At 49.9% G+C, this 143,306-nt stretch overlaps 4 protein-coding genes across 4 annotated transcripts; 3 read left to right on the top strand and 1 right to left on the bottom strand.

Annotated features, from left to right (window-relative positions):
• Window positions 1-23,786: 23,786 nt before the first annotated feature.
• LOC144674195 (protein BTG3-like) lies at window positions 23,787-29,973 on the top strand. The gene is made up of 4 exons (XM_078535661.1): window positions 23,787-23,959; window positions 27,659-27,796; window positions 28,453-28,660; window positions 29,767-29,973. Exons 1-4 carry the CDS (start codon window positions 23,787-23,789, stop codon window positions 29,971-29,973), a joined length of 726 nt encoding a protein of 241 aa, XP_078391787.1.
• Window positions 29,974-51,393: 21,420 nt separating this feature from the next.
• On the top strand, window positions 51,394-56,921 carry LOC144674194 (protein BTG3-like). Its single transcript, XM_078535660.1, has 4 exons — window positions 51,394-51,566; window positions 54,576-54,713; window positions 55,370-55,577; window positions 56,718-56,921. Exons 1-4 carry the CDS (start codon window positions 51,394-51,396, stop codon window positions 56,919-56,921), a joined length of 723 nt encoding a protein of 240 aa, XP_078391786.1.
• Window positions 56,922-65,320: 8,399 nt separating this feature from the next.
• LOC144674199 (V-set domain-containing T-cell activation inhibitor 1-like) lies at window positions 65,321-117,614 on the bottom strand. Its single transcript, XM_078535665.1, has 6 exons — window positions 117,607-117,614; window positions 106,458-106,843; window positions 105,043-105,081; window positions 67,413-67,515; window positions 66,389-66,505; window positions 65,321-66,109 (listed from the first exon to the last, which is right to left on the bottom strand). The coding sequence occupies exons 1-6, from the start codon at window positions 117,612-117,614 to the stop codon at window positions 65,887-65,889; spliced, it is 876 nt and encodes a 291-aa protein (XP_078391791.1). The 3' UTR covers window positions 65,321-65,886.
• Window positions 89,274-94,744, top strand: LOC144674193 (protein BTG3-like). Its single transcript, XM_078535659.1, has 4 exons — window positions 89,274-89,446; window positions 92,399-92,536; window positions 93,193-93,400; window positions 94,541-94,744. Exons 1-4 carry the CDS (start codon window positions 89,274-89,276, stop codon window positions 94,742-94,744), a joined length of 723 nt encoding a protein of 240 aa, XP_078391785.1.
• Window positions 117,615-143,306: the final 25,692 nt, after the last annotated feature.

Raw genomic sequence — 143,306 nt, 5'->3', positions numbered from 1 at the left:
TCCGCCTCCCCTACAACCCTCCCTATCTCTGTAACCTCCTCCAGCCCGTATAAACCTCCCTATCTCTGTAAACACCTCCAGTCCCTACAACCCTCCCTATCTCCGTAAACTCCGCCACCCCTACAACCCTCCCTATCTCTGTAACCTCCTCCAACCCCTACAACCCTCCATATCTCCGTAACATCCTCCGCCCCTACAACACTCCCTATCTCTGTAAACTCCTCCAGTCCCTACAACCCTCCCTATCACCGTAAACTCCGCCACCCCTACAACCCTCCCTATCGCTGTAACCTTCTCCAGCCACTACAACCCTCCCTATCGCTGTAACCTCCGCCGCCCCTACAACCCTCCCTATCTTTGTCACCTGCTCCAGTCACTACAACACTCCCTATCTCTGTAACCTCCTCAAGCCCCAAGAACCCTCCCTATTTCTGCAACCTCCTCCAGTAACTACAACGCCACCTATCTCTGTAACCTCATCCAGCCCAAGCAACCCTCCCTATCTCTGTAACCTCCTCCAGCACCTACAACCATCCCTATCTCTGTAACCTCCTCCAGTCCCTACAACCCTCCATATCTCTGTAACAACCTCCGACCCCTACAACCCTCCCAACTATGTAACCTCCTCCAGTCTCTACAACCCTCCCAATCTCTGTAACCTCCTCCAGCCCCGGCAACCCTCCCTATCTCTGTTGCCTCCTCCAGCACTTACAACCCTCCCAATCTCTGTAACCTCCACCAGTCCCTACAACCCTCCCTATCTCTGTAAACTCCGCCTCCCCTACAACCCTCCCTATCTCTGTAACCTCCTCCATCCCGTATAAACCTCCCTATCTCTGTAAACACCTCCAGTCCCTACAACCCTCCCTATCTCCGTTAACTCCGCCACCCCTACAACCCTCCCTATCTCTGTAACCTCCTCCAACCCCTACAACCCTCCATATCTCCGTAACCTCCTCCGCCCCTACAACACTCCCTATCTCTTTAAACTCCTCCAGTCCCTACAAACCTCCCTATCACCGTAAACTCCGCCACAACTACAACCCTCCCTATCGCTGTAACCTTCTCCAGCCACTACAACCCTCCCTATCGCTGTAACCTCCGCCGCCCCTACAACCCTCCCTATCTTTGTCACCTGCTCCAGTCGCTACAACACTCCCTATCTCTGTAACCTCCACCAGCCCCTACAAACTTGCCTATCTCTGTAACCTCCTCCACCCCTACGACCCACCCTATCTCTGTAATGTCCGCCGCACCTACAACCCTCCCAATCCCTGTAACCTTCTCCAGCATCTAAAACACTCCCTATCTCTGTAACTTCCTCCAGTCCCTACAATCCTCACTATCTCTGTAACCTCCACCAGCCCCTACAATCCACCCTATCTCTGTAACCTCCTCCATCCATACAACTCTCCCTATCTCTGTAACAACCTCCGAACCCTACAACCCTCCCAACTCTGTAACCTCCTCCAGCCCCTGCAACCCTCGCTATCTCTATAATCTCCTTCATTCACGACAACCCTCCCTATCTCTGTAACATCCTCCATCCCCTACAACACTCCCTATCTCTGTAACCTCCTCCAGTCCCTACAACCCTCACTATCTCTGTAACCTCCACCAGTCCCTACAACCCTCCCTATCTCTGTAACAACCTCCGAACCCTACGACCATCCCAACTCTGTAACCTCCTCCAGTCCTTACAACCCTCCCTATATCTGTAACAACCTCCGACTCCTACAGCCCTCCCTATCTCTGTAAACACCTCCAAACCCTACAACTCTCCCTATCTCTGTAACCTCCTCCATCCCCTACAACCCTCCCTATCTCTGTAACCTCCTCCAGTGCCTACAACCCTCCCTATCTCTGTAACAACTACCGACCATTACATCCCTCCCAACTCTGTAACATCCTCCAGGCCCTACAACCCTCTCTATCTCTAACAACCTCCGACCCCTACAACCCTCCCTATCTCTGTAACCTCCTCCAGACCCTACAACCATCTCTATCTCTGTTAGCACCTCCAGCCCCTACAACCCTCCCTATCTCTGTAACCTCCTCCAGTCCCTACAACCCTCCCTATCTCTGTAACCTCCTCCAGCCCCTACAACCCTCCCGATCTCTGTTACCTCCTCCAACCCCTACAACCCTCCCTATCTCTGTAACCTCCTCCTCCCCTAAAACCCTCCCTATCTCTGTAACCTCCGCCACCCCTACAACCCTCCCTAACTCTGTAACCTCCTTCAGCACCTACAACCCTACCTATCTCTGTAACCTCCTCCAGCCCCTACAACACTCCCTATCTCTGTAACCTCCTCCGGCCCTACAACACTCCCTATATCTGTAACCTCCTCCAACCCCTACAACACTCCGTATCTCTGTAACCTCCTCCAGCCCCTACAGCCCTCCCTATCTCTGTAACCTCCTCCAGTCCCTACAACCCTCCCTATCTCTGTAACCTCCTCCAGCCCATACAATCCTCCCTATCTCTGTTACCTCCTCCAACCCCTACAACCCTCCCTATCTCTGTAACCTCCTCCACCCCTACAACACTCCCTATCTCTGTAAACTTCTCCAGCCCCTAAAACCCTCCCTATCTGTGTAAACTCCGCCATCCCTACAACCCTCCCTATCTCTGTAACCTCCTCAAGCCCCTACAACCCTACCTATCTCTGTAACCTCCTCCAGCCCCAATAACCCTCCCTATCTCTGTAACCTCCTCCGCCCCAACAACCCTCCCTATCTCTGTAACCTCCTCCAGCCGCTACAACCCTCCCTATCTCTGTAACCTCCTCCGCCCCAACAACCCTCCCTATCTCTGTAACCTCCTCCAACCCCTACAACCCTCCCTATCTCTGTAACCTCGGCCGCCCCTACAACCCTTCCTATTTCTGTAACCTCCTCCAGCCCCTACAACACTCCGAGATCTCTGCCCTTCTCCAATTCCGGCCTCTTGACCATCCCCCGATTCCCATCGCTCCACCATTGGCGGCCGTGCCTTCAGCTGCCTGCGGCCCTGAGCTCTGGATTTCTCTCCCTAAACCTCTCCGCCCCTTTCTCTCTTTCTCTCATCTTTTATGAAAATGTACGTCTTTGACTGGTGATGCTCAGTCCTAATATCTCCTTTTGCAGCTCGATGTCAAAATCTGTCTCTTTTAGGCTCCTGTGAAACGCTTTGTGGTTGTTGTACTATGTTAGAAATGCTATACAAATGCAGTCATTGTTTCTTAATATAACTGGACTCTGATTGTAACAGATTCTGGCTAAATATTCATTCACCTGGGATTGTCAACCATGTATGGAAACCAATTCTTTAACCAACTGTTAGAATTCTCTCGGGTCGAATATTTAATCACATCTCAATGTGATTACCAGAGTTTGAATTTTGCCAACATCAGTTATTGGCCAGAACAATGGGAGGAGAAACTGTCAGGAGGTTTTTCCCCACCCCTTCCCCCGCCCTCTAACCCCACCAAGTGCCAGTCTGCAATTTGTTCCCATGTTTTGCTTTCAGAGAGGCACTGACCCCTTGTTCTGCTATTAACACCTACTGATGTCTGACCTTCATGCCATTATTAACACCTGCTTTCGTCTTTAACACAATCATTAGCACTCCATTTGTCTTGTGTCCAACACATCTTTGTCAAATCTCACCTGATCTCTCACCTATCTCTGTCCTTCTATTTTGTTCCACCCAGCCCCCACTCTCTTAAACAGTATTAAAAAAACCCAACACATTTCTAAAACAAAAACAGAAATACCTGGAAAAACTTTCTCCAGGTATTCCTGTTTTTGTTTTGGATTTCCAGCATCCACAGTTCTTTCCTTTGACCATCACATTTCTACATCTCTTCAGCTCTGGAGAAGAGCCATACGGACTTAAAATGTTAACTCTGTTATTTCTCTGCGCAGGGCACTGACAAACCTCCTGAGTTTTTCTAGCACGTTCTGTTTCTGCCAGGAGACACGTTGGATGTGCCCCCAAATCTGGTGCGAATACTGGGGGTTGGCCAGAATATCGGGAGCGCCCCCCCACCAGTAACATTTAATGATTTGATGTTGTCTCGGTCGGTCTGTTCCCTTTCTAGTGTTCACTTCTTAAACAGTTAAATCCTCAAGACAGCGGTGATGTCAACTCTGGAGGGTGGATGAGAAGCAACTCAGTTCAACGTACATCCTGGGTACCGTGTAATATAACTCACACGGAAAAGGTAGACAATATACCAGGGAACAGCTCCCTTAAGCTCAGAAGTCACAGGACAGTCGGGAGTCCAACATCTACAGACACCTTGTCGGATCAGCTCCAGCCTACAATAAACCAGGCTGTCTGAATCGATAACTGTAATCGTCACTATAGAATTGATGCCTGAGTAATAACCTTGCATTTGGACTATACACTCGAGCCTGAATCACGGGGAGTTATTTAACTGCGTGCGCAGGTTTCCCCCAACACCTTCAGAGTGCAAATAAGACCACACAGAGGGAGTTGCCCCCGCAGGTTAGCAAGGCAAGGCAAAAATCAAACCAAAAACTAGGGATTATTTCTGGAGGGATAGAATTGAAAAGTAGGGAAGTGACATTAAGCCTGCATCAAAACTTGGTTGCACAGCACTGAGAGTACCACGGTCACCATATTACAGAAAGGACATCGAGATACTGGAGAGGGAAGATTTACAATGATGATCCCAGAAATGTGAGGGTAAACTCACATGAGTTTATATGAGGACAGGATGGACGGGCTGGGTCTTTGTTCTCTAGAAAGGAGAAGGCTGAGGGGGGTGACCTCATCGAGGTATTTAAAATTCAGAAAGGTTTTGATGGAGTGGATACAGAGGGAGTGTTTCCTCTGGTGGGAGGGGAGACCAGAACTAGGGGTCATCCATATAAGATCGTCACTAATAAATCCAATGGGGAATTCCGGAGAAACGTCTTTACCCAGAGAGTGGGGGGAATGTGGAACTCGCTCCCCCCAGGAATTGGTGGAAATGAATAGTGTCGATGTGTTTAAGGGGGAAGCTGGATAAACACATGAGGGAGAAAGGAATAGAAGGATATGGCGATGGGGTGAGATGGCGAGGGGGGGCGGGATGAGGCTCGTGTGGAGCAGAAACACCAGCACGGATCAGATGGGCTGAATGGCCTGTTTCTGTGCCGCATATATGAAATCCTGTGTCATCAAATCATGTCTATGTCACTGTACAAAGTGCCTTCTCTTATCCAGGAGTAACGGAGCTAGTTTTAATTCTGTTCCCCTTGGGATCAAACCCCAGGTTTTCCACAAAATGAAACCAGTGACCAGGCTGACATCAATAAATTCCTTTAAATGTACAATACAGGCTCTTTCCATGGTGTCAAGATAAGGCAATGACAGAGAGTGTGGGGATGAGGTGGAATTGAAGAGAGAGGGAGCCTCCTCACTAACACTGTGCCTTTGTGTAAGATACCCTTGGTTGTGTATACATGCACATGTAGGATTAAGATTGACCTAAACTCATGGTAAACAAAGGACTTGCATTTCTCTAGCGCCTTTCCCCAACCTCAGGACATCCCGAAGCATTTCACAGCCAATGAAGGATTTCTTTTGCAGTGAGCTCACTGTTATAAGAAACACAGAAGCACACAGCAAGATCCCACAAAAAGTAAAGTGATTATGGCCCCAGACCATCTGCTTTTTTACTGATGTTGTTGGAGGGGTAACGGAGCTAGTTTTAATTCTGTTCCCCTTGGGATCAAACCCCAGGTTTTCCAGAAAATGAAACAGGTTATCTCTATAACCTCCTCCAGTCCCAACAACTGTCCCTATCTCTGTAACCTCCTCCAGTCCCTACAAGCCTCCCTCTCTCTGTACCAACCTTCGACCCCTACAACTCTCCCAACTCTGTAACCTCCTCCAGTCCCTACAACCCTCCCTATCACTATAACAACCTCCGAACCCTGCAATCCTCCCCATCTCTGTAAACTCCTCCAGACCCTACAACACTCCGAATCTCTGTAACCACCTCAAGCCCCTAGAACCCTCCCTATTTCTGTAACCTCCTCCAGTAACTACAACGCTACCTATCTCTGTAACCTCATCCAGCCCAAGCAACCCTCCCTATCTCTGTAACCTCCTCCAGCCCGTATAAACCTCCCTATCTCTGTAAACTCCTCCAGTCCCTACAACCCTCCCTATCTCCGTAAACTCTGCCACCCCTACAACCCTCCCTATCTCTGTAACCACCTCCAGCCCCTACAACACTCCCGATTTCGGTAACATCCTCCAGTCCCTACAACCTTCCCTATCTCTGTAACCTCCTCCATCCCTACAACCCTCCCTATCTATTTAACATCCTCCAGCCCTTACAAACCTCCCTATCTATGTAACATCCTCCAGTCCCTACAACCCTCCCTATCTCCGTAAACTCTGCCACCCCTACAACCCTCCCTATCTCTGTAACCTCCTCCAGCCCCTACAACACTCCCGATTTCGGTAACATCCTCCAGTCCCTACAACCTTCCCTATCTCTGTAACCTCCTCCATCCCTACAACCCTCCCTATCTATTTAACATCCTCCAGCCCTTACAAACCTCCCTATCTATGTAACATCCTCCAGCCCCTACAACCCTCCCTATCTCTGTAACCTCCGCCGCACCTACAACCCTACCTATCTCTGTAAACTCCTCCAGTCCCTACAGCCATCACTATCTCTGTACCCTCCTCCAATCCCTACAACATTCCCTATCTCTGAAACCTCCTCCAGTCCCTTCAACCCTCGCTATATCTGTAACAACCTCCGACCCCTACGACCCAACCAACTCTGTAACCTCCTCCAGTACCTACAACCCTCCCTATCTCTGTAATAACCTCCGACCCCTACAACCTTCCTATCTCTGTAAACACCTCCAGTCCCTACAACCCTCCCTATCTCTGTAACAACCTACGACCCCTACAAACCTCCCAACTCTGTAACCTCCTCCAGGCCCTACAACCCTCCCTATCACTGTAACCAACTCCAGCCGCTACAAGCCTCCCTATCTCTGTAACCTACTCCAGCCCCTACAAGCCTCCATATTTCTGTAACCTCCTCCAGCCTCTACAACCCTCCCTATCTCTGTAACATCCTCCAGCCCCTACAACCCTCCCTTTCTCTTAAACCTCCTCCAGTCCCTACAACCCACCCTACCTCTGTAACCTCCTCCAGTCCCTACAACCCACCCTATCTCTGTAACCTCCACCAGCCCCTACAAAACTCCCTATCTCTGTAACCTAATCCAGCCGCTACAAGCCTCCATATTTCTGTAACCTCCTCCAGCCTCTACAACCCTCCCTATCTCTGTAACATCCTCCAGCCCCTACAACCCTCCCTATCTCTTAAACCTCCTCCAGTCCCTACAACCCACCCTACCTCTGTAACCTCCTCCAGTCCCTACAACCCACCCTATCTCTGTAACCTCCACCAGCCCCTACAAAACTCCCTATCTCTGTAACCTAATCCAGCCGCTACAAGCCTCCCTATCTCTGTAACCTAATCCAGCCCCTACAAGTCTCCATATATCTGGAATCTCCTCCAGTCCTTAAAACCATCCCTATCTCGGTAACCTCCTCCAGTCCCTACCACCCTCCCTATCTCTGTAACAACCTCCGACCACTACAACACTCCCTATCTCTGTAACCTCCTCCAGAACCTACAACACTCCCTATCTCTGTAACCTCCTCCAGGCCCTACAACCCTCCCTTTCTCTGTAACCTCCTCCAATCCCAACAACCCGCCCTCTCTCTGTAACCTCCTCCAGCCCCTACAACCCTCCCTATCTCCGTAACCTCTGACCCCTACAACCCTCCCAACTCTGACACCTACTCCAGTCTCTACAACTCTCCCTATCTCTGAAAGCTCCTCCAGCCCCTGCAACCCTCCCCATCTCTGTTGCCTCCTCCAGCCCCTACAACCATTCCTATCTATGTAACCAACTCCAGTCCCTACAACCCTCCCTATCTCAATAACCTCCTCCAGTCCATACAAACCTCCTAATCACTGTAAACTATTCCAGTCCCTAGAACCCTCCCTATCGCTGTACCAACCTCCGACCCCTAAAACCCTCCCAACTCTGTAAACTCCTGCAGACCCTACAACACTCCCTATCTCTGTAACCTCCTCAGGCCCCTAGAACCCCCCCTATCTCTGTAACCTCCTCCAGTAACTACAACGCTACCTATCTCCGTAACCTCATCCAGCCCAAGCAACCCTCCCTATCTCTGTAACCTCCTCCAGCACCTACAACCATCCCTATCTCTGTAACCTCCTCCAGTCCCTACAACCCTCCATATCTCTGTAACAACCTCCGACCCCTACAAACCTCCCAACTCTGTAACCTCCTCCAGTCTCTACAACACTCTCTATCTCTGTAACCTCCTCCAGCCCCTGCAACCCTCCCCATCTCTGTTGCCTCCTCCAGCACCTACAACCCTCCCAATCTCTGTAACCACCTCCAGTCCCTACAACCCTCCCTATCTCTGTAAACTCCGCCGCCCCTACAACCCTCCCTATCTCAGTAACCTCCTCCAGCCCTTATAAACCTCCCTATCTCTGTAAACTCCTCCAGTCCCTACAACCCTCCCTATCTCCGTAAACTCCGCCACCCAAACAACCCTCCCTATCTCTGTAACCACCTCCAGTCCCTACAACCCTCCCTATGTATGTAACATCCTCCAGCCCCTACAACCCTCCCTATCTCTGTAACCTCCTCCAGAACCTACCACACTCCCTATCTCTGTAACCTCCTCCAGGCCCTACAACCCTCCCTTTCTCTGTAACCTCCTCCAATCCCAACAACCCGACCTATCTCTGTAACCTCCTCCAGCCCCTACAACCCTCCCTATCTCCGTAACCTCTGACCCCTACAACCCTCCCAACTCTGAAACCTACTCCACTCTCTACAACCCTCCCTATCTCAATAACCTCCTCCAGTCCATACAACCCTCCTAATCACTGTAAATGATTCCAGTCCCTAGAACCCTCCCTATCGCTGTACCAACCTCCAACCCCTAAAACCCTCCCAACTCTGTAACCTCCTCCAGTCCCTACAACCCTCCCTATCACTATAACAACCTCCGACATCTACAACCCTCCCCATCTCTGTAAACTCCTCCAGACCCTACAACACTCCCTATCTCTGTAACCTCCTCAGGCCCCTAGAACCCTCCCTATCTCTGTAACCTCCTCCAGTAACTACAACGCTACCTATCTCCGTAACCTCATCCAGCCCAAGCAACCCTCCCTATCTCTGTAACCTCCTCCAGCACCTACAACCATCCCTATCTCTGTAACCTCCTCCAGTCCCTACAACCCTCCATATCTCTGTAACAAACTCCGATACCTACAACCCTCCCAACTCTGAAAACTCCTCCAGACCCTGCAACCCTCCCTATCTCTGTTGCCTCCTCAGCACCTACAACCCTCCCAATCTCTGTAACATCCTCCAGCCCCTACAACCCTCCCTATCTATGTAACATCCTCCAGCCCCTACAACCCTCCCTATCTCTGTAACCTCCACCGCCCCTACAACCCTACCTATCTCTGTAAACTCTTCCAGTCCCTACAGGCATCACTATCTCTGTACCCTCCTCCAATCCCTACAACCTTCCCTATCTCTGTAACCTCCTCCAGTCCCTTCTACCCTCGCAATCTCTGTAACAACCTTCGACCCCTACGACCCAACCAACTCTGTAAGCTCCACCAGCCCCTACAACCCTCCCTATCTCTGTAACAACCTCCGACCCCTACAACCTTCCCATCTCTGTAAACACCTCCAGTCCCTACAAATCTCCCTATCTCTGTAACAACCTACGACCCCTACAAACCTCCCAACTCTGTAACCTCCTCCAGGCCCTACAACCCTCCCTATCTCTGTAACCAACTCCAGCCCCAACAACCCTCCCTATTTCTGTAACCTACTCCAGCACCTACAACCCTCCCTATTTCTGTAACCTCCTCCAGCCTCTACAACCGTCCCTATCTCTGTAACATCCTCCAGCCCCTACAACCCTCCCTATCTCTGTAACCTCCTCCAGTCCCTACAACCCTCCCTATCTCTGTAACTTCCACCAGCCCCTACAACAGTCCCTATCTCTGTAACCTCCACCAACCGCTACGACCAAACCTATCTATGTAACCTAATCCAGCCCCTACAAGCCTCCATATATCTGGAATCTCCTCCAGTCCCTAAAACCATCCCTATCTCGGTAACCTCCTCCAGTCACTACAACCCTCCCTATCTCTGTAACAACCTCCGGCCCCTACAACCGTCCCTATCTCTGTAACCTCCTCCAGAACCTACAACCCTCCCTTTCTCTGTAACCTCCTCCAATCCCAACAACCCCCCCTATCTCTGTAACCTCCTCCAGCCCCTACAACCCTCCCTATCTCCGTAACCTCTGACCCCTACAACCCTCCCAACTCTGAAACCTCCTCCAGTCTCTACAACTCTCCCTATCTCTGTAACCTCCTCCAGCGCCTACAACCCTACCTATCTCTGTAAACTCCTCCAGCCCCTATAACCCTCCCTATCTCTGTAACCTCCTCCGACCCTACAACCCTCCCTATCTCTGTAACCTCCTCCAGCCCCTACAACCCTCCCTATTTCTGTAACCTCCTCCAGCCCCTACAACACCTCGAGATCTCTGCCCTTCTCCAATTCCGGCCTCTTGACCATTCCCCGATTCCCATCGCTCCACCATTGGCGGCCGTGCCTAAAGCTGCCTGGGGCCCTGAGCTCTGGAATTCCCTCCCTAAACCTCTCCGCCCCTTTCTCTCTTTCTCTCATCCTTTATGAAAATGTACATCTTTGACTGGTGATGCTCATTCCTAATATCTCCTTTTGCAGCTCGATGTCATAATCTGACACATTTAGGCTCCTGTGAAACGCTTTGTGGTTGTTTTACTATGTTAGAAATGCTATACAAATGCAGTCATTGTTTCTTTTTATAACTGGACTCTGATTGTAACAGATTCTGGCTAAATATTCATTCACCTGGGACACTGTCAACCATGTATGGAAACCAATTCTTTAACCAACTGTTAGAATTCTCTCGAGTCGAATATTTTATCACATCTCAATGTGATTACCAGAGTTTGAATTTTGCCAACATCAGTTATTGGACAGAACAATGGGAGGAGAAACTGTCAGGAGGTTTTTCCACCCCCTTCCCCCGCCCTTCACCCCCACCAAGTGCCAGTCTGCAATTTGTTCCCATGTTTTGCTTTCAGAGAGGCACTGACCCCTTGTTCTGCTATTAACACCTACTGATGTCTGACCTTCATGCCGTTATTAACACCTGCTTTCGTCTTTAACACAATCATTAGCACTCCATTTGTCTTGTGTCCAACACATCTTTGTCAAATCTCACCTGAGTTTTCACCTATCTCTGTCCTTCTATTTTGTTCCACCCAGCCCCCACTCTCTTAAACAGTATTAAAAAAAACCCAAAACAAAAACACAATTACCTGGAAAAACTAGGCAGGTCTGGCAGCATCGATGCAGAAGAAATCAGTCAACGTTTCGAGTCTTCATGACCCTTCGGCAGAACCCAACAAAAACCCAACACATTTCTAAAACAAAAACAGAAAGACCTGGAAAAACTTTGTCCAGGTATTCCTGTTTTTGTTTTGGATTTCCAGCATCCACAGTTCTTTCCTTTGACCATCACATTTCTACATCTCTTCAGCTCTGGATAAGAGCCATACGGACTTAAAATGTTAACTCTGTTTTTTCTCTGCGCAGCGCACTGCCAAACCTCCTGAGTTTTTCTAGGTTTTCCAGAAAATGAAACAGGTTATCTCTATAACCTCCTCCAGTCCCAACAACTGTCCCTATCTCTGTAACCTCCTCCAGTCCCTACAAGCCTCCCTATCTCTGTACCAAACTCCGACCCCTACAACTCTCCCAACTCTGTAACCTCCTCCAGTCTCTACAACACTCTCTATCTCTGTAACCTCCTCCAGCCCCTGCAACCCTCCCTATCTCTGTTGCCTCCTCCAGCACCTGCAACCCTCCCAATCTCTGTAACCTCCCCCAGTGCCTACAACCCTCCCTATCGCTATACCCTCCTCGAATCCCTACAACTTTCCCTATGTCTGTAACCACCTCCAGTCCATACAACAACAACTATCTATGTATCCTCCTCCAGTACCTACAACCCTCCCTATCTCTGTAACCTCCTCCAGCCCCTACAACCCTCCATATCTCTGTAACCTCTTCCAGCCACTACAACCCTCCCTATCTCTGTAACCTCCTCCAACCCCTACAAACCACCCTATCTCGTTAACCTCCGCCGCCCCTACAAACCTCCCTATCCGTGTAACCTCCTCCAGCCTCTACAACCCTCGCAATATCTATACCAACCTCGACCCCTACAACCCTCCCTATCACTGTAACTTCCTCCAGAACCTACAACCCTCCCTATCTCTGTAACCTCCTCCAGAACCTACAACCCTCCCTAACTCTGTAACCTCCTCCAGCCCCTACAACGCTCCCTATCTCTGTAACCTCCTCCAGCCCCTACAACCCTCCCTAGCTCAATAACCTCCTCCAGTCCCTACAAAAATCCCTATATCTACACCCTCCTCCTGTCCCTACAACACTCGCTATCTCTGTAACCTCCTCCAGTCCCTACATCACTCGCTATCTCTATAACCTCCTCCAGTCCCTGCAACCCTCCCTATCTCTGTAACCTCCTCCAGTCACTACAGCCCTCACTATCTCTGTACCCTCCTCCAATCCTTACAACCCTCCACATCTTTGTAACAACGTCCGACTCCTACAACCCTCCCAACCCCCTCCAGTCTCTACAGCCCTCCGTATCTCTGTAACCTCCTCCAGCACATACAAGACTCCCTATCTCTATAACCTCCTCCAGTCCCTATAACACTCCCTATCTCTGTAAGCTCCTCCAGCCACTACAACCCTCCCTATCTCTGTAACATACTCTAGACTCTACAACACTCCCTATTTCTGTAACCTCCTTTAGTCCCTACAACCCTCCCTATCTCTGTAACCTCCTCCTGCCCCTACAACCCACCCTATCTCTGAAATCTCCGCCGCCCCTACAAACCTCCCTATCCCTTTAACCTTCTCCAGGCTCTACAACCCTCCCTATATCTGTTACCTCCTCCAGCCCCTACAACCCTCCCTATCTCTGTAACCTCCTCCATTCCCTGCAAACCTCGCTATCAATGTAACCTCCTCCAGCCCCTACAACACTCCCTATCTCAGTAACCTCCTCCAGCCCCTACAACACTCCCTATCTCAGTAACCTCCTCCAGCCCCTACAACACTCCCTATCTCTGTAACCTCCTCCAGCCCCTACAAACCTCCCTATCTCTGTAACCTGCTCCAGAGCCTACAACCCTCCCTATCTCTGTAACCTCATCCAGTCCTTACAACCTCCCTATCTCTGTAACAACCTCCGACCGCTACAACCCTCCCAACTCTGTAACCTCCTCCAGTCACTACAACCCTCCCTATCTCTGTAACCTCCTCCAGCCCCTGCAACCATCCCTATCTCTGTAACCTCCTCCAGCCCCTACAACCCTCCCTATCTCTGTAACCTCCCCCAGCCACTACAGCCCTCGCTATCTCTTTAACCTCCACCTGTCCCTACAGCCCTCCCTATCTCTGTAACTTCCTCCAGCCCCTACAACCCTTGCTATCTTTGTAACCTCATCCAGTCCCTACAACCCTCGCTATCTCTATAACCTCCTCCAGCCCCTACAACCCTCCCTATCTCTATAACCTCCTCCAGCCCCTACAACCCTCCCTATCTCTGTAACATCCTCCAGCCCCTACAACACTCCCTATCTCTGTCACCTCCTCCAGCCCCTACAACCCTCCCTATCTCTGTACCCTCTTCCAATCCCTACAGCCCTCGCTATCTCTATAACATCCTCCAGTCCCTACAATCCTCCCTATCTCGGGAAACTCCTCCAGCCCCTACAACCCTCCCTATCTCTGTAACCTCCTCCAGTCCCTACTAGCCTCCCTATCTCTGTAACTTCCTCCAGCCCCTACAACCCTCCCTATTTCTGTTACCAGCTCCAACCCCTACAACCCTCCCTATCTCTGTAACCTCCTCCGCCCCTACAACACTCTCTATCTCTGTAACCTTCTCCAGCCTCTACAACCCTCCCTATCTCTGTAACCTCCGCCGCCCCTACAACACTACCTCTCTCTGTAACCTCCTCCAGCCCCTACAACCCTCCCTATCTCTGTAACCTCCTCCAGCCCCTACAACCCTCCCTATCTCTGAAACTCCGCCGCTCCTACAACCCTCCCTATCTCTGCAACATCCGCCGCGCCTACAACCCTCCCAATCTCTGTAACCTCCTCCAGTCCCTACAACCCTCCCTATCTCTGTAACATCCTCCAGCCCCGACAACCCTCCCTATCTCTGTTACCTCCTCCAACCCCTACAACCCTCCCTATTTCTGTAACCTCCTCCAGCCCCTACAACCCTCCCTATCTCTGTTACCTCCTCCAACCCCTACAACCCTCCCTATCTCTGTAACCTCCTCCGCCCCTACAACCCTCCCTATTTCTGTAACCTCCTCAAGCCCCTACAACACTCCGAGATCTCTGCCCTTCTCCAATTCCGGCCTCTTGACCATCCCCCGATTCCCATCGCTCCACCATTGGCGGCCGTGCCTTCAGCTGCCTGCGGCCCTGAGCTCTGGAATTCTCTCCCTAAACCTCTCCGCCCCTTTCTCTCTTTCTCTCATCTTTTATGAAAATGTACGTCTTTGACTGGTGATGCTCAGTCCTAATATCTCCTTTTGCAGCTCGATGTCAAAATCTGTCTCTTTTAGGCTCCTGTGAAACGCTTTGTGGTTGTTTTACTATGTTAGAAATGCTATACAAATGCAGTCATTGTTTCTTAATATAACTGGACTCTGATTGTAACAGATTCTGGCTAAATATTCATTCACCTGGGACTGTCAACCATGTATGGAAACCAATTCTTTAACCAACTGTTAGAATTCTCTCGGGTCCAATATTTAATCACATCTCAATGTGATTACCAGAGTTTGAATTTTGCCAACATCAGTTATTGGCCAGAACAATGGGAGGAGAAACTGTCAGGAGGTTTTTTACCCCCCCCTTCCCCCACCCTCCACCCCCACCAAGTGCCAGTGTGCAATTTGTTCCCATGTTTTGCTTTCAGAGAGGCACTGACCCATTGTTCTGCTATTAACACCTACTGATGTCTGACCTTCATGCCATTATTAACACCTGCTTTCGTCTTTAACACAATCATTAGCACTCCATTTGTCTTGTGTCCAACACATCTTTGTCAAATCTCACCTGATCTCTCACCTATCTCTGTCCTTCTATTTTGTTCCACCCAGCCCCCACTCTCTTAAACAGTATTAAAAAAACCCAAAACAAAAACACAATTACCTGGAAAAACTTTCTCCAGGTATTCCTGTTTTTGTTTTGGATTTCCAGCATCCACAGTTCTTTCCTTTGACCATCACATTTCTACATCTCTTCAGCTCTGGAGAAGAGCCATACGGACTTAAAATGTTAACTCTGTCTTTTCTCTGCGCAGGGCACTGACAAACCTCCTGAGTTTTTCTAGCACGTTCTGTTTCTGCCAGGAGACACGTTGGATGTGCCCCCAAATCTGGTGCGAATACTGGGAGTTGGCCAGAATATCGGGAGCGCCCCCCACCCAGTAACATTTAATGATTTGAGGTTGTCTCGGTCGGTCTGTTCCCTTTCTAGTGTTCACTTCTTAAACAGTTAAATCCTCAAGACAGCGGTGATGTCAACTCTGGAGGGTGGATGAGAAGCAACTCAGTTCAACGTACATCCTGGGTACCGTGTAATATAACTCACACGGAAAAGGTAGACAATATACCAGGGAACAGCTCCCTTAAGCTCAGAAGTCACAGGACAGTCGGGAGTCCAACATCTACAGACACCTTGTCGGATCAGCTCCAGCCTACAATAAACCAGGCTGTCTGAATCGATAACTGTAATCGTCACTATAGAATTGATGCCTGAGTAATAACCTTGCATTTGGACTATACACTCGAGCCTGAATCACGGGGAGTTATTTAACTGCGTGCGCAGGTTTCCCCCAACACCTTCAGAGTGCAAATAAGACCACACAGAGGAAGTTGCCCCCGCAGGTTAGCAAGGCAAGGCAAAAATCAAACCAAAAACTAGGGATTATTTCTGGAGGGATAGAATTGAAAAGTAGGGAAGTGACATTAAGCCTGCATCAAAACTTGGTTGCACAGCACTGAGATTACCACGAGCAGTTCTGGTCACCATATTACAGAAAGGACATCGAGATACTGGAGAGGGAAGATTTACAATGATGATCCCAGAAATGTGAGGGTAAACTCACATGAGTTTATATGAGGACAGGATGGACGGGCTGGGTCTTTGTTCTCTAGAAAAGAGAAGGCTGAGGGGGGTGACCTCATCGAGGTATTTAAAATTCAGAAAGGTTTCGATGGAGTGGATACAGAGGGAGTGTTTCCTCTGGTGGGAGGGGAGACCAGAACTAGGGGTCATCCATATAAGATCGTCACTAATAAATCCAATGGGGAATTCCAGAGAAACGTCTTTACCCAGAGAGTGGGGGGGAATGTGGAACTCGCTCCCTCAAGGAGTGGTCGAAGTGAATAGTGTCGATGAGTTTAAGGGGGAAGCTGGATAAACACATGAGGGAGAAAGGAATAGAAGGATATGGCGATGGGGTGAGATGGAGTGGGGGGGCGGGATGAGGCTCGTGTGGAGCAGAAACACCAGCACGGATCAGATGGGCTGAATGGCCTGTTTCTGTGCCGCATATATGAAATCCTGTGTCATCAAATCCTGTCTATGTCACTGTACAAAGTGCCTTCTCTTATCCAGGAGTAACGGAGCGAGTTTTAATTCTGTTCCCCTTGGGATCAAACCCCAGGTTTTCCAGAAAATGAAACCAGTGACCAGGCTGACATCAATAAATTCCTTTAAATGTACAATACAGGCTCTGCCCATGGTGTCAAGATAAGGCAATGGCAGAGAGTGTGGGGATGAGGTGGAATTGAAGAGAGAGGGAGCCTCCTCACTAACACTGTGCCTTTGTGTAAGATACCCTTGGTTGTGTACACATGCATATGTAGGATTAAGATTGACCTAAACTCATGGTAAACAAAGGACTTGCATTTCTCTAGCGCCTTTCCCCCACCTCAGGACATCCCGAAGCATTTCACAGCCAATGAAGGATTTCTTTTGCAGTGAGCTCACTGTTATAAGAAACACAGCAGCACACAGCAAGATCCCACAAACAGCAATGTGATTATGGCCCCAGACCATCTGCTTTTTTACTGATGTTGTTGGAGGAGTAAATATTGGCCCCAGGAAACCAGGAGAACTCCCCCCTGCTCTTCTTCCAAATAGAGGCCATGGGATGTTTTACACCCACCTGAGAGGGCTGACGGGGGTTTAATGTCTCATCTGAAAGATGACAAATCTGACAAGGCAGCGTTTCCTTGGTACAGGCCCTCCGACAGTGCAGCACTCCCTCAGTACCGACCCTCCGACAGTGCAGCACTCCCTCAGTACTGACCCTCCGACAGTGCGACACTCCCTCAGTACTGACCCTCCGACAGTGCGGCACTCCCTCAGTACTGACCCTCTGACAGTGCGGCACTCCCTCAGTACTGACCCTCCGACAGTGCGGCACTCCCTCAGTACTGACCCTCCGACAGTGCGGCACTCCCTCAGTACTCACCCTCCAACAGTGCAGCACTCCCTCAGTACTGACACAGGGGAGTATTGCCAAGAGTTTTCTGCTCATCTGTCTGGCGTGAGATTTGAACCCACAACAAGTTTCTGATCCAGAGGCGGGAGTGCTACTCACTGCCACAGCTGACGCTATGATTAAGCTTTTTTCTTTATAAATATCTGGTAGTTTCGATGTGAACAATAATCAGATGGCGTAGGTTGTTCATCCCAGGATGGATTTTTTAACTAGTCAGGGTACGGTTTAGCCAACTTTGCTGTGTCACTTCTCTTGGAGGTTTAGGATGTGTAATTCATGTCTGTTTGAATGAATGTTCTCAACACATTGGGCCCAAGGTAGCCGTGAGAATCTAGACAGTGACCCTGGATTGTAAATAAGTTAGCATCTGCTGTTTCCTCAGACAAACTTTATCTGTCCTTGAGATGTGAGTCTCACCGACAAAGTCAGCGTTTATGGCCCATCCTTAATTGCCCCTTGAGAAGGTGGTGGTGAGCTCCCGTCTTGAACCGCTGCAGCCCATGTGGTGCAGGTACACCCACAGTGCTGTTAGGGAGGGAGTTCCAGGATTTTAACCCAGTGACAGTGAAGGAACGCCCGACTTATTTCCATGTCGGGATGGTGAGTGGCTTGGAGGGGAACTTCCAGGTGGTGGTGTTCCCATGTGTCTGCCTCCCTAGGCCTTCTAGATGGTAGTGGTCGTGGGTTTGGAAGGTGCTGTCGAAGGATGAATTCCCGCAGTGCATCTTGTAGATGGTACACACACTGCTGCTACTGTGCGTCGGTGGTGGAGGGAGTGAATGTTTGTGGATAGGGTGCCAATCAAGCGGGGCTGCTTTGTCCTGGAAGCTCAATTCTTGAGTGTAATGGGAGCTGCACTCATCCAGGCAAGTGGGGAGTATTCCATCACACTCCTGACTTGTGCCTTGTAGATGATGGACAGGCTTTGGGGAATCAGGAGAGGAGTTACTCATCGCAGGATTCCCAGCCTCTGACCTGCTCTTGTGGCCACAGTATTTATATGGCTAGTCCAGTTCAGTTTCTGGTCAATGGTAACCCCCGGGATGCTGATCGTGTGGGATTCAATGACGGTCATGCCATTGAATGTCAAGGGAAGATGGTTAGAGTCTCTCTCTTGTTGGAGATGGTGGTTGCCTGGCACTTGTGTGACACGAATGTTACTTACCACAGGTCAGCCCAAGCCTGGATGTTGTTGAATAAATTCGAGAAGAGAGTAGGAAGAAACAAAACTCAGAGAACTCTGATGGTTGGTGACTGTGAGAGATTCCAGTTCACCCTCAGTTATTGACTAGGCCAGGCAGCACAGTCAATTCCCAATTTCACTTCCTAGTCCAGGGTTGCAGGAGATTCCGAGTCCTGGAGAGGGAAAAGCCCTGTTTCTCAAAGTTCCCCTCATTAACTAAAGCCCACCCCCACAGCTCAGATTTCCCCCAGCACCCCCAACACACACACCGACTCCTCCCCCTGTTCCCTTTGGATCCGGGCCTTCAGGTTTCCTATTGACAGCTAAGCCCTGAATCCCTCCTTAGCAACTGTCAGAACAGGAGGAGGCCATTCAGCCCCTCAAGCCTGCTCCGCCATTCAATGAGATCATAGCTGATATGTGACCTAACTCCTTATAAACTGCCTTTGACCCACATCCCTTAATATCTTTTCTTCGCAAAAACCTATCAGTGTCAGGTTCATAATTAACAATTTGATCCAGCATCATTTGTGGAAGAGAATTCCAAACTTCCCCCACCCTTTGTGTGTAGGAATGTTTCCTAATTTCACTCCTGAAAGGTCGGCCTCTCATTTTTAGACTCTGCCCCCGAGTCCCAGACTCCCCCCAACCAGGGGAAATAGTTTCTCTCTATCGACCCCGCTCTGATCCCCTTAATATCTCAAAACTTTGATCAAATCCCCCCCCTTAACCCTCTAAATTCCAGGGGATGTAAGCTGAGTTTGTGTTTAATCTCTCCTTGTAATTTAACCCTTGGAGTCCCGGTCTCATTCTGGTAAATCCACACTGCGCTCCCTCCGAGGTCAGTATATCCTTCCTAAGGTGTGGAGCACAGATCATCTCACAGTGACTCCAGGTGTGGGCTTTATATAGGCTGAAGTGTGCTATCTGTGGATCTGCAGCTAACATCTCATCTCTGAATCAGATGATTGTAGGTTTAAAGTCCCACCCCAGAGCCTTGAGTACAAAAATCAAAGCCAACACTCCACTGCCAGAACCGAGGGTGTGTCAATGTATGACGGAGTGCTGCACTGTCGGAGGGTCAGTACTGAGGGGGTGCTGCACTGTCGGAGGGTCAGTACTGAGGGAGTGCTGCACCGTCAGAGGGTCAGTACTGAGGGGGTGCTGCACTGTCGGGGGGTCAGTACTGAGGGGGTGCTGCACTGTCGGAGGGTCAGTACTGAGGGTGTGCCGCACTGTCGGGGGGTCAGTACTGAGGGAGTGCTGCACTGTCGGAGGGTCAGTACTGAGGGGGTGCTGCACTGCCTGAGGTGCCGTCTTTCAGATGAGACATTAAAGCTGGGCCCCGTCTGCCGTCTCAGGTGGGTGTAAAAGATCCCATGGGCACTATGTTTAAGAAGAGTGTCGGGGGGGAGGGGTTCTCCCCATGTCCTGGAACCAAAACCACTAAAAAGAAACTGATGACCTGGGTTATCCTCAGATTGATGAAGGATCTTGCTGTGTGCAAATTGGCTACCGGCTTCCCTGCATTACAACAGTGAGCAGAGTTCAGAAATTAAAGTACTTCATTGTTTGGGGCCATAAAGCGGGATGGGACGCCCTGAGGCGGTGAACGGCGCTAGATAAATGCATGTCCCCCTTTCACTTAATTCTTGCTGCTTAACAGTGGCGAAGGCGCCTTTAAGAAGTGGGCGTGGCGCAGCTGACGTCAGCCCCTGCCTTCTATGGTCATTGATGTGTGTCGGAAGGGACGTCCTCTCGTTGGCTGGGGACACAGTTTGAATCATCTTCCTGATGTAAATTTCTGGCAATGAGTGAGGGCATTTTGATAAAATCTCTCACACGTTTTGCAGCCACAAGTCTGGACGTGAATCGAGGAGGCGAAAGCATCTCTGGTGAGTAGAGATTTAAATATATATAATATATATATGTAGATATTTATTAGTGAACAAAACAACAGGAAAAAAGTTTAGGAAAGTTTTTCAGAAGTTTGTCTTAAACTTTTTCCTGCCAGAGAAGTGTTGGTTTGCAATTGGCTATCAAATGGTAAGTAACCTGGTTACTTACATCTGTAAGTCTCTTTTTTTTTAAACCATGTTGCAGGAGAAAATATCTTTTTTCAGAGTTAGTTGGTGAGCTTTTTAAAGTTGTGCCTGTTGATGAAAGGTGCCACAATCACTTTTTCTTCCGAACTGAACTTTGACCGGCACACGAAACAAAAACAGAAAATAGCTGGGAAAACCCAACGAGTCTGAACACATCTCTGGCGAGAGAGAGAGAGAGAGATCAAGAGTTAACGTTTCGAGCCAGCGGGTCAGTTTAATGTGCTGTGTCCCAACGCTGAATACAAACTCTCTGTCTCTGCTGCCACGGGTTGATTTTAGGGACCATTTTAGGGACCATCGAACAATCGGCACTGTCTCCAGGAGAGGAGGTTGGGGGACATAAGCAGAATTGATGGCCGCGTTAGAGGAATGATATACTTTCTCAGTGGGGGAGTGGTTTTCGTTAAGGCACAGTTCATGGTTCAGCACCTCCCCACTTTTTTTTTAGAAAAGGTGATGTTTTTGAGATGGTCCCTTAGGTGAACACGTGGATTTGGTTTCCAGTTTTGAAGTTTATAACTGTGCTGCTTGTAGTTTGTAAGAGTGATTGATTGATTCATTCGGGATCACTCAGGGTGGATGGGTTGCTGCCAGCTCTGGTGGGTGGGGGTCGGGGGATGGGGGCGTGGGTTTGAAGAGTTAGAAATGAAAGTTAGATATTGGTGTGTGTTTGGAGAATCCCAATTTTTGAGTCCAGGAGAGTGTGTGAGAGAGAGAGAGAGAGAGTGTGTGTGTGTGTGAGAGAGTATGTGTGTGTGAGAGAGAGAGAGATGTGTGTGAGAGAGAGTGAGTGAGAGAGAGAGTGTGTATGTGTGTGAGAGAGAGAGTATGTGTGTATGTGTGGGAGAGAGTGTGTTTATTAAATTCCTTCTATTTGAGGCTGTAGTTTTTGGAGTTATTTTCTCCCAGGGAGGAACAGGAGAGATTTGGTTTTCTTTTACTCGGCCCCTCAGGAAGTGTTAGCTCCGCCCTGCAATTGGAAAAACAAAAATGCCCCCGTGTGACCTGAAGACTGAGGGTAGTTGCGGTTTCTGTGGGGCCTGTAATGGACACTGGGGGAGGATGTTTGATATGGACACCTTCCTGGACAGTGGCACCAGAGTTACTCAGGGAAAGTAGCGCTTTTCCCCACCTCAGGACGTCCCAAAGCCTTTCACAGCCAACGAAGGACCATTTTTTTTGTGTGAGGTCACTGTTGTAATGTAGGAAACGCAGACAATTTACGCACAGCAAGATCCCACAAACAGCAATGTGATAATGACTCAGATCATCTGGGGTTTTTTTTAGTGATGTTGTTTAAGGGATAAATATTGGCCCCAGGACCACGGGGAGAACTCCCCCCACCCCCCCCCCATCCCCTGCTCTTCTTCCAAATAGTGGCCGTAGGATCTCCCCGCGAGGCCCCCCTTGGCCGAATGTCAGTCTGGATTGTGAGCTCCTGGTCTTTGTACTGGGAGGCTGGTGCCCACAACCCTGTGAGTCAGAAGTAAGTGTGCGACGGACTGAGACACTGACTCACTTTGCTGGGCCGACAGGGCTTCCATGGAGCTTGTGTCTCTGAATCCACCGCAGTTAGAAACAAAACAACATGTTTACAAAAATCAGCTGTTTCACCTGAGGACAGTTTTAACAATCTGAAGGATGGCAGACTTCAGTGCAATTTGGATGTGAGATTGACTCTCACTTTTACTGTTTTACGCTCGGACATTGAATGCAAAGTGTTCTGTCCGAGAGAGGGATGTCCTTCTCCTGCTGTGTGACTATGAACAACATCTGGAGTAAGGACTGGCTCCTTGTCCCTGTCTCCGCGTCCTCCCATTTACCTTTATAACGTTTTCCGTTTTAATGTTGTGGGGCTAATATTCACCACCCCCCTCCCACCCCAATGAATATCGCTGTCAAATAAAAATCGGATCTGGGTCACTATCGCATTGTCATTTGTGGGATCTTGCTGTGCGCACATTGACTTTTGGTTTTCCCCCACATTACGATGGTGACCCCCACTTCATAAATGGAAGGGAGTCATTTGGCTGTGAGGCTCTTTGGGACATCTTGCAGCGGTTAAAGGCGTTACAGAAATGTGAGTTCTTCACCGGATATACAGCAGGCCATTCGGCCCATCTGCTCCGTGCCGGTGTTTCTGCTCCACACGAGCCTCCTCCCAACCCCCCTCTCCATCTCACCCCATCACCCTATCCTTCCATTCCTTTCTCCCTCATGTGCTTATCCAGCTTCCCCCTTAAACACATCGATACTATTCACCTCCACCACTCCCTGTGGGAGCGAGTTCCACATTCTCCCCACTCTCTGGGTAAAGAGGTTTCTCCTGAATTCCCCATTGGGTTTATTAGTGACGATCTTATATCGATGGTCCCTAGTTCTGGTCTCCCCCACACACAAGAGGAAACAGTCTGTCTGTATCCAGGTGCGTGTTCCAGAAGGGTCTTGTCAGCAATGCCTACCACAGTCAAATAGCTCGCCAGCCAGCACTATTGTGGGGGGGGCAGGTAAAAGAGTTGCTGGTGGTGGGGGTGGGATGTTGTTGACACAAAGGGGTCATTCCAGCAGCCAGACCATGATCTCTATATTCCATCACCCTTCTCCCCACCCCCCTCCCTCACCCAACCCCAACATCCCCGACTGTAACACACTCTGAACAGGTTAATCTCTAAACACCCCCACCTTCCCCCCGCAGATACACCAGGAGACGATGAAGGAGGAGATCGGAGCCGGAGTGTCCTTCCTGGTCAGCATGGTCAGGAATCGCAGCAGGCTACATCAGGAAAAGATCGAGGAGTTTGGGGAGAAGCTCACTGCGATACTGTACCGAAAATACCAGAATCACTGGTACCCAGCCAATCCCAGCAAAGGACAAGCATACAGGTAAGCAAACAGCAGAGCCGCCCAGTACAATGGCTAGAATATTACAGCACAGAAACGGGCCATTCAGCCCATCTGCTCCGTGCCAGTGTTTCTGCTCCACACGAGCCTCCTCCCACCCCCTGTTCATCTCACCCCATCACCATATCCTTCTATTCCTTGCCCCCCGCCCGCCCCATGTTTTTATCCAGCTTCCCCCTGAAAGAGCATAAAATATTGGACAGCACACCAGGGAGGACCCTCCTCACTATTTCTTGCATTGTGCTGACGGACATTGTCCATCCACTTGCGAGAGCAGATGGAACATGTCCTGGGTTTGAGTCTCCACCCCAGAGACTTCAGCCCCATAATCCAGGCCGACACTCCACAGTGCCAGTGCCGAGGGGGTGCCGCGCTGTCAGAGGGTCGGTGCCAAAGGAGATGCTGGCCTTCAGGTGAAACTTTAAACCAAAGTTCCCGTCTGCCTCCTTGGTGGGTGTAAATGATCCCACGGCCACTATTTGGAAGAGGAGCAGGGGGAAGGTCCTGGGGCCAATATTTACCCCTCAACAAACATCACTAAAAAAACAGATGATCTGGGTCATTATCACCTTAATGTTTGTGGGAGCTTGCTGTGCACAAATTGGCCGCCACGTCTCCGACATTACACAGTGAACATACTTTTGAATAAGTATTTCATTGGCTGTGAAAGGTTTTGGGACATCCTGGGGTGGTGAAGGCGCCAGAGAAATGCAAGTCTTTATTTTGAAAAAAGCAAAAAAACTGCAGATGCTGGAAATCCAAAACAAAAACACAAATACCTGGAAAAACTCAGCAGGTCTGGCAGCATCTGCGGAGAGGAAAACAGTTAACGTTTCGAGTCCGTATGATTCTTCAACAGAACTAAGGAAAAATAGAAAAGAGGTGAAATATAAGGTGGTTTAAGTGGGGGTGGGACAGGTACAGCTGGATAGAGGGCCAGTGATAAGGTGGAGATAGCCAAAAGATGTCATAGACTAAAGGGCAAAGAGGTGGTGACGGTGGTGATATTATCTAAGGGATGTGCTAATGGGGACATTAAGGGTAGAAAGCAGGACGAGCAAGGTACCAGGTAGCCCTAGTGGGGGTGGGGTGGGGGGGAAGGGATCGAAATAGGCTAGAAGGTAAGAGATAAAACAATTGATGGAAATACATTTAAAAATAATGGAAATAGGTGGGAAAAGAAAAGTCTATATAAATTATTGATAAAAAGGGGGATCGGAAAGGCGGTGGGGATGGAGGAGAGAGTTCATTGATTGTCTTTGTTTTGAAAGTTGCTCGAAGTTGTCCCTGCAATACCGGCCTTTTCACACCTGGTGGCGCCGCTGCTCAGTTTTAAATTTGGATGAGCAGCTGAACCGCTTAAAGCCCCTTTAAAGCTGATACAATGAAATTTTAGGGGCATCTTAAAGGAAGGGAGATAGAGGTGGAGAGGTTTCGGGAGGGAATTCCAGAGTTTAGGGCCCCAGGCAGCTGAAGGCACGGCCACCAATGGTGGAGCGATGGAAATCAGGGGATGCTCAAGGGGCTGCAATTGGAGGAACGCAGAGATTTTGGAGGGTTGTCGCTCTGGAGGAGATTACAGAGATAGGGAGGGTTGTAGTGGCTGGAGGACGTTACAGAGATAGGGAGGGTTATAGGGACTGGAGGAGGTTACAGAGATAGGGAGGGTTGTAGGGGCTGGAGGAGGTTACAGAGATAGGGAGGGTTGTCAGGCTGGAGGAGGTTACAGAGATAGGGAGGGTTATAGAAACTTGGAGGAGATTACAGAGATAGGGAGGGTTGTAGGGGCTGGAGGAGGTTACAGAGATAGGGAGGGTTGTATGGGCTGGAGGAGGTTACAGAGATAGATAGGGTTGTAGGGGCTGGAGGAGGTTACAGAGATAGATAGGGTTGTAAGGGCTGGAGGAGGTTACAGAGATAGGGAGGGTTGTAGGGGCTGGAGGAGGTTACAGAGATAGGGAGGGTTGTCAGGCTGGAGGAGGTTACAGAGATAGGGAGGGTTATAGAAACTTGGAGGAGATTACAGAGATAGGGAGGGTTGTAGGGGCTGGAGGAGGTTACAGAGATAGGGAGGGTTGTAGGGGCTGGAGGAGGTTACAGAGATAGGGAGGGTTGTAGGGGCTGGAGGAGGTTATAGAGATAGGGAGGGTTGTAAGGGCTGGAGGAGGTTACAGAGATATGGAGGGTTGTGGGGGCTGGAGGAGGTTACAGAGATGGGGAGGGTTGTAGGGGCTGGAGGAGGTTACAGAGATAGGGAGGGTTGTAGGGACTGGAGGAGGTTACAGAGATAGGGAGGGTTGTAGGGACTGGAGGAGGTTACAGAGATGGGGAGGGTTGTAGGGGCTGGAGGAGGTTACAGAGATAGGGAGGGTTGTAGGGGCTGGAGGAGGTTACAGAGATGGGGAGGGTGGCAGGGGCTGGAGGAGGTTACAGAGATAGGGAAGGTTGTAGGGACTGGAGGAGGTTACAGAGATAGGGAGGGTTGTAGGGACTGGAGGAGGTTACAGAGATAGGGAGGGTTGTAGGGATTGGAGGAGGTTACAGAGATAGGGAGCGTTGTAGGGACTGGAGGAGGTTACAGAGATAGGGAAGGTTGTAGGGACTGGAGGAGGTTACAGAGATAAGGAGGGTTGTAGGCGCTGGTGGAGGTTACTGGGATAGAGAGGGTTATAGAAGCTGGAGGAGGTTACAGAGATAGGGAGGGTTGTAGGGACTGGAGGAGGTTACAGAGATAGGGAGGGTTGTAGGGACTGGAGGAGGTTACAGAGATAGGGAGGGTTGTAGGGACTGGAGGAGGTTACAGAGATGGGGAGGGTTGTAGGGGCTGGAGGAGGTTACAGAGATAGGGAGGGTTGTAGGGACTGGAGGAGGTTACAGAGATAGGGAGGGTTGTAGGGACTGGAGGAGGTTACAGAGATGGTGAGAGTTGTAGGGACTGGAGGAGGTTACAGAGATAGGGAGGGTTGTAGGGACTGGAGGAGGTTACAGAGATCGGGAGGGTTGTTGGGACTGGAGGAGGTTACAGAGATAGGGAGGGTTGTAGGGACTGGAGGAGGTTACAGAGATAGGGAGGGTTGTAGGGACTGGAGGAGGTTACAGAGATAGGGAGGGTTGTAGGGGCTGGAGGAGGTTACAGAGATAGGGAGGGTTGTAGGGACTGGAGGAGGTTACAGAGATAGGGAGGGTTGTAGGGACTGGAGGAGGTTACAGTGATAGGGAGGGTTGTAGGGACTGGAGGAGGTTACAGAGATAGGGAGGGTTGTAGGGACTGGAGGAGGTTACAGAGATAGGCAGTGTTTAAGGGACTGGAGGAGGTTACAGAGATGGGGAGAGTTGTAGGGACTGGAGGAGGTTACAGAGATAGGGAGGGTTGTAGGGACTGGAGGAGGTTACAGAGATAGGGAGGGTTGTAGGGACTGGAGGAGGTTACAGAGATGGGGAGGGTTGTAGGGACTGGAGGAGGTTACAGAGATAGGGAGAGTTGTGGGGACAGTTTTGAAAACAAGGATGAAAGTTTTAAAATGGAGGCGTTGTTGGTCTGGGAGCTAATGTATGTCAGTGAGTGACGGGGTGAGGGCTGAACAGGACTTGGTACAACTTGGGAAAAGGGCCAGTAGGGTTCTGGATGGTCTAATGTCTGTCCTCTTGGATCCTTCAGTATATTTTTTCTCTCCCTGGTAGATGCATTCGGATAAACAGGAAACATAAAGCAGACCCAACCTTGTTGCTCGCTTGTCAAGACTGTGATCTGGAATATAACCAGTTGAGACTGCCCAAAGAGATTACGTTGTGGATTGATCCCCAGGAGGTGTGCTGCAGGTAAGTCTTCACCTGGATGGTTTAGCAACACAGTCACCGCAGAGACAAACACAAGGAGCTCATCTGGAGAATTGTGTCCGATTCCGACTGCCTCACACTTTAGGAGGGAAGGCGAGGCCTTGGGGAGGGTGAGGGGGAGATTGACTCGAATGGCGCCAGGGAAGAGGGACTTCAGTTCATGTGGAGAGACTGGAGAAGCTGGGATTGTTCTCCTTAGAGCAGAGAAGGTTAAGGGGGAGATTGAGTCGAGGCGTTCATAATCTTGAGGGGGTTTGGAAAGAGTCAATAAGGAGAAAGTGTTTCCAGTGGCAGGAGGGTCGGTAACCAGAGGGACACAGATTGAAGGGAATCGGAACCAGAGGGGGAGATGAGAATTTTTTTTACACAGCGAGTTGTTGTGATCTGGAAGGCGCTGCCTGAAAGGGGGGTGGAAGCAGATTCAACAGGAACTTCCAAAGGGGGAATTGTGTCTGTCTGTCTCTCTCTCTCACTGCTGTGCTCTCTGTCTCTCCTTCACTGTACGGTAAACCTTCCCTCGGCTGTGTTCTGCCAGTTTGTGTGGGTGTTTGTTGTTTATACCAGGTTGTTAGTGGCTGTGTCTCGCGTGTTGCTGCCTGACCCGATTCCCACTAAATCTTCATTTGAAATTCCTGCAGGTGTAGTGATGGGAGTCTGCCTTTCACTGTCGCTCAGTTTGGACAAGACTCCAGGAGGGCGGCGTCGTTAGACTCTGAGCAAGGCAGCGCGTCCTCGGAGTGCAGCACACCTGACTGCCACTCGGAGACTTCGTCAGATGAAGGGGAACATGCCAAAGGTCAAACAGTGAAGGAAACTGCAGCAAAAACAGCTGAAGCTACTGGCAAGGTAAAGAGAACATTGAGCACCCAGTGCTGGGAGGGGTCGGATTGAATGATTCCAATACTCTCCGGGCCAATCTCCCACCTTCTACCCCTGGAAACTCATCAAAAATTCAACTGCCCCCAGACCCAACTCACATTGAGTCCCGTTCACCCATTACTATCCTGTCGCTCACTGACCTACACTGGCTCCTGGTCCAGCAACACCTCCGTTTTTAAAAAAAAATCTCATCCTTATTTCAAATCCTTCCTCACCCCTCCCTATTTCTATAAACCCCTGGAACCCTCCCTATCTCCGTAATCTCCACCAGCCCCTACAACCCTATCTCTGTAACCTCCTCCAGCCCCTACAACCCTCCCTATCACCATAACCTCCTCCAGCCCCAACCCTCCCTATCTCCATAATCTCCTCCAGCCCCTACAACCCTATCTCTGTAACCTCCTCCAGCCCCTACAACCCTCCCTATCACCATAACCTCCTCCAGCCCCAACCCGCCCTATCTCCGTAATCTCCTCCAGCCCCTACAACCCTATCTCTTTTACCTTTTCCAGCCCCTACAACCCTCCCTATCTCTGTAACCTCCTCCAGCCCCTACAACCCTATCTCAGTAACCTCCTCCAGCCCCTACAACCCTCCCTATCTCCGTAATCTCCTCCAGCCCCTACAACCCTCCCTATCTCTGTAACCTCTTCCAGCCCCTAAAACCCTCCGAGATCTCTGCGCTCCTCCAATTCTGGCCTCTTGACCATCCCCCGCTTCCCATCGCTCTGCCATTGGCGGCCATGCCTTCAGCTGCCTGGGGGCCCTAAGCTCTGGAATTCCCTCCCTAAACTCACTCACTCCCTCCCGAACACAGTCTGTCTCTCTTTCTATCTGTGGGAACTGGCTGTGCAATTGTTGGCTGCCCACATTTCCTCTATTTACAACAGTGACCACACTTCAAACAAATTACTTCATTGGCTGTGAAACACTTTGGGACGTCCTGAGGTGGGGAAAGGCGCTAGAGAAATGCAAGTCCTTGCACGTGGCCTGTGGAGACGGGGCTGGGGATTAAATGGAGCTTGTGTGTTTGATTTGTCATGTTTAATTGATTCAATAATTTTATCCCTTAGGTTTCTGGAAGTTTCTCCCAGTGCACTTCTGCGTGGCCTCTGTACCCTCACAAGCCGGTGCAGTATGCCACATTCTACCAACCCGTCCCCCTCATCAGCTACTACTTGATACCCGGACTGGACAAGGCCCTGCAACCTCCCCCAGGCTTCCTCCTGCCTCAGGTGCAGGCCCACTGCTCGAAGATCGGCAAAAGGCACAAGTGGTGAAGGTCCTGGCTAGCAGAGGGATCGGATACCTCACTCACACTGAGCTGTGCCAACCCTGTGCTTAACTGCTCCATTCTAACACCCATGGGCATGTTTGCAAGTGGCTGAGCTGTGTGTGTGTGAGCACGGTGTGTGTGTGTGTGTGAGCGAGGTGTGTGTGTGAGCGAGGTGTGTGAGTGTGAATGAGTCAGAGAGAAATGTTGCTGTATATAACATTCACTACTCACGTGTGTGTGTAAGGCCCACACTGCCTATGTGTGTTTGTCGGGTTTACACTGCTGCTCCTGTGGGTCTGTGTATACTTTATATATAATTGAAGCCGTCTCTGTATTATAAATCTGTACTAAAAACTCAGGTATCTTTGAAAATATGAGGTGTGTCCACATTGCCTGACAGGTGATTGTTATTTATCATGTTTACAGGGGGAGTGTGTGAAATACCCCAGAGTCTCTGTTAATATGTATTTGTTAAATTATCATCTATCTGGCTTGTGGAATATTTAATGTTTTTGCACTTTTATTTTATTTCCTGCTGCTGATCACTCTCCATTCGCTCCTGTTGAAATCTCAGAGCCTCTCTTGGGTAAGAAACTTAGCTGTGATGCTTATCATAGCCAAATAGCCCATCAACATCCACTGAGTGAGGCTCCAGAAGGTGCCTGGCGAATGGATTGCTGAAGACATTAGGACAAACTCTAGCACTCAAAAGAGTGTGTTTTCTGTGCAATATACATTGAGCAATTTAAATTTTTTAAATCCAAAAATTGTTTAAAAGGGATTTGGGGAATTGTTTCCTGAGGATGAGGTGTTGAGGAACAACTCTGGATCCCTGGGATTTTTTAGCTCTTCTTCCTTAATGTGGGAATAGTTATTCCCATGTTCCTGTATCTTTCTCCCAGGTTAGGGGAAGGGTCCCTATCTCTGAATGGCCTCCTGAATGAGCTTGCTGTGTTTATTCATACCAAAGGCCGCAGTGTGTTAACACAGTGAACCCCTGGTCTGCTCTCCTGCTGCCATTGCCCATTCCCACCCTCAAACAGTGACTTGTGTTTCCACCTCAGTAACCCAGGGGCACAAGCTCCCCAGTGGGGCGAGTGGAAGCCCCTTACCCAGACCCTCACCCAGTTCATGTCTCTCCAAGTCTTTACAGATATTGGAGAAAAATCACAGCGGACCAACACAATGTTACTGCTCCCCAACTGGTGAATGGGAGAAACTTTTATAAAACTCAGTATTTATTGACAGTCAGTTAAGCGCGAGTTAAATGGCTTATTCTGAATGTCTCATTAAATTTCTTTTTTCTTTTGTGTAAAATAAATTAAACCATTTTGTTCAAACAACATTCCCAGGGTGGTGTGAGTTTCTGTAAAGATTGGAATACTGATTTCCTCCTTTTGGACAACTTCATGTGTTCATCGGCTGAGGCACTTTGGGACTTTCATGGAACAAACTGGTCACTCGTTAGGGTGGGGGAGGGAGTGGGATTTTTTAATTCATTCATGTGGGCGTCATTGGCCGGGCCAGCATTTATTGCCCGTCACTAATTGCCCCTTTAGAAGGTGGTGATGGGCTGCTTCCTTGAACCGCTGCAGTCCATGTGGTGTAGGTACACCCACAGTGCTGTCAGGGAGGGAGCTCCAGGATTTTGACCCAGCGACAGTGAAGGAACGGCCGATGGATTTGCAAGTCAGGACGGTGAGTGGCTTAGAGGGGAACTTCCAGGTGGTGGTCTTCCCAACTATCTGCTGCCCTTGTCCTTCTAGATGGTAGTGGTGGTGGGTTTGGAAGGTGCTGTCTAAGGAGCCTTGGTGAGCTTCTCCAATACATCTTGTAGATGGTACACACACTGCTGCTACAGCGCGTCGGTGGTGGAGAAAGTGAACATTTGTGGATGGGGTGCCAATCAAGCGGGGCTGCTTTGTCCTGGATGGTGTCGAGCGTCTTGAGTGTTGTGGGAGCTGCACTCATCCAGGGCAAGTGGGGAGTATTCCATCACACTCCTGACTTGTGCCTTGTAGATGGTGGACAGACTTTGGGGAGTCAGGAGGTGAGTTACTCACCGCAGGATTCCCAGCCCCTGGCCAGCTCTTGTAGCCACGGTGTTTATATGGCTAGTCCAGTTCAGTTTCTGGGTGCAGAGAAGGCACCAATTTCTCCCCAATTCCAGGGTTGGAGGACTTGTGGAAGAATTGACCCGAGACACCAAAGCAGAACAGCAAACTGGAGAAACAGTAGACTTAACATGGAGTTCAACAACTTCCAGTCATGAAAGTGCTTTTATTGTTTTAGCTCATTTTTATTCATTTATTTATCCCCTTTTTTACCCCACTTGCTATCCTTCTCGCTTCCAATGTCCCCTCTCCCCACCCCAAAGGACCATCTGTCACTTCTTCCATGTTGTTCATTCACCGACTGGAAACCCTCGTTTTGCTATTAACACATTCTCCTGTCGGAGGATCAGTACTGAGGGGGCTCCGCGCTGTCGGAGGGTCAGTACTGAGGGGGCTCCGCGCTGTCGGAGGGTCAGTACTGAGGGGACTCCGCGCTGTTGGAGGGTCAGTACTGAGGGGGCTCCGCGCTGTCGGAGGGTCGACACTGAGGGGGCTCCGCGCTGTCGGAGGGTCAGTACTGAGGGGGCATTTCAAAATGCATTTTTTATGATGGCCAATCATGTTCCACTTTTCCACACAGGTCATGAGGTGTTTCAATGGAATCAATATTACAGACATTTCAATATGGTCATTACAGAGAGTCTCCACTCCCCCTCTTCCCCCCTACACCCTCTTTTAGCCCCACTCCCCCTCTTCTCCCTCCACTCCCTCTCTTCTCCCCCACTCCCTCTCTTCCCCCACTCAATCTCTTCCCCCCCACTCCCTCTCTTCCCCCCACACCCTCTCTTCCCCGACTCCCTCTCTTCCCCCACTCCCTCTCTTCCTCCCCACACCCTCTCTTTCCCCCAACTCCCTCTCTTCCCCCCCACTCCCTCTCTTCCCCCCCACTCCCTCTCTTCCCCTCCACTCCCCCTCTTCCCCCCCGCTCCCTCCCTTCCCCCACTCCCTCTTCCCCCCCACTCCCTCTCTTCCCCCACTCCCTCTCTTCCCCCCACTCCCTCTTCCCCCCCACTCCCTCTCTTCCCCCACTCCCTCTCTTCCCACCCACTCCCCTTCTTCCCCCCACTACCTCTCTTCCCCCACTCCCTCTCCTCCCCCCCACTCCCTCTCTTCCCCCCACTCCCTCTCTTCCCCGCACTCCCTCTCCTCCCCCACTCCCTCTCTTCCCCCCCACTGCCCCTCTTCCCCCACTCCATCTCATCCCTCCCACTCCCTCTCTTTCCCCCCACTCCCCCTTTTAGCCCCACTCCCCCTCTTCTCCCCCCACTCCCTCTCTTCCCCCACTACCTCTCTTCGCCAACTCCCTCTCTTCCCCCCCACTCCCTCTCTTCCCCCACTCCCTCTCATCCCCCCAATCACTCTCTTCCCCGCCACTCCATCTCTTTCCCCCCACACCCTCTCTTCCCCCCCACTCCATCTCTTCCTCCCCACTCCCTCTCTTCCCCCACTCCCTCTCTTCCTCCCCACTCCCTCTCTTCCCCCACTCCCTCTCTTCCCCCACTCCCTCTCTTCCCCCCCACTCCCTCTCTTCCCCCACTCCACCTCTTCCTCCCCACTCCCTCTCTTCCCCCACTCCCTCTCTTCCCCCACTCCCTCTCTTCCCCCACTCCACCTCTTCCTCCCCACTCCCTCTCTTCCCCCACTCCCTCTCTTCCCCCACTCCCTCTCTTCCCCCCACTCCCTCTCTTCCCCCCACTCCACCTCTTCCCCCCGCTCCCTCCCTTCCCCCACTCCCTCTCTTCCCCCCACTCCCTCTTCCCCCCACTCCCTCTCTTCCCCCCACTCCACCTCTTCCCCCCGCTCCCTCCCTTCCCCCACTCCCTCTCTTCCCCCCATTCCCTCTCTTCCCCCCACTCCCTCTCCTCCCCCACTCCCTCTCTTCCCCCCCACTGCCCCTCTTCCCCCGACTCCCTCTCTTCCCCCACTCCATCTCTTCCCTCCCACTCCCTCTCTTTCCCCCCTCTCCCCCTTTTAGCCCCACTCCCCCTCTTCTCCCCCCACTCCCTCTCTTCCCCCACTCCATCTCATCCCCCCAATCACACTCTTCCCCCCCACTCCATCTCTTCCCCCACTCCCTCTCTTCCCCCCACTCCCTCTCTTCCCCCACCACTCCCTCTCTTTCCCCCCACTCCCTCTCTTCCCCCACTCCCTCTCTTCCCCCCAATCACTCTCTTCCCCCCCACTCCATCTCTTCCCCCAACTCCCTCTCTTCCCCCCACTCCCTCTCTTTCACCCCACACCCTCTCATTCCCCCCACTCCCTCTCCTCCCCCACTCCACCTCTTCCCCCCACTCCCTCTCCTCCCCCACTCCCTCTCTTCCCCCACACTCCCTCTCTTCCCCCCACTCCCTCTCTTTCCCCCCACACCCTCTCATTCCCCCAATTCCCCCTCTTCCCCCCGCTCCCTCTCTTCCCCCACTACCTCTCTTCCCCCACTCCCTCTCTTCACCCCCACTCACTCTCTTCCCCCCTACTCCCCCTTTTAGCCCCACTCCCCCTCTTCTCCCCCCCACTCCCTCTCTTGCCCCCCACTCCCTATATACCCCCCCACTCCCTCTCTTCCCCCCCACTCCCTCTCTTCCCCCCCACTCCCTCTCTTCCCCCCCACTCCCTCTCTTCCCCCACTCCCTCTCTTCCCCCCACTTCCTCTCTTCCCCCACTCCCTCTCTTCCCTCCACTCCCTCTCTTCCCCCACTCCCTCTCTTCCCCCACTCCCTCTCTTCCCCCCACTCCATCTCTTCCCCCACTCCCTCTCTTCCACCCCCCCACTCCCTCTCTTCCCCCCTTCTCCCTCTCTTCCCCGCTCCCTCTCTTCCCTCAACTCCCTCTCTTCCCCCCCACTCCCTCTCTTCCCCCCCCACTCCCTCCCTTCCCCCCCACTCCCTCTCTCCCCCCCTACTCCCTCTCTTCCCCCACTCCCTCTCTTCACCTCACTCCATCTCTTCCCCCCCACTCACTCTCTTCCCCCCCACTCCATCTCTTCCCCCCCACTCCCTCTCTTCCCCCCACTCCCTCTTTTCCCCCCCAACTCCCTCTATTCAACCCCACTCCCTCTCTTCCCCCCCACTCCCTCTCTTCCCCCACTCCCTCTCTTCCCCAACTCCCCCTCCACTCCCTCTCTTCCCTCACTACCTCTCCCCCCCCACTCCCTCTCTTCACCCCCAGTCCCTCTCTTCCCCCCCACTCCCTCTCTTCCCCCCACTCCCTCTCTTCCCCATTCCCTGTCTTCCCCCCACTCCCTCTCTTCCCCCATTCCCTCTCTTCCCCCACTCCCTCTCTTCCCCCACTCCCTCTCTTCCCCCCCACTCCCTATCTTCCCCCACTCCCTCTCTTCCCCCACTCCCTCCCTGCCCCACTCCCTCTCTTCCCCCCCACTCCCTCTCTTCCCCCCACTCCCCCTCTTCCCCCCACTCCCTCACTTCCCCCCAACTCCCTCTCTTCCCCCAACTCCCTCCCTTCTCCCCAACTCCCTCTCTTCCCCCCCACTCCCTCTCTTCCCCTTCCCCACTCCCTCTTTCCCCCCCCATTCCCTCTCTCCCCCCCCAACTCCCTCTCTCCCCACCCGCCACTCATTCTCTTCCCCCCCGCCATCTGTCCATGCTTCCTCACCCCACCCCATGACCCTGGTTCCTCTCCACCCAGCCCCCTACCTCCCGGTCCCTCTCCAAACCCGCTGCCCCCCCATCAACACTGAGGGGGTGCCGCGCTGTCGGAGGGTCGGTGCCAAAGGAGATGCTGGCCTTCAGGTGAAATTTTAAACCAAGATCCCCATCTGCCTCCTTGGTGCGTGTAAAAGATCCCACAGCCACTATTTGGAAGAAGAGCAGGGGGAAGGTCTCCCCGGTGTCCTGGGGCCAATATTTACCCCTCAACCAACATCACTAAAAAAACATGATCTGGATCATTATCACATTGATGTTTGTGGGAGCTTGCTGTCCGAAAATTGGCCGCCACGTTTCCTACATTACTACAGCGAACATACTTTTGGAAAAGTATTTAATTGGCTGTGAAAAGCTTTAGCCATCCTGGGAAGGTGAAGGCGCCAGAGAAATGCAAGTCTCTGTTTTGAAAGTTGCTGAAGTTGTCTCTGCAATACCGCCCTTTGCCCACCTGGTGGCGGCGCTGCTCAGTTTTAAATTTGGATCAGCAGCGCCATCTAATGGCTGAACCCCTTTAATACAGGAACAACAACAAAAAACAACTTGCATTTATATAGCGCCATTAATACTGCAAAAAAGTTCCCCCAAGCACATTAGGGTTTTGTAAATGAGTCAAAAGTTGATCCAGAGCCACCTAAGCAGATACTAGGGGCTAAAAGCTTAGACAATGAAGTTTTTAAGGGGCATCTTAAAGGAAGGGAGATAGATGATAAGGAAGGGAATTCCAGAGTTTAGGACCCCAGGCAGCTGAAGGCACGGCCGCCAATGTTGGAGCGATTGGGAATCGGGGGATGCTCAAGGGGCTGAAAGGAGCGCAGAGATTTTGGAGGGTTGTTGGGGCTGGAAGAGGTTACAGAGATAGGGAGGGTTACAGAAGCTGGAGGAAGTTACAGAGATTGAGAGGGTTATAAGGGTTGGAAGAGTTTACAGAGATAGGGACGGTTGTAGGGGCTGGAGGAGGTTACAAGGATAGGGAGGGTTATAGGGGGTTGGAAGAGGTTACAGAGATAGGGAGGTTTGCATGGGCTGGAGGAGGTTAAAGGGATAGGGACAGTTGTAGGGGCAGGAGGAGGTTACAAGGATAGGGAGGGTTATACAGGGTTGGAAGAGGTTACAGAGTTTCTCCAGTGCATCTTGTAGATGGTACATACTGCTGCAAATGTGCGTCGGTGGTGGAGAGTGAATATTTGTAAAAGGGGTGCCATCAAGCGGCTGCTTTGTCCTGGATGGTGTTGAGCTTCTTGAGTGTTGTGGGAGCTACACTCATCCAGGGCAAGTGGAGAGTTTCCATCAGAGACTCCTGACTTGTGCCTTGTGAACAGACTTTGGGGAGTCAGGAGGTGAGTTACTTGCCGCAGGATTCCCAGCCCCTGGCCTGCTCTTGTAGCCACAGTGTTTATATGGCTAGTCCAGTTCAGTTTCTGGGTGGAGAGAAGGGACCAATCTCTCCCCAATTCCAGGGGTGGAGGTCCTGTGGAAGAATTGACCAGAGCCACCAAAGGAGAGCAGCTGGTGACACAGGATGTTCATCCAGAGAGAGTCCCGAACCTCGTAATCCCACCCCCCGCACCCACCAAGCCAAAGCCACCAACTGCAGCTGCACTGGGAAACTCTCCAAGATCATGTTCTACACTGATGACAGTAAAGATCATGGAAGGCAGGGAACTTTTGTATAAACTTAATAGTGTCCAAAATATAATTGTAAGTACCAATACATTATTGAACTTATTCAGTGTAATAAATAAATGTCCCTAAAATACCAAATTGGTCAATTCCTTTTCCTGATCTCATGTTGATTTGGACATTCTGAAATTATCATCTCAGACTCACTGATGACAAGTTGGTGACAAGGACTCATGGTCAGTGGGAAGTGATTCTGATTTCAATCCTGAACTATGATCTCCACAAGGAAGCACTGAACGGTCTCCTTATTTAAGAAAGGATGTAAATGCGTTGGAAGCAGTTCAGAGAAGGTTTACCAGACCAATACCTGAAATGGGTGGGTTGGACAGACTCGAAGAGTAAGATCCTGAGGGGTCTTGACAGGGTGGATGTGGAGAGGATGTTTCCTCTTGTGGGAGAATCTAGAATTTAGGGCTCATGCTTTAAAAATAAGAGGTTGCCCATTTAAGACAGAAATGAGAAATTTCTCTCTGAGGGTTGTCTGGAGGATCAGAATCTCCTCCAACTGGGAAACATACGAAATTAAAAATCCAGACCCACAGACCTGTTTTGACTTCATTTTGAAGATATAAAATACAAAATTTTTATTTGGAACAATATACTTTCATAAAATATTTGAAAAAACATTACAAGGCATTTCGAAATGGCCATCACAAAAAATGCAATCATATTCCACTTTTCCACACAGGACATGAGGTGTTTCAATGGAATCAATATTACAGACATTTCAATATGGTCATTACCGAGAGTCAGACAGTGCAAAGCTATTCACTTTATCGACAGACATCATGTTAACACTCTGAGGTGCTTCAATACAATGATGATATATTTAGTATTCACTGTACACTTTCCGTCTGAGTCGTACAGCCCGAGGGGTCTATACAATTCCCAGCCCCTTGGTGCACTGTAGCTGAAAGGTCTTAGACGGCGACCTTTCCCCATTGCGCCTTTGTGGCGGCTGCCCCCAAGCTCTAATACATCCCTCAGCACGTAGTCCACGGTGCCTCATTGTGGGGGGGGAGAGAGAGAGATGGGGGGAGGGCTGGCACCCGCAGGGCAGTGGTGGTGTTGGGGGGGGAAGTCTCCACAGCGCAGAGGGTTATACGTTCATATGTAACAATCATCCATTCTGGGCTGATTTTCCCCTCCCTGACACAGGCTCAGTGCTGGGGAAACTCAGTCGGTGCTGGACAGTCCTGTTCCCCAGAAGGTTTTGTTCTCCAGCTGCTCCATCCTGATGCTCAGGTGCTGTTGTCACAAGGCCCCATGTTTCATCTGGACAGGTCACCTCTGTCAAAGGGACATCATTAGATGCTTCATTTCGATTGTTCGAGTGTCGATTCCTAGGAGAGAAAATCCAGCAGAGTTCAGGTGACATTAAAAGAATCCAACACTTTGGACAAGTGTGGAAAGGAGCCGTTCAGGAGCACAGACCGATTAAATTACACTCAACATCCTGGGTACCAATAGCAGCTGGAAAATGGGTCACAGGAGCTGAACGGTGATGGAGCAGAGTGTAGAGGAGAGGAGGCTTACAGAGGAGGCAATGGGCAAGAGCTGGACACTCCACAGGAGCTGTGCTGACCGACAGAGGGAGGGCCAGAGGACAGAGTTAGAGAACCCTTCAATAGTCCCTCCTCCCACTGTGAGGGGTGTAGATGGGGACAGGCGGTGAGCACGGAGATGTGGATATTGAGTGAGTGAAGGGAATCCGAGATGGCCTTCCCAGTGACTGAATCATCTAATGTCTGGGTTAAAGGGTGGTGGTTTGAAAAGTGTAGGAGGAGACTGAACAGCAACAAGTTGCATTTATATAGAACCTTCAACAGAACATACCCCAAGGGCTTATGGAACAAAATTTGACACCAAGCTACACAAGGGTTCAGGCAGTGGGGCTGAGTAACATAGAGACCAGTCTGGGTAAGGACAGCAGTTTTCCTTCCCTAAAGGGACATTCGTCAACCAGTGGGGGTTTTACAACAATCCAACAGCTTCAGGGTCACTTTTATTGCAACTAACTTTATATTTCCAGATTTTTATTTAATAAACTGAATTTAAATTCTGGAAGTGCCATGCTGGGATTTGAACTCTCATCCTCTGGATTGTTAGTCCAGGCCTCTGTATTACCAGTCTAGTAACATAACCACTGAATTACCGAACCCATACAGAGATTAAATACAGAATGTCTGAAACAGAAACCTCTCACCTGTTACAGAAAGATGGATGATATCAGCTTGCTCCCTTACAAAATCTGCAGCTATTCTCTTGTAGATGTGACATATATACTGGTTCTGGTCTGTCTCCTTGAGGTCAGAGATCAGAACTGACCAGTTGCCTTGTCCCAGTTGATCTTTGAACAGGTTTGTTCTGTTTCTGAATCGTGGATCTTGTTCTGTCAAATCGTCGTTCCCAGCGATGAACTTGTGTAAAATTTCACTCTTGGCTGTATCCCAGACTGCCAGTAAATCTGAGACTGGGACATTCCCTTTGTAGGTACAGGGCAGCACAACCTGCTCCCCAAGGAACCCAGAAACTGGGACAGACGAGTCACCTGGAAAAGATTGAAAGTATTTATCCACAGATATAACTTCCCTGCTGGTACATTACATCCCAAGCTTCACATGGTTACACTGCGATGCTCGATTTACAAGAAACACTGATCAGTAACTCACTGCTTTCATTTCTGTGAGAAGGTTAAAGCTCAGGCATTAAGGGCCTTCAACTATACTCAGCTTGTGCTGGAGATTTGTAAGCACAGAGCAGCTGGACAGCACTTTGAATCACAAGTTTTTCATTCGTACACATGCTGGGAGAACACATCAGGATATTGGTCACCTCCCCTTGGGAGAAAAATCACAGACTGGGGGTGCACAATGTGAGGTGGAACTCAGGAACAGAAAACTGACCCTGAAATGTAAGTTTGGAATCCCAAGTCCTGATGACTCTACTCCCCATGTTCTTGGACATTCCCAGTTCTATTTGATCCCAGGAATGTCGCAGACTCCTGATCCCAGTGCTGAGGACCCCATCCCAGTCCCACCGGATCCCAGTCACCCATCCCAGTGTCACCGAGTGTTGCTCAGTGACCAAATCCCATTGTTCACATCACCGGGGTTAATCTGAAGACATTAACTGCCTTCCTTTCAGCTCTCAAGATCATTATTTAATGAATAAACTATAGTTTTGGAGAAAGAAATCTGAATGAACATTCCAAATCATTTCAAAATGGTCATTACGCAAAGAGCAATGAAATTCAAATTTGACATAATGTTCCACTTGAGATACCTCAATCCCACCGTGATACAACACTGTCACCCCCTCCAGTCCCTGCAAACCTCCCGATCTCTGTCACCCCCTCCAGTCCCTGCAAACCTCCCGATCTCTGTAACCTCCTCCAGTCCCTACAACCCTCCCGAACTCTGTAACCTCCTCAAAACCCATACAACCCTCCCTATCTCTGTAACCTCCTCCGGCTCTACAACCCACCCTATCTCTGTAACCTCCTCCAGCCCCTACAACCCTCCCTATCTCTGTAACCTCCTCGTCCCGACAAACCCTCGCTATCTCTGTAACAACCTCCGACCCCTACGACCCTCCCAACTATGTAACCTCCTCCAGTCTCTACAACCCTCCCTATCTCTGTAACCTCCTCCAGCCCCTAAAACCCACCTTATCTCTATAACCTCCTCCAGCCCCTACAACCCTGCCTATCTCTGTAACCTCCGTCGCCCCTACAGCCCTCCCTATCTCTGTAAACTCCTCCAGCCCCTACAGCCCTCCCTATCTCTGCAACCTCCTCCAGTCCCCAGAACTATTCCTATCTCTGTAACATGCTCGAGACACTACAACACTTCATATCTCTGTAACCTCCTCCAATCCCTACAACACTCCCTATCTCTGTAACCTCCTACAGACACTACAACCCTCCCTATCTCTGTAACCTCCTCCAGCACCTACAACCCTCCCGATCTCTGTAACCTCCTCCAGTGCCTACAACCCTCCCTATCTCTTTAACCTCCTCCAGTCCCTACAACCGTCCCTATCTCTGTAACAACTTCCAAGACCAACAAGCCTCCCAACTCTGTAACCTCCTCCAGTCCCTACAACCCTCCCGATCACTGTAACAACCTCCGACCTCTATAACCCACCCTATCTCTGTAACCTCCTCCAGTCCCTACAAACCTCCGTTTCTCTGTAACCTCCTCCAGCCCTTACAACCATCCCTATATCTGTGGCCTCCTCCAGCCCCTACAATCCTCCCTATCTCTGTAACATCCTCCATTCCCTACAAACCTCCCTATCTCTGTAACCTCCTCAAGCCCCTACAACCCTCCCTATCTCTGTAACCACCTCCAGCCCCTACAAGCCTCCCTATCTCTGTAACCTCCTCCAGCCGCTACAACTCTCCCTATCACTGTAACTTCCTCCAGCCCCATCAACCCCCCCTATCTCTGTAACTTCCTCCAGCCACTACAACACTCCCTATCTCTGTAACCTCCTCCAGCCCCTACAACCCTCCCTACCTCTGTAACATCCTCCAGTCCCTACAACCCTCCCTATCTCTGTAACCTCCTCCAGCCCCTACAACCCTCCCTGTCTCTTTAACCTCCTCCAGACCCTACAACCCTCTCTATCTCTGTAACCTCCTCCAGCCCCTACAACCCTCCCTATCTCTGTAACATCCTCCATTCCCTACAAACCTCCCTATCTCTGTAACCTCCTCAAGCCCCTACAACCCTCCCTATCTCTGTAACCTCCTCCAGCCCCTACAAGCCTCCCTATCTCTGTAACCTCCTCCAGCCCCTACAACTCTCCCTATCACTGTAACTTCCTCCAGCCCCTTCAACCCCCCCTATCTCTGTAACTTCCTCCAGCCACTACAACCCTCCCTATCTCTGTAACCTCCTCCAGCCCCTACAACCCTCCCTACCTCTGTAACATCCTCCAGTCCCTACAACCCTCCCTATCTCTGTAACCTCCTCCAGCCCCTACAACCCTTCCTGTCTCTTTAACCTCCTCCAGACCCTACAACCCTCTCTATCTCTGTAACCTCCTCCAGTCCCTACAACCCTCCATATCTCTGTAACAACCTCCGACCCCTACAACCCTCCCAACTCTGTAACCTCCTCCAGTCTCTACAACGCTCCCTATCTCTGTAACCTCCTCCAGCCCCTGCAACCCTCCCTATCTCTGCTGCCTCCTCCAGCACCTACAACCCTCCCAATCTCTGTAACCTCCTCCAGTCCCTACAACCCTCCCTATCTCTGTAAACTCCGCCGCCCCTACAACCCTCCCTATCTCTGTAACCTCCTCCAGCCCGTAAAAACCTCCCTAACTCTGTAAACTCCTCCAGTCCCTACAACCCTCCCTATCTCCGTAAACTCCACCACCCCTACAACCCTCCCAATCTCTGTAACCTCCTCCAACCCCTACAACCCTCCATATCTCCGTAACCTCCTCCGTCCCTACAACACTCCCTATCTCTGTAAACTCCTCCAGTCCCTACAACCCTCCCTATCTCCGTAAACTCCGCCACCCCTACAACCCTCCCTATCTCTGTAACCTTCTCCAGCCCCTACAACCCTCCCTATCTCTGTAACCTCCGCCGCCCCTACAACCCTCCCTATCTTTGTAACCTGCTCCAGTCGCTACAACACTCCCTATCTCTGTAACCTCCTTCACCCCTACGACCCACCCTATCTCTGTAATGTCCGCCGCCCCTACAACCCTCCCTATCCCTGTAACCTTCTCCAGCGTCTACAACACTCCCTATCTCTGTAACCTCCTCCAGTCCCTACAATCCTCACTATCTCTGTTACCTCCACCAGCCCCTACAACCCTCCCTATCTCTGTAACCTCCTCCAGTCCATACAACTCTCCCTATCTCTGTAACAACCTACGACCCCTACAACGCACCCAACTCTGTAACCTCCTCCAGCCGCTGCAACCCTCGCTATCTCTATAATCTCCTTCATTCCCGACAACCCTCCCTATCTCTGTAACATCCTCCATCCCCTACAACACTCCCTATCACAGTAACCTCCTCCAGTCCCTACAACTCTCCCTATCTCAGTAAACTCCTCCAGTCCCTACAACCCTCACTATCTCGGTAACCTCCACCAGTCCCTACAACCCTCCCTATCTCTGTAACAACCTCCGAACCCTACGACCATCCCAACTCTGTAACCTCCTCCAGTCCTTACAACCCTCACTATATCTGTAACAACCTCCGACTCCTACAGCCCTCCCTATCTCTGTAAACACCTCCAGACCCTACAACTCTCCCTATCTCTGTAACCTCCTCCATCCCCTACAACCCTCCCTATCTCTGTAACCTCCTCCAGTGCCTACAACCCTCCCTATCTCTGTAACAACTACCGACAATTACATCCCTCCCAACTCTGTAACATCCTCCAGGCCCTACAACCCTCTCTATCTCTAACAACCTCCGACCTCTACAACCCTCCCTATCTCTGTAACCTCCTCCGCCCCAACAACCCTCCCTATCTCTGTAACCTCCTCCAGCCCCTAAAACCCTCCCTATCTCTGTAACCTCCGCCGCCCCTACAACCTTCCCTATTTCTGTAACCTCATCCAGCCCCTACAACACTCCGAGATCTCTGCCCTTCTCCAATTCCGGCCTCTTGACCATCCCCCGATTCCCATCGCTCCACCATTGGCGGCCGTGCCTTCAGCTGCCTGCGGCCCTGAGCTCTGGAATTCTCTCCCTAAACCTCTGCGCCCCTTTCTCTCTTTCTCTCATCTTTTATGAAAATGTACGTCTTTGACTGGTGATGCTCAGTCCTAATATCTCCTTTTGCAGCTCGATGTCAAAATCTGTCTCTTTTAGGCTCCTGTGAAACGCTTTGTGGTTGTTTTACTATGTTAGAAATGCTATACAAATGCAGTCATTGTTTCTTAATATAACTGGACTCGGATTGTAACAGATTCTGGCTAAATATTCATTCACCTGGGACTGTGAACCATGTCTGGAAACCAATTCTTTAACCAACTGTTAGAATTCTCTCGGGTCGAATATTTAATCACATCTCAATGTGATTACCAGAGTTTGAATTTTGCCAACATCAGTTATTGGCCAGAACAATGGGAGGAGAAACTGTCAGGAGCTTTTCCCCCCCCTTCCCCCGCCCTCCACACCCACCAAGTGCCATTCTGCAATTTGTTCCCTTGTTTTGCTTTCAGAGAGGCACTGACCCCTTGTTCTGCTATTAACACCTACTGATGTCTGACCATCATGCCATTATTAACACCTGCTTTCGTCTTTAACACAATCATTAGCACTCCATTTCTCTTGTGTCCAACACATCTTTGTCAAATCTCACCTGATCTCTCACCTATCTCTGTCCTTCTATTTTGTTCCACCCAGCCCCCACTCTCTTAAACAGTATTAAAAAAACCCAACACATTTCTAAAACAAAAACAGAAATACTTGGAAAAACTTTCTCCAGGTATTCCTGTTTTTGTTTTGGATTTCCAGCATCCACAGTTCTTTCCTTTGACCATCACATTTCTACATCTCTTCAGCTCTGGAGAAAAGCCATACGGACTTAAAATGTTAACTCTGTCTTTTCTCTGCGCAGGGCACTGACAAACCTCCTGAGTTTTTCTAGCACGTTCTGTTTCTGCCAGGAGACACGTTGGATGTGCCCCCAAATCTGGTGCGAATACTGGGGGTTGGCCAGAATATCGGGAGCGCCCCCCACCCAGTAACATTTAATGATTTGAGGTTGTCTCGGTCGGTCTGTTCCCTTTCTAGTGTTCACTTCTTAAACAGTTAAATCCTCAAGACAGCGGTGATGTCAACTCTGGAGGGTGGATGAGAAGCAACTCAGTTCAACGTACATCCTGGGTACCGTGTAATATAACTCACACGGAAAAGGTAGACAATATACCAGGGAACAGCTCCCTTAAGCTCAGAAGTCACAGGACAGTCGGGAGTCCAACATCGACAGAAACCTTGTCGGATCAGCTCCAGCCTACAATAAGCCAGGCTGTCTGAATCGATAACTGTAATCGTCACTATACGATTGATGCCTGAGTAATAACCTTGCATTTGGACTATACACTCGAGCCTGAATCACGGGGAGTTATTTAACTGCGTGCGCAGGTTTCCCCCAACACCTTCAGAGTGCAAATAAGACCACACAGAGGGAGTTGCCCCCGCAGGTTAGCAAGGCAAGGCAAAAATCAAACCAAAAACTAGGGATTATTTCTGGGGGGATAGAATTGAAAAGTAGGGAAGTGACATTAAGCCTGCATCAAAACTTGGTTGCACAGCACTGAGATTACCACGACCAGTTCTGGTCACCATAATACAGAAAGGACATCGAGATACTGGAGAGGGAAGATTTACAATGATGATCCCAGATATGTGAGGGTAAACTCACATGAGTTTATATGAGGACAGGATGGACGGGCTGGGTCTTTGTTCTCTAGAAAAGAGAAGGCTGAGGGAGGTGACCTCATCGAGGTATTTAAAATTCAGAAAGGTTTGGATGGAGTGGATACAGAGGGAGTGTTTCCTCTGGTGGGAGGGGAGACCAGAACTAGTGGTCATCCATATAAGATCGTCACTAATAAATCCGATGGGGAATTCCGGAGAAACGTCTTTACCCAGAGAGTGGGGGGGAATGTGGAACTCGCTCCCTCAGGGAGTGGTGGAAGTGAATAGTGTCGATGTAGTTAAGGGGGAAGCTGGATAAACACATGAGGGAGAAAGGAATAGAAGGATATGGCGATGGGGTGAGATGGGGTGAGATGGGAGGAGGCTCGTGTGGAGCAGAAACACCAGCACGGATCAGATGGGCTGAATGGCCTGTTTCTGTGCCGCATATATGAAATCCTGTGTCATCAAATCCTGTCTATGTCACTGTACAAAGTGCCTTCTCTTATCCAGGAGTAACGGAGCGAGTTTTAATTCTGTTCCCCTTGGGATCAAACCCCAGGTTTTCCACAAAATGAAACCAGTGACCAGGCTGACATCAATAAATTCCTTTAACTGTACAATACAGGCTCTGTCCATGGTGTCAAGATAAGGCAATGGCAGAGAGTGTGGGGATGAGGTGGAATTGAAGAGAGAGGGAGCCTCCTCACTAACACTGTGCCTTTGTGTAAGATACCCTTGGTTGTGTATACATGCATATGTAGGATTAAGATTGACCTAAACTCATGGTAAACAAAGGACTTGCATTTCTCTAGCGCCTTTCCCCCACCTCAGGACATCCCGAAGCATTTCACAGCCAATGAAGGATTTCTTTTGCAGTGAGCTCACTGTTATAAGAAACACAGCAGCACACAGCAAGATCCCACAAACAGCAATGTGATTATGGCCCCAGACCATCTGCTTTTTTACTGATGTTGTTGGAGGTGTAAATATTGGCCCCCAGGAAACCAGGAGAACTCCCCCCTGCTCTTCTTCCAAATAGAGGCAGTGGGATGTTTTACACTCACCTGAGAGGGCAGACGGGGGTTTAATGTCTCATCTGAAAGATGACAAATCTGACAAGGCAGCGTTTCCTTGGTACAGGCCCTCCGACAGTGCAGCACTCCCTCAGTACTGACCCTCCGACAGTGCAGCACTCGCTCAGTACTGACCCTCCGACAGTGCAGCACTCCCTCAGTACTGACGGGGTGCTGCAGTACGGAGGGTCAGTACTGAGGGGGTTCTGCCCTGTCGGAGGGTCAGTACTGAGGGGGTGCTGCACTGTCGGAGGGTCAGTACTGAGTGGGTGCTGCACTGTCGGAGGGTCAGTACTGAGGGAGTGCCGCACTGTCGGGGGGTCAGTACTGAGGGAGTGCCGCACTGTCGGAGGGTCAGTACTGAGGGTGTGCCGCACTGTCGGAGGGTCAGTACTGAGGGAGTGCTGCACTGTCGGAGGGTCAGTACTGAGGGGGTGCTGCACTGCCTGAGGTGCCGTCTTTCAGATGAGACATTAAAGCTGGGCCCCGTCTCCCGTCTCAGGTGGGTGTAAAAGATCCCATGGGCATTATGTTTAAGAAGAGTGGGTGAGGGGGTTCTCCCCATGTCCTGGAACCAAAACCACTAAAAAGAAACTGATGACCTGTGTTATCCTCAGATTGATGAAGGATCTTGCTGTGTGCAAATTGGCTACCGGCTTCCCTGCATTACAACAGTGAGCAGAGTTCAGAAATTAAAGCACTTCATTGTTTGGGGCCATAAAGCGCGATGGGACGCCCTGAGGCGGTGAGCGGCGCTAGATAAATGCATGTCCCCCTTTCACTTATTCTTGCTGCTTAACAGTGGCGAAGGCGCCTTTAAGAAGTGGGCGGGGCGCGGCTGACGTCAACCCCTGCCTTGAATGGTCATTGATGTGTGTCGGAAGGGACGTCCTCTCGTTGGCTGGGGACACAGTTTGAATCATCCTCCTGATGTAAATTTCTGGGAATGAGTGAGAGCAGTTTGATAAAATCTCTCACACATTTTGCAGCCACAAGTCTGGACGTGAATCGAGGAGGCGAAAGCATCTCTGGTGAGTAGAGATTTAAATATATATAATATATATATGTAGACATATATTAGTGAACAAAACAACAGGAAACAAGTTTAGAAAAGTTTTTCAGAAGTTGGCCTTAAACTTTTTCCTGCCAGAGAAGTGTTTGTTTGCAATTGGCTATCAAATGGTAAGTAACCTGGTTACTTACATCTGTAAGTCTCTTTTTTTTTAAACCATGTTGCAGGAGAAAATATCTTTTTTCAGAGTTAGTTGGTGAGCTTTTTAAAGTTGTGCCTGTTGATGGAAGGTGCCACAATCACTTTTTCTTCCGAACTGAACTTTGACCGGCACACGAAACAAAAACAGAAAATAGCTGGGAAAACCCATCAAGTCTGAGCACATCTCTGGCGAGAGAGAGAGAGAGAGATCAAGAGTTAACGTTTCGAGCCAGCGGGTCAGTTTAATGTGCTGTGTCCCAACGCTGAATACAAACTCTCTGTCTCTGCCGCCAAGGGTTGATTTTAGGGACCATCGAACAATCGGCACTGTCTCCAGGAGAGGAGGTTGGGGGACATAAGCAGAATTGATGGCCGCGTTAGAGGAATGATATACTTTCTCAGTGGGGGAGTGGGTTTCGTTAAGGCACAGTTCATGGTTCAGCACCTCCCCACGTTTTTTTTTAGAAAAGGTGATGTTTTTGAGATGGTCCCTTAGGTGAACACGTGGATTTGGTTTCCAGTTTTGAAGTTTATAACTGTGCTGCTTGTAGTTTGTAAGAATGATTGATTGATTCATTCGGGATCACTCAGGGTGGATGGGTTGCTGCCAGCTCTGGTGGGTGGGGGTCGGGGGATGGGGGCGCGGGTCTGAAGAGTTCGAAATGAAAGTTAGATATTGGTGTGTGTTTGGGGAATCCCAATTTTTGAGTCCAGGAGAGTGTGTGTGTGAGAGAAAGAGAGAGCGTGTGTGTGTGTGAGAGAGTATGTGTGTGAGAGAGAGAGAGAGCGTGTGTGTGTGTGAGAGAGAGAATGTGTGTGAGAGAGAGAGAGAGCGTGTGTGTGAGAGAGATGTGTGTGAGAGAGTGTGTGAGAGAGTGTGTGTGAGAGAGAGAGAGCGTGTGTGTGTGTGAGAGAGTATGTGTGTGTGAGAGAGAGAGAGCGTGTGTGTGTGTGAGAGAGAGAATGCGTGTGAGAGAGAGAGAGAGCGTGTGTGTGAGAGAGATGTGTGTGAGAGAGTGTGTGAGAGAGTGTGTGTGAGAGAGAGAGAGCGTGTGTGTGTGAGAGAGAGATGTGTGTGAGAGAGAGAGTGTGTGTGTGTGAGAGAGAGATGTGTGTGTGTGAGAGAGAGAGCGTGTGTGTGTGTGAGAGAGATGTGTGTGAGAGAGGGAGCGTGTGTGTGTGAGTGTATGTGTGTGAGAGAGAGCGTGTGTGTGTGAGAGAGAGAGTGTGTGTGAGGGAGAGAGAGAGTGTGTACGTGTGAGAGAGTGTGTATGTGTGTGAGAGAGAGTGTGTGGGAGAGGCTATGTGTGTGTGTGAGAGAGTGTGTATGTGTGTGAGAGAGATGTGTGTGAGAGAGAGAGCGTGTGTGTGTGAGAGTGTGTATGTGTGTGAGACAGTATGTGTGTGTGAGAGAGAGAGTGTGTTTATTAAATTTCTTCTATTTGATGCTGTAGTTTTTGGAGTTATTTTCTCCCAGGGAGGAACAGGAGAGATTTGGTTTTCTGTTACTCGGCCCCTCAGGAAGTGTTAGCTCCGCCCTGCAATTGGAAAAACAAAAATGCCCCCGTGTGACCTGAAGACTGAGGGTAGTTGCGGTTTCTGTGGGGCCTGTAATGGACACTGGGGGAGGATGTTTGATATGGACACCTTCCTGGACAGTGGCACCAGAGTTACTCAGGGAAAGTAGCGCTTTTCCCCACCTCAGGACGTCCCAAAGCCTTTCACAGCTAACGAAGGACCTTTTTTTTTGTGTGTGAGCTCACTGTTGTAATGTAGGAAACGCAGACAATTTACGCACAGCAAGATCCCACAAACAGCAATGTGATAATGACTCAGATCATCTGGGTTTTTTTTTTAGTGATGTTGTTTAAGGGATAAATATTGGCCCCAGGACCACGGGGAGAACTCCACCACCACCCCCCCCTCCCCCCCTTCCCCTGCTCTACTTCCTAATAGTGGCCGTGGGATCTCCCCGCGACGCCTCCCTTGGCCGAATGTCAGTCTGGATTGTGAGCTCCTGGTCTTTGTACTGGGAGGCTGGTGCCCACAACCCTGTGAGTCAGAAGTAAGTGTGCGACGGACTGAGACACTGACTCACTTTGCTGGGCCGACAGGGCTTCCATGGAGCTTGTGTCTCTGAATCCACCGCAGTTAGAAACAAAACAACATGTTTACAAAAATCAGCTGTTTCACCTGAGGACAGTTTTAACAATCTGAAGGATGGCAGACTTCAGTGCAATTTGGATGTGAGATTGACTCTCACTTTTACTGTTTTACGCTCGGACATTGAATGCAAAGTGTTCTGTCCGAGAGAGGGATGTCCTTCTCCTGCTGTGTGACTATGAACAACATCTGGAGTAAGGACTGGCTCCTTGTCCCTGTCTCCGCGTCCTCCCATTTACCTTTATAACGTTTTCCGTTTTAATGTTGTGGGGCTAATATTCACCCCAATGAATATCGCTGTCAAATAAAAATCGGATCTGGTTCACTATCGCATTGTCCTTTGTGGGATCTTGCTGTGCGCAAATTGGCTTTTGCTTTCCCCCCCCATTACGATGGTGACCCCCACTTCATAAATGGAAGGGAGTCATTTGGCTGTGAGGCTCTTTGGGATATCTTGCAGCGGTTAAAGGCGTTACAGAAATGTGAGTTCCTCACCGGATATACAGCAGGCCATTCGGCCCATCTGCTCCGTGCCGGTGTTTCTGCTCCACACGAGCCTCCTCCCAACCCCCCTCTCCATCTCACCCCATCACCCTATCCTTCCATTCCTTTCTCCCTCATGTGTTTATCCAGCTTCCCCCTTAAACACATCGATACTATTCACCTCCACCACTCCCTGTGGGAGCGAGTTCCACATTCTCCCCACTCTCTGGGTAAAGAGGTTTCTCCTGAATTCCCCATTGGGTTTATTAGTGACGATCTTATATCGATGGTCCCTAGTTCTGGTCTCCCCCACACACAAGAGGAAACAGTCTGTCTGTATCCAGGTGCGTGTTCCAGAAGGGTCTTGTCAGCAATGCCTACCACAGTCAAATAGCTCGCCAGCCAGCACTATTGTGGGGGGGGCAGGTAAAAGAGTTGCTGGTGGTGGGGGTGGGATGTTGTTGACACAAAGGGGTCATTCCAGCAGCCAGACCATGATCTCTATATTCCATCACCCTTCTCCCCACCCCCCTCCCTCACCCAACCCCAACATCCCCGACTGTAACACACTCTGAACAGGTTAATCTCTAAACACCCCCACCTTCCCCCCGCAGATACACCAGGAGACGATGAAGGAGGAGATCGGAGCCGGAGTGTCCTTCCTGGTCAGCATGGTCAGGAATCGCAGCAGGCTACATCAGGAAAAGATCGAGGAGTTTGGGGAGAAGCTCACTGCGATACTGTACCGAAAATACCAGAATCACTGGTACCCAGCCAATCCCAGCAAAGGACAAGCATACAGGTAAGCAAACAGCAGAGCCGCCCAGTACAATGGCTAGAATATTACAGCACAGAAACGGGCCATTCAGCCCATCTGCTCCGTGCCAGTGTTTCTGCTCCACACGAGCCTCCTCCCACCCCCTGTTCATCTCACCCCATCACCATATCCTTCTATTCCTTGCCCCCTGCCCGCCCCATGTTTTTATCCAGCTTCCCCCTGAAAGAGCATAAAATATTGGACAGCACACCAGGGAGGACCCTCCTCACTATTTCTTGCATTGTGCTGAGGGACATTGTCCATCCACTTGCGAGAGCAGATGGAACAAGTCCTGGGTTTGAGTCTCCACCCCAGAGACTTCAGCCCCATAATGCAGGCCGACACTCCACAGTGCCAGTGCCGAGGGGGTGCCGCGCTGTCAGAGGGTCGGTGCCAAAGGAGATGCTGGCCTTCAGGTGAAACTTTAAACCAAAGTTCCCGTCTGCCTCCTTGGTGGGTGTAAATGATCCCACGGCCACTATTTGGAAGAGGAGCAGGGGGAAGGTCCTGGGGCCAATATTTACCCCTCAACCAACATCACTAAAAAAACAGATGATCTGGGTCATTATCACCTTAATGTTTGTGGGAGCTTGCTGTGCACAAATTGGCCGCCACGTCTCCGACATTACACAGTGAACATACTTTTGAATAAGTATTTCTTTGGCTGTGAAAGGTTTTGGGACATCCTGGGGTGGTGAAGGCGCCAGAGAAATGCAAGTCTTTATTTTGAAAAAAGCAAAAAAACTGCAGATGCTGGAAATCCAAAACAAAAACACAAATACCTGGAAAAACTCAGCAGGTCTGGCAGCATCTGCGGAGAGGAAAACAGTTAACGTTTCGAGTCCGTATGATTCTTCAACAGAACTAAGGAAAAATAGAAAAGAGGTGAAATATAAGGTGGTTTAAGTGGGGGTGGGACAGGTACAGCTGGATAGAGGGCCAGTGATAAGGTGGAGATAGCCAAAAGATGTCATAGACTAAAGGGCAAAGAGGTGGTGACGGTGGTGATATTATCTAAGGAATGTGCTAATGGGGACATTAAGGGTAGAAAGCAGGACGAGCAAGGTACCAGGTAGCCCTAGTGGGGGTGGGGTGGGGGGGAAGGGATCGAAATAGGCTAGAAGGTAAGAGATAAAACAATTGATGGAAATACATTTAAAAATAATGGAAATAGGTGGGAAAAGAAAAGTCTATATAAATTATTGATAAAAAGGGGGATCGGAAAGGCGGTGGGGATGGAGGAGAGAGTTCATTGATTGTCTTTGTTTTGAAAGTTGCTCGAAGTTGTCCCTGCAATACCGGCCTTTTCACACCTGGGGGCGCCGCTGCACAGTTTAAAATTTGGATGAGCAGCGCCATCTAATGGCTGAACCGCTTAAAGCCCCTTTAAAGCTGATACAATGAAATTTTAGGGGCATCTTAAAGGAAGGGAGATAGAGGTGGAGAGGTTTCGGGAGGGAATTCCAGAGTTTAGGGCCCCAGGCAGCTGAAGGCACGGCCACCAATGGTGGAGCGATGGAAATCAGGGGATGCTCAAGGGGCTGCAATTGGAGGAACGCAGAGATTTTGGAGGGTTGTCGCTCTGGAGGAGATTACAGAGATAGGGAGGGTTGTAGGGGCTGGAGGACGTTACAGAGATAGGGAGGGTTATAGGGACTGGAGGAGGTTACAGAGATAGGGAGGGTTGTAGGGGCTGGAGGAGGTTACAGAGATAGGGAGGGTTGTAGGGGCTGGAGGAGGTTACAGAGATAGGGAGGGTTGTCAGGCTGGAGGAGGTTACAGAGATAGGGAGGGTTATAGAAACTTGGAGGAGATTACAGAGATAGGGAGGGTTGTAGGGGCTGGAGGAGGTTACAGAGATAGGGAGGGTTGTATGGGCTGGAGGAGGTTACAGAGATAGATAGGGTTGTAGGGGCTGGAGGAGGTTACAGAGATAGATAGGGTTGTAAGGGCTGGAGGAGGTTACAGAGATAGGGAGGGTTGTAGGGGCTGGAGGAGGTTACAGAGATAGGGAGGGTTGTCAGGCTGGAGGAGGTTACAGAGATAGGGAGGGTTATAGAAACTTGGAGGAGATTACAGAGATAGGGAGGGTTGTAGGGGCTGGAGGAGGTTACAGAGATAGGGAGGGTTGTAGGGGCTGGAGGAGGTTACAGAGATAGGGAGGGTTGTAGGGACTGGAGGAGGTTACAGAGATAGGGAGGGTTGTAGGGACTGGAGGAGGTTACAGAGATGGTGAGAGTTGTAGGGACTGGAGGAGGTTACAGAGATAGGGAGGGTTGTAGGGACTGGAGGAGGTTACAGAGATCGGGAGGGTTGTAGGGACTGGAGGAGGTTACAGAGATAGGGAGGGTTGTAGGGACTGGAGGAGGTTACAGAGATAGGGAGGGTTGTAGGGACTGGAGGAGGTTACAGAGATAGGGAGGGTTGTAGGGGCTGGAGGAGGTTACAGAGATAGGGAGGGTTGTAGGGACTGGAGGAGGTTACAGAGATAGGGAGGGTTGTAGGGACTGGAGGAGGTTACAGTGATAGGGAGGGTTGTAGGGACTGGAGGAGGTTACAGAGATAGGGAGGGTTGTAGGGTCTGGAGGAGGTTACAGAGATAGGGAGTGTTTAAGGGACTGGAGGAGGTTACAGAGATGGGGAGAGTTGTAGGGACTGGAGGAGGTTACAGAGATAGGGAGGGTTGTAGGGACTGGAGGAGGTTACAGAGATAGGGAGGGTTGTAGGGACTGGAGGAGGTTACAGAGATGGGGAGGGTTGTAGGGACTGGAGGAGGTTACAGAGATAGGGAGAGTTGTGGGGACAGTTTTGAAAACAAGGATGAAAGTTTTAAAATGGAGGCGTTGTTGGACTGGGAGCTAATGTATGTCAGTGAGTGACGGGGTGAGGGCTGAACAGGACTTGGTACAACTTGGGAAAAGGGCCAGTAGGGTTCTGGATGGTCTAATGTCTGTCCTCTTGGATCCTTCAGTATATTTTTTCTCTCCCTGGTAGATGCATTCGGATAAACAGGAAACATAAAGCAGACCCATCCTTGTTGCTCGCTTGTCAGGACTGTGATCTGGAATATAACCAGTTGAGACTGCCCAAAGAGATTACGTTGTGGATTGATCCCCAGGAGGTGTGCTGCAGGTAAGTCTTCACCTGGACGGTTTAGCAACACAGTCACCGCAGAGACAAACACAAGGAGCTCATCTGGAGAATTGTGTCCGATTCCCACTGCCTCACACTTTAGGAGGGAAGGCGAGGCCTTGGGGAGGGTGAGGGGGAGATTGACTCGAATGGCGCCAGGGAAGAGGGACTTCAGTTCATGTGGAGAGACTGGGGAAGCTGGGATTGTTCTCCTTAGAGCAGAGAAGGTTAAGGGGGAGATTGAATCGAGGCGTTCAAAATCATGATGGGGTTTGGATAGAGTCAATAAGGAGAAAGTGTTTCCAGTGGCAGGAGGGTCGGTAACCAGAGGGACACAGATTGAAGGGAATCGGAACCAGAGGGGGAGATGAGAATTTTTTTTACACAGCGAGTTGTTGTGATCTGGAAGGCGCTGCCTGAAAGGGGGGTGGATGCAGATTCAACAGGAACTTCCAAAGGGGGAATTGTGTCTGTCTGTCTCTCTCTCTCACTGCTGTGCTCTCTGTCTCTCCTTCACTGTACGGTAAACCTTCCCTCGGCTGTGTTCTGCCAGTTTGTGTGGGTGTTTGTTGTTTATACCAGGTTGTTAGTGGCTGTGTCTCGCGTGTTGCTGCCTGACCCGATTCCCACTAAATCTTCATTTGAAATTCCTGCAGGTGTAGTGATGGGAGTCTGCCTTTCACTGTCGCTCAGTTTGGACAAGACTCCAGGAGGGCGGCATCGTTAGACTCTGAGCAAGGCAGCGCGTCCTCGGAGTGCAGCACACCTGACTGCCACTCGGAGACTTCGTCAGATGAAGGGGAACATGCCAAAGGTCAAACAGTGAAGGAAACTGCAGCAAAAACGGCTGAAGCTACTGGCAAGGTAAAGAGAACATTGAGCACCCAGTGCTGGGAGGGGTCGGAGTGAATGGTTCCAATACTCTCCGGGCCGATCTCCCACCTTCTACCCCTGGAAACTCATCAAAAACTCAACTGCCCCCAGACCCTAACTCACATTGAGTCCCGTTCACCCATCACTATCCTGTCGCTCACTGACCTACACTGGCTCCTGGTCCAGCAACACCTCCGTTTCTAAAAAAAAATCTCATCCTTATTTCAAATCCTTCCTCACCCCTCCCTATTTCTATAAACCCCTGGAACCCTCCCTATCTCCGTAACCTCCTCCAGCCCCTACAACCCTATCTCTGTAACCTCCACCAGCCCCTACAACCCTATCTCTGTAACCTCCTCCAGCCCCTACAACCCTCCCTATCACCATAACCTCCTCCAGCCCCAACCCTCCCTATCTCCATAATCTCCTCCAGCCCCTACAACCCTATCTCTGTAACCTCCTCCAGCCCCTACAACCCTCCCTATCACCATAACCTCCTCCAGCCCCAACCCGCCCTATCTCCGTAATCTCCTCCAGCCCCTACAACCCTATCTCTTTTACCTTTTCCAGCCCCTACAACCCTCCCTATCTCTGTAACCTCCTCCAGCCCCTACAACCCTATCTCAGTAACCTCCTCCAGCCCCTACAACCCTCCCTATCTCCGTAATCTCCTCCAGCCCGTACAACCCTCCCTATCTCTGTAACCTCTTCCAGCCCCTACAACCCTCCGAGATCTCTGCGCTCCTCCAATTCTGGCCTCTTGACCATCCCCCGCTTCCCATCGCTCTGCCATTGGCGGCCATGTCTTCAGCTGCCTGGGGGCCCTAAGCTCTGGAATTCCCTCCCTAAACTCACTCACTCCCTCCCGAACACAGTCTGTCTCTCTTTCTATCTGTGGGAACTGGCTGTGCAATTGTTGGCTGCCCACATTTCCTCTATTTACAACAGTGACCACACTTCAAATAAATTACTTCATTGGCTGTGAAACACTTTGGGACGTCCTGAGGTGGGGAAAGGCGCTAGAGAAATGCGAGTCCTTGCACATGGCCTGTGGAGACGGGGCTGGGGATTAAATGGAGCTTGTGTGTTTGATTTGTCATGTTTAATTGATTCAATAATTTTATCCCTTAGGTTTCTGGAAGTTTCTCCCAGTGCACTTCTGCGTGGCCTCTGTACCCTCACAAGCCGGTGCAGTATGCCAGATTCTACCAACCCGTCCCCCTCATCAGCTACTACTTGATACCCGGACTGGACAAGGCCCTGCAACCTCCCCCAGGCTTCCTCCTGTCTCAGGTGCAGGCCCACTGCTCGAAGATCGGCAAAAGGCACAAGTGATGAAGGTCCTGGCTAGCAGAGGGATCGGATACCTCGCTCACACTGAGCTGTGCCAACCCTGTGCTTAACTGCTCCATTCTAACACCCATGGGCATGTTTGCAAGTGGCTGAGCTGTGTGTGTGTGTGAGCGCGGTGTGTGTGTGTGAGCGAGGTGTGTGAGTGTGAATGAGTCACAGAGAAATGTTGCTGTATATAACATTCACTACTCACGTGTGTGTGTAAGGCCCACACTGCCTATGTGTGTTTGTGGGTTTACACTGCTGCTCCTGTGGGTCTGTGTATACTTTATATATAATTGAAGCTGTCTCTGTATTATAAATCTGTACTAAAAACTCAGGTATCTTTGAAAATATGAGGTGTGTCCACATTGCCTGACAGGTGATTGTTATTTATCATGTTTACAGGGGGAGTGTGTGAAATACCCCAGAGTCTCTGTTAATATGTATTTGTTAAATTATCATCTATCTGGCTTGTGGAATATTTAATGTTTTTGCACTTTTATTTTATTTCCTGCTGCTGATCACTCTCCATTCGCTCCTGTTGAAATCTCAGAGCCTCTCTTGGGTAAGAAACTTAGCTGTGATGCTTATCATAGCCAAATAGCCCATCAACATCCACTGAGTGAGGCTCCAGAAGGTGCCTGGCGAATGGATTGCTGAAGACATTAGGACAAACTCTAGCACTCAAAAGAGTGTGTTTTCTGTGCAATATACATTGGGCAATTTAAATTTTTTAAATCCAAAAATTGTTTAAAAGGGATTTGGGGAATTGTTTCCTGAGGATGAGGTGTTGAGGAACAACTCTGGATCCCTGGGATTTTTTAGCTCTTCTTCCTTAATGTGGGAATAGTGTTCCTGTATCTTTCTCCCAGGTTAGGGGAAGGGTCCCTATCTCTGAATGGCCTCCTGAATCAGCTTGCTGTGTTGATTCATACCAAAGGCCGCAGTGTGTTAACACAGTGAACCCCTGGTCTGCTGTCCTGCTGCCATTGCCCATTCCCACACTCAAACAGTGACTTGTGTTTCCACCCCAGTAACCCAGGGACACAAGCTCCCCAGTGGGGTGAGTGGAAGCCCCTTACCCAGACCCTCACCCAGTTCATGTCTCTCCAAGTCTTTACAGATATTGGAGAGAAATCACAGCGGACCAACACAGTGTTACTGCTCCCCAACTGGTGAATGGGAGAAACTTTTATAAAACTCAGTATTTATTGACCGTCAGTTAAGCGCGAGTTAAATGGCTTATTCTGAATGTCTCATTAAATTTCTTTTTTCTTTTGTGTAAAATAAATTAAACCATTTTGTTCAAACAACATTCCCAGGGTGGTGTGAGTTTCTGTAAAGATTGGAATACTGATTTCCTCCTTTTGGACAACTTCATGTGTTCATCAGCTGAGGCACTTTGGGACTTTCATGGAACAATACTGGTCACTCGTTAGGGTGGGGGAGGGAGTGGGATTTTTTAATTCATTCATGTGGGCGTCATTGGCCGGGCCAGCATTTATTGCCCATCCCTAATTGCCCCTTTAGAAGGTGGTGATGAGCTGCCTCCTTGAACTGCTGCAGTCCATGTGGTGTAGGTACACCCACAGTGCTGTCAGGGAGGGAGCTCCAGGATTTTGACCCAGCGACAGTGAAGGAACGGCCGATGGATTTGCAAGTCAGGACGGTGAGTGGCTTAGAGGGGAACTTCCAGGTGGTGGTGTTCCCAACTATCTGCTGTCCTTGTCCTTCTAGATGGTAGTGGTGGTGGGTTTGGAAGGTGCTGTCTAAGGAGCCTTGGTGAGTTTCTCCAGTACATCTTGTAGATGGTACACACACTGCTGCTACAGTGCGTCGGTGGTGGAGAATGTGAACATTTGTGGATGGGGTGCCAATCAAGCAGGGCTGCTTTGTCCTGGATTGTGTTGAGCTTCTTGAGTGTTGTGGGAGCTGCACTCATCCAGGGCAAGTGGGGAATATTCCATCAGAGACTCCTGACTTGTGCCTTGAAGATGGTGGACAGGCTTTGAGGAGTCAGGAGGTGAGTTACTCACCGCAGGATTCCCAGCCCCTGGCCTGCTCTTGTAGCCACAGTGTTTATATGCTATTCCAGTTCAGTTTCTGGGTGGAGAGAAGGCACCAATTTCTCCCCAATTCCAGGGTTGGAGGACTTGTGGAAGAATTGACCCGAGCCACCAAAGCAGAACAGCAAACTGGAGAAACAGCAGACTTAACATGGACTTCAACAACTTCCAGTCATGAAAGTGCTTTTATTGTTTTAGCTCATTTTTATTCATTGATTTATCCCCTTTTTTACCCCACTTGCTATCCTTCTTGCTTCCAATGTCCCCTCGCCCCACCCCAAAGGATCATCTGTCACTTCTTCCATGTTGTTCTTTCACCGACTGCAAACCCTCGTTCTGCTATTAACACATTCTCCTGTCGGAGGTTCAGTACTGAGCGGGCTCCGCGCTGTCGGAGGGTCAGTACTGAGGGGGTTCCGCGCTGTCGGAGGGTCGACACTGAGGGGGCTCCGCGCTGTCGGAGGGTCGACACTGAGGGGGCTCCGCGCTGTCGGAGGGTCGACAGTGAGGGGGCTCCGCTCTGTCGGAGGGTCGACACTGAGGGGGCTCCGCGCTGTCGGAGGGTCGACACTGAGAGGGCTCCGCGCTGTCGGAGGGTCGACACTGAGGGGGCTCCGCGCTGTCGGAGGGTCGACAGTGAGGGGGCTCCGCTCTGTCGGAGGGTCGACACTGAGGGGGCTCCGCGCTGTCGGAGGGTCGACACTGGGGGGGCTCGGCATTGTCGGAGGGTCGACACTGAGGGGGCTCCGCGCTGTCGGAGGGTCAGTACTGAGGGGGCTCCGCGCTGTCGGAGGGTCAGTACTGAGGGGGCTCCGCGCTGTCGGAGGGTCAGTACTGAGGGGGCTACACGCTGTCGGAGGGTCGACACTGAGGGGGCTCCGCGCTGTCGGAGGGTCAGTACTGAGGGGGCTCCGCGCTGTTGGAGGGTCAGTACTGAGGGGGCTCTGCGCTGTCGGAGGGTCAGTACTGAGGGGGCTCCGCGCTGTCGGAGGGTCGACACTGAGGGGGCTCCGCGCTGTCGGAGGGTCAGTACTGAGGGGGCTCCGTGCTGTTGGAGGGTCAGTACTGAGGGGGCTCCGCGCTGTCGGAGGGTCAGTACTGAGGGGGCTCCGTGCTGTCGGAGGGTCAGTACTGAGGGGGCATTTCAAAATGCATGTTTTGTGATGGCCAATCATATTCCACTTTTCCAAAAAGGTCATGAGGTATTTCAATGGAATCAATATTACAGACATCTCAATATGGTCATTACAGAGAGTCTCCACTCCCCCTCTTCCCCCCCACTCCCTCTCTTCCCCCCCACTCACTCTCTTCCCCCCACTCCTTCTCTTCCCCCCCACTCACTCTCTTCCCCCGCACTCCCTCTCTTCCCCCCCACTCCCTCTCTTCCCCCCACTCCCCCTCTTCCCCCACTCCCTCTCTTCCCCCCCCACTCCCTCTCTTCCCCCCCCACTCCCGCTCTTCACCCCAATCCCCCTCTTCCCCCCCACTCCCTCTCTTCCCCCCTACTCCCCCTCTTCCCCCACTCCCTCTCTTCACCCCCCCACTCCCTCTCTTCCCCCCCACTCCCTCTCTTCACCCCCACTCCCTCACTTCCCCCCACTCCCTCTCTTCCCCCCCCACTCCCTCTCTTACCCCCACTCCCTCTCTTCCCCCCAACTCCCTCTTTCCCCCCCCCCACTCCCTCTCTTCCCCCCCACTCCCTCTCTTCACCCCCCACTCCCTCTTTCCCCCCCTCACTCCCTCTCTTCCCCCCCACTCCCTCTCTTCCCCCCCACTCTCTCCCTTCCCCCCCACTCCCTCCCTTCCCCCCCACTCCCTCTCTTCCCCCCCCACGCCCTCTCTTACCCCCACTCCCTCTCTTCCCCCCAACTCCCTCTTTCCCCCCCCCACTCCCTCTCTTCCCCCCCACTCCCTCTCTTCACCCCCCACTCCCTCTTTCCCCCCCTCACTCCCTCTCTTCCCCCCCACTCCCTCTCTTCCCCCCCACTCTCTCCCTTCCCCCCCACTCCCTCCCTTCCCCCCCACTCCCTCTCTTCCCCCCCCACGCCCTCTCTTACCCCCACTCCCTCTCTTACCCCCACTCCGTCTCTTCCCCCCACTCCCTCTCTTCCCCCCACTCCCTCTCTTCCCCCCCACTCCCTCTCTTCACCCCAACTCCCTCTCTTCCCCCCCCACTCCCTCACTTCCCCCCCACTCCCTCTCTTCCCCCCACTCCCTCTCTTCCCCCCCACTCCCTCTCTTCACCCCCACTCCCTCTCTTCCCCCCACTCCGTCTCTTCCCCCCACTCCCTCTCTTCCCCCCCACTCCCTCTCTTCACCCCCACAGCCCCTCTTCCCTCACTCCCCCCTCTTCCTCCGCTCCATCTCTTCCCCCCACTCCCTCTCTTCCCCCCCACTCCCTCTCTTCACCCCCACTCCCTCTCTTCCCCCCACTCCGTCTCTTCCCCCCACTCCCTCTCTTCCCCCCCACTCCCTCTCTTCACCCCCACTCCCTCTCTTCCCCCCCCACTCCCTCACTTCCCCCCCACTCCCTCTCTTCCCCCCACTCCCTCTCTCCGCCCCACTCCCTCTCTTCCCCCAACTCCGTCTCTTCCCCCAACTCCCTCCCTTCCCCCCCACTCCCTCTCTTCCCCCCCCACTCCCTCTCTTCACCCCCACAGCCCGTCTTCCCCCACTCCCCCTCTTCCTCCACTCCCTCTCTTCCCCCAACTCCCTCTCTACCCCCCCACTCCGTCTCTTCCCCCCACTCCCTCTCTTCCCCCCCACTCCCTCTCTTCACCCCCACAGCCCCTCTTCCCTCACTCCCCCTCTTCCTCCGCTCCATCTCTTCCCCCAACTCCCTCTCTTCCCCTCAAACTCCATCTCTTCTCCCCCACTCCCTCTCTTCCCCCAACTCCCTCTCTTCCCCCAACACCCTCCCTTCCCCCCACTCCCTCTCTTCCCCCCCACTCCCTCTCTTCCCCCACTCCCTCTCTTCCCCCACTCCCCCTCTTCCTCCACTCCCTCTCTTCCCCCAACTCCCTCTCTTCCCCCCCACTCCCTCTCTTCACCCCCACTCCCTCTCTTCCCCCCACTCCCTCTCTTCCCCCCCACTCCCTCTCTTCACCCCCACTCCCTCTCTTCCCCCCACTCCGTCTCTTCCCCCCACTCCCTCTCTTCCCCCCCACTCCCTCTCTTCACCCCCACTCCCTCTCTTCCCCCCCCACTCCCTCACTTCCCCCCCACTCCCTCTCTTCCCCCCACTCCCTCTCTCCGCCCCACTCCCTCTCTTCCCCCAACTCCGTCTCTTCCCCCAACTCCCTCCCTTCCCCCCCACTCCCTCTCTTCCCCCCCCACTCCCTCTCTTCACCCCCACAGCCCGTCTTCCCCCACTCCCCCTCTTCCTCCACTCCCTCTCTTCCCCCAACTCCCTCTCTTCCCCCCCACTCCCTCTCTTCACCCCCACAACCCTTCTTCCCTCACTCCCCCTCTTCCTCCACTCCTTCTCTTCCCCCAACTCCCTCTCTTCCCCCCCACTCCCTCTCTTCACCCTCATCCCCTTTCTTCCCCCCACTCCCTCTCTTCCCCCCCACTCCCTCTCTTCCCCCCCCACTCCCTCTGCCCCCCCACTCCCTCTCTTCCCCCCACTCCCTCACTTCACCCCAACTCCCTCTCTTCCCCCAACTCCCACCTTTCCCCAACTCCCTCTCTTCCCCCAACTCCCTCCCTTTCCCCAACTCCCTCTCTTCTCCCCCACTCCCTCTCTTCCCCCCCCACTCCCTCTTTCCCCCCCCATTCCCTCTCACCCCCCCCCTACTCCCTCTCTCCCCTCCACCCACTCCTTCTCTTCTCCCCCGCCATCTGCCCTTGCTTCCTCTCCCCACCCCATGACCCTGGCTCCTCTCCAACCAGCCCCCTACCTCCCGGTCCCTCTCCAAACCCGCTTCCCCCCCATCAACACTGAGGGGGTGCCGCGCTATCGGAGGGTCGGTGCCAAAGGAGATGCTGGCCTTCAGGTGAAATTTTAAACCAAGATCCCAATCTGCCTCCTTAGTGCGTGTAAAAGATCCCACAGCCACTATTTGGAAGAAGAGCAGGGGGAAGGTCTCCCCTGTGTCCTGGGGCCAATATTTAGCCCTCAACCAACATCACTAAAAAAACATGATCTGGGTCATTATCACATTGATGTTTGTGGGAGCTTGCTGTCCGAAAATTGGCCGCCACGTTTCCTACATTACTACAGCGAACATACTTTTGGAAAAGTATTTAATTGGCTGTGAAAAGCTTCCTGGGAAGGTGAAGGCGCCAGAGAAATGCAAGTCTCTGTTTTGAAAGTTGCTGAAGTTGTCTCTGCAATACCGCCCTTTGCCCACCTGGTGGCGCCGCTGCTCAGTTTTAAATTTGGATGAGCAGCGCCATCTAATGACTGAACTCCTTTAATACAGGAACAACAACAAAAAACAACTTGCATTTATATAGCGCCATTAATACTGCAAAAAAGTGCCCCTATGCACATCAGGGTTTTGTAAATGAGTCAAAAGTTGATCCAGAGCCACCTAAGCAGATACTAGGGGCTAAAAGCTTAGACAATGAAGTTTTTAAGGGGCATCTTAAAGGAAGGGAGATAGAGGATTAGGAAGGGAATTCCAGAGTTTAGGGCCTCAGGCAGCTGAAGGCACGGCCGCCAATGTTGGAGCGATGGAAATCGGGGGATGCTCAAGGGGCTGAAAGGAGCGCAGAGATTTTGGAGGGTTGTTGGGGCTGGAAGAGGTTACAGAGATAGGGAGGGTTACAGAAGCTGGAGGAAGTTACAGAGATAGAGAGGGTTATAAGGGTTGGAAGAGTTTACTGAGATAGGGAGGGTTATAGGGGGTTGGCAGAGGTTAAAGAGATAGGGAGGTTTGTATGGGCTGGAGGAGGTTAAAGGGATAGGGACAGTTGTAGGGGCTGGAGGAGGTTACAGAGATAGGGACGTTGTAGGGGCTGGAGGAGGTTACAAAGATAGGGAGGGTTGCAGGGGCTGGAGGAGGTTATAGAGATAGGAAGGGTTATAGGGGTTGGAAGAGTTTACAGAGATAGGGAGAGTTATAGGGGGTTGGAAGAGGTTAAAGAGATAGGGAGGTTTGTAGGGCTGGAGGAGGTTAAAGGGATAGGGACAGTTGTAGGGGCTGCAGGAGGTTACAAGGATAGGGAGGGTTATACGGGGTTGGAAGAGGTTACAGAGTTTCTCCAGTGCATCTTGTAGATGGTACATACTGCTGCAAATGTGTGTCGGTGGTGGAGAGAGTGAATATTTGTAAAAGGGGTGCCATCAAGCGGGCTGCTTTGTCCTGGATGGTGTCAAGCTTCTTGAGTGTTGTGGGAGCTACACTCATCCAGGGCAAGTGGAGAGTTTCCATCAGAGACTCCTGACTTGTGCCTTGTAGATGGTGGACAGACTTTGGGGAGTCAGGAGGTGAGTTACTTGCCGCAGGATTCCCAGCCCCTGTCCTGCTCTTGAAGCCACAGTGTTTATATGGCTAGTCCAGTTCAGTTTCTGGGTGGAGAGAAGGCACCAATCTCTCCCCGATTCTAGGCGTGGAGGTCCTGTGGAAGAATTGACCTGAGCCACCAAAGGAGAGCAGCTGGTGACACAGGATGTTCATCCAGGGAGAGTCCCGAACCTCATAATCCCACCCCCCGCACCCACCAAGCCAAAGCCACCAACTGCAGCTGCATTGGGAAACTCTCCAAGATCATGTTCTACACTGATGACAGTAAAGATCATGGAAGGCAGGGAACTTTTGTATAAACTTAATAGTGTCCAAAATATAATTGTAAGTACCAATACATTATTGAACTCATTGAGTGTAATAAATAAATGTCCCTAAAATACCAAATTGGTCAATTCCTTTTCCTGATCTCCTGTTGATTTGGACATTCTGAAATTATCATCTCAGACTCACTGATGACAAGTTGCTGACAAGGACTCACGGTCAGTGGGAAGTGATTCTGATTTCAATCCTGAACTATGATTTCCACAAGGAAGCACTGAATGGTCTCCTTATTTAAGAAAGGACGTAAATGCGTTGGAAGCAGATCAGAGAAGGTTTACCAGATAATACCTGGAATGGGTGGGTTGGACAGACTCGAAGAGTAAGATCCTGAGGGGTCTTGACAGGGTGGATGTGGAGAGGATGTTTCCTCTTGTGGGAGAATCTAGAACTTGGGGCTCATGGTTTAAAAATAAGAGGTTGCCCATTTAAGACAGAAATGAGAAATTTCTCTCTGAGGGTTGTCTGGAGGATCAGAATCTCCTCCAACTGGGAAACATATGAAATTAAAAATCCAGACCCACAGACCTGTTTTGACTTCATTTTGAAGGTATAAAATACAAAATTTTTATTTGGAACAATATACTTTCATAAAATATTTGAAAAAACATTACAAGGCATTTCGAAATGGCCATCACAAAAAATGCAATCATATTCCACTTTTCCACACAGGACATGAGGTATTTCAATGGAGTCAATATTACAGACATCTCAATATGGTCATTACAGAGAGTCAGACAGTGCAAAGCTATTCACTTTATCGACATACATCATGTTAACACTCTGAGGTGCTTCAATACAATGATGATATATTTAGTGTTCACTGTATACTTTCCGTCTGAATCGTACAGCCCGAGGGGTCTATACAATCCCCAGCCCCTCGGTGCACTGTAGCTGAAAGGTCTTAGACGGTGACCTTTCCCCATTGCGCCTTTGTGGCGGCTGCCCCCAAGCTCTAATACATCCCTCAGCACGTAGTCCATGGTGCCTCATTGTGGGTGGGGGGAGAGAGAGTGATGGGGTGGGAGGGCTGGCACCCGCAGGGCAGTGGTGGTGTTGGGGGGGGAGCCTCCACAGCGCAGAGGTCTATACGTTCATATGTAACAATCATCCATTCTGGGCTGATTTTCCCCTCCCTGACACAGGCTCAGTGCTGGGGAAACTCAGTCGGTGCTGGACAGTCCTGTTCCCCAGAAGGTTTTGTTCTCCAGCTGCTCCATCCTGATGCTCAGGTGCTGTTGTCACAAGGCCCCGTGTTTCATCTGGACAGGTCACCTCTGTCAAAGGGACATCCTTAGATGCTTCATTTCGATTGTTCGAGTGTCGATTCCTAGGAGAGAAAAACCAGCAGAGTTCAGGTGACATTAAAAGAATCCAACACTTTGGACAAGTGTGTAAAGGAGCCGTTCAGGAGCACAGACCGATTAAATTACACTCAACATCCTGGGTACCAATAGCAGCTGGAAAATGGGTCACAGGAGCTGCACGGTGATGGAGCACAGAGTGTAGAGGAGAGGAGGCTCATAGGGGAGGCAATGGTCAAGAGCTGGACACTCCACAGGAGCTGTGCTGACCGAGGCACCAGACAAATAGAAAAATGCCAGCTCACCTCAATATTGGAGAAGAAGAAGAATTGATGAGGATCTCGGTTAACACTGAGCTGAAGATGATGGGGATCAGATCAGACACGAGGAGGTTGGGAGTGTCCGGACTCTCCAGACTGATCCTGAAGGATTGAGAGGAGCCACAGATGGACAGGATATTCCTTGACGTGCTCAAGCCCAATCCAGCAGTGACCAAACAGGTTAACAGACACAGAAATATCGCGATGGAGAGTCAGAGGACAGAGTTAGAGAGTCTGGTGCAGTGATGGAAATCAGGGGATGGTCAAGAGGCCAGATAGATGAGCACAGGCAGCTCAAAGTCTGTCGGCACAGGAGGAGTTAAAAGGGGTAGGGAGGGGCTGAGGCCATAGAGGAATTTGAACAGGGGGATGAAGATGAATGTAGGTGAGTGAGCAGAGGGTGTGGTGGGTGAACAGGATATGGAGCAGCAGAGTTTTCGATGAGCTGAAGTTGACAGAGGGTCCATGATGGGTATCTGGCTCAGGGAGCATTGGAGTAGTCAATGTGGGTGCTAACAATGACATGGTGCAGGGTGTGAGCGGCAGATGAGCTGATACAGGGTCAGAGACAGGGGATGTCACAGAGCTGGAGGGAGGTGGTCTTAGTGATGCAGAGGATATGGGGTCAGAAATTCAGATCTGGTTCAGCTTCAATGGACAGGGAGGGGATGGAGTCAGTGACTGGGGAACAGAGCAAGGATCAGAGGGTGGAGAAAAGTCAGAGGAGAAGGGACAAGGGGATTTTGGATGTCAGTTGGTGAGTTGTTTGGTACAGAGATTCGGCGAGTGTCTATTAACTGTGTGATAGAGGGAGCCGCACATTTCTGCTCTTCACCATCAGTTCAGCAGCTATAGGGTGATAACAAGCTGGAAGTGACTGGATAATGCAGCATTGAAACATCCCACACAGCTCAAAGTGTATCGCTGTATACAACATTTCCACAACACTAAATGTAATAAAACTAAACTGGAATTAACAATGGGAGCCGTGGAACATTCTAGAACTCACCATCTTTGCCGTGTTTGGAATATCCAAACCACAATTACAGCAACAAGAAGAACAGGAATTCCGATTCCCAATCCCACTCTTGCTCTAGTACAGAGTCCAGAATCTATGGACAGAATGAAGACATTAACAGACTGGGACACACTAAGAAAACTAACAGCAGAGACCTTCAGCACCTAGTGTTTCAGAACCAACCCCAGTACAAACAGATCCCTGGTTAATTCTAGTCCTGGGGGGACGTGGGAGGTTAGATACCAATAATCACACACACACCAGGCCACCCCACAGCTCCGTGCACACACACACTGTCCCACAATGTGGTGGATACATGCTTTCCAATCGACATAACTGGACACTGACCAGCAGCAACCTCCCTCCAGTTAAACCCAACAGTCCGCTGAAATAGAGCGGGAATTTTAATTAAATCAGGAAAGGAAAGCCACGGGATTGGGTGGAACACTGATTTACACCCAGGTCAATATTACTCCCCATTGACTTCAACCAGTGTTACACACAATCCCGTCAGTTTCCCAATAGGAGGGTTCGGTTAAAATTGTACCAAGACTTTCCACACAGGATTCCAGAGACACTAATGCTAGTGAGAAGCAGGAATCCTCAGTTCTGTATCTGAGGGACAGGAAGGTGAGATTCAAAAAACAGAAATAACAATTCCAAGTAGTTTAAGGGCCAGTTACAGGTAACAGTGACCCACACCACTCACTCTCACAGAATCATTCTATGGTGAAATATCACACAGCATTTCAAACATTCTAATGTTACTACCTGTCTCTGCAGCATGTTCAAATGTAAGAGCTGAAAACACATGCAGTAGCTTAGAAACAGATTTACCTGGTACCTGTGTGTGTTCTAAAGAAAACAACATGTGTTTAGTATTGTGTGTGAAACAAACTGCAGAAATGTTCAAAGACTCTATCGGGCTTTAGGGAAACACATCCTGGGAGGAACGGGATTTGGGTCAAACTGATCGGGAAGGATCAGGAACAGGGTCGGCAAAGTGAAAAATCCAACAGGATTGCATTAAGTGTGGGGGGGGTTAGAATGGAAGTTTTCCAGAGTTACCCTGAGCAGGATCATTCCCAGCAGCCTACATCCCCCTGTGGAGAGAATCCCCCCAGGATCCTGGGTCTAGTGGGATACACTTTCAAGGCAAGTGCACTGGGTCTTGTAAAGGCTGCCTGAGAGGTGTGATGGGCCCCACCTCCCCAACATCTGGAGATGGATAGAGCTCTTTGCTGGAGAGTGAGTGCAGCTTGATAGCTCCGTTAACTCCTTCCATCACCCAGTTTGACAGCTCTGTCCTTCAGGGCTCCATCAGCTTGGTCAGTGATGGTATTACTGACCCACCCTTGGTGATGGACAGTGAAGTCCCCACTCAGTACATTCTGTGTCCTCGCTACCCTCAGTGCTTCCTCCAAGTGGCATTCAACATGCAGGAGTACTGATTCATCAGCTGAGGGAGGGCAGCTTGATAACACTGTTAACTCCTTCCATCAGTGAGTATGACTATATCACCCAGCTCTCCCAGCATGGACACCAGATAGTCCCCAGATGTTAGTGAGGGGATATTGCAGAGTCCACTGGGCTGGGTGGGTCTTGGTTGTTTCCTGATTCCATAACTGGGTCACATCCAGTGATCTGTTCAATTTTAGTCTCTTTTTTTCTCATGGTTTGATTCTGATTGAAGTGGCCGAGCAAGTCAGAGGACAGTTAAAAGTCAACCAGGTTACTGTGGGACTGGAGTCACATAGAGACCAGACTGGGTAAGGATAGCAGGTTTCCTTCCCAAAGGGACATTCGTCAACCAGTGGGGGTTTTACAACAATCCAACAGCTTCAGGGTCACTTTTATTGGAACCAACTTTATATTTCCAGATTTTTATTTAATAAACTGAATTTAAATTCTGGAAGTGCCATGGAGGGATTTGAACTCTCATCCTCTGGATTATTAGTCCAGGCCTCTGTATTACTAGTCTAGTAACATAACCACTGAACGACCGAACCCATACAGAGATTAAATACAGAATACCTGAAACAGAAACCTCTCACCTCTTAGAGAGATGACCAAGATCAGTTTGCTCCCAACAATAGCCCACACTCGTGTTCCTGTAAATCTGACACTGATACTGGTTCATGTCAGACTTCCTGAGGTCAGAGATCAGAACCAACCAGCTGCCCAGTTCCAGTTGATCTTTGAACAGTTTTGTTCTGTTTCTGAACCATGGGTCTTGTCCTGTCAAATCGTCATTCCCAGTGATGAACTTGTGTAAATGTTCATGCTGAGATGTCCCCCAAATTACCAGTAAATCTGAGACTGGGACATTGCGTTTGTAGGTACAGGGCAGCACAAGCTGCTCCCCAAGGAGCCCAGAAACTGGCACAGGCGAGTCACCAGGGAAAGATTGAAAGTATTTATCCACAGATATAACCTCCCTGCTGGTACATTACATCCCAAGCTTCACATGGTTACACTGCGATGCTTGATTTACAAGAAGCACTGACCAGTAAACCACTGCTTTCATTTCTGTGGGAAGGTTAAAGCTCAGGCATTAAGGGCCTTCAACTAAACCCAGCTTGTGCTAGAGATTTGGGATCATGTACATCCACCAGAGAAGGCAAATGGCAACCTGGGTTTCTCATCCCATAAAAAAGATGGCCCCTCAGGGAGAAGCCAGAGGGAGTGGCACCGCGCCCTCTGGCACTACCCTAGGAGGTGTTGTGCTCAATTTTCCCCATGTCTATTGGAGGGGGATTTGGCCCCATGACCACCTGACTCAGGTGAATGTTGAAGCCACTGAACCACAGCTGACCCCTCATCTAACATTATAAAATTTCACACGGTATTACCTTCGGTTGTGTTGTGTTGGTTATGATGATCAACTGCAGGAGTTACACTTGGGTCTGGGGTTCGACAAACTGGAATAGAAAACATTACAGTTCAAATGCGAATTAGATCCACTATTTAACTTAAGCATCTCCCCCCATTCAGCTAATCTACTGCTGAAGCCCTCATGTCTGCGTTTATTACTTCCAGACTCAACTATTCCAATGTTCTCCTGGGCAGTGTCCCACATTCCACCCTCTAATCTCCAGCCCATCCAAAACTCTGCTGCCATCATATCCTAACACCCACACCAAGTCCCTTTCACACATCACCCCCATGTTGCTCACTGACATACATTAGCCTCCGGTCCAGTAATGTCTCAATTTTAATATTCTCATCCTTGCTTACTAATCCTTTCATTGCCTCCCTATCTCTGTAACCTCTTGTCCCTCCGACCATCCTTATCTCTAACTTTCTCCAACCCCTCAAATCCTCCCCATCTCTCCACTGTCTTCCAGCCCCTCCCTGTCATTGTAACCTGCAACCTTCACTACAACCCTCTGAGATCTCTGCGCTCCTCCAATTCAAGCCCCTGGAGCATCCCCCGTTTTCCATCGCTCCACTAATGGCGGCCGTGCCTTCAGCTGCCTGGGCGCTAAGCTCTGGGACTCCCTCTCTAAACCTCTTCGCCGCTGTCTTTCCTTGTTGAAGATGAGCCTTAAAACCGACCTCTGACTGAGCTTTTGGTCACCTGTTCCTAATGTGGCTCAGGGCCAAATCTGGTTTTATGAAGCTCCAAAGTTGAGATTTAACAAGGCTAAAAATGCTCTTTCAATTAAAGTTTTTGAAAGTTGGATAAACACCTGAATGGGGAAAGAAATCTGCAGAACTGTGGGAAAAGAGAAGGGGACTGGGATTAATTGAGTAGCTCTTCCTCAGAGGCAGCACGATGGGCTGAATGAACTCCTATGTTGCACGATTTTCAGTCACCACTCACACTGTAGATCTAAAGGCAGTCATCCATTTATTTACTCAAATAGTGAGCGTGGGTAACATCACACTAAAGGGCAGCTGGAACACCAGCTCTGGTTGGATGTACTCCTCCAGGTCTGATCACATGACCACGTTAGAGACATAGCTGCAGGATGACAGATTGGGACCTGAATATTAAAGGGCTCATGAAATTTAAGATGGACAGGAAGCTAGGAAAAGGTGGAGGGGTGGCTCTGTTAATTAATTGCAGTAATAGGTCATCCCTCACTATTGTGCTAAATTCAGGAAACCAGGATGTAGAAACGGTGTGGGTCGAGATGAGAAATGATAAAGGCAAGAAGTCATTTGTGGGAGTGGTGTACAGGCTCCCTAACAGTGACCACACAGTAGGATGGAATTTAAAGGAGGAAATAATGGGAGCTTGTCAGAAAGGCACATGGGGACATTTTAATCCACATATAGACTGGAAAGAAAATCAGATGGGCAAAGGTAGCCTAGATGAGGAGTTCATAGAACGTTTTTGGGATAGTTTCTGAGAACAGCATGTTCCGGAGCCAACCACAGAGCAGGCTATATTAGACCTGGTATTGTGCAACAAGATAGGATAAATTGATATCCTCATAGTGAAGACACCCTTAGGTGGCAGTGATCATAATATGATTGAAGTTTACATTCAGTTTGAGGGAGAGAAGAGTGGGTCCAAGGCTAGTATTTTAAACTTAAATACGGGCAGTTATTTGGGAATGAAAACAGAGCTAGTTAAAGTGAACTGGAAAATAAGGCTAAGGGATAGGTCAGTAGAGATGCAGTGGCACATATTTGAAGGGACATTTCAGAATACACAAAATAAATACATTCCAATGAGAAAGAAAAATTCCGAGGGGAGGACACACCACACATGGATAACTAAAAGAGTTAAAGACAGTATCAAACTTCAAGAAAAATCATAATTGCGCAAAGATGGGTGGCAGCTCAGAAGATTGGGCAGAATATAGAGAACAAAGAATGACAAACAGGTTAATAAGGAAGGAAAAATTAGAGTCTGAGAGAAAGCTAGTTAGAAATATGAATACAGATAGCCAGAGTTCCTATAGATACCTAAATAAGAAAAGAATTAACAGAGTGAGCATTGGTCCTATAGAAAACGAGTCTGGGGAATTAATAATGGGAAGTAAGGAGATGGCAGATGAATTGAACAGATTTTGTATCAGTCTTCACTACGGGGGATACAAGTAACATCCCAGAAATAGCTGTAAATCAGGAAAAGGGAGAGAGGAACTCAGGAAAATTACAATCACCAATGAAACGGTAGTGAAAAAATTGTTAAGAGTTGTGGGCTGACAAATCCTTGGGGCCTGATGGAATTAATCCAGGCTGTGGCCCTTTAGTTCAAGCTGGTTTATTTTTCAAGATAACTCCTCAATGCTACCACACAGTGTTCCAGCCGTATCTTTCTATTCTATTTAGATGGGATAATCAATGGCCATCACCTGTTTAACTAGCAATTGTTTTTATCAAGGTGATTGCCACATTAATAAATGGGTGGGATGAAACAAGTGGTGTGCCACAGGGATTAGTGCTGGGGCCTCAACTTTTCACAATTTATATAAATGACTTGGATGAAGAGACAGGAGGTATGGCTGCTAAATTTGCTGATGAAGTAAGTTGTGAAGGGGACATAGATAGCTTAAGTGATTGAGCAAAGATCTGGCAAATGGAGTATAATGTGGGCAAATGTGAACTGTCCATTTTGGCTGGAAAAAGGAAAAAGCATATTATCTAAGTAGTGAGAGATTGCAGAGCTTAGATGGAGGGATCTGAGTGTCCTAGTGCATGAATCACAAAAGGCTAGTATGCAGGTACAGCAAGTAATTAGGAAAGCGAAGACAAAGTGAGGTGAACTGAATATAATAGGGAGGTTATGCTCCAGTTTAAGGAAGGATGTAAATGTGTTGGAAGCAGTTCAGAGAAGGTTTACCAGACTAATACCTGGAATGTATTGGTTGTCTTATGAGGAAAAGCTGGACACATTAGGCATGTATCTGCTGGATTTTAGACTGAGACACAACTTGACTGAAACATATATGATCCTATGGTTCAACGTCCTGTCCAAAAGACAGCACGTCCCTGTCCCTGAACAGTGAGGTTCAAAACCCACACCACAGACCTGAGCTCAAAAAAATGCTGACATTCCCACTGTGGCACTGAGGGAGTGCTGCACTATTGGAAGTTCTGTCTTTTAGTCGAGACATTAAACTGAGGGTTCCTTTTGCCCTCTCCCATGGATGTAAGTGATCCTACAGCCAGTACTGGAAGTGGAATAGGTGACTTCCTCCTGGTTTATTTGGCCATCAACCAACATCCCTAGCAGAGCTGTAGATTACCAGGAAAGATGCAATATAAACACAGATCTGTCTTTAATGTTGGAATCATCTTGAAGTGATGGGAGAAAACTGAAACTGGAACTTACCTGTCTGAGATACATTGAACTGCTGGTTGGGGGTCTCTCCTCGTGTCGCTATGATTCAGAACATGTTTCACTGTCTGTGTGGCCTCATGACACAAGACTTAATGGCACCCACACTTCAAGATAAACTGGAACATCCTCATTGTTGTGATTGAGTTTACTTCAGTAGCAAAAACACATTCATGACTCCATTTAGTTGCAGTTGGTCTTGGTTCAGTGTCCGAGACGCACTGAACATCCTCATGACTGTGGCTTTTTCACCAGCTGCTATGTCGCTCTGTCAATCAGCGTTAACCCCGCCCAGCACAAATCAGGATCCAATCAGCTGATACGCCGCCCTGTCAATCAGCGTTCACCCCGCCCAGCACAAATCAGGATCCAATCTGCTGCCACGTCGCCCGGTCAATCAGCGTTAACCCCGCCCAACACATCGGGATCCAATCAGCTGCTACGCCGCCATGTCAATCAGAGTTCACCCCGCCCAACACAATCCAGATCCAATCAGCTGCCGGGATGCCCTGTCAATCAGAATCTCCACATTTGCTGCGGCCATTTTCTCTCGATGTCGTTTTTTTGCTGATCCTGTTCCCGCTGCAAACCTGACAGTTTAATCCGGTATCAGCAGGAGGAACCGCCCGGTCCCCGCTCCCACTCCCGGTCCCGGCTCCCACTCCCGGTCCCCGCTCCGGTTTTCACTGAGGGACCCGCAGCTCCTTTTCCATCCATTTCCCACCCCCCCCCGGATAAAGAGTTAAATCCCGGTGAAGATAAAGGAAAGTTTCCCCCCGGATCCCCCTCCCTCCCCCCCCCCCCCCCCCGGGTGTGAGACACTGACAGGACCTGCAGCTCCTTTCCATCCATTCCCCGAGAGAGGGATCCGCTCAGAACCGGGGACAGGGGGACAACAGGAGCGACACATCCACCGGGCCGAATGGGAAAGAGGCGGGGCCTGTGTCCGGCTCCATTCAGACAGGGGGGGAGGGATCATTCCCAGACTCTCCTCCCTCTCCCCCCGGGGCTGAAGTGAACAGTTTCCCGGGAGCCGGCACCGGGATCGTAGAATTAATCCAATCACCACAGGATAAAAGCAGCTTTTACCCTGGCTTTTCCTGACAGAGGCTGGGTCATTATTCCTCACTCCCCCCCCCTAACTCACTGTGACAATGGGACAGTCCAGGCTGCTGTTGACGTCAGATGGTGGTTTCAGCTCCAGTGGGCGGGAACCTCCCTCGGTTTCTTGGCACAAACAACAGCAAATGAATTAACCAATCACAGCAAAAGAGGCGGTTCAGTCGTCATTCCATTCTGATTGGGGATTGGACACTGGGTTTATACATCAGCCAATAGCAAGTGTACAAAAGACAAAGACTCAGTGACTGTCTCAATTGAGACAACGTAAAACTACAGAGCGTTCAGTCCCTCCCTTTAACCACAACTCGTTTGTTTCATTCTCTCTTTCTGGGCGCAGCCGCTCCACTGAATAAACCAGGAAAAACACCCGCTGCAGTGAGAAAACCGCAGCAAAGACTGAAATATCCGAGCAGCCAGAGATATGTGGCTTTCAGCTAAATTATATACCAAATAAACAATCCCACAGTGACTCGGGACTGAAAATCCCCTCCTGTAGCAACCAAGAGCGGGTGGATAAATCACAAGCAGATAAAAACAGAGAGTTCAGTCAGATATACCCAGAGTCTGGTTCCTGTATTAAAGGGGTTCAGTCAGATAAACCCAGAGTCTGGTTCCTGTATTAAAGGGGTTCAGTCAGATAAACCCAGAGTCTGGTTCCTGTATTAAAGGGGTTCAGTCAGATAAACCCAGAGTCTGGTTCCTGTATTAAAGGGGTTCAGTGAACAAGTGCAGCCAGGTGGAGAAGGATGGAGATTGGAGGAGAAACTGGCAGCCAAAGAGAATATGTGTTTTTGGGGGCTGCAATGTAACTACATTTATATTAAAAGAGAATTTTTCCTTAAAAGGTGTCTGCAATTCAGTTGTCTGGGTCCCAAGGTCTGGAAAACTGATCTCATTTTCCTCCTCTGACTTCATATCTCCAGATGTGGCTTGGTATCAAATTCTCTTTTAGCATGTTCCTGTGAAACACCTTGGGACATTTATAAAACACCTTTAACATTATAAAATATAACTTGTTCATGACGAGGTTCAGGAACAAGTCTGGATTCCTGTCATTATTCAGTTGCTATCTCGAAGTGTGAATACTATTTATGTTCCAGCATTTTCTCTCCGTTTCTATGTAAGGGTCTCCACCCTTGAAGAAGTTGAATTGCTCTGCTTGTTCATGCCAAAACCACTTCCACACCAGGAAAGGTGAAGGGAGATCACACACTCCCTCCCTCCCAATCCCTCTCCCCACACCTCCCCTTCCCCTAATGCCCAATCACCAGAAAGGCTGACTGGATGATCATTCCTGGCCTCCGGAAGTTCCCACAGTCACAGATACCAGTCTTCAGCCAATCTCATTCACTTCTCACATCGGGAGACTTACTGCCTGCAGACAGCATGACCTCTGTTCAGGCAGTGACTACCAGAGTCATTAAACATCAGACTGTAGATCCACTCATTTCAGCATCAGCTTATCTTTAATTAGACCTTGCATCAACAACAATATGCAGAAAAGTAAAAAATACACCTGACAGAAACGTATAGACACATTCAGAAAATATTTACATTAGAAGTTTTATACAAACTTTGACAAATATGACCACTCACTGTTTGGCGCAAAAAACATCTACAAAAGACAAAACTAAAATATACCGGACTTAGGCTCAGTGCTGGGGAAACTCAGTTAGTGCTGGACAGTCCCATTCCCCAGAAGGTTTAGTTCTCCAGCCGCTCCATCCTGATGCTCAGGTGCTGTTGTCACAAGGCCCCATGATCCATCTGAACAGATCACCTCTGTGACAACTTAAGATGCTCCATTTTGAGTGATCTGGTGTCTATTTTGTTTCCTAGGACAGAAAATCCAGCAGAGTTCAGGTGACATTAAAAGAATCCAACCACTTTGGACAAGTGTGTAAAGGAGCCGTTCAGGAGCACAGACCGATTAAATTACACTCAACATCCTGGGTACCAATGACAGCTGGAAAATGGGTCACAGGAGCTGAACGGTGATGGAGCACAGAGTGTAGAGGAGAGGAGGCTTATAGGGGAGGCAATGGTCAAGAGCTGGACACTCCAAAGGAGCTGTGCTGACCGACAGAGGGAGGGCCAGAGGACAGAGTTAGAGAACCCTGCAATAGTCCCTCCTCCCACTGTGAGGGGTGTAGATGGGGACAGGTGGTGTGCACGGAGATGTGGATATTGAGTGAGTGAAGGGAATCCGAGATGGCCTTCCCAGTGACTGAATCATCTAATGTCTGGGTTAAAGGGTGGTGGTTTGAAAAGTGTAGGAGGAGACTGAACAGCAACAAGTTGCATTTATATAGAACCTTCAACAGAACATACCCAAGGGCTTATGGAACAAAATTTGACACCAAGCTACACAAGGGTTCAGGCAGTGGAGTAGGCTTTAAAGAGCAAATGGTGTTGTTGGGAGGTAAGGAAGAGAGACAGACACAGACAGGCAGAGGTTGAGGGAGGGAATTCCAGAGTTCGGGCCCAGGCAGCTAAAGGCTCAGCCACCAATGATGCAGCGATGGAAAATCAGGGATTCTGAAGACACCAGAATTGGAGGAGTGCAGAGATCTGAGGGTTGTGGGGCTGAAGGAGGTTACACATGGGGAGGAGTGAGGCCACAGAATGTTTGATAAAAGGATGAGAATGTTAAAATCGGTCTATCTCAATCCTAAATAAATTCAAGGATGAACAGCAGCAGATTTACAATCAAACCCTTGTGGCACGGGGACCCCCCAAACGACTGGGTAGTGGGGGGAAGTGGGGGGAGATACCAAAATGAGTGAGTGAGTGCTGAACTGTGTGAAGTGCTGTCTTTCAGCTGAGATGTTAAACTGCCTGCTCGGCTGTCTAGCAGCCTCCTGTGCAGCGAAGTATTCGGGCACAGCATGCCGAAATTATTCACCGAAAACCGGTTTCTGGTTGACTGGGCTGTAGCTGGGCCGGCGGGGCACAGCTGCCGTTCTCTGTAGCCGGCAGAGCCCTGTTGCTGGAGAGTGAGTGCAGCTTGATAGCTCCGTTAACTCCTTCCATCACCCAGTTTGACAGCTCTGTCCTTCAGGGCTCCATCAGCTTGGTCAGTGATGGTATTACTGACCCACCCTTGGTGATGGACAGTGAAGTCCCCACTCAGTACATTCTGTGTCCTTGCCACCCTCATTGCTTCCTCCAAGTGGTGTTCAGCATGGAGGAGTACTGATTCATCAGCTGAGGGAGGGCAGTAGGTGATAATCAGCAGGAGGTTTCCAGGTCCATGTTTGACCTGAAGCTGTGAGACTTCATGGGGTTCAGAGTCAATGTTGAGGATTCCCGGGACTACTCCATCTGGGCTGTATACGACACATCTGGTGGGTCTGTCCTGCCAGTGGGCCAGAACATACCCAGGGATGGTGATAGAGGAGACTGGGATTCAGGGTTAATTCTGTGAGTATGACTCTGCCAGATAGCTCTCCCAACTTGGACACCGGTCCCCAGATGTTAGTGATGGGACTTTGCTGTGTCGACTGGCCTGGATTTGTCTGTGTTGTTTCCTGTTTCGATGCCTGGGATGAAGCCAGTGATGATTCAGTTTTATTCTATTATTTCTTTCCAATGGTTTGATATCAATTCATTTTGAACTGCCCTCTGACCTCCTCGGCCAGCTAAACCAACCAGGTTAACGTGGGACTGGAGTCACATAGAGACCAGACTGGGTAAGGACAGTAGGTTTCCTTCCCTAAAGAACCATTCGTCAACCAGTTGGGGTTTCAACAATCCAACAGCTTCAGGGTCACTTTAATTGCAATTAACTTTATATTTCCAGATTTTTATTTAATAAACTGAATTTAAATTCTGGAAGTGCCATGCTGGGATTTGAACTCTCATCCTCTGGATTGTTAGTCCAGGCCTCTGTATTACTAGTCTAGTAACATAACCACTGAATTACCGAACCCATACAGAGATTAAATACAGAATGTCTGAAACAGAAACCTCTCACCTGTTACAGAAAGATGGATGACATCAGTTTGCTCCCTTACAAAATCTGCAGATATTCTCTTGTAGATGTGACATATATACTGGTTCTGGTCTGTCTCCTTGAGGTCAGAGATCAGAACTGACCAGTTGCCTTGTCCCAGTTGATCTTTGAACAGGTTTGTTCTGTTTCTGAATCGTGGATCTTGTTCTGTCAAATCGTCGTTCCTAGCGATGAACTTGTGTAAAATTTCACTCTTGGCTGTATCCCAGAATGCCAGTAAATCTGAGACTGGGACATTCCCTTTGTAGGTACAGGGCAGCACAACCTGCTCCCCAAGGAACCCAGAAACTGGGACAGACGAGTCTACCTGGAAAAGATTGAAAGTATTTATCCACAGATATAACCTCCCTGCTGGTACATTACATCCCAAGCTTCACATGGTTACACTGCGATGCTCGATTTACAAGAAACACTGATCAGTAACTCACTGCTTTCATTTCTGTGAGAAGGTTAAAGCTCAGGCATTAAGGGCCTTCAACTAAACCCAGCTTGTGCTGGAGATTTGTAAGCACAGAGCAGCTGGACAGCACTTTGAATCACATGTTTTTCATTCATACACATGCTGGGAGAACACATCAGGATATTGGTCACCTCCCCTTGGGAGAAAAATCACAGACTGGGGGTGCACAATGTGAGGTGGAACTCAGGAACAGAAAACTGACCCTGAAATGTAAGTTTGGAATCCCAAGTCCTGATGACTCTACTCCCCATGTTCTTGGACATTCCCAGTTCTATTTGATCCCAGGAATGTCACAGACTCCTGATCCCAGTGCTGAGGAACCCATCCCAGTCCCAGGGGATCCCAGCCACCCATCCGAGTTTCACCGAGTGTTGCTCAGTGTCCAAATCCCATTGTTCACATCACAGGAGTTAATCTGAAGACATTAACTGCCTTCCTTTCAGCTCTCAAGATCATTATTTTATGAATAAACTATAGTTTTAGAGAAAGAAATCTGAATGAACATTCCAAATCATTTCAAAATGGTCATTACGCAAAGAGCAATGAAATTCAAATTTGACATAATGTTGTACTTGAGATACCTCAATCCAACCGTGATACAACACTGTCACACCCTCCAGTCCCTGCAAACCTCCCGATCTCTGTAAACCACTCCAGTCCCTACAACCCTCCCGATCTCTGTAACCTCCTCGAAACCCCTACAATCCTCCCTATCTCTGTAACCTCCTCCAGGCTTTACAACCCTCCCTATCTCTGCAACCTCCTCCAGCCCCAACAACCCTCCCTATCTCTGTAACCTCCTCCAGTCCCTGCAATCCTCCCTATCTCGGTAACCTCCTCCAGTCCCTACAACCCTCACTATCTCTGTAACTTCCTCCAGCCCCTACAACCGTCCCTATCTCTGTAACCTCCTCCAGTCGCTACAACACTCACTATCTTTGTACCAACCTCCAGTCCGTACAAACCTCCCTATCTCTGTAACCTCCTCGTCCCGACAAACCCTCCCTATCTCTGTAATAACCTCCGATCCCTACGACCATCCCAACTCTGTAACCTCCTCAAGTCCCTACAACCATCCCTATCTTTGTAACAACCTCCGACCCCTACAACCCTCCCTATCTCTGTAACCTCCTCCAGCCCCTACAACCCTCCCCATCGCTGTAACCTCCTCCAGTCCCTACAACCGTCACTATCTCTGTAACCTCCTCCAGTCCCTACAACGCTCCCAATCTCTGTAACCTCCTCCAGTCCGTACAACCCTCCCTATATCTGTAACCTCCTCCAGCCCCTGCAACCCTCAATATCTCTGTTGACTCCTCCAGGCCCTAGAACCCTCCCGATCTCTGTAACCCCCTCCGCCCCTACAAAACTCCCTATCTCTGTAACCTCCTCCAGCCCCTACAACCCTCCCTATCTCTGTAACCTCCTCCAGTCCCTACAACACTCCCTATCTCTGTAACAAGCTCAGAGCCCTAAAACCCTCCCAACTCTGTAACCTCTTCCAGTCTCTACAACCCTCCCTATCTCTATAACCTCCTCCAGCCCCTGCCACCCCCCCTATTTCTGTAACCTTCTCCAGCCCCTACAACCCTCCCTATCTCTATAACCTCCTCCAGTCCCTACAACCCTCCCGATCTCTGTAACCCCCTCCTGCCCCTACAACCCTCGCTATCTCTGTAACAACCTCCGACCATTACATCCCTACCAACTTTGTAACATCCTCCAGTCCCTACAAACCTCTCTATCTCTAACAAGATCCGACCCCTACAACACTCCCTATCCCTGTAAACACCTCCAGCCACTACAACCCTCCCTATCTCTGTAACCTCCTCCAGTCCCTGCAACCCTCCCTATGTCTGTAACCTCCTCCAGCCCCTACAACGCTCCCAATCTCTGTTACCTCCTCCAAACCCTACAATCCTCCCGATCTCTGTAACCTCCTCCGCCCCTACAACACTCCCATCTCTGTAACCTTCTCCAGCCCCTACAATCCTCCCTATCTCTGTAACCTCCGCCGCCGCTACAACCCTCCCTATCTCTGTAACCTCCTCCAGCCCCTACAACCTTCCCTATCTCTGTAACCTCCTCCAGCCCCTATAACCCACCCTATCTCTGTAACCTCCTCCAGCCCCTACAATCCACCCTATCTCTGTAACTTCCTCCAGCCCCTACAACCCTCCCTATCTCTGTAACCTCCTCCAGCCCCTACAACACTCCCTATCTCTGTAACCTCCTCCAGCCCCTACAACCCTCCCTATCTCTGTAACCTCCGCCGCCCCTGCAACCCTCCCTATCTCTGTAACCTCCGCCACCCCTACAACCCTCCCTATCGCTGTAACCTCCTCCAGCCCCTACAACACTCCTTATCTCTGTAAACTCCTCCAGCCCCTACAACACTCCCTCTCTCTGTAACCTCCTCCAGCCCCTACAACACTCCCTATCTCTGTAACCTCCTCCAGCCCCTACAACACTCCGAGATCTCTGCGCTTCTCCAATTCCGTCCTCTTGACCATCCCCCGATTCCCATCACTCCACCATTGGCGGCCGTGCCTTCAGCTGCCTGGGACCCTGAGCTCTGGAATTCCCTCCCTAAACCACTCCGCCCCTTTCTCTCTTTCTCTCATCTTTTATGAAAATGTATGTCTTTGAATCTTGATGTTTAGTCCTAATATCTCCTTTTGCAGCTCGATGTCAAAATCTATCTCATTTAGGCTCCTGTGAAACGCTTTGTGGATGTTTTACTATGTTAGAAATGCTATACAAATGCAGTCATTGTTTCTTAATATAACTGGACTCTGATTGTAACAGATTCTGGCTAAATATTCATTCACCTGGGACTGTCAACCATGTATGGAAACCAATTCTTTAACCAATTGTTAGAATTCTCTCGGGTCCAATATTTAATCACATCTCAATGTGATTTCCAGAGTTTGAATTTCGCCAACATCAGTTATTGGCCAGAACAATGGGAGGAGAAACTGTCAGGAGGTATTTTTTCCCCCCTTCCCCCACCCTCCACCACCACCAAGTGCCAGTCTGCAATTTGTTCCCATGTTTTGCTTTCAGAGAGGCACTGACCCATTGTTCTGCTATTAACACCTACCGATGTCTGACCTTCATGCCATTATTAACACCTGCTTTCGTCTTTAACACAATCATTAGCACTCCATTTCTCTTGTGTCCAACGCATCTTTGTCAAATGTCACCTGAGTTTTCACCTATCTCTGTCCTTCTAATTTGTTCCACCCAGCCCCCACTCTCTTAAACAGTATTAAAAAAAACCAAAACAAAAACAGAATTACCTGGAAAAACTCAGCAGGTCTGGCAGCATCGGTGCAGAAGAAATCAGTCAACGTTTCGAGTCTTCATGACCCTTCGGCAGAACCAAACAAAAACCCAACACATTTCTAAAACAAAAACAAATACCTGGAAAAACTTTCTCCAGGTATTCCTGTTTTGTTTTGGATTTCCAGCATCCACAGTTCTTTCCTTTGACCATCACATTTCTACATCTCTTCAGCTCTGGAGAAGAGCCATACGGACTTAAAATGTTAACTCTGTCTTTTCTCTGCGCAGGGCACTGACAAACCTGCTGAGTTTTTCTAGCACGTTCTGTTTCTGCCAGGAGACACGTTGGATGTGCCCCCAAATCTGGTGCGAATACTGGGGGTTGGCCAGAATATCGGGAGCGCCCCCCACCCAGTAACATTTAATGATTTGAGGTTGTCTCGGTCGGTCTGTTCCCTTTCTAGTGTTCACTTCTTAAACAGTTAAATCCTCAAGACAGCGGTGATGTCAACTCTGGAGGGTGGATGAGAAGCAACTCAGTTCAACGTACATCCTGGGTACCGTGTAATATAACTCACACGGAAAAGGTAGACAATATACCAGTGAACAGCTCCCTTAAGCTCAGAAGTCACAGGACAGTCGGGAGTCCAACATCTACAGAAACCTTGTCGGATCAGCTCCAGCCTACAATAAGCCAGGCTGTCTGAATCGATAACTGTAATCGTCACTATACGATTGATGCCTGAGTAATAACCTTGCATTTGGACTATACACTCGAGCCTGAATCACGGGGAGTTATTTAACTGCGTGCGCAGATTTCCACCAACACCTTCAGAGTGCAAATAAGACCACACAGTGGGAGTTGCCCCCGCAGGTTAGCAAGGCAAGGCAAAAATCAAACCAAAAACTAGGGATTATTTCTGGAGGGATAGAATTGAAAAGTAGGGAAGTGACGGTAAGCCTGCATCAAAACTTGGTTGCACTGCACTGAGATTACCACGAGCAGTTCTGGTCACCATATTACAGAAAGGACATCGAGATACTGGAGAGGGAAGATTTACAATGGTGATCCCAGAAATGTGAGGGTAAACTCACATGAGTTTATATGAGGACAGGATGGACAGGCTGGGTCTTTGTTCTCTAGAAAAGAGAAGGCTGAGGGGGGTGACCTCATCGAGGTATTTAAAATTCAGAAAGGTTTCGATGGAGTGGATACAGAGGGAGTGTTTCCTCTGGTGGGAGGGGAGACCAGAACTAGGGGTCATCGATATAAGATCCTCACTAATAAATCCAATGGGGAATTCCGGAGAAACGTCTTTACCCAGAGAGTGGGGGGGAATGTGGAACTCGCTCCCACAGGGAGTGGTCGAAGTGAATAGTGTCGATGTAGTTAAGGGGGAAGCTGGATAAACACATGAGGGAGAAAGGAATAGAAGGATATGGCGATGGGGTGAGATGGGAGGAGGCTCGTGTGGAGCAGAAACACCAGCACGGAGCAGATGGGCTGAATGGCCTGTTTCTGTGCCGCATATATGAAATCCTGTGTCATCAAATCCTGTCTATGTCACTGTACAAAGTGCCTTCTCTTATCCAGGAGTAACGGAGCTAGTTTTAGTTCTGTTCCCCTTGGGATCAAACCCCAGGTTTTCCACAAAATGAAACCAGTGACCAGGCTGACATCAATAAATTCCTTTAAATGTACAATACAGGCTCTGCCCATGGTGTCAAGATAAGGCAATGGCAGAGAGTGTGGGGATGAGGTGGAATTGAAGAGAGAGGGAGCCTCCTCACTTACACTGTGCCTTTGTGTAAGATACCCTTGGTTGTGTACACATGCATATGTAGGATTAAGATTGACCTAAACTCATGGTAAACAAAGGACTTGCATTTCTCTAGCGCCTTTCCCCCACCTCAGGACATCCCGAAGCATTTCACAGCCAATGAAGGATTTCTTTTGCAGTGAGCTCACTGTTATAAGAAACACAGCAGCACACAGCAAGATCCCACAAACAGCAATGTGATTATGGCCCCAGACCATCTGCTTTTTTACTGATGTTGTTGGAGGTGTAAATATTGGCCCCCAGGAAACCAGGAGAGCTCCCCCCTGCTCTTCTTCCAAATAGAGGCCATGGGATGTTTTACACTCACCTGAGAGGGCAGACGGGGGTTTAATGTCTCATCTGAAAGATGACAAATCTGACAAGGCAGCGTTTCCTTGGTACAGGCCCTCCGACAGTGCAGCACTCCCTCAGTACTGACCCTCCGACAGTGCAGCACTCGCTCAGTACTGACCCTCCGACAGTGCAGCACTCCCTCAGTACTGACGGGGTGCTGCAGTACGGAGGGTCAGTACTGAGGGGGTGCTGCACTGTCGGAGGGTCAGTATTGAGGGGGTGCTGCACTGTCGGAGGGTCAGTACTGAGTGGGTGCTGCACTGTCGGAGGGTCAGTACTGAGGGAGTGCCGCACTGTCGGAGGGTCAGTACTGAGGGTGTGCCGCACTGTCGGAGGGTCAGTACTGAGGGTGTGCCGCACTGTCGGAGGGTCAGTACTGAGGGAGTGCTGCACTGTCGGAGGGTCAGTACTGAGGGGGTGCTGCACTGCCTGAGGTGCCGTCTTTCAGATGAGACATTAAAGCTGGGCCCCGTCTGCCGTCTCAGGTGGGTGTAAAAGATCCCATGGGCATTATGTTTAAGAAGAGTGGGGGGCGGGGGGGGTTTCTCCCCATGTCCTGACACCAAAACCACTAAAAAGAAACTGATGACCTGGGTTATCCTCAGATTGATGAAGGATCTTGCTGTGTGCAAATTGGCTACCGGCTTCCCTGCATTACAACAGTGAGCAGAGTTCAGAAATTAAAGCACTTCATTGTTTGGGGCCATAAAGCGCGATGGGACGCCCTGAGGCGGTGAGCGGCGCTAGATAAATGCATGTCCCCCTTTCACTTATTCTTGCTGCTTAACAGTGGCGAAGGCGCCTTTAAGAAGTGGGCGGGGCGCGGCTGACGTCAACCCCTGCCTTGAATGGTCATTGATGTGTGTCGGAAGGGACGTCCTCTCGTTGGCTGGGGACACAGTTTGAATCATCTTCTTGATGTAAATTTCTGGGAATGAGTGAGAGCAGTTTGATAAAATCTCTCACACATTTTGCAGCCACAAGTCTGGACGTGAATCGAGGAGGCGAAAGCATCTCTGGTGAGTAGAGATTTAAATATATATAATATATATATGTAGACATATATTAGTGAACAAAACAACAGGAAACAAGTTTAGAAAAGTTTTTCAGAAGTTGGCCTTAAACTTTTTCCTGCCAGAGAAGTGTTTGTTTGCAATTGGCTATCAAATGGTAAGCAACCTGGTTACTTACATCTGTAAGTCTCTTTTTTTTTAAACCATGTTGCAGGAGAAAATATCTTTTTTCAGAGTTAGTTGGTAAGCTTTTTAAAGTTGTGCCTGTTGATGGAAGGTGCCACAATCACTTTTTCTTCCGAACTGAACTTTGAGCTGCACACGAAACAAAAACAGAAAATAGCTGGGAAAACCCATCAAGTCTGAGCACATCTCTGGCGAGAGAGAGAGAGAGAGATCAAGAGTTAACGTTTCGAGCCAGCGGGTCAGTTTAATGTGCTGTGTCCCAACGCTGAATACAAACTCTCTGTCTCTGCCGCCAAGGGTTGATTTTAGGGACCATCGAACAATCGGCACTGTCTCCAGGAGAGGAGGTTGGGGGACATAAGCAGAATTGATGGCCGCGTTAGAGGAATGATATACTTTCTCAGTGGGGGAGTGGGTTTCGTTAAGGCACAGTTCATGGTTCAGCACCTCCAAACTTTTTTTTTTTGAAAAGGTGATGTTTTTGAGATGGTCTTTTAGGTGAACACGTGGATTTGGTTTCCAGTTTTGAAGTTTATAACTGTGCTGCTTGTAGTTTGTAAGAATGATTGATTGATTCATTCGGGATCACTCAGGGTGGATGGGTTGCTGCCAGCTCTGGTGGGTGGGGGTCGGGGGATGGGGGCGCGGGTCTGAAGAGTTCGAAATGAAAGTTAGATATTGGTGTGTGTTTGGGGAATCCCAATTTTTGAGTCCAGGAGAGTGTGTGTGTGTGAGAGAGAGAGAGAGCGTGTGTGTGTGTGAGAGAGTATGTGTGTGTGAGAGAGAGAGCGTGTGTGTGTGTGAGAGAGAGAATGTGTGTGAGAGAGAGAGAGAGCGTGTGTGTGAGAGAGATGTGTGTGAGAGAGTGTGTGAGAGAGTGTGTGTGAGAGAGAGAGAGCGTGTGTGTGTGAGAGAGAGAGTGTGTGTGAGAGAGAGATGTGTGTGAGAGAGAGAGTGTGTATGTGTGTGAGAGAGTATGTGTGTGTGAGAGAGAGAGATGTGTGTGTGTGAGAGAGAGAGCGTGTGTGTGTGTGAGAGAGATGTGTGTGAGAGTGGGAGCGTGTGTGTGTGAGAGTGTATGTGTGTGAGAGAGAGCGTGTGTGTGTGAGAGAGAGAGTGTGTGTGAGGGAGAGAGCGTGTGTACGTGTGAGAGAGAGTATGTGTGTGTGTGAGAGAGAGCGTGTGTGTGTGTGAGAGAGAGAGTGTGTACGTGTGAGAGAGTGTGTATGTGTGTGAGAGAGAGTGTGTGGGAGAGGCTATGTGTGTGTGTGAGAGAGTGTGTATGTGTGTGAGAGAGATGTGTGTGAGAGAGAGAGCGTGTGTGTGAGAGAGTGAGAGTGTGAATATGTGTGTGTGAGAGAGTATGTGTGTGTGAGAGAGTATGTGTGTGTGTGTGAGAGAGAGAGTGTGTGTGTGAGAGAGAGAGTGTGTTTATTAAATTTCTTCTATTTGATGCTGTAGTTTTTGGAGTTATTTTCTCCCAGGGAGGAACAGGAGAGATTTGGTTTTCTTTTACTCGGCCCCTCAGGAAGTGTTAGCTCCGCCCTGCAATTGGAAAAACAAAAATGCCCCCGTGTGACCTGAAGACTGAGGGTAGTTGCGGTTTCTGTGGGGCCTGTAATGGACACTGGGGGAGGATGTTTGATATGGACACCTTCCTGGACAGTGGCACCAGAGTTACTCAGGGAAAGTAGCGCTTTTCCCCACCTCAGGACGTCCCAAAGCCTTTCACAGCTAACGAAGGACCTTTTTTTTGTGTGTGAGCTCACTGTTGTAATGTAGGAAACGCAGACAATTTACGCACAGCAAGATCCCACAAACAGCAATGTGATAATGACTCAGATCATCTGGGTTTTTTTTTAGTGATGTTGTTTAAGGGATAAATATTGGCCCCAGGACCACGGGGAGAACTCCCCCCACCCCCCCACCCCCCCCACCCCCTGCTCTTCTTCCAAATAGTGGCCGTGGGATCTCGCCGCGACGCCTCCCTTGGCCGAATGTCAGTCTGGATTGTGAGCTCCTGGTCTTTGTACTGGGAGGCTGGTGCCCACAACCCTGTGAGCCAGAAGTAAGTGTGCGACGGACTGAGACACTGACTCACTTTGCTGGGCCGACAGGGCTTCCATGGAGCTTGTGTCTCTGAATCCACCGCAGTTAGAAACAAAACAACATGTTTACAAAAATCAGCTGTTTCACCTGAGGACAGTTTTAACAATCTGAAGGATTGCAGACTTCAGTGCAATTTGGATGTGAGATTGACTCTCACTTTTACTGTTTTACGCTCGGACATTGAATGCAAAGTGTTCTGTCCGAGAGAGGGATGTCCTTCTCCTGCTGTGTGACTATGAACAACATCTGGAGTAATGACTGGCTCCTTGTCCCTGTCTCCACGTCCTCCCATTTACCTTTATAACGTTTTCCGTTTTAATGTTGTGGGGCTAATATTCACCCACCCCCCTCCCACCCCAATGAATATCGCTGTCAAATAAAAATCGGATCTGGGTCACTATCGCATTGTCCTTTATGGGATCTTGCTGTGCGCAAATTGGCTTTTGCTTTCCCCCCATTACGATGGTGACCCCCACTTCATAAATGGAAGGGAGTCATTTGGCTGTGAGGCTCCTTGGGATATCTTGCAGCGGTTAAAGGCGTTACAGAAATGTGAGTTCTTCACCGGATATACAGCAGGCCATTCGGCCCATCTGCTCCGTGCCGGTGTTTCTGCTCCACACGAACCTCCTCCCACCCACCCCCCTCTTTCCATCTCACCCCATCACCCTATCCTTCCATTCCTTTCTCCCTCATGTGTTTATCCAGCTTCCCCCTAAAACACATCGATACTATTCACCTCCACCACTCCCTGTGGGAGCGAGTCCCACATTCTCCCCACTCTCTGGGTAAAGAGGTTTCTCCTGAATTCCCCATTGGGTTTATTAGTGATGATCTTATATCGATGGTCCCTAGTTCTGGTCTCCCCCACACACAAGTGGAATCAGTCTGTCTGTATCCAGGTGCGTGTTCCAGAAGGGTCTTGTCAGCAATGCCTACCACAGTCAAATAGCTCGCCAGCCATCACTATTGTGGGGGGGGCAGGTAAAAGAGTTGCTGGTGGTGGGGGTGGGATGTTGTTGACACAAAGGGGTCATTCCAGCAGCCAGACCATGATCTCTATATTCCATCACCCTTCTCCCCACCCCCCTCCCTCACCCAACTCCAACATCCCCGACTGTAACACACTCTGAACAGGTTAATCTCTAAACACCCCCACCGTTCCCCCGCAGATACACCAGGAGACGATGAAGGAGGAGATCGGAGCCGGAGTGTCCTTCCTGGTCAGCATGGTCAGGAATCGCAGCAGGCTACATCAGGAAAAGATTGAGGAGTTTGGGGAGAAGCTCACTGCGATACTGTACAGAAAATACCAGAATCACTGGTACCCAGCCAATCCCAGCAAAGGACAAGCATACAGGTAAGCAAACAGCAGAGCCGCCCAGTACAATGGCTAGAATATTACAGCACAGAAACGGGCCATTCAGCCCATCTGCTCCGTGCCAGTGTTTCTGCTCCACACAAGCCTCCTCCCACCCCTGTTCATCTCACCCCATCACCATATCCTTCTATTCCTTGCCCCCCGCCCGCCCCATGTTTTTATCCAGCTTCCCCCTGAAAGAGTATAAAATATTGGCCAGGGAGGACCCTCCTCATTATTTCTTGCATTGCGCTGAGGGACATTGTCCATCCACTTGTGAGAGCAGATGGAACAAGTCCTGGGTTTGAGTCTCCACCCCAGAGACTTCAGCCCCATAATCCAGGCCGACACTCCACAGCGCCAGTGCCGAGGGGGCGCCGCGCTGTCAGAGGGTCGGTGCCAAAGGGAGATGCTGGCCTTCAGGTGAAACTTTAAACCAAAGTTCCCATCTGCCTCCTTGGTGGGTGTAAACGATCCCACGGCCACTATTTGGAAGACGAGCAGGGGGAAGGTCCTGGGGCCAATATTTACCCCTCAACCAACATCACTAAAAAAACAGATGATCTGGGTCATTACCACATTAATGTTTGTGGGAGCTTGCTGTGCACAAATTGGCCGCCACGTCTCCGACATTACACAGTGAACATACTTTTGAATAAGTATTTCATTGGCTGTGAAAGGTTTTGGGACATCCTGGGGTGGTGAAGGCGCCAGAGAAATGCAAGTCTTTGTTTTGAAAAAAGCAAAAAAACTGCAGATGCTGGAAATCCAAAACAAAAACAAAAATACCTGGAAAAACTCAGCAGGTCTGGCAGCATCTGCGGAGAGGAAAACAGTTAACGTTTCGAGTCCGTATGATTCTTCAACAGAACTAAGGAAAAATAGAAAAGAGGTGAAATATATGTTGGTTTAAGAGGGGGTGGGACAGGTACAGCTGGATAGAGGGCCAGTGATAAGGTGGAGATAACCAAAAGATGTCATGGACTAAAGGGCAAAGAGGTGGTGACGGTGGTGGTATTATTTTAGGAATGTGCTAATGGGGACATTAAGGGTAGAAAGCAGGACGAGCAAGGTACCAGGTAGCCCTAGTGGGGGTGGGGTGGGGGGAAGGGATCGAAATAGGCTAGAAGGTAAGAGATAAAACAATTGATGGAAATAAACTTAAAAATAATGGAAATAGTGGGAAAAGAAAAATCTATATAAATTATTGGAGAAAAGGGGGATCGGAAAGGCGGTGGGGATGGGGGAGAGAGTTCATTGATTGTCTTTGTTTTGAAAGTTGCTCGAAGTTGTCCCTGCAATACCGCCCTTTCCCCACCTGGGGGCGCCGCTGCTCAGTTTTAAATTTGGATGAGCAGCTGAACCGCTTAAAGCCCCTTTAAAGCTGAGACAATGAAATTTTAGGGGCATCTTAAAGGAAGGTAGATAGAGGTGGAGAGGTCTCGGGAGGGAATTCCAGAGTTTAGGGCCCCAGGCAGCTGAAGGCACGGCCACCAATGGTGGAGCGATGGAAATCAGGGGATGCTCAAGGGGCTGCAATTGGAGGAAGGCAGAGATTTTGGAGGGTTGTCGGCCTGGAGGAGGTTACAGAGATAGGGAGGGTTATAGAAACTTGGAGGAAGTTACAGAGATAGGGAGGGTTGTAGGGGCTGGAGGAGGTTACAGAGATAGGGAGGGTTATAGAAACTTGGAGGAAGTTAGAGAGATAGATAGGGTTGTAGGGGCTGGAGGAGGTTACAGAGATAGGGAGGGTTGTAGGGGCTGGAGGAGTTAAACAGAGATAGGGAGGGTTGTAGGGGCTGGAGGAGGTTACAGAGATAGGGAGGGTTGTCAGGCTGGAGGAGGTTACAGAGATAGGGAGGGTTATAGAAACTTGGAGGAGATTACAGAGATAGGGAGGGTTGTAGGGGCTGGAGGAGGTTACAGAGATAGGGAGGGTTGTAGGGGCTGGAGGAGGTTACAGAGATAGGGAGGGTTGTAGGGGCTGGAGGAGGTTATTGAGATAGGGAGGGTTGTAAGGGGTGGAGGAGGTTACAGAGATATGGAGGGTTGTGGGGGCTGGAGGAGGTTACAGAGATGGGGAGGGTTGTAGGGGCTGGAGGAGGTTACAGAGATAGGGAGGGTTGTAGGGACTGGAGGAGGTTACAGAGATAGGGAGGGTAGTAGGGACTGGAGGAGGTTACAGAGATAGGGAGGGTTGTAGGGACTGGAGGAGGTTACAGAGATAGGGAAGGTTGTAGGGACTTGAGGAGGTTACAGAGATAAGGAGGGTTGTAGGGGCTGGTGGAGGTTACAGGGATAGAGAGGGTTATAGAAGCTGGAGGAGGTTACAGAGATAGGGAGGGTTGTAGGGACTGGAGGAGGTTACAGAGATGGGGAGGGTTGTAGGGACTGGAGGAGGTTACAGAGATAGGGAGGGTTGTAGGGACTGGAGGAGGTTACAGAGATAGGGAGAGTTGTAGGGGCTGGAGGAGGTTACAGAGATGGGGAGGGTTGTGGGGACTGGAGGAGGTTACAGAGATAGGGAGGGTTGTAGGGACTGGAGGAGGTTACAGAGATAGGGAGTGTTGTAGGGACTGGAGGAGGTTACAGAGATAGGGAGAGTTGTGGGGACTGGAGGAGGTTACAGAGATAGGGAGGGTTGTAGGGACTGGAGGAGGTTACAGAGATAGGGAGGGTTGTAGGGACTGGAGGAGTTTACAGAGATGGGGAGGGTTGTAGGGACTGGAGGAGGTTACAGAGATAGGGAGGGTTGTGGGGACAGTTTTGAAAACAAGGATGAAAGTTTTAAAATGGAGGCGTTGTTGGACTGGGAGCTAATGTATGTCAGTGAGTGACGGGGTGAAGGCTGAACAGGACTTGGTACAACTTGGGAAAAGGGCCAGTAGGGTTCTGGATGGTCTAATGTCTGTCCTCTTGGATCCTTCAGTATATTTTTTCTCTCCCTGGTAGATGCATTCGGATAAACAGGAAACATAAAGCAGACCCATCCTTGTTGCTCGCTTGTCAAGACTGTGATCTGGAATATAACCAGTTGAGACTGCCCAAAGAGATTACGTTGTGGATTGATCCCCAGGAGGTGTGCTGCAGGTAAGTCTTCACCTGGACGGTTTAGCAACACAGTCACCGCAGAGACAAACACAAGGAGCTCATCTGGAGAATTGTGTCCGATTCCGACTGCCTCACACTTTAGGAGGGAAAGCGAGGCCTTGGGGAGGGTGAGGGGGAGATTGACTCGAATGGCGCCAGGGAAGAGGGACTTCAGTTCATGTGGAGAGACTGGGGAAGCTGGGATTGTTCTCCTTAGAGCAGAGAAGGTTAAGGGGGAGATTGAATCGAGACGTTCAAAATCATGAGGGGGTTTGGATAGAGTCAATAAGGAGAAAGTGTTTCCAGTGGCAGGAGGGTCGGTAACCAGAGGGACACAGATTGAAGGGAATCGGAACCAGAGGGGGAGATGAGAATTTTTTTTACACAGCCAGTTGTTGTGATCTGGAAGGCGCTGCCTGAAAGGGGGGTGGATGCAGATTCAACAGGAACTTCCAAAGGGGGAATTGTGTCTGTCTGTCTCTCTCTCTCACTGGTGTGCTCTCTGTCTCTCCTTCACTGTACGGTAAACCTTCCCTCGGCTGTGTTCTGCCAGTTTGTGTGGGTGTTTGTTGTTTATACCAGGTTGTTAGTGGCTGTGTCTCGCGTGTTGCTGCCTGACCCGATTCCCACTAAATCTTCATTTGAAATTCCTGCAGGTGTAGTGATGGGAGTCTGCCTTTCACTGTCGCTCAGTTTGGACAAGACTCCAGGAGGGCGGCATCGTTAGACTCTGAGCAAGGCAGCGCGTCCTCGGAGTGCAGCACACCTGACTGTCACTCGGAGACTTCGTCAGATGAAGGGGAACATGCCAAAGGTCAAACAGTGAAGGAAACTGCAGCAAAAACAGCTGAAGCTACTGGCAAGGTAAAGAGAACATTGAGCACCCAGTGCTGGGAGGGGTCGGAGTGAATGGTTCCAATACTCTCCGGGCCGATCTCCCACCTTCTACCCCTGGAAACTCATCAAAAACTCAACTGCCCCCAGACCCTAACTCACATTGAGTCCCGTTCACCCATCACTATCCTGTCGCTCACTGACCTACACTGGCTCCTGGTCCAGCAACACCTCCGTTTTTAAAAAAAAATCTCATCCTTATTTCAAATCCTTCCTCACCCCTCCCTATTTCTATAAACCCCTGGAACCCTCCCTATCTCCGTAATCTCCACCAGCCCCTACAACCCTATCTCTGTAACCTCCACCAGCCCCTACAACCCTATCTCTGTAACCTCCTCCAGCCCCTACAACCCTCCCTATCACCATAACCTCCTCCAGCCCCAACCCTCCCTATCTCCATAATCTCCTCCAGCCCCTACAACCCTATCTCTGTAACCTCCTCCAGCCCCTACAACCCTCCCTATCACCATAACCTCCTCCAGCCCCAACCCGCCCTATCTCCGTAATCTCCTCCAGCCCCTACAACCCTATCTCTTTTACCTTTTCCAGCCCCTACAACCCTCCCTATCTCTGTAACCTCCTCCAGCCCCTACAACCCTATCTCAGTAACCTCCTCCAGCCCCTACAACCCTCCCTATCTCCGTAATCTCCTCCAGCCCCTACAACCCTCCCTATCTCTGTAACCTCTTCCAGCCCCTACAACCCTCCGAGATCTCTGCGCTCCTCCAATTCTGGCCTCTTGACCATCCCCCGCTTCCCATCGCTCTGCCATTGGCGGCCATGTCTTCAGCTGCCTGGGGGCCCTAAGCTCTGGAATTCCCTCCCTAAACTCACTCACTCCCTCCCGAACACAGTCTGTCTCTCTTTCTATCTGTGGGAACTGGCTGTGCAATTGTTGGCTGCCCACATTTCCTCTATTTACAACAGTGACCACACTTCAAATAAATTACTTCATTGGCTGTGAAACACTTTGGGACGTCCTGAGGTGGGGAAAGGCGCTAGAGAAATGCAAGTCCTTGCACATGGCCTGTGGAGACGGGGCTGGGGATTAAATGGAGCTTGTGTGTTTGATTTGTCATGTTTAATTGATTAAATAATTTTATCCCTTAGGTTTCTGGAAGTTTCTCCCAGTGCACTTCTGCGTGGCCTCTGTACCCTCACAAGCCGGTGCAGTATGCCAGATTCTACCAACCCGTCCCCCTCATCAGCTACTACTTGATACCCGGACTGGACAAGGCCCTGCAACCTCCCCCAGGCTTCCTCCTGCCTCAGGTGCAGGCCCACTGCTCGAAGATCGGCAAAAGGCACAAGTGATGAAGGTCCTGGCTAGCATAGGGATCGGATACCTCGCTCACACTGAGCTGTGCCAACCCTGTGCTTAACTGCTCCATTCTAACACCCATGGGCATGTTTGCAAGTGGCTGAGCTGTGTGTGTGTGTGAGCGCGGTGTGTGTGTGTGTGTGTGTGAGCGCGGTGTGTGTGTGTGTGTGAGCGCAGTGTGTGTGTGAGCGAGGTGTGTGTGTGTGAATGAGTCAGAGAGAAATGTTGCTGTATATAACATTCACTACTCACCTGTGTGTGTAAGGCCCACACTGCCTATGTGTGTTTGTGGGTTTACACTGCTGCTCCTGTGTGTCTGTGTATACTTTATATATAATTGAAGCCGTCTCTGTATTATAAATCTGTACTAAAAACTCAGGTATCTTTGAAAATATGAGGTGTGTCCACATTGCCTGACAGGTAATTGTTATTTATCATGTTTACAGGGGGAGTGTGTGAAATACCCCAGAGTCTCTGTTAATATGTATTTGTTAAATTATCATCTATCTGGCTTGTGGAATATTTAATGTTTTTGCACTTTTATTTTATTTCCTGCTGCTGATCACTCTCCATTTGCTCCTTTTGAAATCTCAGAGCCTCTCTTGGGTAAGAAACTTAGCTGTGATGCTTATCATAGCCAAATAGCCCATCAACATCCACTGAGTGAGGCTCCAGAAGGTGCCTAGCGAATGGATTGCTGAAGACATTAGGACAAACTCTAGCACTCAAAAGAGTGTGTTTTCTGTGCAATATACATTGAGCAATTTAAATTTTTTAAATCCAAAAATTGTTTAAAAGGGATTTGGGGAATTGTTTCCTGAGGATGAGGTGTTGAGGAACAACTCTGGATCCCTGGGATTTTTTAGCTCTTCTTCCTTAATGTGGGAATAGTTATTCCCATGTTCCTGTATCTTTCTCCCAGGTTAGGGGAAGGGTCCCTATCTCTGAATGGCCTCCTGAAACAGCTTGCTGTGTTTATTCATACCAAAGGCCGCAGTGTGTTAACACAGTGATCCTCTGGTCTGCTGTCCTGCTGCCATTGCCCATTCCCACCCTCAAACAGTGACTTGTGTTTCCACCCCAGTAACCCAGGGACACAAGCTCCCCAGTGGGGTGAGTGGAAGCCCCTTACCCAGACCCTCACCCAGTTCATGTCTCTCCAAGTCTTTACAGATATTGGAGAAAAATCACAGCGGACCAACACAGTGTTACTGCTCCCCAACTGGTGAATGGGAGAAACTTTTATAAAACTCAGTATTTATTGACCGTCAGTTAAGCGCGAGTTAAATGGCTTATTCTGAATGTCTCATTAAATTTCTTTTTTCTTTTGTGTAAAATAAATTAAACCACTTTGTTCAAACAACATTCCCAGGGTGGTGTGAGTTTCTGTAAAGATTGGAATACTGATTTCCTCCTTTTGGACAACTTCATGTGTTCATCAGCTGAGGCACTTTGGGACTTTCATGGAACAAACTGGTCACTCGTTAGGGTGGGGGAGGGAGTGGGATTTTTTAATTCATTCATGTGGGCGTCATTGGCCGGGCCAGCATTTATTGCCCATCCCTAATTGCCCCTTTAGAAGGTGGTGATGAGCTGCCTCCTTGAACTGCTGCAGTCCATGTGGTGTAGGTACACCCACAGTGCTGTCAGGGAGGGAGCTCCAGGATTTTGACCCAGCGACAGTGATGGAACGGCCGATGGATTTGCAAGTCAGGACGGTGAGTGGCTTAGAGGGGAACTTCCAGGTGGTGGTCTTCCCAACTATCTGCTGCCCTTGTCCTTCTAGATGGTAGTGGTGGTGGGTTTGGAAGGTGCTGTCTAAGGAACCTTGGTGAGTTTCTCCAGTGCATCTTGTAGATGGTACACACGCTGCTGCTACAGTGCGTCGGTGGTGGAGAAAGTGAACGTTTGTGGATGGGGTGCCAATCAAGCGGGGCTGCTTTGTCCTGGATGGTGTTGAGCTTCTTGGGTGTTGTGGGAGCTGCACTCATCCAGGGCAAGTGGGGAGTATTCCATCACACTCCTGACTTGCACCTTGTAGATGGTGGACAGGCTTTGGGGAGTCAGGAGGTGAGTTACTCACCGCAGGATTCCCAGCCCCTGGCCAGCTCTTGTAGCCACAGTGTTTATATGGCTAGTCCAGTTCAGTTTCTGGGTGGAGAGAAGGCACCAATTTCTCCCCAATTCCAGGGTTGAAGGACTTGTGGAAGAATTGACCCGAGCCACCAAAGCAGAACAGCAAACTGGAGAAACAGCAGACTTAACATGGAGTTCAACAACTTCCAGTCATGAAAGTGCTTTTATTGTTATAGCTCATTTTTATTCATTGATTTATCCCCTTTTTTATCCCACTTGCTATCCTTCTCGCTTCCAATGTCCCCTCTCCCCACCCCAAAGGACCATCTGTCACTTCTTCCATGTTGTTCTTTCACCGACTGGAAACCCTCGTTCTGCTATTAACACATTCTCCTGTCGGAGGGTCAGTACTGAGGGGGCTCCGCGCTGTCGGAGGGTCGACACTGAGGGGGCTCCGCGCTGTCGGAGGGTCAGTACTGAGGGGGCTCCGCGCTGTCGGAGGGTCAGTACTGAGGGGGCTCCGCGCTGTCGGAGGGTCGACAGTGAGGGGGCTCCGCGCTGTCGGAGGGTCAGTACTGAGGGGGCTCCGCGCTGTCGGAGGGTCAGTACTGAGGGGGCTCCGCGCTGTCGGAGGGTCGACACTGAGGGGACTCCGCGCTGTCGGCGGGCCAGTACTGAGGGGGCTCCGCGCTGTCGGAGGGTCAGTACTGAGGGGACTCCGCGCTGTCGGAGGGTCGACACTGAGGGTGCTCCGCGCTGTCGGAGGGTCATTACTGAGAGGGCTCCGCGCTGTCGGAGGGTCAGTACTGAGGGGGTCAGTGCTGTCGGAGGGTCAGTACTGAGGGGGCTCCGCGCTGTCGGAGGGTCAGTATTGAGGGGGCTCCGCGCTGTCGGAGGGTCAGTACTGAGGGGGTGCCGCGCTATCGGAGGGTCAGTACTGAGGGGGCGCCGCGCTGTCGGAGGGTCAGTACTGAGGGGGCTCCGTGCTGTCGGAGGGTCAGTACTGAGGGGGCTCCCCTCATCATGTTAATACTCTGAGGTGCTTCAATACAACGATGATATATTTAGTGTTCACTGTACACTTTCCGTCTGAGTCGTACAGCCCGAGGGGTCTATACAATTCCCAGCCCCTCGGTGCACTGTAGCTGAAAGGTCTTAGACAGCGACCTTTCCCCATTGCGCCTTTGTGGCGGCTGCCCCCAGACTCTAATACATCCCTCAGCACGTAGTCCACGGTACCTCATTGTGGGGGGGGGAGAGAGAGAGATGGGGGGAGGGCTGGCACCCGCAGGGCAGTGGTGGTGTTGGGGGGGGAGCCTCCACAGCGCAGAGGGTTATATGTTCATATGTAACAATCATCCATTCTGGGCTGATTTTCCCCTCCCTGACACAGGCTCAGTGCTGGGGAAACTCAGTCGGTGCTGGACAGTCCCGTTCCCCAGAAGGTTTTGTTCTCCAGCTGCTCCATCCTGATGCTCAGGTGCTGTTGTCACAAGGCCCCGTGTTTCATCTGGACAGGTCACCCCTGTCAAAGGGACATCCTTAGATGCTTCATTTCGATTGTTCGAGTGTCGATTCCTAGGAGAGAAAAACCAGCAGAGTTCAGGTGACATTAAAAGAATCCAACACTTTGGACAAGTGTGGAAAGGAGCCGTTCAGGAGCACAGACCGATTAAATTACACTCAACATCCTGGGTACCAATAGCAGCTGGAAAGTGGGTCACAGGAGCTGCACGGTGATGGAGCACAGAGTGTAGAGGAGAGGAGGCCCGGTGTTCATCGGCAGGTTTCACCATTTTCCCGGGCTCGGTTGGTGTCGGTGACCCAATATAGTACCACTGGGGGCTCTGCTCTTTCCAACAAGCCTGACCACGATCACACATGTGGTTTTGGAGGAAAAGACTTCAGACCACAGGCGTGAAAAATCCCGTTATAAGGATTATAAGCCTTATAATATAAGCCTCCCCTGGTTTTGGCAGCGTTTGACGCCGCTTGTGCCCCACCAGCACCTTCCGATGCAGCAAAATGTCCAGACACAGGTCGCCAAAATTATTCACCGAAACCGCTCTCCGGTCTCTGGGCTCTAGCTCGGCCAGGCAATGTGCTGTGGGCAGCGCACAGCTACCGTTTTCCATAGCCGGCCAAGCCATAAGACCATAAGATGCAGGGGCAGAAATAGGCCATTCAGCCCATCGAATCTGCTCTGCCACTCAATGAGATCATGGCTGATCTGATAATCCTCAACTCCACTTTCCTGCCTTTTCCCCATAACCCCCGATTCCCTTTCTGATTAAAAATCTATCTCAGCCTTAAATATACTTAACGACCCAGCCTCTACAGCCCTCTGCAGATTCACTACCCTCAGAGAAGAAATTCCTCCTCATCTCTGTATTAAATGGGCGACCCCTTGCTCTGAGATTATGCCCTCTGGTCCTAGACTCTCCCACAAGGGGAAACAACCTCTCAGCATCTACCCTGTCAAGACCCCGAAGAATCTTTAATGTTCAAATATGGTTGCCTCTCATTCTTCTAAATTCCAATGTGTACAGGCCCAACCTACTCAACCTCTCCTCATAACAAAAGCCCCACAAGCAGCTGTTGACTATGTCTGGCCTGGAGCTATGGCCCAGAAAGCAGTACTCGGTCTCTGTGCCACCCCACAGCCAGGCAGAGAGCCAACGGCAGGGCACTCGCACCGGACTGCGCAGCTCGGTCAGCACTTGTACTCACCGCTTGAGCGAGCCAATCCGATCGTCCAGCCCGGAGTTATGGCCTGGAAAGCAGTACTCGGTCTCTGTTCAGCCCCATAGAGAGAGCCAGTGATGGGGCATTGACACCGGGCTCTGCAGCTCCCAGATCCCTTCCATCTGCTGTTTAAAGTGAACCAATCTGGCTTCCCACCCTGGAGTTACGGCCTGGAAAGTGGCACTCAGTCTCTGCGCTGTCCCACGGCCGGGCAGAGAGCCAGCCACCAGGCACCGGTACCCAAGTCCACAGCTCGCTGGGCACCAGTACCCAAGTCCACAGCTCTCTGGGCACCAGTACCCAAGTCCACAGCTCACTGGGCACCGGTACCCAAGTCCACAGCTCACCGGGCACCAGCACCCAAGTCCACAGCTCACTGGGCACTGGTACCCAAGTCCACAGCTCACTGGGCACCGGTACCCAAGTCCACAGCTCGCTGGGCACCAGTACCCAAGTCCACAGCTCTCTGGGCACCAGTACCCAAGTCCACAGCTCACTGGGCACCGGTACCCAAGTCCACAGCTCACCGGGCACCAGCACCCAAGTCCACAGCTCACTGGGCACTGGTACCCAAGTCCACAGCTCACTGGGCACCGGTACCCAAGTCCACAGCTCACTGGGCACCTGTACCCAAGTCCACAGCTCTCTGGGCACCTGTACCCAAGTCCACAGCTCGCCGAGCACCATTGATCACAGGACTAAGCCCAGTGAACCTTTGTTACAATGCCTCCAAGTCACATATAACCTGCCTTGGAGAAGCACACCAAAACTATACACAGTCCTCCGGGTTTGGTTCTATCCATGCCCTATATAAAGTGCAGTGAATCTTCCTTACTCTTCTACTCCAAACACTTGCAATAAAGGCTAACATCCTATCTGCCTTCCAAATCATCCACATGTTAACTTGGTGATTTGTGTATAAATCCTTCCAAATGTCTTTAACTGATCTCCTGCCTTGGAAAAATATTCTACTTTTCCATTTTCCAAATGTTCACAATTCCCACATTATACTCCATCTGCCTCCATTTTTGCCCAATTACTTCACCGGCCTATATCTCTTTGCAGCCTCTTTGTATCCTCCTCAGTTTACTTTCCCATTGAGCTTTGTATCATCAGCAAAATTGGACATATTACACTCTATCCCCTCACCTAAGTCATTGATCTAGATTGTGAATAACTGATGGTTCAGCACTAGTTACATTGTGAGCCCTAATCTTGTGGAACAGCCTGTTGTGTGGCACCTGATCAAATTCCTTCTGAAATTCCAAATATATTCCTCATCCACTGGTTCCCCCAGGGGGATAATATTTGTTCCTTTTCAGTCCATGGGGAATGTTCAGCAGCTACAGGATGACAAGCTGGAAGTGACTGGATAATGCTACTCAATGATAGGGTGGATTGAAGCATCCTCACAGCTCAGTAAATGGATAGTTTTAGATGTCAGCAACATTTAAGAAAACATTCTAAAACAAAAACAGGATTAAAATGGAAACAATGAAACATTCTTCAACTCACCATTTTTGTCGCCTTTGGAATACGCAAACCACAATTCCAGAAAGCAAAACTCCAACAAAAAAACCAACAGCAACTCCAATTCCAAATCCAATTCCAAATCCAAATCCAGGCCGTGCTCCTGTACAAAGTACAGGACCTAGAGACAGAATTAAGACATTAACAGACTGGGACACACTAACAAAACTAACAGCAGAGACCTTCAGCACCTAGTGTTTCAGAACCAACCCCAGTACAAACAGATCCCTGGTTAATTCTAGTCCTGGAGGGATGTGGGAGGTTAGATACCAATAATCACACACACACCAGGCCACCCCACAGCTCCGTGCATGCACACACTGTACCACAATGTGATCGATACATGCTTTCCAATAGAGATAACTGGACACTGACCAGCAGCAGCCCCCCTTTGATTAAAGCCAACAACCTGCTGAAACAGAGAAGAGGAATTTCAAAAAATAACTTCTTCTTTGGCTGGGAATGCCATGAGGTTGGATGGGTCACCTGTTTGCACCCAGATCAATATGATTCTCCACTGAATTCAATGTTGACGATTCCCGGGGTCACTCCCTCCCGACTGTATACCACTGTGCCCACACCTCTGTTGGGTCTGTCCTGCTGGTGGGACAGGACATGCCCAGGGATGGTGATAGAGGAGTCTGAGATGTAGGGTTGATTATGTGAGTATGACTATATCACACAGCTCTCCCAACTTGGACACTAGTCCCCAGATGTTAGTGAAGGGACTTTGCAGAGTTGACGGGGCTGGGTGTGTCTTTGTTGTTTCCTGATTCGATAACTGGGTCACAACCAGTGATCCGTTCAGTTTTAGTCTGTTTTTTCTGTCTCATGGTTTGATACAAACTGATTGAATTGGCCGAGTAAGTCAGGGGACAGTTAAAAGTCAACCAGGTTAATGTGGGACTGGAGTCACATGGAGACCAGACTGGGTAAGGACGGCAGGTTTCCTTCCCTAAAGGGACATTTGTGAACCAGTTGGGGTTTTACAACAATCCAACAGCTTCAGGGTCACTTTTATTGGACCAACTTTATATTTCCCAGATTTTAAATTTAAATTCATTATTAATTGAAGTTCCCCATAGAGGGTCTGAATTCACATTGTCTGGGTGATTAGTCCAGGCCTCTGGATCACTTGTCTAGTAACATAATCACTGCACTACCAAACCCATAACTCAGAGATTAAATACAGAACACCTGAAACAGAAACCTCTCACCTCTTACAGAGAGATGGATGTGATCAGTGTGCTCCCAGTGTAACCCTGCACCTGTTCTCTTGTAAATCTGACACTGATCCTGGTTCTGGTCTGACTTCCTGAGGTCAGAGATTAGAACTGACCAGTTGCCTTGTTCCAGTTGATCGGTGAACAACTGACAGTATACAATAAAGGGAGATCTTCTAAAGAAGGTGCAGGATCAGAGGGACCTCGGTGCATATGTACATTGGTCATTGAAGATGACTGGGCATGTCCAGAGTGCAGTTAATAAAGCATATAGTATCTTAGGGTTTATTAATAGGTGCATTGAGTACAAGAGTAAGGAGGTCATGTTAAACAAATAAGACACTAGTTAGGCCTCATCTGGAGTACTGCGTCCAGTTCTGGGTGCCATACTTGAGGAAGGATGGGAAGGTATTGGAGAGAATACAGAGGAGATTCACAAGGATAATTCCTGGGATGATGAACTGTAGCTATGACGATACATTGGAGAGGTTGGGACTGATTTCCTTGGAGAAAAGAAGGCTGAGAGGAGACTTGATAGAGGAATTCGAGATCCTGAGGGGTAAGGACAGGGTAAATAGTGAGAAACTGTTCCCACCCAGGAGAACATCAAGAACTAGAGGGTACAGATACAAAATAATTGGTAAAAGGAGTAAATGTGATATGGGGAAAGATTTTTTCACCCAGAGGGTGGTTGGAGTCTGGAACAAACTCCCTGAGAGGGTGGTGGAGGCAGGTTCGATCCAGGTATTCTAAAGGGAATCAGATTGCTCCCTGAAAAGAGAGAATGTGCAAGGTTACGGGGATAAGGCAGTGGACTGAGACTAGGCAGATTGCTCTTTCAGATAGCCAGTGCAGACACAATGGGCCAAATGACCTCTTTCTGCACTGTAAAGATACTGTGATATCTGTACAGGTACATTATCCTGTACTCCCCCCTCACACATTCTGTGAATCAGCTGCTGCTGTCAAAATTAACTTTCAAAAGGAAATTGGATGAATTATCAAAGGGAAGGATAATTACAGGGAGAAAACAAAATTTGAAGAACTGATTTGGCCTTGCGAGTGATAAAGTCATTTCAGAAGCCGCTGGCTGATGCAGCGAGAGATCATTTGTCTCTGGGTGAATGAATTTAAAAAGGGACAAAGTGTCTCTTCCTCAAACCCGTTTCTCGATCTTGTGGTTAAAGTGATACAACCCCACCCTCTGCTGGCGGATGGACGCTACTACACAAGCGGAGGGGAACTCGTCAGGGATTCAGCAAGAGAGCAGGTCAATCAAAAATGACAGGGAAAAGTGTGGTTCAGTGTCTTCAGAGGAAAGCTGTAACGTACAGGTCGGGTGAAGTAGAAATTAAGTTTTATTTTTGATTGGAAAATCAGGGGAGAGCGCCAGCGCAGTACCCCCACATCTGGAGTCACATCTCGGCCAGACTGGGTAAGGATGGCAGGGTTTCCATCCCTAAAGAGACATCAATGAACCAATTGGGATTTTACAACAATCCAATAGCTTCACGGTCACTTTTATTGCAACTAACTTCAAATTTCCAGATTTTTATTTAATAAACTCAATTTAAATTCTTTAAGTGCTATGTTGGGATTTGAACTCTCATTCTCCGGAGCCTTAGTCTGGTAAGAGAACCACAGCACTACCAAATCTTCCCCACATGGTACATTTGGTCACTTCACCCCACCCCTCCCCTCCTCCTCCAATACCGACCCTCCGACAGTGCAGCGCTCCCTCAGTACTGACCCTCCAACAGTGCAGCGCTCCCTCAGTACTGAGCCTCAGACAGTGCAGCGCCCCCTCAGTACTGAGCCTCAGACAGTGCAGCGCTCCCTCAGTACTGAGGCTCAGACAGTGCAGCGCTCCCTCAGTACTGAGCCTCAGACAGTGCAGCGCTCCCTCAGTACTGAGGCTCAGACAGTGCAGCGCTCCCTCAGTACTGAGCCTCAGACAGTGCAGCACTCCCTCAGTACTGAGCCTCAGACAGTGCAGCACTCCCACAGTAGGGATGTGGTGTTTTCTGGGAACACTAGGATTTACGCAGAGTATTTATGGAGTGGGAATTGAGACAGTTAAACGGTTTTAACTGTTTTCTGTGTGGATCCAGGATCACACGGATTTACAGGACCAGTCGTGAACAGCAGCAGATTGTTGGAGAGGGAACCGCACAGACTCCAGTGTCTGAATGAGTGACTCCTGTTCCTGGGAACAAACTGAACACTGCAATGGGGAGGAAGGGACTGGAAGGGGCTCATTCTCACAGACTCATTCTATGGTGAAATATCACACAGCATTTCAAACCTTCCAATGTTACTACCTGTCTATCCAGCATGATCAAATGTAAGAGCTGAAAACACATGCAGCAGTTTAGAAACAGATTTACCTGGTACAGGTGTGCTTGGTACAGGTGTGTTCAGTACAGGTGTGTTCGGTACAGATGTACTCGGTACAGGTGTGTTTGGTACAGGTGTGTTCGGTACAGGTGTACTCGGTACAGGTGTGTTCGGTACAGGTGTGTTCGGTACAGGTGTACTCAGTACAGGTGTACTCGGTACAGGTGTGTTCGGTACAGGTGTGTTCGGTACAGGTGTGTTCGGTACAGGTGTGTTTGGGACAGGTGGACTCGGTACAGGTGTGTTCAGTACAGGTGTGTTCAGTACAGGTGTGTTCGGTACAGGTGTGTTCGGTACAGGTGTACTCGGTACAGGTGTACTCGGTACAGGTGTGTTCGGTACAGGTGTACGAACTCGCTCTAAAGAAAACATCATGTGTTTAGTATTGCGTGTGAAACAAACTGCAGAAATGTTCAAAGACTCTAACAGGCTTTAGGGAAACACATCCTGGGAGGAACGAGACTCAGGTCAATATGATCGGAAAAGGTCGGGAGCATGGTCGGCAGAGTGAAAAATCCAACAGGATTGCATTAACTGTGGGGGGTAGAATGGAAGTTTTCCAGAGTTACCCTGAGCAGGATCATTCCCAGCAGCCTACATCCCCCTGTGGAGGGAATCCCCCCAGGATCCTGGGTCTACTGGGATACACTTTCACAGTAAGTGCACTGGGTCTTGTAAAGGCTGCCTGAGAGGTGTGATATGCCCCACCTCCTGCACCCCAAAATCTGGAGACAGATGGAGCTTTTTGCTGGAGAGTGAGTGCAGCTTGATAGCTCCATTAACTCCTTCCATCACCCAGTTTGACAGCTCTGTCCTTCAGGGCTCCATCAGCTTGGTCAGTGATGGTATTACTGACCCAGCCTTGGTGATGGACAGTGTTGTCTCCACTCAGCACATTCAGTGTCCGAGCCACTCTCACTGCTTCCTCCAAGTGGTGTTCAACATGGAGGAGTACTGATTCATCAGCTGAGGGAGGGCAGTAGGTGATAATCAGCAGAAGGTTTCCAGGTCCATGTTTGACCTGAAGCTGTGAGACTTCATGGGGTTCAGAGTCAATGTTGAGGATTCCCGGGACTACTCCCTCCGGACTGTATACCACAACTCTGGTGGGTCTGTCCTGCCAGTGGGACAGAATATACCCAGGGACGGTGATAGAGGAGACTGGGATTCAGGGTTAATTCTGTGAGTATGACTCTGCCAGACAGCTTTCCCAACTTGGACACCAGTCCCCAGATGTTAGTGAGGGGACTTTGCAATGTCGACTGGCCTGGATTTGTCTGTATTGTTTCCTGTTTCGATGCCTGGGATGAAGCCAGTGATGATTTAGTTTTATTCTATTATTTCTTTCCAATGGTTTGATATCAATTCATTTTGATCTGCCCTCTGACCTCCTCGGCCAGCTTAACCAACCAGGTTACTGTGGGACTGGAGTCACGGAGACCAGACTGGGTAAGGACAGCAGGTTTCCTTCCCTAAAGGGACATTCGTCAACCAGTTGGGGTTTTACAACAATCCAACAGCTTCATGGTCACTTTTATTGCAAATAACTTTATATTTCCAGATTTTTATTTAATAAACTGAATTTAAATTCTGGAAGTGCCATGCTGGGATTTGAACTCTCATCCTCTGGATTGTTAGTCCAGGCCTCTGTATTACTAGTCTAGTAACATAACCACTGAATTACCGAACCCATACAGAGATTAAATACAGAATGTCAGAAACAGAAACCTCTCACCTGTTACAGAAAGATGGATGATATCAGTTTGCTCCCTTACAAAAGCTGCAGCTATTCTCTTGTAGATGTGACATATATACTGGTTCTGGTCTGTCTCCTTGAGGTCAGAGATCAGAACTGACCAGTTGCCTTGTCCCAGTTGATCTTTGAACAGGTTTGTTCTGTTTCTGAATCGTGGATCTTGTTCTGTCAAATCGTCGTTCCCAGCGATGAACTTGTGTAAAATTTCACTCTTGGCTGTAACCCAGACTGCCAGTAAATCTGAGACTGGGACATTCCCTTTGTAGGTACAGGGCAGCACAACCTGCTCCCCAAGGAACCCAGAAACTGGGACAGACGAGTCACCTGGAAGAGATTGAAAGTATTTATCCACAGATATAACCTCCCTGCTGGTACATTACATCCCAAGCTTCACATGGTTACACTGCGATGCTCGATTTACAAGAAACACTGATCAGTAACTCACTGCTTTCATTTCTGTGAGAAGGTTAAAGCTCAGGCATTAAGGGCCTTCAACTAAACTCAGCTTGTGCTGGAGATTTGTAAGCACAGAGCAGCTGGACAGCACTTTGAATCACATGTTTTTCATTCGTACACATGCTGGGAGAACACATCAGGATATTGGTCACCTCCCCTTGGGAGAAAAATCACAGACTGGGGGTGCACAATGTGAGGTGGAACTCAGGAACAGAAAACTGACCCTGAAATGTAAGTTTGGAATCCCAAGTCCTGATGACTCTACTCCCCATGTTCTTGGACATTCCCAGTTCTATTTGATCCCAGGAATGTCGCAGACTCCTGATCCCAGTGCTGAGGACCCTATCCCAGTCCCACGGGATCCCAGTCACCCATCCCAGTGTCACCGAGTGTTGCTCAGTGAACAAATCCCATTGTTCACATCACAGGGGTTAATCTGAAGACATTAACTGCCTTCCTTTCAGCTCTCATGATCATTATTTAATGAATAAACTATAGTTTTGGAGAAACATTTCTGAATGAACATTCCAAATCATTTCAAAATGGTCATTACGCAAAGAGCAATGAAATTCAAATTTGACATAATGTTCCACTTGAGATACCTCAATCCCACCGTGATACAACTCTGTCACCCCCTCCAGTCCCTGCAAACCTCCCGATCTCTGTAACCTCCTCCAGTCCCTACAACCCTCCCGATCTCTGTAACCTCCTCGAAACCCATACAACCCTCCCTATCTCTGTAACCTCCTCCGGCTCTAGAACCTACCCTATCTCTGTAACCTCCTCCAGCCCCTACAACCCTCCCTATCTCTGTAACCTCCTCGTCCCGACAAACCCTCGCTATCTCTGTAACAACCTCCGACCCCTATGACCCTCCCAACTCTGTAACCTCCACAAGTGCCTACAACACTCCCTATCTCTGTAGCAGCCTCCGACCCCTACAACCCTCCCCATCTCTGTAAGCTCCTCCAGCCCCTACAACCCTCCCCATCTCTGTAACCTCCTCCAGTCCCTACAACCGTCACTATCTCTGTAAACTCCTCCAGTCCCTACAACGCTCCCAATCTCGGTAACCTGCTCCAGTCCGTACAACCCTCTCTATCTCCGTAAACTCCGCCGCCCCTACAACCCTCCCTATCTCTGTAACCTCCTCCAGCCCCTACAACACTCCCTATCTCTGTAACCTCCTCCAGCCCATACAGCCTTCCCTATCACTGTAACCTCCGCCGCCCCGACAACCTTCCCCATCTCTGTAACCTCCGCTGCCCCTACAACCCTCCCTATCTCTGTTACCTCCTCCAGTCCCTACAACCTTCCCTATCTCTGTAACCTCCTCCAGCCCCTACAACATTCCCTATCTCGGTAACCTCCGCCGCCCCTACAACCCTCCCTATCTCTGTAACCTCCTCCAGACCCTACAACCCTCCCTATCTATGTAACCCCCTAGAGCCCCTACAACCCTACCTATCTCTGAAAACTCCTCCAGTCCATACAGCTATCACCACCTCTGTACCCTCCTCCAATCCCTACAACCTTCCCTATCTCTGTAACCTCCTCCAGTCCCTTCAACCCTCGCTATCTCTGTAACAACCTCCGACCCCTACGAACCAAAGAACTCTGTAGCCTCCTCCAGTCCCTACAACCCACCCTATCTCTGTAACAACCTCCGACCACTACAACCCTCCCTATCTCTGTAAACACCTCCAGTGCCTACAACCCTCCCTATCTCTGTAAACTCCTCCAGTGCCTACAACCCTCACTATCCCTATAACCTCCTCCAGTCCCTACAACCCTCTCTATCTCTGTAACCACCTCCAGCCCCTTCAAACTACACTATCTCTGTAACCTCCTCCAGCCCCTACAACCCTCCCTATCTCTGTAACCTCCTCCAGTCCCTACAACCATCCCTATCTCAATAACAACCTCTGACCCCTACAACCCTCGCCATCTCTATAACCTCCTCCAGTCTCTACAACCCTCCCTATCTCTGTAACCAACTCCAGCCCCTACAACCCTCACTATTTCTGTAACCTCCTCCAGCCCCTACAACCCTCCCTATCTCTGTAACATCCTCCAGCCCCTACAACACTCCCTATCTCTGTAACCTCCTCCAGTCCCTACAACCCTCCCTATATCAATAACAACCTCCGACCCCTAGAACCCTCCCCATCTCTGTAACATCCTCCAGCCCCTACAAACCTCCCTATCTCTGTAACCTCCTCAAGCCGCTACAACCCTCCCTAACTCTGTAACCTCCTCCAGCCCCTACAACCCTCCCTATATCTGTACCAACCTCCGACCCGTACAACACTCCTAACTCTGTAACCTCCTGCAGAACCTTCAACCCTCCCTATCTATGAAACCTCCTCCAGTCTCTACAACCCTCCCTATCTCTGAAACCTCCTCCAGCCCCTGCAACCCTCCCTATCTCAATAACCTCCTTCAGTCCATACAACTCTCCCAATCTCTGTAAACTATTCCAGTACCTGCAACCCTCCCTATCGCTGTACCAACCTCCGACCCCTACAACCCTCCCAATTCTGTAACCTCCTTTAGTCCCTACAACCCTCCCAATCTCTATAACAACCTCCGACACCTACAACCCTCCCCATATCTGTAAACTCCTCCAGACCCTACAACACTCCCTATCTCTGTAACCTCCTCAAGCCCCTAAAACCCTTCCTATCTCCGTAACATCCTCCAGCCCCTAAAACCCTCCCTATCTCTGTAACCTCCTCCAGTCCCTACAACCCTCGCTATCTCTGTAACCTCCTCCAGCCCCTACAACTTTCCCTATCTCCATAATCTCCTCCAGTCCCTACAACCCTCTCTATCTCTGTAACCTCCTCCAGTCCCTACAACCCTCGCTATCTCTGTAACCTCCTCCAGCCCCTACAACTTTCCCTATCTCCATAATCTCCTCCAGTCCCTACAACCCTCTCTATCTCTGTAACCTCCTCCAGACCCTACAACCCTCCCTATCTCTGTCACCTCCTCCAGGCCATACAACCCTCACTATCTCTGTAACCTCCTCCAGAACCTTCAACCCTCCCTATCTCTGTAACCTCCTCCAGACGCTACAACCATCCTATTCTGTGTAACCTCCTGCAGCCCCTACAACCCTCGCTATCTCTATAACCTCCTTCATTCCCGACATCCCTCCATATCTCTGTAACCTCCTCCACTACCTACAACCCTCCCTATCTCTGTAATCTCCTCCAGCCATTAAAACCTTCGCTATTTCTGTACCTTCCACCGGTCCCTACAACACTCACTATTTCTGTAAACTCCTCCTGTCCCAACAACCCTCCCTATCTCTGTAACATCCTCAATTCCCTACAAACCTCCCTATCTATGTAACCTCATCCTGTCCCTACAACCCTTACTATCTCTGCAACCTCCTCCAGTCCCGACAACCCGCTCCATCGTTATAAACTTCTCCAATCCCTACAACTCTCCCTATCTCTGTAAACACCTCCAGTCCATACCACAACTATCTATGTACCCTCCTCCAGTCGCTACAACCCTCCCTATCTCTGTAACATCCTCCAGCCCCTATAACACTCCCTATCTCTGTAACCTCCACCAGTCCCTACAACCCTCCCTATCTCTGTACCCTCCTCTTGTCCCGAAAACCTCACTATCTCTGTAACCTCCTCCAGTCCCTACAGCCCCCGCTATCTCTATAACCTGATCCAGTCCCTACAAGTCTCCCTATCTCAGTAAACTCCTCCAGTCCCTACAACCCTCACGTTCTCTGTAACCTCCACCAGTCCCTACAACCCTCCCTATCTCTGTAACAACCGCCGACCCCAATGACCATCCCAACTCTGTAATCTCCTCCAGTCCTTACAACCCTCCCTATATCTGTAAAAACCTCCAACTCCTACAACCCTCCCTATCTCTGTAACCTCCTCCAGACCCTACAACCCACCCTATCTCTGTAACCTCCACCAGCCCCTACAACCCTCCCTATCTCTGCAACCTCCTCCAGCCCGTACAACACTCCCTATCTCTGTAACCTCCTCCAGCCCCTACAACCCTCCCTATCTCTGCAACCTCCTCCAGTCCCCAGAACTATTCCTATCTCTGTAACCTGCTCCAGCCACTACAACACTTCGTATCTCTGTAACCTCCTCCAGTCCCTACAACACTCCCTATCTCTGTAACCTCCTCCAGACACTACAACCCTCCCTATATCTGTAAAAACCTCCAACTCCTACAACCCTCCCTATCTCTGTAACCTCCTCCAGACCCTACAACCCACCCTATCTCTGTAACCTCCTCCAGTCCCTACAACCCTCCCTATCTCTGTAAACTCCGCCTCCCTTACAACCCTCCCTATCTCTGTAACCTTCTCCAGCCACTACAACCCTCCCTATCTCTGTAACCTCCGCCGCCCCTACAACCCTCCCTATCTTTGTAACCTGCTCCAGTCGCTACAACACTCCCTATCTCTGTAACCTCCACCAGCCCCTACAAACCTGCCTATCTCTGTAACCTCCTCCACCCCTACGACCCACCCTATCTCTGTAATGTCTGCCGCACCTACAACCCTCCCTATCCCTGTAACCATCTCCAGCGTCTACAACACTCCCTATCTCTGTAACCTCCTCCAGTCCCTACAATCCTCACTATCTCTGTAACCTCCACCAGCCCCTACAACCCTCCCTATCTCTGGAACCTCCTCCAGTCCATACAACTCTCCCTATCTCTGTAACAACCTCCGACCCCTACAACCCTCCCAACTCTGTAACCTCCTCCAGCCCCTGCAACCCTCGCTATCTCTATAATCTCCTTCATTCCCGACAACCCTCCCTATCTCTGTAACATCCTCCATCCCCTACAACACTCCCTATCTCTGTAACCTCCTCCAGTCCCTACAACCCTCACTATCTCTGTAACCTCCACCAGTCCCTACAACCCTCCATATCTCTGTAACAACTACCGACCATTACATCCCTCCCAACTCTGTAACATCCTCCAGGCCCTACAACCCTCTCTATCTCAAACAACCTCCGACCACTACAATCCTGCCTATCTCTGTAACCTCCTCCAGTCCCTACAACCCTCCCTATCTCTGTAACCTCCTCAAGCCCCTACAACCCTCCCTATCTCTGTTACCTCCTCCAACCCCTACAACCCTCCCTATCTCTGTAACCTCCTCCACCACTACAACACTCCCTATCTCTGTAACCTTCTCAAGCCCCTAAAACCCTCCCTATCTCTGTAACCTCCGCCACCCCTACAACCCTCCCTATCTCTGTAATGTCCTTCAGCACCTACAACCCTACCTATCTCTGTAACCTCCTCCAGCCCCTACAACCCTCCCTATCTCTGTAACCTCCTCCACCCCTACAACACTCCCTATATCTGTAACCTCCTCCAGCCCCTACAACACTCCGTATCTCTGTAACCTCCTCCAGCCCCTACAACCCTCCCTATCTCTGTTACCTCCTCCAACCCCTACAACCCTCCCTATCTCTGTAACCTCCTCCACCCCTACAACACTCCCTATCTCTGTAAACTTCTCCAGCCCCTAAAACCCTCCCTATCTCTGTAAACTCCGCCATCCCTACAACCCTCCCTACCTCCGTAACCTCCTCAAGCCCCTACAACCCTACCTATCTCTGTAACCTCCTCCAGCCCCTTTAACCCTCCCTATCTCTGTAACCTCCTCCGCCCCTACAAAACTCCCTATATCTGTAACCTCCTCCAGCCCCTACAACACTCCATATCTCTGTTACCTCCTCCAGCCCCTACAACCCTCCCTATCTCTGTAACCTCCTCCAGCCCCTACAACCCTCCCTATCTCTGTAACCTCCTCAAGCCCCTACAACACTCCGAGATCTCTGCCCTTCTCCAATTCCGGCCTCTTGACCATCCCCCGATTCCCATCGCTCCACCATTGGCGGCCGTGCCTTCAGCTGCCTGCGGCCCTGAGCTCTGGAATTCTCTCCCTAAACCTCTCCGCCCCTTTCTCTCTTTCTCTCATCTTTTATGAAAATGTACGTCTTTGACTGGTGATGCTCAGTCCTAATATCTCCTTTTGCAGCTCGATGTCAAAATCTGTCTCTTTTAGGCTCCTGTGAAACGCTTTGTGGTTGTTTTACTATGTTAGAAATGCTATACAAATGCAGTCATTGTTTCTTAATATAACTGGACTCGGATTGTAACAGATTCTGGCTAAATATTCATTCACCTGGGACTGTCAACCATGTATGGAAACCAATTCTTTAACCAACTGTTAGAATTCTCTCGGGTCGAATATTTAATCACATCTCAATGTGATTACCAGAGTTTGAATTTTGCCAACATCAGTTATTGGCCAGAACAATGGGAGGAGAAACTGTCAGGAGGTTTTTCCCCCCCCCTTCCCCCGCCCTCTAACCCCACCAAGTGCCAGTCTGCAATTTGTTCCCATGTTTTGCTTTCAGAGAGGCACTGACCCCTTGTTCTGCTATTAACACCTACTGATGTCTGACCTTCATGCCATTATTAACACCTGCTTTCGTCTTTAACACAATCATTAGCACTCCATTTCTCTTGTGTCCAACACATCTTTGTCAAATCTCACCTGATCTCTCACCTATCTCTGTCCTTCTATTTTGTTCCACCCAGCCCCCACTCTCTTAAACAGTATTAAAAAAACCCAACACATTTCTAAAACAAAAAGAGAAATACCTGGAAAAACTTTCTCCCTTGGTTGTGTATACATGCATATGTAGGATTAAGATTGACCTAAACTCATGGTAAACAAAGGACTTGCATTTCTCTAGCGTCTTTCCCCCACCTCAGGACATCCCGAAGCATTTCACAGCCAATGAAGGATTTCTTTTGCAGTGAGCTCTCTGTTATAAGAAACACAGAAGCACACAGCAAGATCCCACAAACAGCAATGTGATTATGGCCCCAGACCATCTGCTTTTTTACTGATGTTGTTGGAGGGGTAACGGAGCTAGTTTTAATTCTGTTCCCCTTGGGATCAAACCCCAGGTTTTCCAGAAAATGAAACAGGTTATCTCTATAACCTCCTCCAGTCCCAACAACCGTCCCTATCTCTGTAACCTCCTCCAGTCCCTACAAGCCTCCCTATCTCTGTACCAACCTCCGACCCCTACAACTCTCCCAACTCTGTAACCTCCTCCAGTCCCTACAACCCTCCCTATCACTATAACAACCTCCGACGCCTACAACCCTCCCCATCTCTGTAAACTCCTCCAGACCCTACAACACTCCCTATCTCTGTAACCTCCTCAAGCCCCAAGAACCCTCCCTACTTCTGGAACCTCCTCCAGTAACTACAACGCCACCTATCTCTGTAACCTCATCCAGCCCAAGCAACCCTCCCTATCTCTGTAACCTCCTCCAGCACCTACAACCATCCCTATCTCTGTAAGCTCCTCCAGTCCCTACAACCCTCCATATCTCTGTAACAACCTCCGACCCCTACAACCCTCCCAGCTCTGTAACCTCCTCCAGTCTCTACAACGCTCCCTATCTCTGTAACTTCCTCCAGCCCCTGCAACCCTCCATATCTCTGTTGCCTCCTCCAGCACCTACAACCCTCCCAATCTCTGTAACCTCCTCCAGTCCCTACAACCCTCCCTATCTCTGTAAACTCCGCCTCCCTTACAACCCTCGCTATCTCTGTAACCTTCTCCAGCCACTACAACCCTCCCTATCTCTGTAACCTCCGCCGCCGCTACAACCCTCCCTATCTTTGTAACCTGCTCCAGTCGCTACAACACTCCCTATCTCTGTAACATCCACCAGCCCCTACAAACCTGCCTATCTCTGTAAACTCCTCCACCCCTACGACCCACCCTATCTCTGTAATGTCTGCCGCACCTACCACCCTCCCTATCCCTGTAACCTTCTCCAGCGTCTACAACACTCCCTATCTCTGTAACCTCCTCCAGTCCCTACAACCCTCCCTATATATTTAACATCCTCCAGCCCCTACAACCCTCCCTATCTCTGTAACCTCCGCCGCCACTACAACCCTACCTATCTCTGCAAACTTCTCCAGTCCCTACAGCCATCACTATCTCTGTACTCTCCTCCAATCCCTACAACCTTCCCTATCTCTGTAACCTCCTCCAGTCCCTTCAACCCTCGCTATCTCTGTAACAACCTCCGACCCCTACGACCCAACCAACTCTGTAACCTCTTCCAGTCCCTACAACCCTCCCTATCTCTGTAACAACCTCCGACCCCAACAACCTTCCTATCTCTGTAAACACCTCCAGTCCCTACAACCCTCCCTATCTCTGTAACAACCTACGACCCCTACAAACCTCCCAACTCTGTAACCTCCTCCAGGCCCTACAACCCTCCCTATCTCTGTAACCAACTCCAGCCCCTACAACCCTCCCTATTTCTGTAACCTACTCCAGCACCTACAACCCTCCCTATTTCTGTAACCTCCTCCAGCCTCTACAACCCTCCCTATCTCTGTAACCTCCTCCAGCACCTGCAACCATCCCTATCTCTGTAACCTCCTCCAGTCCCTACAACCCTCCATATCTCTGTAACAACCTCCGACTCCTACAACCCTCCCAACTCTGTAACCTCCTCCAGTCTCTACAACACTCTCTATCTCTGTAACCTCCTCCAGCCCCTGCAACCCTCCCTATCTCTGTTGCCTCCTCCAGCACCTACAACCCTCCCAATCTCTGTAACCTCGTCCAGTCCCTACAACCCTCCCTATCTCTGTAAACTCCGCCGCCCCTACAACCCTCCCTATCTCTGTAACCTCCACCAGCCCCTACAAACCTGCCTATCTCTGTAACCTCCTCCACCCCTACGACCCACCCTATCTCTGTAATGTCTGCCGCATCTACAACCCTCCCTATCCCTGTAACCTTCTCCAGCGTCTACAACACTCCCTATCTCTGTAACCTCCTCCAGTCCCTACAATCCTCACTATCTCTGTAAACTCCACCAGCCCCTACAACCCTCCCTATCTCTGGAACCTCCTCCAGTCCATACAACTCTCCCTATCTCTGTAACAACCTCCGACCCCTACAACCCTCCCAACTCTGTAACCTCCTCCAGCCCCTGCAACCCTCGCTATTTCTATAATCTCCTTCATTCCCGACAACCCTCACTATCTCTGTAACATCCTCAATCCCCTACAACACTCCCTATCTCTGTAACCTCCTCCAGTCCCTACAACTCTCCCTATCTCAGTAAACTCCTCCAGTCCCTACAACCCTCACTATCTCTGTAACCTCCACCAGTCCCTACAACCCTCCCTATCTCTGTAACAACCTCCGAACCCTACGACCATCCCAACTCTGTAACATCCTCCATTCCTTACAACCCTCCCTATCTCTGTAACATCCTCCATCCCCTACAACACTCCCTATCTCTGTAACCTCCTCCAGTCCCTACAACTCTCCCTATCTCAGTAAACTCCTCCAGTCCCTACAACCCTCACTATCTCGGTAAACTCCTCCAGTCCCTACAACCCTCCCCATCTCTGTAAACTCCTCCAGACCCTACAACACTCCCAATCTCTGTAACCTCCTCAAGCCCCTAGAACCCTCCCTATTTCTGTAACCTCCTCCAGTAACTACAACGCTACCTATCTCTGTAACCTCATCCAGCCCAGGCAACCCTCCCTATCTCTGTAACCTCCTCCAGTCTCTACAACTCTCCCTATCTCTGAAAGCTCCTCCAGCCCCTGCAACCCTCCCCATCTCTGTTGCCTCCTCCAGCCCCTACAACCCTCCCTATCTATGTAACCAACTCCAGTCCCTACATCCCTCCCTATCTCAATAACCTCCTCCAGTCCATACAACTCTCCTAATCACTGTACACTATTCCAGTGCCTAGAACCCTCCCTATCGCTGTACCAACCTCCGACCCCTAAAACCCTCACAACTCTGTAACCTCCTTTAGTCCCTACAAACCGCCCTATCTCTATAACAACCACCAACCCCTACAACCCTCCCCATCTCTGTAAACTCCTCCAGACCCTACAACACTCCCTATCTCTGTAACCTCCTTTAGTCCCTACAACCCTCCCTATCTCTATAACAACCTCCGACCCCTACAACCCTCCCCATCTCTGTAAACCCCTCCAGACCTAACAACACTCCCTATCTCTGTAACCTCCTCAAGCCCCAAAAACCCTCCCTATCTCTGTAACAACCTCCGACCCCTACAACCCTCCCAACTCTGTAACCTCCTCCAGTATCTACAACACTCCCTAACTCTTTAACCTTCTCCAGCACCTGCAACACTCCCTATCTCTGTTGCCTCCTCCAGCCCCTACAACCCTCCCTAACTCTGTAACATTCTCCAGCCCCTACAACCCTCCCTATCTCTGTAACCTCCGCTGCCCATACAAACCTCCCTATCTCTCTAACCTTCTCCAGCCCGTACAACCCTCCCTATCTCTGTAACCTCTTCTAGTCCCTGCAAACCTCCCTATCTCTGTAAACTCCGCTGCACCTACAACCCTCCCTATCTCTGTAACCTCCTCCAGGCCCTACAAACCTCCTTATCTCAGTAACCTCCTCCAGTCCCTACAACCCTCCCTATCTCCGTAAACTCCGCAGCCCCTACAGCACTCCCTATCTCTGTTACCTCCTCCAACCCCTACAACTTTCCCTATCTCTGTAACCTCCTCCGCCCCTACAACACTCCCTATATCTCTAACCTTCTCATGCCCCTACAACCCTCCTTATCTCTGTAACCTCTGCCGCCCCTACAACCCTCCCTATCTCTGTAAACTCCTCCAGCCCCTACAACCCTACCTACCTCTGTAACCTCCTCCAATCCCTACAACACTCCCTATCTCTGTAACAAGCTCCGAGCCCTAAAACCCTCCCAACTCTGTAACCTCTTCCAGTCTCTACAACCCTCCCTATCTCTATAACCTCCTCCAGCCCCTGCCACCCTCCCTATCTCTGTAACCTCCTCCAGCCCCTACAACCCTCCCTATATCTATAACCTCCTCCAGTCCCTACAACGCTCCCTATCTCTGTAACCCCCTCCTGCCCCTACAACCCTCGCTATCTCTGTAACAACCTCTGACCATTACATCCCTACCAACTCTGTAACATCCTCCAGTCCCTACAACCCTCTCTATCTCTAACAGGCTCCGACCCCTACAACCCTCCCTATCTCTGTAAACACCTCCAGCCCCTACCATATCTCTGTAACCTCCTCCAGTCCCTACAACCCTCCCTATCTCTGTAACCTCCTCCGCCCCTACAACCCTCCCTATCTCTGTAACCTCCTCCAGCCGCTACAACCCTCCCTATTTCTGTAACCTTCTCCAGCCCCTACAACACCTCGAGATCTCTGCCCTTCTCCAATTCCGGCCTCTTGACCATCCCCCGATTCCCATCGCTCCACCATTTGCGGCCGTGCCTAAAGCTGCCTGGGGCCCTGAGCTCTGGAAATCCCTCCCTAAACCTCTCCGCCCCTTTCTCTGTTTCTCTCATCCTTTATGAAAATGTACATCTTTGACTGGTGATGCTCATTCCTAATATCTCCTTTTGCAGCTCGATGTCAAAATCTGTCTCATTTAGGCTCCTGTGAAAGGCTTTGTGGTTGTTTTACTATGTTAGAAATGCTATACAAATGCAGTCATTGTTTCTTAATATAACTGGACTCTGATTGTAACAGATTCTGGCTAAATATTCATTCACCTGGGACTGTCAACCATGTATGGAAACCAATTCTTTAACCAACTGTTAGAATTCTCTCGAGTCGAATATTTAATCACATCTCAATGTGATTACCAGAGTTTGAATTTTGCCAACATCAGTTATTGGCCCGAAAAATGGGAGGAGAAACTGTCAGGAGGTTTTTCACCCCCCTTCCCCCGCCCTCCACCCCCACCAAGTGCCAGTCTGCAATTTGTTCCCATGTTTCGCTTTCAGAGAGGCACTGACCCCTTGTTCTGCTATTAACACCTACTGATGTCTGACCTTCATGCCATTATTAACACCTGCTTTCGTCTTTAACACAATCATTAGCACTCCATTTGTCTTGTGTCCAACACATCTTTGTCAAATCTCACCTGAGTTTTCACCTATCTCTGTCCTTCTAATTTGTTCCACCCAGCCCTCACTCTCTTAAACAGTATTAAAAAAACCCAAAACAAAAACACAATTACCTGGAAAAACTAGGCAGGTCTGGCAGCATCGGTGCAGAAGAAATCAGTCAACGTTTCGAGTCTTCATGACCCTTCGGCAGAACCCAACAAAAACCCAACACATTTCTAAAACAAAAACAGAAATACCTGGAAAAACTTTCTCCAGGTATTCCTGTTTTTGTTTTGGATTTCCAGCATCCACAGTTCTTTCCTTTGACCATCACATTTCTACATCTCTTCAGCTCTGGAGAAGAGCCATACGGACTTAAAATGTTAACTCTGTCTTTTCTCTGCGCAGCGCACTGACAAACCTGCTGAGTTTTTCTAGCACGTTCTGTTTCTGCCAGGAGACACGTTGGATGTGCCCCCAAATCTGGTGCGAATACTGGGGGTTGGCCAGAATATCGGGAGCGCCCACCACCCAGTAACATTTAATGATTTGAGGTTGTCTCGGTCGGTCTGTTCCCTTTCTAGTGTTCACTTCTTAAACAGTTAAATCCTCAAGACGGCGGTGATGTCAACTCTGGAGGGTGGATGAGAAGCAACTCAGTTCAACGTACATCCTGGTTACCGTGTAATATAACTCACACGGAAAAAGTAGACAATATACCAGGGAACAGCTCCCTTAAGCTCAGAAGTCACAGTACAGTCGGGAGTCCAACATCTACAGACACCTTGTCGGATCAGCTCCAGCCTACAATAAGTCAGGCTGTTTGGAATCGATAACTGTAATCGTCACTATACGATTGATGCCTGATTAATAACCTTGCATTTGGACTATACACTCGAGCCTGAATCACGAGGAGTTATTTAACTGCATGCGCAGGTTTCCCCCAACACCTTCAGAGTGCAAATAAGACCACACAGTGGGAGTTGCCCCCGCAGGTTAGCAAGGCAAGGCAAAAATCAAACCAAAAACTAGGGATTATTTCTGGAGGGATAGAATTGAAAAGTAGGGAAGTGACGGTAAGCCTGCATCAAAACTTGTTTGGACAGCACTCAGATTACCACGAGCAGTTCTGGTCACCATATTACAGAAAGGACATCGAGATACTGGAGAGGGAAGATTTACAATGATGATCCCAGAAATGTGAGGGTAAACTCACATGAGTTTATATGAGGACAGGATGGACGGGCTGGGTCTTTGTTCTCTAGAAAAGAGAAGGCTGAGGGGGGTGACCTCATCGAGGTATTTAAAATTCAGAAAGGTTTGGATGGAGTGGATACAGAGGGAGTGTTTCCTCTGGTGGGAGGGGAGACCAGAACTAGGGGTCATCCATATAAGATCGTCACTAATAAATCCAATGGGCAATTCCGGAGAAACGTCTTTACCCAGAGAGTGGGGGGAATGTGGAACTCGCTCCCACATGGAGTGGTCGAAGTGAATAGTGTCGATGTAGTTAAGGGTGAAGCAGGATAAACACATGAGGGAGAAAGGAATAGAAGGATATGGCGATGGGGTGAGATGGGGTGAGATGGGAGGAGGCTCGTGTGGAGCAGAAACACCAGCACGGAGCAGATGGGCTGAATGGCCTGTTTCTGTGCCGCATATATGAAATCCTGTGTCATCAAATCCTGTCTATGTCACTGTACAAAGTGCCTTCTCTTATCCAGGAGTAACGGAGCGAGTTTTAATTCTGTTCCCCTTGGGATCAAACCCCAGGTTTTCCAGAAAATGAAACCAGTGACCAGGCTGACATCAATAAATTCCTTTAAATGTACAATACAGGCTCTGTCCATGGTGTCAAGATAAGGCAATGGCAGAGAGTGTGGGGATGAGGTGGAATTGAAGAGAGAGGGAGCCTCCTCACTAACACTGTGCCTTTGTGTAAGATACCCTTGGTTGTGTATACATGCACATGTAGGATTAAGATTGACCTAAACTCATGGTAAACAAAGGACTTGCATTTCTCTAGCGCCTTTCCCCCACCTCAGGACATCCCGAAGCATTTCACAGCCAATGAAGGATTTCTTTTGCAGTGAGCTCACTGTTGTAAGAAACACAGAAGCACACAGCAAGATCCCACAAACAGCAATGTGATTATGGCCCCAGACGATCTGCTTTTTTACTGATGTTGTTGGAGGTGTAAATATTGGCCCCCAGGAAACCAGGAGAGCTCCCCCCTGCTCTTCTTCCTAATAGAGGCCATGGGATGTTTTACACTCACCTGAGAGGGCAGACGGGGGTTTAATGTCTCATCTGAAAGATGACAAATCTGACAAGGCAGCGTTTCCTTGGTACAGGCCCTCCGACAGTGCAGCACTCCCTCAGTACTGACCGTCTGACAGTGCAGCACTCGCTCAGTACTGACCCTCCGACAGTGCGGCACTCCCTCAGTACTGACCCTCCTACAGTGCGGCACTCCCTCAGTACTGACTCTCCGACAGTGCAGCACCCCCTCAGTACTGACGGGGTGCTGCAGTACGGAGGGTCAGTACTGAGGGGGTGCTGCACTGTCGGAGGGTCAGTACTGAGGGGGTGCTGCACTGTCGGAGGTTCAGTACTGAGTGGGTGCTGCACTGTCGGAGGGTCAGTACTGAGGGAGTGCCGCACTGTCGGAGGGTCAGTACTGAGGGAGTGCCGCACTGTCGGAGGGTCAGTACTGAGGGTGTGCCGCACTGTCGGAGGGTCAGTACTGAGGGAGTGCTGCACTGTCGGAGGGTCAGTACTGAGGGGGTGCTGCACTGCCTGAGGTGCCGTCTTTCAGATGAGACATTAAAGCTGGGCCCCGTCTGCCGTCTCAGGTGGGTGTAAAAGATCCCATGGGCATTATGTTTAAGAAGAGTGGGTGGTGGGGGGGGGGTTCTCCCCATGTCCTGGAACCAAAACCACTAAAAAGAAACTGATGACCTGGGTTATCCTCAGATTGATGAAGGATCTTGCTTTGTGCAAATTGGCTACCGTCTTCCCTGCATTACAACAGTGAGCAGAGTTCAGAAATTAAAGCACTTCATTGTTTGGGGCCATAAAGCGCGATGGGACGCCCTGAGGCGGTGAGCGGCGCTAGATAAATGCATGTCCCCCTTTCACTTATTCTTGCTGCTTAACAGTGGCGAAGGCGCCTTTAAGAAGTGGGCGGGGCGCGGATGACGTCAACCCCTGCCTTGTATGGTCATTGATGTGTGTCGGAAGGGACGTCCTCTCGTTGGCTGGGGACACAGTTTGAATCATCTTCTTGATGTAAATTTCTGGGAATGACTGAGGGCAGTTTGATAAAATCTCTCACACATTTTGCAGCCACAAGTCTGGACGTGAATCGAGGAGGCGAAAGCATCTCTGGTGAGTAGAGATTTAAATATATATAATATATATATGTAGACATATATTAGTGAACAAAACAACAGGAAACAAGTTTAGAAAAGTTTTCCAGAAGTTGGCCTTAAACTTTTTCCTGCCAGAGAAGTGTTGGTTTGCAATTGGCTATCAAATGGTAAGTAACCTGGTTACTTACATCTGTAAGTCTCTTTTTTTTTAAACCATGTTGCAGGAGAAAATATCTTTTTTCAGAGTTAGTTGGTGAGCTTTTTAAAGTTGTGCCTGTTGATGCAAGGTGCCTCAATCACTTTTTCTTCCGAACTGAACTTTGACCGGCGCACGAAACAAAAACAGAAAATAGCTGGGAAAACCCATCAAGTCTGAGCACATCTCTGGCGAGAGAGAGAGAGAGAGATCAAGAGTTAACGTTTCGAGCCAGCGGGTCAGTTTAATGTGCTGTGTCCCAACGCTGAATACAAACTCTCTGTCTCTGCCGCCACGGGTTGATTTTAGGGACCATCGAACAATCGGCACTGTCTCCAGGAGAGGAGGTTGGGGGACATAAGCAGAATTGATGGCCGCGTTAGAGGAATGATATACTTTCTCAGTGGGGGAGTGGGTTTCGTTAAGGCACAGTTCATGGTTCAGCACCTCCCCACTTTTTTTTTTAGAAAAGGTGATGTTTTTGAGATGGTCCCTTAGGTGAACACGTGGATTTGGTTTCCAGTTTTGAAGTTTATAACTGTGCTGCTTGTAGTTTGTAAGAGTGATTGATTGATTCATTCGGGATCACTCAGGGTGGATGGGTTGCTGCCAGCTCTGGTGGGTGGGGGTCGGTGGATGGGGGCGCGGGTCTGAAGAGTTCGAAATGAAAGTTAGATATTGGTGTGTGTTTGGGGAATCCCAATTTTTGAGTCCAGGAGAGTGTGTGTGTGAGAGAGAGAGAGAGCGTGTGTGTGTGTGAGAGAGTATGTGTGTGAGAGAGAGAGAGAGCGTGTGTGTGTGTGAGAGAGAGAATGTGTGTGAGAGAGAGAGAGAGCGTGTGTGTGAGAGAGATGTGTGTGAGAGAGTGTGTGAGAGAGTGTGTGTGAGAGAGAGAGAGCGTGTGTGTGTGAGAGAGAGAGTGTGTGTGAGAGAGAGATGTGTGTGAGAGAGAGAGTGTGTATGTGTGTGAGAGAGTATGTGTGTGTGTGAGAGAGAGATGTGTGTGTGTGAGAGAGAGCGTGTGTGTGTGTGAGAGAGATGTGTGTGAGAGAGGGAGCGTGTGTGTGTGAGAGTGTATGTGTGTGAGAGAGAGCGTGTGTGTGTGAGAGAGAGATGTGTGTGAGAGAGGGAGCGTGTGTGTGTGAGAGTGTATGTGTGTGAGAGAGAGCGTGTGTGTGTGAGAGAGAGAGTGTGTGTGAGGGAGAGAGCGTGTGTACGTGTGAGAGAGAGTATGTGTGTGTGTGAGAGAGAGCGTGTGTGTGTGTGAGAGAGAGAGTGTGTACGTGTGAGAGAGTGTGTATGTGTGTGAGAGAGAGTGTGTGGGAGAGGCTATGTGTGTGTGTGAGAGAGTGTGTATGTGTGTGAGAGATGTGTGTGAGAGAGAGAGCGTGTGTGTGAGAGTGAGAGTGTGTGAGAGAGTGTGTATGTGTGTGAGAGAGTATGTGTGTGTGAGAGAGAGAGTGTGTTTATTAAATTTCTTCTATTTGATGCTGTAGTTTTTGGAGTTATTTTCTCCCAGGGAGGAACAGGAGAGATTTGGTTTTCTTTTACTCGGCCCCTCAGGAAGTGTTAGCTCCGCCCTGCAATTGGAAAAACAAAAATGCCCCCGTGTGACCTGAAGACTGAGGGTAGTTGCGGTTTCTGTGGGGCCTGTAATGGACACTGGGGGAGGATGTTTGATATGGACACCTTCCTGGACAGTGGCACCAGAGTTACTCAGGGAAAGTAGCGCTTTTCCCCACCTCAGGACGTCCCAAAGCCTTTCACAGCCAACCAAGGACCTTTTTGTTGTGTGTGAGCTCACTGTTGTAATGTAGGAAACGCAGACAATTTACGCACAGCAAGATCCCACCAACAGCAATGTGATAATGACTCAGATCATCTGGGTTTTTTTTTTAGTGATGTTGTTTAAGGGATAAATATTGGCCCCAGGACCACGGGGAGAACTCCCCCCACCCCCCACCCCCCCCCACCCCCTGCTCTTCTTCCAAATAGTGGCCGTGGGATCTCCCCGCGACGCCTCCCTTGGCCGAATGTCAGTCTGGATTGTGAGCTCCTGGTCTTTGTACTGGGAGGCTGGTGCCCACAACCCTGTGAGTCAGAAGTAAGTGTGCGACGGACTGAGACACTGACTCACTTTGCTGGGCCGACAGGGCTTCCATGGAGCTTGTGTCTCTGAATCCACCGCAGTTAGAAACAAAACAACATGTTTACAAAAATCAGCTGTTTCACCTGAGGACAGTTTTAACAATCTGAAGGATGGCAGACTTCAGTGCAATTTGGATGTGAGATTGACTCTCACTTTTACTGTTTTACGCTCGGACATTGAATGCAAAGTGTTCTGTCCGAGAGAGGGATGTCCTTCTCCTGCTGTGTGACTATGAACAACATCTGGAGTAAGGACTGGCTCCTTGTCCCTGTCTCCACGTCCTCCCATTTACCTTTATAACGTTTTCCGTTTTAATGTTGTGGGGCTAATATTCACCCCCCCCCCCCACCCCCCCACCGCCCCCACCCCAATGAATATCGCTGTCAAATAAAAATCGGATCTGGGTCACTATCGCATTGTCCTTTGTGGGATCTTGCTGTGCGCAAATTGACTTTTGCTTTTCCCCCCATTACGATGGTGACCCCCACTTCATAAATGGAAGGGAGTCATTTGGCTGTGAGGCTCTTTGGGATATCTTGCAGCGGTTAAAGGCGTTACAGAAATGTGAGTTCTTCACCGGATATACAGCAGGCCATTCGGCCCATCTGCTCCGTGCCGGTGTTTCTGCTCCACACGAACCTCCTCCCACCCACCCCCCTCTCTCCATCTCACCCCATCACCCTATCCTTCCATTCCTTTCTCCCTCATGTGTTTATCCAGCTTCCCCCTAAAACACATCGATACTATTCACCTCCACCACTCCCTGTGGGAGCGAGTTCCACATTCTCCCCACTCTCTGGGTAAAGAGGTTTCTCCTGAATTCCCCATTGGGTTTATTAGTGATGATCTTATATCGATTGTCCCTAGTTCTGGTCTCCCCCACACACAAGAGGAAACAGTCTGTCTGTATCCAGGTGCGTGTTCCAGAAGGGTCTTGTCAGCAATGCCTACCACAGTCAAATAGCTCGCCAGCCAGCACTATTGTGGGGGGGGCAGGTAAAAGAGTTGCTGGTGGTGGGGGTGGGATGTTGTTGACACAAAGGGGTCATTCCAGCAGCCAGACCATGATCTCTATATTCCATCACCCTTCTCCCCACCCCCCTCCCTCACCCAACCCCAACATCCCCGACTGTAACACACTCTGAACAGGTTAATCTCTAAACACCCCCACCTTCCCCCCGCAGATACACCAGGAGACGATGAAGGAGGAGATCGGAGCCGGAGTGTCCTTCCTGGTCAGCATGGTCAGGAATCGCAGCAGGCTACATCAGGAAAAGATCGAGGAGTTTGGGGAGAAGCTCACTGCGATACTGTACCGAAAATACCAGAATCACTGGTACCCAGCCAATCCCAGCAAAGGACAAGCATACAGGTAAGCAAACAGCAGAGCCGCCCAGTACAATGGCTAGAATATTACAGCACAGAAACGGGCCATTCAGCCCATCTGCTCCGTGCCAGTGTTTCTGCTCCACACGAGCCTCCTCCCACCCCCTGTTCATCTCACCCCATCACCATATCCTTCTATTCCTTGCCCCCCGCCCGCCCCATGTTTTTATCGAGCTTCCCCCTGAAAGAGCATAAAATATTGGACAGCACACCAGGGAGGACCCTCCTCACTATTTCTTGCATTGCGCTGAGGGACATTGTCCATCCACTTGCGAGAGCAGATGGAACAAGTCCTGGGTTTGAGTCTCCACCCCAGAGACTTCAGCCCCATAATCCAGGCCGACACTCCACAGTGCCAGTGCCGAGGGGGCGCCGCGCTGTCAGAGGGTCGGTGCCAAAGGAGATGCTGGCCTTCAGGTGAAACTTTAAACCAAAGTTCCCGTCTGCCTCCTTGGTGGGTGTAAACGATCCCACGGCCACTATTTGGAAGAGGAGCAGGGGGAAGGTCCTGGGGCCAATATTTACCCCTCAACCAACATCACTAAAAAAACAGATGATCTGGGCCATTATCACATTAATGTTTGTGGGAGCTTGCTGTGCACAAATTGGCCGCCACGTCTCTGACATTACACAGTGAACATTCTTTTAAATGAGTATTTAATTGGCTGTGAAAGGTTTTGGGACATCCTGGGGTGTTGAAGGCGCCAGAGAAATGCAAGTCTTTGTTTTGAAAAAAGCAAAAAAACTGCAGATGCTGGAAATCCAAAACAAAAACAAAAATACCTGGAAAAACTCAGCAGGTCTGGCAGCATCTGCGGAGAGGAAAACAGTTAACGTTTCGAGTCCGTATGATTCTTCAACAGAACTAAGGAAAAATAGAAAAGAGGTGAAATATAAGGAGGTTTAAGAGGGGGTGGGACAGGTACAGCTGGATCGAGGGCCAGTGATAAGGTGGAGATAACCAAAAGATGTCATAGACTAAAGGGCAAAGAGGTGGTGACGGTGGTGATATTATCTAAGGGATGTGCTAATGGGGACATTAAGGGTAGAAAGCAGGACGAGCAAGGTACCAGGTAGCCCTAGTGGGGGTGGGGTGGGGGGGAAGGGATCGAAATAGGCTAGAAGGTAAGAGATAAAACAATTGATGGAAATACATTTAAAAATAATGGAAATTGGTGGGAAAAGAATAATCTATATAAATTATTGGAGAAAAGGGGGATCGGAAAGGCGGTGGGGATGGGGGAGAGAGTTCATTGATTGTCTTTGTTTTGAAAGTTGCTCGAAGTTGTCCCTGCAATACCGCCGTTTCCCCACCTGGGGGCGCCGCTGCTCAGTTTTAACTTTGGATGAGCAGCTGAACCGCTTAAAGCCCCTTTAAAGCTGAGACAATGAAATTTTAGGGGCATCTTAAAGGAAGGGAGATGGAGGTGGAGAGGTCTCGGGAGGGAATCCCAGAGTTTAGGGCCCCAGGCAGCTGAAGGCACGGCCACCAATGGTGGAGCGATGGAAATCAGGGGATGCTCAAGGGGCTGCAATTGGAGGAACACAGAGATTTTGGAGGGTTGTCGGTCTGGAGGAGATTACAGAGGTAGGGAGGGTTGTTGGGGCTGGAGGAGGTTACAGAGATGGGGAGGGTTGTAGGGACTGGAGGAGGTTACAGAGGTAGGGAGGGTTATAAGGGCTGGAGGAGGTTACAGAGATAGGGAGGGTTGTAGAGGCTGGAGGAGGTTACAGAGATAGGGAGGGTTGTAGGGACTGGAGGAGGTTACAGAGATGGGGAGGGTTGTAGAGGCTGGAGGAGGTTACAGAGATAGGGAGGTTTGTAGGGGCTGGAGGAGGTTGCAGAGATAGGGAGGGTTGTAGGTGCTGGAGGAGGTTACAGAGATAGGGAGGGTTATAATGGCTGGAGGAGGTTACAGAGATAGGGAGGGTTGTAGGTGCTGGAGGAGGTTACAGAGATAGGGAGGGTTATAATGGCTGGACGAGGTTACAGAGATAGGGAGGGTTGTAGGTGCTGGAGGAGGTTACATAGATAGGGAGGGTTATAATGGCTGGAGGAGGTTACAGAGATAGGGAGGGTTGTAGGGTCTGGAGGAGGTTACAGAGATAGGGAGGGTTGTAGAGGCTGGAGGAGGTTACAGAGATAGGGAGGGTTGTAGGGACTGGAGGAGGTTACAGAGATGGGGAGGGTTGTAGGGACTGGAGGAGGTTACAGAGATAGGGAGGGTTGAGGGGACAGTTTTGAAAACAAGGATGAATGTTTTAAAATTGTTGGACTGGGAGCTAATGTATGTCAGTGAGTGACGGGGTGAAGGCTGAACAGGACTTGGTACAACTTGGGAAAAGGGCCAGTAGTGTTCTGGATGGTCTAATGTCTGTCCTCTTGGGTCCTTCAGTATATTTTTTCTCTCCCTGGTAGATGCATTCGGATAAACAGGAAACATAAAGCAGACCCATCCTTGTTGCTCGCTTGTCAAGACTGTGATCTGGAATATAACCAGTTGAGACTGCCCAAAGAGATTACGTTGTGGATTGATCCCCAGGTGGTGTGCTGCAGGTAAGTCTTCACCTGGATGGTTTAGCAACACAGTCACCGCAGAGACAAACACAAGGAGCTCATCTGGAGAATTGTGTCCGATTCCGACTGCCTCACACTTTAGGAGGGAAGGCGAGGCCTTGGGGAGGGTGAGGGGGAGATTGACTCGAATGGCGCCAGGGAAGAGGGACTTCAGTTCATGTGGAGAGACTGGGGAAGCTGGGATTGTTCTCCTTAGAGCAGAGAAGGTTAAGGGGGAGATTGAATCGAGGCGTTCAAAATCATGAGGGGGTTTGGATAGAGTCAATAAGGAGAAAGTGTTTCCAGTGGCAGGAGGGTCGGTAACCAGAGGGACACAGATTGAAGGGAATCGGAACCAGAGGGGGAGATGAGAATTTTTTTTACACAGCGAGTTGTTGTGATCTGGAAGGCGCTGCCTGAAAGGGGGGTGGATGCAGATTCAACAGGAACTTCCAAAGGGGGAATTGTGTCTGTCTGTCTCTCTCTCTCACTGCTGTACTCTCTGTCTCTCCTTCACTGTACGGTAAACCTTCCCTCGGCTGTGTTCTGCCAGTTTGTGTGGGTGTTTGTTGTTTATACCAGGTTGTTAGTGGCTGTGTCTCGCGTGTTGCTGCCTGACCCGATTCCCACTAAATCTTCATTTGAAATTCCTGCAGGTGTAGTGATGGGAGTCTGCCTTTCACTGTCGCTCAGTTTGGACAAGACTCCAGGAGGGCGGCATCGTTAGACTCTGAGCAAGGCAGCGCGTCCTCGGAGTGCAGCACACCTGACTGCCACTCGGAGACTTCGTCAGATGAAGGGGAACATGCCAAAGGTCAAACAGTGAAGGAAACTGCAGCAAAAACAGCTGAAGCTACTGGCAAGGTAAAGAGAACATTGAGCACCCAGTGCTGGGAGGGGCGGAGTGAATGGTTCCAATACTATCCGGGCCGATCTCCCACCTTCTACCCCTGGAAACTCATCAAAAACTCAACTGCCCCCAGACCCTAACTCACATTGAGTCCCGTTCACCCATCACTATCCTGTCGCTCACTGACCTACACTGGCTTCTGGTCCAGCAACACCTCCGTTTATAAAAAAAAATCTCATCCTTATTTCAAATCCTTCCTCACCCCTCCCTATTTCTATAAACCCCTGGAACCCTCCCTATCTCTGTAATCTCCACCAGCCCCTACAACCCTATCTCTGTAACCTCCTCCAGCCCCTACAACCCTCCCTATCACCATAACCTCCTCCAGCCCTAACCCTCCCTATCTCCTTAATCTCCACCAGCCCCTACAACCCTATCTCTGTACCCTTTTCCAGCCCCTACAACCCTATCTCTGTAACCTCCTCCAGCCCCTACAACCCTATCTCTGTACCCTTTTCCAGCCCCTACAACCCTATCTCTGTAACCTCCTCCAGCCCCTACAACCCTATCTCTGTAACCTCCTCCAGCCCCTACAACCCTATCTCTGTAACCTCCTCCAGCCCCTACAACCCTCCCTATCACCATAACCTCCTCCAGCCCCAACCCTCCCTATCTCCATAATCTCCTCCAGCCCCTACAACCCTATCTCTGTAACCTCCTCCAGCCCCTACAACCCTCCCTATCACCATAACCTCCTCCAGCCCCAACCCGCCCTATCTCCGTAATCTCCTCCAGCCCCTACAACCCTATCTCTTTTACCTTTTACCTTTTCCAGCCCCTACAACCCTCCCTATCTCTGTAACCTCCTCCAGCCCCTACAACCCTATCTCAGTAACCTCCTCCAGCCCCTACAACCCTCCCTATCTCCGTAATCTCCTCCAGCCCCTACAACCCTCCCTATCTCTGTAACCTCTTCCAGCCCCTACAACCCTCCGAGATCTCTGCGCTCCTCCAATTCTGGCCTCTTGACCATCCCCCGCTTCCCATCGCTCTGCCATTGGCGGCCATGTCTTCAGCTGCCTGGGGGCCCTAAGCTCTGGAATTCCCTCCCTAAACTCACTCACTCCCTCCCGAACACAGTCTGTCTCTCTTTCTATCTGTGGGAACTGGCTGTGCAATTGTTGGCTGCCCACATTTCCTCTATTTACAACAGTGACCACACTTCAAATAAATTACTTCATTGGCTTTGAAACACTTTGGGACGTCCTGAGGTGGGGAAAGGCGCTAGAGAAATGCAAGTCCTTGCACATGGCCTGTGGAGACGGGGCTGGGGATTAAATGGAGCTTGTGTGTTTGATTTGTCATGTTTAATTGATTCAATAATTTTATCCCTTAGGTTTCTGGAAGTTTCTCCCAGTGCACTTCTGCGTGGCCTCTGTACCCTCACAAGCCGGTGCAGTATGCCACATTCTACCAACCCGTCCCCCTCATCAGCTACTACTTGATACCCGGACTGGACAAGGCCCTGCAACCTCCCCCAGGCTTCCTCCTGCCTCAGGTGCAGGCCCACTGCTCGAAGATCGGCAAAAGGCACAAGTGATGAAGGTCCTGGCTAGCAGAGGGATCGGATACCTCGCTCACACTGAGCTGTGCCAACCCTGTGCTTAACTGCTCCATTCTAACACCCATGGGCATGTTTGCAAGTGGCTGAGCTGTGTGTGTGTGAGCGCGGTGTGTGTGTGAGCGCTGTGTGTGTGTGTCTGTGAGCACGGTGTGTGTGTGAGCGCGGTGTGTGTGTGTGTGTGTGTGTGTGAGTGTGAGCGAGGTGTGTGTGTGAGCGCGGTGTGTGTGTGTGTGTGTGTGAGCGCGGTGTGTGTGTGTGTGTGAGCGCAGTGTGTGTGTGTGTGAGCGCGGTGTGTGTGTGTGTGTGTGTGTGTGTGACTGTGAGCGAGGTGTGTGTGTGAGCGCGGTGTGTGTGTGAGCGAGGTGTGTGAGTGTGAATGAGTCAGAGAGAAGTGTTGCTGTATATAACATTCACTACTCACCTGTGTGTGTAAGGCCCACACTGCCTATGTGTGTTTGTCGGGTTTACACTGCTGCTCCTGTGGGTCTGTGTATACTTTATATATAATTGAAGCCGTCTCTGTATTATAAATCTGTACTAAAAACTCAGGTATCTTTGAAAATATGAGGTGTGTCCACATTGCCTGACAGGTGATTGTTATTTATCATGTTTACAGGGGGAGTGTGTGAAATACCCCAGAGTCTCTGTTAATATGTATTTGTTAAATTATCATCTATCTGGCTTGTGGAATATTTAATGTTTTTGCACTTTTATTTTATTTCCTGCTGCTGATCACTCTCCATTCGCTCCCGTTGAAATCTCAGAGCCTCTCTTGGGTAAGAAACTTAGCTGTGATGCTTATCATAGCCAAATAGCCCATCAACATCCACTGAGTGAGGCTCCAGAAGGTGCCTGGCGAATGGATTGCTGAAGACATTAGGACAAACTCTAGCACTCAAAAGAGTGTGTTTTCTGTGCAATATACATTGAGCAATTTAAATTTTTTAAATCCAAAAATTGTTTAAAAGGGATTTGGGGAATTGTTTCCTGAGGATGAGGTATTGAGGAACAACTCTGGATCCCTGGGATTTTTTAGCTGTTCTTCCTTAATGTGGGAATAGTTATTCCCATGTTCCTGTATCTTTCTCCCAGGTTAGGGGAAGGGTCCCTATCTCTGAATGGCCTCCTGAATGAGCTTGCTGTGTTTATTCATACCAAAGGCCGCAGTGTGTTAACACAGTGAACCCCTGGTCAGCTCTCCTGCTGCCATTGCCCATTCCCACCCTCAAACAGTGACTGGTGTTTCCACCTCAGTAACCCAGGGACACAAGCTCCCCAGTGGGGTGAGTGGAAGCCCCTTACCCAGACCCTCACCCAGTTCATGTCTCTCCAAGTCTTTACAGATATTGGAGAAAAATCACAGCGGACCAACACAGTGTTACTGCTCCCCAACTGGTGAATGGGAGAAACTTTTATAAAACTCAGTATTTATTGACCGTCAGTTAAGCGCGAGTTAAATGGCTTATTCTGAATGTCTCATTAAATTTCTTTTTTCTTTTGTGTAAAATAAATTAAACCACTTTGTTCAAACAACATTCCCAGGGTGGTGTGAGTTTCTGTAAAGATTGGAATACTGATTTCCTCCTTTTGGACAACTTCATGTGTTCATCGGCTGAGGCAGTTTGGGACTTTCATGGAACAATACTGGTCACTCGTTAGGGTGGGGGAGGGAGTGGGATTTTTTAATTCATTCATGTGGGCGTCATTGGCCGGGCCAGCATTTATTGCCCATCCCTAATTGCCCCTTTAGAAGGTGGTGATGAGCTGCCTCCTTGAACTGCTGCAGTCCATGTGGTGTAGGTACACCCACAGTGCTGTCAGGGAGGGAGCTCCAGGATTTTGACCCAGCGACAGTGAAGGAACGGCCGATGGATTTGCAAGTCAGGACGGTGAGTGGCTTAGAGGGTAACTTCCAGGTGGTGGTCTTCCCAACTATCTGCTGCCCTTGTCCTTCTAGATGGTAGTGGTGGTGGGTTTGGAAGGTGCTGTGTAAGGAGCCTTGGTGAGTTTCTCCAGTGCATCTCGTAGATGGTACACACGCTGCTGCTACAGTGCGTCGGTGGTGGAGAAAGTGAACGTTTGTGGATGGGGTGCCAATCAAGCGGGGCTGCTTTGTCCTGGATGGTGTTGAGCTTCTTGGGTGTTGTGGGAGCTGCACTCATCCAGGGCAAGTGGGGAGTATTCCATCACACTCCTGACTTGCACCTTGTAGATGGTGGACAGGCTTTGGGGAGTCAGGAGGTGAGTTACTCACCGCAGGATTCCCAGCCCTTGGCCAGCTCTTGTAGCCACAGTGTTTATATGCTAGTCCAGTTCAGTTTCTGGGTGGAGAGAAGGCACCAATTTCTCCCCAATTCCAGGGTTGGAGGACTTGTGGAAGAATTGACCCGAGCCACCAAAGCAGAACAGCAAACTGGAGAAACAGCAGACTTAACATGGACTTCAACAACTTCCAGTCATGAAAGTGCTTTTATTGTTTTAGCTCATTTTTATTCATTGATTTATCCCCTTTTTTACCCCACTTGCTATCCTTCTCGCTTCCAATGTCCCCTCGCCCCACCCCAAAGGACCATCTGTCACTTCTTCCATGTTGTTATTTCACCGACTGCAAATCCTCGTTCTGCTATTAACACATTCTCCTGTCGGAGGGTCAGTACTGAGGGGGCTCCGCGCTGTCGGAGGGTCAGTACTGAGGGGGTTCCGCGCTGTCGGAGGGTCGACACTGAGGGGGCTCCGCGCTGTCGGAGGGTCGACACTGAGGGGGCTCCGCGCTGTCGGAGGGTCGACACTGAGGGGGCTCCGCGCTGTCGGAGGGTCAGTACTGAGGGGGCTCCGCGCTGTCGGATGGTCAGTACTGAGGGGGCTCCGCGCTGTCGGAGGGTCAGTACTGAGGGGGCTCCGCGCTGTCGGAGGGTCAGTACTGAGGGGGCTCCGCGCTGTCGGAGGGCCGACACTGAGGGGTCTCCGTGCTGTCGGAGGGTCAGTACTGAGGGGGCTCCGCGCTGTCGGAGGGTCAGTACTGAGGGGGCTCCGCGCTGTCGGAGGGTCAGTACTGAGGGGGCTCCGTGCTGTCGGAGGGTCAGTACTGAGGGGGCTCCGCGCTGTCGGAGGGTCAGTACTGAGGGGGCTCCGCGCTGTCGGAGGGTCGACACTGAGGGGGCTCCGTGCTGTCGGAGGGTCAGTACTGAGGGGGCTCCGCGCTGTCGGAGGGTCAGTACTGAGGGGGCTCCGCGCTGTCGGAGGGTCAGTAGTGAGGGGGCATTTCAAAATGCATGTTTTGTGATGGCCAATCATATTCCACTTTTCCAAACAGGTCATGAGGTGTTTCAATGGCATCAATATTACAGACATCTCAATATGGTCATTACAGAGAGTCTCCACTCCCCCTCTTACCCTCCACTCCCTCTCTTCCCCCCCACTCACTCTCTTCCCCCCATTCCTTCTCTTCCCCCCCACTCACTCTCTTCCCCCGCACTCCCTCTCTTCCCCCCCACTCCCTCTCTTCCCCCACACTCTCTCTTCCCCCCCCCACTCCGTCTCTTCCCCCCCCACTCCCCCTCTTCCCCCCCACTCCCTCTCTTCCCCCCACTCCCCCTCTTCCCCCACTCCCTCTCTCCCCCCACCACTCCCCCTCTTCCCCCCCACTCCCTCTCTTCCCCCCCACTCCCCCTCTTCCTCCACTCCTTCTCTTCCCCCCACTCCCTCTCTTCCCCCCCACTCCCCCTCTTCCCCCGCTCCCTCTCTTCCCCCCACTTCCTATCTTCCCCCCCCACTCCCTCTCTTCCCCCCCCACTCCCTCTCTTCCCCCCCCCTCCCTCTCTTCTCCCCGACTCCCTCTCTTCCCCCCACTCCCTCTCTCCCCACCCCACAATCCTTCTCTTCCCCCCCTCCATCTGTCCATGCTTCCTCTCCCCACCCCATGACCCTGGTTCCTCTCCAACCAGCCCCCTACCTCCCGGACCCTCTCCAAACCCGCTGCCCTCCATCAACACTGAGGGGGTGCCGCGCTGTCGGAGGGTCGGTGCCAAAGGAGATGCTGGCCTTCAGGTGAAATTTTAAACCAAGATCCCCATCTGCCTCCTTGGTGCGTGTAAAAGATCCCACAGCCACTATTTGGAAGAAGAGCAGGGGGAAGGTCTCCCCGGTGTCCTGGGGCCAATATTTACCCCTCAACCAACATCACTAAAAAACCTGATCTGGATCATTATCACATTGATGTTTGTGGGAGCTTGCTGTCCGAAAATTGGCCACCACGTTTCCTACATTACTACAGCGAACATACTTTTGGAAAAGTACTTAATTGGCTGTGAAAAGCTTTAGCCATCCTGGGAAGGTGAAGGCGCCAGGGAAATGCAAGTCTTTGTTTTGAAAGTTGCTGAAGTTGTCTCTGCAATACAGCCCTTTGCCCACCTGGTGGCGCCGCTGCTCAGTTTTAAATTTGGATGAGCAGCGCCATCTAATGGCTGAACCCCTTTAATACAGGAACAACAACAAAAAACAACTTGCATTTATATAGCGCCATTAATACTGCAAAAAAGTGCCCCTATGCACATCAGGGTTTTGTAAACGAGTCAAAAGTTGATCCAGAGCCACCTAAGCAGATACTAGGGGCTAAAAGCTTAGACAATGAAGTTTTTAAGGGGCATCTTAAAGGAAGGGAGATAGAGGATTAGGAAGGGAATTCCAGAGTTTAGGGCCCCAGGCAGCTGAAGGCACGGCCGCCAATGTTGGAGCGATGGAAATCGGGGGATGCTCAAGGGGCTGAAAGGAGCGCAGAGATTTTGGAGGGTTGTTGTGGCTGGAAGAGGTTACAGAGATAGGGAGGGTTACAGAAGCTGAAGGAAGTTACAGAGATAGAGAGGGTTATAAGGGTTGGGAGAGTTTACAGAGATAGGGAGGGTTATAGGGGGTTGGAAGAGGTTACAGAGATAGGGAGGTTTGTATGGGCTGCAGGAGGTTAAAGGGATAGGGACGGTTGTAGGGGCTGGAGGAGGTTACAAAGATAGGGAGGGTTGCAGGGGCTGGAGGAGGTTATAGAGATAGGAAGGGTTATAGGGGTTGGAAGAGTTTACAGAGATAGGGAGGGTTGGAAGTGGTTACAGAGATAGGGAGGTTTGTAGGGTTGGAGGTGGTTAAAGGGATAGGGACAGTTTTAGGGGCTGGAGGAGGTTACAAGGATAGGGAGGGTTATACGGGGTTGGAAGAGGTTAGAGTTTCTCCAGTGCATCTTGTAGATGGTACATATGGCTGTAAATGTGCGTCGGTAGTGGAGAGAGTGAATATTTGTAAAAGGGGTGCCATCAAGCGGGCTGCTTTGTCCTGGATGGTGTCAAGCTTCTTGAGTGTTGTGGGAGCTACACTCATCCAGGGCAAGTGGAGAGTTTCCATCAGAGACTCCTGACTTGTGCCTTGTAGATGGTGGACAGACTTTGGGGAGTCAGCAGGTGAGTTACTTGCCGCAGGATTCCCAGCCCCTGTCCTGCTCTTGAAGCCACGGTGTTTATATGGCCAGTCCAGTTCAGTTTCTGGGTGGAGAGAAGGCACCAATCTCTCCCCGATTCCAGGGGTGGAGGTCCTGTGGAAGAATTGACCTGAGCCACCAAAGGAGAGCAGCTGGTGACACAGGATGTTCGTCCAGAGAGAGTCCCGAACCTCGTAATCCCACCCCCCGCACCCACCAAGCCAAAGCCACCAACTGCAGCTGCATTGGGAAACTCTCCAAGATCATGTTCTACACTGATGACAGTAAAGATCATGGAAGGCAGGGAACTTTTGTATAAACTTAATAGTGTCCAAAATATAATTGTAAGTACCAATACATTATTGAACTTATTCAGTGTAATAAATAAATGTCCCTAAAATGCCAAATTGGTCAATTCCTTTTCCTGATCTCCTGTTGATTTGGACATTCTGAAATTATCATCTCAGACTCACTGATGACAAGTTGGTGACAAGGACTCATGGTCAGTGGGAAGTGATTCTGATTTCAATACTGAACTATGATCTCCACAAGGAAGCACTGAATGGTCTCCTTATTTAAGAAAGGACGTAAATGCGTTGGAAGCAGTTCAGAGAAGGTTTACCAGACCAGTACCTGGAATGGGTGGGTTGGACAGACTCGAAGAGTAAGATCCTGAGGGGTCTTGACAGGGTGGATGTGGAGAGGATGTTTCCTGTTGTGGGAGAATCTAGAACTTGGGGCTCATGGTTTAAAAATAAGAGGTTGCCCATTTAAGACAGAAATGAGAAATTTCTCTCTGAGGGTTGTCTGGAGGATCAGAATCCCCTCCAACTGGGAAACATACGAAATTAAAAATCCAGACCCACAGACCTGTTTTGACTTCATTTTGAAGATATAAAATACAAAATTTTTATTTGGAACAATATACTTTCATAAAGTGTTTGAAAAAACATTACAAGGCATTTCAAAATGGCCATCACAAAAAATGCAATCATATTCCACTTTTCCACACAGGACATGAGGTGTTTCAATGGAATCAATATTACAGACATTTCAATATGGTCATTACCGAGAGTCAGACAGTGCAAAGCTATTCACTTTATCGACATACATCATGTTAACACTCTGAGGTGCTTCAATACAATGATGATATATTTAGTATTCACTGTATACTTTCCGTCTGAGTCGTACAGCCCGAGGGGTCTATACAATTCCCAGCCCCTCGGTGCACTGTAGCTGAAAGGTCTTAGACAGCGACCTTTCCCCATTGCGCCTTTGTGGCGGCTGCCCCCAAGCTCTAATACATCCCTCAGCATGTAGTCCACGGTGCCTCATTGTGGGGGGGGAGAGAGAGATGGGGGGAGGGCTGGCACCCGCAGGGCAGTGGTGGTGTTGGGGGGGGAGTCTCCACAGCGCAGAGGGTTATACGTTCATATGTAACAATCATCCATTCTGGGCTGATTTTCCCCTCCCTGACACAGGCTCAGTGCTGGGGAAACTCAGTCAGTGCTGGACAGTCCCGTTCCCCAGAAGGTTTTGTTCTCCAGCTGCTCCATCCTGATGCTCAGGTGCTGTTGTCACAAGGCCCCGTGTTTCATCTGGACAGGTCACCCCTGTCAAAGGGACATCCTTAGATGCTTCATTACGATTGTTCGAGTGTCGATTCCTAGGAGAGAAAATCCAGCAGAGTTCAGGTGACATTAAAAGAATCCAACACTTTGGACAAGTGTGTAAAGGAGCCGTTCAGGAGCACAGACCGAGTAAATTACACTCAACATCCTGGGTACCAATAGCAGCTGGAAAGTGGGTCACAGGAGCTGCACGGTGATGGAGCACAGAGTGTAGAGGAGAGGAGGCTTATAGGGGAGGCAATGGGCAAGAGCTGGACACTCCACAGGAGCTGTGCTGACTGACAGAGGGAGGGCCAGAGGACAGAGTTAGAGAATCCTGCAATAGTCCCTCCTCCCACTGTGAGGGGTGTAGATGGGGACAGGCGGTGAGCACGGAGATGTGGATATTGAGTGAGTGAAGGGAATCTGAGATGGCCTTCCCAGTGACTGAATCATCTAATATCCGGGTTAAAGGGCGGTGGTTTGGAAAGTGTAGGAGGAGACTGAACAACAACAACTTGTATTTAAATAGAACCTTAAACAGAACATATCCTACGTGCTTATGCAACAAAATTTGACACTGAGCTACATAAGGGTTCAGGCAGTGGGGTAGGCTTTAAGGAGCAAATGGTGTTGTTGGGAGGTAAGGAAGAGAGACAGACACAGACAGGCAGAGGCTGAGGGAGGGAATTCCAGAGTTCGGGCCCAGGCAGCTAAAGGCTCAGCCACCAATGATGCAGCGATGGAAAATCAGGGATTCTGAAGACACCAGAATTGGAGGAGTGCAGAGATCTGAGGGTTGTGGGGCTGAAGGAGGTTACACATGGGGAGGAGTGAGGCCACAGAATGTTTGATAAAAGGATGAGAATGTTAAAATCTGTCTATCTCAGTCCTAAATAAATTCAAGGATGAACAGCAGCAGATTTACAATCAAACCCTTGTGACACGGGGACCCCCCAAACAACAGGGGAGTGGGGGGAAGGGGTGGGGGGGGGGAGAGATACCAAAGTGAGTGAGTGAGTGCGGAACTGTGTGAAGTGCTGTCTTTCAGCTGAGATGTTAAACTGCCTGCTCGGCTGTCTAGCAGCCTCCTGTGCAGTGAAGTGTTCGGGCACAGCACGCCGAAATTATTCACCGAAAACCGGTTTCTGGTTGTCTGGGCTGTAGCTGGGCCGGAGGGGCACAGCTGCCGTTCTCTGTAGCCGTCAGAGCCCTGAAACTGGTCGGTGACCGCGCCTCAATGCAACCTTGCGGCCCAGTGGGTGCAGGAGGCCCGGTGTTCATCGGGAGGTTTCACCATTTTCCCGGGCTCGGTTGGTGTCGGTGACCCAATATAGTACCACTGGGGGCTCTGCTCTTTCCAACAAGCCTGACCACGACCACACATGTGGTTTTGGAGGAAAAGACTTCAGACCACAGGCATGAAAAATCCCGTTATAAGGATTATAAGCCTTATAATATAAGCCTCCCCTGGTTTTGGCAGCGTTTGACGCCGCTTGTGCCCCACCAGCACCTTCCGATGCAGCAAATTGTCCAGACACAGGTCGCCAAAATTATTCACCGAAACCGCTTTCCGGTCTCTGGGCTCTAGCTTGGCCAGGCAATGTGCTGTGGGCAGCGCACAGCTACCGTTTTCCATAGCCGGCCAAGCCATAAGACCATAAGATGCAGGAGCAGAAATAGGCCATTCAGCCCATCGAGTCTGCTCTGCCACTCAATGAGATCATGGCTGATCTGATAATCCTCAACTCCACTTTCCTGCCTTTTCCCCATAACCCCCGATTCCCTTTCTGATTAAAAATCTATCTCAGCCTTAAATATACTTAACGACCCAGCCTCTACAGCCCTCTGCAGATTCACTACCCTCAGAGAAGAAATTCCTCCTCATCTCTGTATTAAATGGGCAACCCCTTGCTCTGAGATTATGCCCTCTGGTCCTAGACTCTCCCACAAGGGGAAACAACCTATCAGCATCTACCCTGTCAAGCCCCCGAAGAATCTTTAATGTTCAAATAAGGTCGTCTCTCATTCTTCTAAATTCCAATTTGTACAGGCACAACCTACTCAACCTCTCCTCATAACAAAAGCCCCACAAGCAGCTGTTGACCATGTCTGGCCCGGAGCTATGGCCCAGAAAGCAGTACTCGGTCTCTGTGCCATCCCACAGCCGGGCAGAGAGCCAGCGACAGGGCACTCGCACCGGACTGCGCAGCTCGGTCTGCACTTGTACTCACCGCTTGAGTGAGCCAATCCGATCGTCCAGCCCGGAGTTATGGCCTGGAAAGCGGTACTCGGTCTCTGTTCAGCCCCATAGAGAGAGCCAGTGATGGGACATTGACACCGGGCTCTGCAGCTCCCAGAGCCCTTCCATCTGCTGTTTAAAGTGAACCAATCTGGCTTCCCACCCTGGAGTTATGGCCTGGAAAGTGGCACTCAGTCTCTGCGCTGTCCCAAGGCCGGGCAGAGAGCCAGCCACCAGGCACCGGTACCCAAGTCCACAGCTCACCGGGCACCGGTACCCAAGTCCACAGCTCACTGGGCACCTGTACCTAAGTCTGGAGCTCACTGAACACCATTGATCCCAGGATTGAGCCTAGTGAACCTTTGTTACACTCGCTGATCACTCCATCACTCCATCAAGTCACATATAACCTGCCTTGGAGAAGCACGCCAAAACTATACACAGTCCTCCGGGTTTGGTTCTATCCATGCCCTATATAAATTGCAGTGAATCTTCCTTACTCTTCTACTCCAAACCCTTGCAATAAAGGCTAACATCCTATTTGCCTTCCAAATCATCCGCATGTTAACTTGGTGATTTGTGTATAAACCCCTCCAAATGTCTTTTACTGATCTCCTTCCTTGTAAAAATATTCTATTTTCCATTTTCCAAATGTTCACAATTCCCACATTATACTCCATCTGACTCCATTTTTGCCCAATTACTTCACCGGCCTATATCTCTTTGCAGCCTCTTTGTACCCTCCTCAGTTTACTTTCCCATTGAGCTTTGTATCATCAGCAAAATTAGACATATTACACTCTATCCCCTCACCTAAGTCATTGATCTAGATTGTGAATAACTGATGATTCAGCACCAGTTACATTGTGAGCCCTAATCTTGTGGAACAGCTTGTTGTGTGGCACCTGATCAAATTCCTTCTGAAATTCCAAATATATTCCTCATCCACTGGTTCCCCCAGAGGGATAATATTTGCTCCTTTTCAATCCATGGGGAATGTTCAGCAGCTACAGGATGACAAGCTGGAAGTGAATGAATAATGCTGCTCAATGATAGGGTGGATTGAAGCATCCTCACAGCTCAGTAAATGGATAGTTTTAGATGTCAGCAACATTTAAGAAAACATTATAAACTAAAAGCAGGATTAAAATGGAAACAATGAAACATTCTTCAACTCACCATTTTTGTCGCCTTTGGAATACGCAAACCACAATTCCAGAAAGCAAAACTCCAACAAAAAAAACAACAGGAACTCCAATTCCAAATCCAGGCCGTGCTCCTGTACAAAGTGCAGGACCTAGAGACAGAATGAAGACATTAACAGACTGGGACACACTAACAAAACTAACAGCAAAGGCCTTCAGCACCTAGTGTTTCAGAACCAACCCCAGTACAAACAGATCCCTGGTTAATTCTAGTCCTGGAGGGATGTGGGAGGTTAGATAACAATAATCACACACACACCAGGCCACCCCACAGCTCCGTGCACGCACACACTGTACCACAATGTGATCGATACATGCTTTCCAATAGAGATAACTGGGCACTGATCAGCAGCAACCTCCCTTTGATTAAAGCCAACAACCTGCTGAAACAGAGATGGGGAATTTCAAAAAATAACTTTTTTTTGGCTGGGAATGCCATGAGGTTGGATGGGTCACCTGTTTGCACCCAGATCAATATGATTCTCCACTGAATTCAATGTTGACGATTCTCTGGGTCACTCCCTCCCGACTGTATACCACTGTGCCCACACCTCTGTTGGGTCTGTCCTGCTGGTGGGACAGGACATGCCCAGGGATGGTGATAGAGGAGTCTGAGATGTAGGGCTGATTATGTGAGTATGACTATATCACACAGCTCTCCCAACTTGGACACTAGTCCCCAGATGTTAGTGAAGGGACTTTGCAGAGTTGACGGGGCTGGGTGTGTCTTTGTTGTTTCCTGATTCGATAACTGGGTCACAACCAGTGATCCGTTCAGTTTTATTCTGTTTTTTCTGTCTCATGGTTTGATACAAACTGATTGAAGTGGCCGAGCAAGTCAGGGGACAGTTAAAAGTCAACCAGGTTACTGTGGGACTGGAGTCACATAGAGACCAGACTGGGTAAGGACGGCAGGTTTCCTTCCCTAAAGGGACATTCATGAACCAGTTGGGGTTTTACAACAATCCAACAGCTTCAGGGTCACTTTTATTGGAACTAACTTTATATTTCCAGATTTTAAATTTAAATTCATTATTAATTGAAGTTCCCCATAGAGGGTCTGAATTCACATTGTCTGGGTGATTAGTCCAGGCCTCTGGATTACTTATCTAGTAACATAATCACTGCACTACCAAACCCATAACTCAGAGATTAAATACAGAACACCTGAAACAGAAACCGCTCACCTCTTACAGAGAGATGGATGTGATCAGTGTGCTCCCAGTGTAACCCTGCACCTGTTCTCTTGTAAATCTGACACTGATCCTGGTTCTGGTCTGACTTCCTGAGGTCAGAGATTAGAACTGACCAGTTGCCTTGTTCCAGTTGATCGGTGAACAACTGACAGTGTAAAACAAAGGGAGATCCTCTAAAGGAGGTGCAGGATCAGAGGGACCTCGGTGCATATGTACATTGGTCATTGAAGATGACTGGGCATGTCCAGAGTGCAGTTAATAAAGCATATAGTATCTTAGGGTTTATTAATAGGGGCATTGAGCACAAGAGTAAGGAGGTCATGTTAAACAAATAAGACACTAGTTAGGCCTCATCTGGAGTACTGCGTCCAGTTCTGGGTGCCATACTTGCGGAAGGGTGGGAAGGCATTGGAGAGAGTACAGAGGAGATTCACAGGGATAATTCCTGGATGAAGAACTGGAGCTATGAGGATAGATTGGAGAGGTTGGGACTGATTTCCTTGGAGAAAAGAAG

Source organism: Cetorhinus maximus, unplaced genomic scaffold, assembly GCF_964194155.1.
Source record: "Cetorhinus maximus unplaced genomic scaffold, sCetMax3.hap1.1 HAP1_SCAFFOLD_587, whole genome shotgun sequence".
NCBI lineage: Eukaryota > Metazoa > Chordata > Chondrichthyes > Lamniformes > Cetorhinidae > Cetorhinus > Cetorhinus maximus.
Note: the sequence above shows the minus strand (reverse complement) of the source record. Positions and strands in the feature narration are given on the sequence as shown.

Excerpts from the sequence above, each read along its gene's own strand:
- LOC144674194 (XM_078535660.1), top strand. The coding sequence starts at position 51,394 with ATGAAGGAGGAGATCGGAGCCGGAGTGTCCTTCCTGGTCAGCATGGTC. Across the intron at positions 54,714-55,369 it reads CCCCAGGAGGTGTGCTGCAG|GTGTAGTGATGGGAGTCTGC; the intron begins GTAAGTCTTCAC and ends AAATTCCTGCAG. Across the intron at positions 55,578-56,717 it reads CGGCTGAAGCTACTGGCAAG|GTTTCTGGAAGTTTCTCCCA; the intron begins GTAAAGAGAACA and ends TTTATCCCTTAG.
- LOC144674193 (XM_078535659.1), top strand. The coding sequence starts at position 89,274 with ATGAAGGAGGAGATCGGAGCCGGAGTGTCCTTCCTGGTCAGCATGGTC. Across the intron at positions 89,447-92,398 it reads AGCAAAGGACAAGCATACAG|ATGCATTCGGATAAACAGGA; the intron begins GTAAGCAAACAG and ends TCTCCCTGGTAG. Across the intron at positions 93,401-94,540 it reads CAGCTGAAGCTACTGGCAAG|GTTTCTGGAAGTTTCTCCCA; the intron begins GTAAAGAGAACA and ends TTTATCCCTTAG.
- LOC144674195 (XM_078535661.1), top strand. The coding sequence starts at position 23,787 with ATGAAGGAGGAGATCGGAGCCGGAGTGTCCTTCCTGGTCAGCATGGTC. Across the intron at positions 23,960-27,658 it reads AGCAAAGGACAAGCATACAG|ATGCATTCGGATAAACAGGA; the intron begins GTAAGCAAACAG and ends TCTCCCTGGTAG. Across the intron at positions 28,661-29,766 it reads CAGCTGAAGCTACTGGCAAG|GTTTCTGGAAGTTTCTCCCA; the intron begins GTAAAGAGAACA and ends TTTATCCCTTAG.
- LOC144674199 (XM_078535665.1), bottom strand. Across the intron at positions 67,516-105,042 it reads ACCGAACACACCTGTACCGA|ATTCTGGACTCTGTACTAGA; the intron begins GTACACCTGTAC and ends TTCTGTCCATAG. Across the intron at positions 66,506-67,412 it reads TTCCAAACACGGCAAAGATG|GATCAGTCTGGAGAGTCCGG; the intron begins GTGAGTTCTAGA and ends TCAATCCTTCAG.